The sequence below is a fragment of the Dendropsophus ebraccatus genome, chromosome 1 (assembly GCF_027789765.1).
Source record: "Dendropsophus ebraccatus isolate aDenEbr1 chromosome 1, aDenEbr1.pat, whole genome shotgun sequence".
NCBI classification, from domain to species: Eukaryota; Metazoa; Chordata; class Amphibia; order Anura; family Hylidae; genus Dendropsophus; species Dendropsophus ebraccatus.
This window is the reverse complement of record NC_091454.1, coordinates 222,846,694-222,968,589: the sequence shown is the minus strand read 5'-3', so window position 1 is coordinate 222,968,589 and position 121,896 is coordinate 222,846,694. Positions and strand designations below refer to the sequence as shown.

General features: G+C 46.2%; 7 protein-coding genes across 9 annotated transcripts; 5 read left to right on the top strand and 2 right to left on the bottom strand.

Annotated features, from left to right (window-relative positions):
- Positions 1-289: 289 nt before the first annotated feature.
- Positions 290-15,455, bottom strand: SLC25A11 (solute carrier family 25 member 11). The gene is made up of 8 exons (XM_069949071.1): positions 15,302-15,455; positions 9,763-9,915; positions 9,453-9,659; positions 8,983-9,073; positions 5,242-5,332; positions 5,053-5,152; positions 2,235-2,286; positions 290-1,800 (listed from the first exon to the last, which is right to left on the bottom strand). The coding sequence occupies exons 1-8, from the start codon at positions 15,370-15,372 to the stop codon at positions 1,645-1,647; spliced, it is 921 nt and encodes a 306-aa protein (XP_069805172.1). The 5' UTR covers positions 15,373-15,455; the 3' UTR covers positions 290-1,644.
- Positions 15,456-27,602: 12,147 nt separating this feature from the next.
- Positions 27,603-32,870, bottom strand: RANGRF (RAN guanine nucleotide release factor). The gene is made up of 5 exons (XM_069943367.1): positions 32,416-32,870; positions 30,957-31,073; positions 30,597-30,753; positions 28,849-28,943; positions 27,603-27,943 (listed from the first exon to the last, which is right to left on the bottom strand). The coding sequence occupies exons 1-5, from the start codon at positions 32,493-32,495 to the stop codon at positions 27,820-27,822; spliced, it is 573 nt and encodes a 190-aa protein (XP_069799468.1). The 5' UTR covers positions 32,496-32,870; the 3' UTR covers positions 27,603-27,819.
- Positions 32,871-34,576: 1,706 nt separating this feature from the next.
- LOC138785126 (uncharacterized) lies at positions 34,577-42,897 on the top strand. The gene is made up of 23 exons (XM_069960710.1): positions 34,577-34,820; positions 35,676-35,734; positions 36,506-36,598; positions 36,671-36,798; positions 36,878-37,018; positions 37,148-37,210; positions 37,485-37,640; positions 37,717-37,813; positions 37,899-38,116; positions 38,455-38,611; positions 38,745-38,953; positions 39,087-39,204; positions 39,281-39,486; positions 39,868-39,982; positions 40,056-40,225; positions 40,566-40,663; positions 40,740-40,843; positions 41,220-41,270; positions 41,358-41,529; positions 42,270-42,369; positions 42,441-42,531; positions 42,614-42,706; positions 42,785-42,897. Exons 1-23 carry the CDS (start codon positions 34,798-34,800, stop codon positions 42,895-42,897), a joined length of 2,775 nt encoding a protein of 924 aa, XP_069816811.1. The 5' UTR covers positions 34,577-34,797.
- A 2,683-nt stretch (positions 42,898-45,580) lies between these two features.
- LOC138765933 (uncharacterized) lies at positions 45,581-50,861 on the top strand. Of its 2 annotated transcripts, none has more exons than XM_069943153.1 (8): positions 45,581-45,942; positions 46,226-46,288; positions 46,897-46,968; positions 47,053-47,141; positions 47,418-47,472; positions 48,146-48,302; positions 49,018-49,215; positions 50,384-50,861. In XM_069943153.1, exons 1-8 carry the CDS (start codon positions 45,931-45,933, stop codon positions 50,602-50,604), a joined length of 867 nt encoding a protein of 288 aa, XP_069799254.1. In that variant the 5' UTR covers positions 45,581-45,930; the 3' UTR covers positions 50,605-50,861. The 2 variants fall into 2 exon arrangements, with proteins under 2 accessions (XP_069799254.1, XP_069799339.1); XM_069943238.1 differs by having other exon boundaries at positions 45,587-45,942; positions 50,334-50,512.
- Positions 50,862-53,770: 2,909 nt separating this feature from the next.
- On the top strand, positions 53,771-77,004 carry LOC138785119 (uncharacterized). The gene is made up of 13 exons (XM_069960698.1): positions 53,771-54,661; positions 55,980-56,015; positions 59,177-59,258; positions 59,507-59,575; positions 60,955-60,990; positions 61,064-61,188; positions 62,291-62,533; positions 67,000-67,263; positions 72,345-72,423; positions 72,744-72,791; positions 73,337-73,455; positions 75,015-75,162; positions 76,588-77,004. Exons 1-13 carry the CDS (start codon positions 54,494-54,496, stop codon positions 76,695-76,697), a joined length of 1,527 nt encoding a protein of 508 aa, XP_069816799.1. The 5' UTR covers positions 53,771-54,493; the 3' UTR covers positions 76,698-77,004.
- Positions 77,005-89,585: 12,581 nt separating this feature from the next.
- WRAP53 (WD repeat containing antisense to TP53) lies at positions 89,586-97,113 on the top strand. Of its 2 annotated transcripts, XM_069943031.1 has the most exons (12): positions 89,918-89,932; positions 90,615-90,700; positions 91,225-91,957; positions 92,221-92,319; positions 94,007-94,115; positions 94,199-94,287; positions 94,366-94,456; positions 94,661-94,793; positions 95,271-95,479; positions 96,188-96,291; positions 96,375-96,509; positions 96,711-97,113. In XM_069943031.1, the coding sequence occupies exons 3-12, from the start codon at positions 91,242-91,244 to the stop codon at positions 96,889-96,891; spliced, it is 1,866 nt and encodes a 621-aa protein (XP_069799132.1). In that variant the 5' UTR covers positions 89,918-89,932; positions 90,615-90,700; positions 91,225-91,241; the 3' UTR covers positions 96,892-97,113. The 2 variants fall into 2 exon arrangements, with proteins under 2 accessions (XP_069799054.1, XP_069799132.1); XM_069942953.1 differs by lacking the exons at positions 89,918-89,932; positions 90,615-90,700 and adding an exon at positions 89,586-89,682.
- An 11,446-nt stretch (positions 97,114-108,559) lies between these two features.
- On the top strand, positions 108,560-117,949 carry LOC138765751 (uncharacterized protein PF3D7_1120000-like). Its single transcript, XM_069942831.1, has 6 exons — positions 108,560-108,673; positions 116,431-116,537; positions 116,633-116,866; positions 117,100-117,227; positions 117,386-117,455; positions 117,763-117,949. The coding sequence occupies exons 1-6, from the start codon at positions 108,589-108,591 to the stop codon at positions 117,904-117,906; spliced, it is 768 nt and encodes a 255-aa protein (XP_069798932.1). The 5' UTR covers positions 108,560-108,588; the 3' UTR covers positions 117,907-117,949.
- Positions 117,950-121,896: the final 3,947 nt, after the last annotated feature.

Genomic DNA, 121,896 nt, shown 5'->3' with positions numbered 1-121,896 from the left:
TCTTGGCCACATGGGAGGGCAGATGCATATAGCGTCTTTGCTCTGGAAGACCCTTTAAATGCCCCCACCAACAATAAAAATAAATAAAAAAATGAAAACAGATTTCTCTCTCCTTAGCATAGGGCTGTAGTGACCAACAGTATAAGAAAAAAAAAATCTTGCGCCTGGACAATTCCTTTAAGAAGTGGGTGGGGCTTTAGCCATCTACAACAGGTGGTCACCGATACCTCAAACATTTAAAAAAAAAATAAATCATAGTTTATATGAGAAAGAAAAAGTTACGACTCGGTCTTGCACCAAAACCACATTTTATTCGGATTCTTTTGCTTCTCATCCGTAAAAGCCGTCAAGATGGTAACAGCCCGCAACTGTGGCCGTGTGGGTAACGGACCACTCACACACCCGCTTACTGACCTACACAACTACCTGTGTTCATGATACGCTATTCACGACCCTGGTACGGTCACAGTGGGATAAAGTCGATAAAAAAATACATACCGTGATGTATATACGCGCATATATATTACACGGGTGTGGGGGGAGGGTATATACTTACACCTACACATACCAATGTGATCAGTCCGGCTGGGAGTGCGAGGAGGGAAGAGAGTCTACAGCCATCCTGATCGCACTGTAACAGAGGCGGCCATTGTTTAGTGTCTACATCCTGAGGCCCCTGCTGCCTCATGCCCCGTCCACAAAATGTCAGTCAAAGCTGCACTAGCTTACTTTAGCCATAGGTGGCGCCGTTTTACCACTTGTGAACCATGGTGGTAGCGGCCGTCAACAACGTCTATAAAGAAAAAAAGGAAAAAAAAAAAAACGGGGAATCCTAAAAACTAACGGAATCTACAGAAAAATGGAGACCGATTCACCCCCGCAGCTTAAAGGGCCCCATGTCTCCACCCCTGGACCCCCAAATAAAGCGCTCCGCCCGCTCCCTGATGTGTTGATCGATTGCACTGTGTTATTATATGTCATACCCATAGTCTGTAAAACGAGCCCCGGCTGGCCAGGTCTGCTGGGAGTTGTAGTCCCCAAGCAGCCTCAGACCACCCACAAGCCTCTTAAAGCGACAGATCAAAAAGAAACAAACTTTGGGCGTGCCGGATGTTAGGGCGGCACCCCGAGTATTTCCTAATGTTACTTAAATAAGATTTCACTAAGACGCTGGGAGGGTGAGGGGTAATTAGCAGTGGAAAAAAAAAAAAATTGCAATTTAAAAAAAAAAAAAAAAAAAATCTAGAAACTAAAACCCATTTCCTACAGCAACACAAGTCAGACATTTAAAGGGCAATTCCACCCGAAACAGGATTTATATTGCACAAAGGGGAGGGGCTAACATCTGGAGAGGAAGCGCCGCCCAGCATTTGGTACTCACTGCAAAGCATTATGGTCCTAAATTTCAGGACTGTGATTGATAATTTTTTTTAACATCCATGTATCATGAGGTGGAAGTGCCCTTTAATGTGTATGCATTGGTTAGTGACCCATGACCCTTCACCTGTACCCTGTACCCGAACCAAAGAGGTGACATAATAGCTGATGGGATAGAGGGGTCTGTGGGTGGCGTCCCCTGCTGGAGAGAGGGTGGGTGACAACTTTGGCTGTAGGTGGGGTCAGACAGGTCCCGCTCCAGTCCCATCATCCGCTCAGGAAGAATTTCTTGTAGTATTTGTTCATCTGCTCCAGGAAGATAAAAGTCAAAACGGTGTGAGGTCCCAGGCGGGCGTAGTACGGGGTGAAGCCCTTCCAGAGGCTGAAGAATCCCTCGTGTCTGACCACCTTCATCAGGACGTCCTGCGGGGGGGGAGAACAGTGAGGGCGGGGTTAGTGGGCAGGAAAGGGGCGTGGCACATGAAAAGGAGGAGTCTTCTAATCAAGCTCCTCCCCTAAGTATAAGGGCCCTGTTACACTGGACGATTATCACATAAATTATTAGTATATCATCTAAATTTTTACGATAATCGCTTTGTGTAAAAGCAGGCAGCGATCAACGACTAACGAGGAGTCGATCATCATTCATCAATCCATGTTCACTAATCGATCAGTGTAATTCCCCATCGTTCCGTCACTTGCTGGGATCAGATGGAGTAAGGATCGAAATTAACGACTATTGTTCTGTGCAATACAGTAAACGATTTCAGGTTACCGATAAAACGGTCTCGTCTGCTAGGACCCTGACATCTGGATATCTCAGGGAGGGGGAAGCTTCGGCTCCTGGCCGTACTCACCAGTCCATTCTTATACTCTGGTTTCCCATCGATCATACGCATGTTCTGTATCCTGCGGGCAGAGAGGGGATGGTGGATTAACGGCAATCTTGTGGCAATCCATAGCCCCTGTCCCACTGCTTAGGAGACCCCAAAAATCCAAACCCCCTTTCACCCCTGCCTTATGTAATGGGGTCCAATGGGACAGTATAGAACATACAGAGGCTCTACCACATACCACAGAAGGGCGCTATTACAGAGCATCCCTTGCTATTACTTAAAGGGGAACTCTGGTAAAATAAAATTTTTTATATATATATATTATATATGCATACATACATATTTACACCAACTGGTGTCAGTTATATAGATTTGCAATTTACTTTTATTAAAAATCTCCAGTCTTCCACTACTTATCAGCTGCTGTATGTCGTGCAGGAAGTGGTATATTCTCTCCAGTCTGACACAGTGCTCTCTGCTGCCACCTCTGTCCATGTCAGGAACTGTCCAGAGCAGGAGAGGTTTTCCATGGGGATTTGCGGCTGCTCTGGACAGTTCCTGACATGGACAGAGGTGGCAGCAGAGAGCACTGTCAGACTGGAGAGAATACACCACTTCCTGCAGGGCATACAACAGCTGATAAGTTCTGGAAGACTGGAGATTTTTTAATAGAAGTAAATTACAAATCTATATAACTTTCTGACACCGGCTCATCTGAAAAAAAAAATCCCTTTAAAGGACAACTCCGGCGGGACCCCCCCCCCCAAAAAAAAAACACATACACACACAGACACCATACTCACCATCCCTTCGGTGACGATCGCTAACTCCATTCGTCCGCCTCACCGTCACCTGCGTCCGCTGTCCAACGATGTCTCTTGCTTCCGGGTCCATGAGAGAGAAAAGGCTGCCAGCGCGCTTGCGCACCGGCAGCCTTTTCATTGGCTGGAGCGCATCACATGGCTTCCAGCAAGCTCAGCCAATCAGGGCTGAGCAAGCTGGAAGCCATGTGATGCGCTCCAGCCAATGAAAAGGCTGCTGGTGCGCATGTGCACCAGCAGCCTTTTCTCTCCCATTCACTCTCAATGAAGACGCCGTGAATGAAGAGGACCGTGACGACCGTAATAGGTAATGTATATATTCTTTAGCTTTCGGGGTGGGAGGTCGGGGGTCGGAAAGTGGGGGAAGGGGGCCAGACCGGGTACCTGGGGCCCTGACTTCCGGCACAGGAAGCGCACGTCAGAGACGCTTCCTGTGTCAGAAGTCACAGCCCCGGCGTACAGGGAGCTCACTGAAGCGACGCGCTGCCGGGGATAGGACGGGACACCCCCGGCAGCCGCGCATCAGCCGGGGACAGCGCCTGAAGAAGAAGAGGATCGCCGGGGGAGCGGGTTGTCAGGTGAGTTTGTGTGTTTGTTTTTTTAAGTACTGCTTAGCATAGAGGAAAGGGGGGGGGCATCTATAATGGGGGGAGAAAAGGGGCCATCTTCAAGGGGGGGGAGAGGGGGCCATCTATAAGGGGAGGGGGTATCTATAAGGGGGGGAGAAGAGGGGGCATCTATAATGGGGGGGGGAGGGGGCATCTATAATGGGGGTAGAGGGGGTCATCTATAAGGGGAGGGGGTATCTATAATGGGGGGGAGAAGAGGGTGCATCTATAATGGGGGGGAGGAGGGGGCATCTATAATGGGGGGGAGGAGGGGGCATCTATAATGGGGGGGAGGAGGGGGCATCTATAAGTGTAGGGCAGACTGGCTGCAGACACTGGGAGATAGATATATGCACAATTATTATTATCAGGGCCCCTCAGGTGTCTGTATTGTAGGGGGTCACTTGCATTAGTCACTAGGTGAGAGATATATCTATTTATATACACATCTTGTGGGGGGTCACTATGGCTGCAGTCATAAGTCTAGCTCAGTATGTATAGACTGTTGCAAGCTTTTAAAGGGAACCTGTCACCCCCGGTGACGGGGTGACAGGCTCCCAACCCCCCGTTAGAACCCCCCTATACTCACCTCATCCCGCCGGGTCCCGCTTCTGAAGATGGTCGGGTCACGGAGATCTCAGCCGCTGCAGCCCGGCGCGCACACTGAGAGATGAGTCCAACGCTCATAGAGAATGACAGGAGTGCTGGACTCTCCCGTCATTCTCTATGAGCGTTGGACTCATCTCTCAGCACACGCCGGGCTGCAGCGGCTGAGATCTCCGTGACCCGACCATCTTCAGAAGCGGGACCCGGCGCGATGAGGTGAGTATAGGGGGGTTGGGAGCCTGTCACCCCGGCACGGGGGTCGACAGGTTCCCTTTAAGTTCAAGTTCAGAAGAGTAAGCCTCATTAAAAGGCTAGCCAAGTGAGGCTGAAGTACTGAGTCAGACTGGATATGGTTGTCAAGTTGCAAGTTTTCATGTTGAACGTTTTCAAACTAAGAAAAGAAAGGATCTAAAGGAGGAGGAGGAGGAGGAGGAGGCTGCCGCGGCCTCTGCACACAGTAAGTCCCATTTAACATAACATTAATTTTACATGGTTTAAAATGTTGGCGGCCAAATATTCTATTTGGCGCCTAAATTTTTCAGGTTAGGAGCCAATGGCTCCTAGGTAAATTTTTTAGTCTGGAGCCCTGCCCTTTCCCCAAATACAGGTATGTTGCTAACGGCTGCTAGGAGCCGCCACTCCCCTCTCCAGAGACCCTGCATGGTATCTGTACCATAATGAAGGTATACCCCCACACACACCTGCTGTCTCCCTCCTACCTCACCATGATATTGAGTGTAATCCAGGATTCTATTCATGAACCAGGAGGCTCAGGATGAACAGACTATAGTGCTGCAGGGTTACCTGGTCTTGGCGATGTCTACGGGCATGGAGGCGGCTGTGGTGACCAGTCCACTGATCATACTGGCACAGAAGTGGCACAGGATGTCATCCCGGAAATAGCCTAGAGGACAAGAAGAAGGTATAAGCAGCTTATACTACCCCGGCCAGGCGGACACCTTCATGCTGACAGCCTCCACATTGTCATCTCACCAGAGTCCAGAAGAAACTGCTTAGACTGGGAGTAAGAGGCCAACTGGGCGGCATTCACCACCACTGCCCGGGCCATAGTAGGTATGCAACCCTGAGAGAGAGAAGGGAGGGTTATGGTAGTGCCAGGAAGCCATGGGGAGTCACACCGTGTGTACAGAGGTATATAGATGTATACCCACCCACATACAGATCTATATAGATGTATACCCACCCACATACAGATCTATATAGATGTATACCCACCCACATACAGGCGTATATAGAAGTATACCCGCCCTATATAGATGGACACCCACCCATGTATAGACCCATATTATATTATATATATATATATATATATATATATATATATATATATATATGCATACAAATACACACACAGTGGTGCCTTGGATTACAAGCATAATACGTTCCAGGACGGCGCTTGTAATCCGAATCCACTCTTAAAACCAAAGCAAATTTTCCCATAGGAAATCATAGAAATGCAGACAATTGGTTCCACACTCCAAAAATGATTTTTTATTCTGAATAACATGGAAAACAGATAAAACAAACATTTATAAGCAGCTGGATATGTGATATATAAGTTACTGTACAGTATAGCAGCATGTGGTGTATAATGTATAGTAACTGTATAACCCTGATAACACAGCAGCAGCTGGATATGTGATATATAAGTTACTGTACAGTATAGCAGCATGTGGTGTATAATGTATAGTAACTGTATAACCCTGATAACACAGCAGCAGCTGGATATGTGATATATAAGTTACTGTACAGTATAGCAGCATGTGGTGTATAATGTATAGTAACTGTATAACCCTGATAACACAGCAGCTGGATATGTGATATATAAGTTACTGTACAGTATAGCAGCATGTGGTGTATAATGTATAGTAACTGTATAACCCTGATAACACAGCAGCAGCTGGATATGTGATATATAAGTTACTGTACAGTATAGCAGCATGTGGAGTATAATGTATAGTAACTGTATAACCCTGATAACACAGAAGCTGGATATGTGATATATAAGTTACTGTACAGTATAGCAGCATGTGGTGTATAATGTATAGTAACTGTATAACCCTCATAACACAGCAGCAGCTGGATATGTGATATATAAGTTACTGTACAGTATAGCAGCATGTGGTGTATAATGTATAGTAACTGTATAACCCTGGTAACACAGCAGCTGGATATGTGATATATAAGTTACTGTACAGTATAGCAATCAGCATGTGGTGTATAATGTATAGTAACTGTATAACCCTGATAACACAGCAGCAGTTTGTAGATACAGGGTGAAACTGCAGATCCCCAAAATACAGTAGTGTAGTACAACAGGCTAGAATAGAGAATCAGGGCTGCTGTCAGAGGTCTGTGTGGTCACATGACAGCAATGAGAAAGGGGCGTGTGTTCAGCCTGGACCAATCGGGACTGACAGAGACTGCAGGGAGTATGAAGGAATGAGCAGGGCAGATGTGGGCACATACATGCAGCACTCTCTGTCCGGGGAGAGAGGGGTTACAGCTATGGAGAGATTACCCCCACAGTCCTGTTCCCTGATGTAAGCCCCAGCCTGAAGTGGATCTGCTATGATTTGGAAGGTGAGGGAGGCTTCCTGGGTCAGAGTACAGGGCTGTACCATGCCCCTCCCCCACTCCCCCTCCCACCCAGTACAGGGAGCTCTTACACCAAAGCAATGCTCTTACACCAAGTCACAATTTTGAAAAACTGTGAGCTCTTCTTCCAAAACGCTCTTAATCCAAGTTATTCTTAAACCAAGGTACCACTGTATATATATATATATATATATATATATATATATATATATATATAGACATACAATGGTACCTTGGTTTAAGAATAACCTGGATTGAGAGCGTTTTGCAAGAAGAGCTGACACATTTTCAAAATTGTAACATGGTATAGGAGCATTGCTTTGGTGTAAGAGCTCCCTGTACTTGCATAGCGGGGTCTACAGCTCTGTACTCTGGCCCAGGAAGTCTCCCTCACCTTCCAAATCATAGCAGATCCACTTCAGGCTGGGGCTTACATCAGGGAACAGGACTGTGGAGGTAATCTCCTAATAACTGTAAGCCCTCTGCTATACTGTGCCCATATCTGCCTTGCTCATTCCTCCATGCTCCCTGCAGTCTCTGTAAGTTCTTGTGTTTCCCATCTTCTCCATTCCTGCTATAATGGGCCTGCACTTACACTCAGCCATACACACTGCTGCTATAATGAGCCTGCACTTACATTCAGCTATACACACTGCTGCTATAATGAGCCTGCACTTACACTCAGCTACACACACTGCTGTATATAAAGGTTCTGTCACTGTCCTCCTGCGCAGCTCTGTGAAGCTCACTTCCTTATTGGTCTAGGCTGACCCCCCCCCCTTCCCCATTGCTGTCATGTGACCACACAGACCTCTGACAGCAGTCCTGCTTCTTAATTCTAGCCTGTTGTACTACACTACTGCATTATAGGGATCTGCAGCTCCATTCTGTATGTTCACATTGCTGCAGTGTTATCAGGGTTACACAGTTACTATACATTACACACCACATGCTGCTATACTGTACAGTAACTTATATATCACATATCCAGCTGCTGCTGTGTTATCAGGGTTATACAGTTACTATACATTATATACCACATGCTGCTATACTGTACAGTAACTTATATATCACATATCCAGCTGCTGCTGTGTTATCAGGGTTATACAGTTACTATACATTATACACCACATGCTGCTATACTGTACAGTAACTTATATATCACATATCCAGCTTCTGTGTTATCAGGGTTATACAGTTGCTATACATTATTCACCACATGCTGCTATACTGTACAGTAACTTATATATCACATATCCAGCTGCTGTGTTATCAGGGTTATACAGTTGCTATACATTATTCACCACATGCTGCTATACTGTACAGTAACTTATATATCACATATCCAGCTGCTGTGTTATCAGGGTTATACAGTTACTATACATTATATACCACATGCTGATTGTTATACTGTACAGTAACTTATATATCACATATCCAGCTGCTGTGTTATCAGGGTTATACAGTTACTATACATTATATACCACATGCTGCTATACTGTACAGTAACTTATATATCACATATCCAGCTGCTGTGTTATCAGGGTTATACAGTTACTATACATTATATACCACATGCTGCTATACTGTACAGTAACATATATCACATATCCAGCTGTTGCTGTGTTATCAGGGTTATACAGTTACTATACATTATATACCACATGCTGCTATACTGTACAGTAACTTATATATCACATATCCAGCTGCTGTGTTATCAGGGTTATGCAGTTACTATACATTATATACCACATGCTGCTATACTGTACAGTAACTCATATATCACATATCCAGCTGCTGTGTTATCAGGGTTATACAGTTACTATACATTATACACCACATGCTGCTATACTGTACAGTAACTTATATATCACATATTCAGCTGTTTCTCATTGTTTGTTTAATTAGTTTTACATGTTATTCAGAATAAAAAATGATTTTTGGGGTGTGGAACCAATTGTCTGCATTTCAGTGATTTCTTAAGGGAAAGTGGACCACTGTATAAGTATAAAGATGTATAACCATGTATACAGATGTATACCCAAGTATATATATGTATAGCGATGTGTACCCATGTATATAGATGTATGGCCATGTATACAGATGTATACCCACCCTCCACAGCGTGGTGATGCCCTCCTCCCTGGACATCCTGACTAGAGCATTGAAGACGTTGCTGTATCCTCTCCTCTGGTCTGGCGGTAACCTGCCGGACAATAAGGAAGCCATTACTAATACCGTCCATACACAGACACCATAGCAGAGGGCCCAACATGCCTCGTATAGCAGATATGTAAAATATAGAGGGGTTATTTAGGATTAGAGAAAAGATACTTTCCTGCAAAAACAGCGCCACCCCTGCCTTCAGGCTGTGTATGGTATTACAACGCCGCTCCACTCCTTGGAACTGAGCTGCAGTACCACCTCCTAACTGAGGACAGGGGTGGCGCTGTTTTTTGAAAAATGTGCCATGTTTATTTTAAGCCTGGATAACCCCTTTAAGGAAGGTTTCCCAGACATCACATGACTATACTGAGACGTAACGTGAGAAAGCAGCCACCGGGGGCGCTGTGTGAACACCGTACCTCCCATCTGCTGTCATCCTGATGAGCGCCACCTCCGCAGGGGTCCCCACAAAGGCCCCCGTGGCCCCAGCCGTCATCCCTATAGCCGCCTTCATCAGGAAGTTGGGGGGGGTCCCGTCCGCCTTCGTCATCTTCTCGAAGAGAATGGTGTAAATGCCGAGCCGGGTGGTGGTATAGGTGGCCTGGCGCAGCAGCCCGGCGGATAACCTGAGGATCATACAGCATCAGTCACCTATATGGCTGGGGGTCCGGCCTCTGGGACCACCACCATGGGTCAGGACCCCCAACCCCAGGACATAAGGAGGCTCACCCTGTGTAGATGCCCCGCAGACCCTCGTTCCTCAGGATGCTGCCCACCGCATGGAAGCTGGTCTTGTACTCCTTGGTCTTGGCTCCCTCCCCGCTCAGCTGCATGCGATTCTTCACCAGGTCCAGCGGCTGCACAAACACGGTGGCGCCCATCCTGGGAAGGGAGACGCCAGGTCAGTCATAAAAGCGTATGTTGTTATACAATATACAGCACCCGGCCTCGTACAGCGGCCGTCATTATACAATATACAGCGCCAGGCATCATACAATATACAGCGCCGGGCATCATACAATATACAGCCCCCGGCATCATACAATATACAGCCCCCGGCATCATACATTACACAGCGGCCGTCATTATACAATATACAGCAGCCGTCATTATACAATATACAGCGCCCGGCATTATACAATATACAGAGGCCGTCATTATACAATATACAGCACCCGGCCTCGTACAGCGGCCGTCATTATACAATATACAGCGCAAGGCATTATACAATATACAGCGCCCGGCATCATACATTACACAGCGGCCGTCATTATACAATATACAGCGCCCGTCATCATACAATATACAGCGCCCGGCATCATACAATATACAGCGCCCGGCATTATACAATATACAGCGCCCGGCATTATACAATATACAGCGCCCGGCATTATACAATATACAGCGCCCGGCATTATACAATATACAGCGCCCGGCATTATACAATATACAGCGCCCGGCATTATACAATATACAGCGCCCGGCATTATACAATATACAGCGCCCGGCATTATACAATATACAGCGCCCGGCATTATACAATATACAGCGCCCGGCATTATACAATATACAGCGCCCGGCATTATACAATATACAGCGCCCGGCATTATACAATATACAGTGCCCGGCATTATACAATATACAGCGCCCGGCATCATACATTACACAGCGGCCGTCATTATACAATATACAGCGCCCGGAATTATACAATATACAGTGCCAATAAGTATAAAGTGCCGCCATCACACAGCGCCCATCATTACACAGCGCCCATCATTATACAATATACAGTGGCCGCCATCACACACGGCCCCTCATCATGCAGCATCCATCATTATACAGCACCTGTCATCATACAGTGTCGGTCATCACACGGCGCCCGTCGTCATTATATTGTTACTGTGGCTGTCAGTTTTATCAGGGGTGGTTACTGTGACTGTCAGTTGTATTGGGGGGTTGTTACTGTGACTGTCAGTTGTATTGGGGGGTTGTTACTGTGACTGTCAGTTGTATTGGGGGGTTGTTACTGTGACTGTCAGTTGTATTGGGGGGTTGTTACTGTGGCTGTCAGTTGTTTAGGTCAGTGATTTTCAACCAGTGTGCCGCGACACATGGTCAGGTGTGCCGCGGGGAAAGTTCCCCAAACTATGGTGACCCTGTGAAACAGGAGAAAACAATGGGGGAGAGAAACCTGGGGATAGGGGAGAAGCAGGGGGGAGAGAAACAGCGGAGAGAAGCAGGGGGGAGAGAAGTTTGGTGGAGAGAAGCACGGGGGAGAGAAGTATGGGGGAGAGAAGTATGGTGGAGAGAAGCACAGGAGAGAAGTATGGTGGAGAGAAGTATGGTGGAGAGAAGTATGGTGGAGAGAAGTATGGTGGAGAGAAGTATGGTGGAGAGAAGTATGGTGGAGAGAAGTATGGTGGAGAGAAGTATGGTGGAGAGAAGTATGGTGGAGAGAAGTATGGTGGAGAGAAGTATGGTGGAGAGAAGTATGGTGGAGAGAAGTATGGTGGAGAGAAGTATGGTGGAGAGAAGTATGGTGGAGAGAAGTATGGTGGAGAGAAGTATGGTGGAGAGAAGTATGGTGGAGAGAAGTATGGTGGAGAGAAGTATGGTGGAGAGAAGTATGGTGGAGAGAAGTATGGTGGAGAGAAGTATGGTGGAGAGAAGTATGGTGGAGAGAAGCACAGGAGAGAAGTAGGGGGGAGAAGTATGGGGGAGAGAAGCACAGGAAAGAAGCAGGGGGAGAAGTATGGTGGAGAGAAGCACAGGAGAGAAGTAGGGGGGAGAAGTATGGGGGAGAGAAGTATGGGGGAGAGAAGCACAGGAAAGAGGCAGGGGGAGAAGTATGGGGGAGAGAAGCACAGGAAAGAAGCAGGGGGGAGAAGTATGGGGGAGAGAAGCACAGGAAAGAAGCAGGGGGAGAAGTATGGGGGAGAGAAGCACAGGAAAGAAGCAGGGGGAGAAGTATGGTGGAGAGAAGCACAGGAGAGAAGTAGGGGGGAGAAGTACAGGAGAGAAGTAGGGGGGAGAAGTATGGGGGAGAGAAGTATGGTGGAGAGAAGCACAGGAGAGAAGTAGGGGGGAGAAGTATGGGGGAGAGAAGTATGGTGGAGAGAAGCACAGGAGAGAAGTAGGGGGGAGAAGTATGGGGGAGAGACGTATGGGGGAGAGAAGCACAGGAAAGAAGCAGGGGGGAGAAGTATGGTGGAGAGAAGCACAGGGGGGAGAAGAAAACAGGCCCAGGTTTCACACTGAGTGAGTATAAATACATTTAGAATCTATATTATTAACTATATGTATAATATGTACTGTTTTAGTGTCATTTTGTGCCATTTTGGTTGGTGGTGTGCCCCTGGGATTTTTTAAGTATAAAAAGTGTGCCACGGCTCAAAAAAGGTTGAAAATCACTGGTTTAGGGGGTGGTTACTGTGGCTGTCAGTTGTATTGGGGTGGTTACTATGGCTGTCAGTTGTTTAGGGGGTTGTTACTGTGGCTGTCAGTTGTTTAGGGGGTGGTTACTGTGGCTGTCAGTTGTATTGGGGGTTGTTACTGTGGCTGTCAGTTGTTTAGGGGGTGGTTACTGTGGCTGTCAGTTGTATTGGGGGTTGTTACTGTGACTGTCAGTTGTTTAGGGGGTGGTTACTGTGGCTGTCAGTTGTATTGGGGGTTGTTACTGTGGCTGTCAGTTGTTTAGGGGGTTGTTACTGTGGCTGTCAGTTGTTTAGGGGGTGGTTACTGTGGCTGTCAGTTGTATTGCGGGTTGTTACTGTGGCTGTCAGTTGTTTAGGGGGTGGTTACTGTGGCTGTCAGTTGTATTGGGGGTTGTTACTGTGGCTGTCAGTTGTTTAGGGGGTGGTTACTGTGGCTGTCAGTTGTATTGGGGGTTGTTACTGTGGCTGTCAGTTGTTTAGGGGGTGGTTACTGTGGCTGTCAGTTGTATTGCGGGTTGTTACTGTGGCTGTCAGTTGTTTAGGGGTGGTTACTGTGGCTGTCAGTTGTATTGGGGGTTGTTACTGTGGCTGTCAGTTGTATTGGGAGTGGTTACTGTGGCTGTCAGTTGTATTGGGGGTTGTTACTGTGGCTGTCAGTTGTTTAGGGGGTTGTTACTGTGGCTGTCAGTTGTTTAGGGGGTGGTTACTGTGGCTGTCAGTTGTATTGCGGGTTGTTACTGTGGCTGTCAGTTGTTTAGGGGGTGGTTACTGTGGCTGTCAGTTGTATTGGGGGTTGTTACTGTGGCTGTAAGTTGTTTAGGGGGTGGTTACTGTGGCTGTCAGTTGTATTGCGGGTTGTTACTGTGGCTGTCAGTTGTTTAGGGGTGGTTACTGTGGCTGTCAGTTGTATTGGGGGTTGTTACTGTGGCTGTCAGTTGTATTGGGAGTGGTTACTGTGGCTGTCAGTTGTATTGGGGTTGTTACTGTGGCTGTCAGTTGTATTGGGAGTTGTTACTGTGGCTGTCAGTTGTATTGGGAGTGGTTACTGTGGCTGTCAGTTGTATTGGGAGTGGTTACTGTGGCTGTCAGTTGTATTGGGGGTTGTTACTGTGGCTGTCCGTTGTATTGGGGGTTGTTACTGTGGCTGTCAGTTGTATCGGGGGTTGTTACTGTGGCTGTCAGTTGTATCGGGGGTGGTTACTGTGGCTGTCAGTTGTATAGGGGGTGGTTACTGTGGCTGTCAGTTGTATCGGGGGTGGTTACTGTGGCTGTCAGTTGTATTGGGGGTTGTTTCTGTGGCTTTCAGTTGTATTGGGAGGGGTTACTGTGGCTGTCAGTTGTATTGGGAGTGGTTACTGTGGCTGTCAGTTGTATTGGGAGTGGTTACTGTGGCTGTCAGTTGTATTGGGAGTGGTTACTGTGGCTGTCAGTTGTATTGGGAGTGGTTACTGTGGCTGTCAGTTGTGTTGTGGGTGGTTACTGTGGCTGTCAGTTGTATTGGGGGTTGTTACTGTGGCTGTCAGTTGTATCGGGGGTGGTTACTGTGGCTGTCAGTTGTATCAGTATGCCTACATTAGATCTGATATGGACTGACAATGCACATAAAGAGGTTCTGCAGCAGCGGAGGAGAATAGGGAATAACACACTTCCTATAGTATATATATATATATATATATATATGACGCTGCCAGCTGGGGACATTATCCTCATCTTACCCTCCTGTATCAGTGACACATCACACATCTGTACAAGCCCTGTTATGGTCAGGAAACCATCAGCAGGCAGGCAGGCCAGTGACTGCTGACAGACCTGTCCCCCATGTGACCTCCTCTCACCAGCCAGGATTACAGTGATAGGGAAACCATCAGCAGGCAGGGACTGCTGACAGACCTGTCCCCCATGTGGCCTACTCTCACCAGCCAGGCTTGCAGTGATAGGGAAAGCATCAGCAGGCAGTGACTGCTGACAGACCTGTCCCTCACGTGGCCAGCCAGGCTTAAAGTGATAGGGAAACCATCAGCAGGCAGGCAGTGACTGCTGACAGACCTGTCCCCCATGTGGCCTCCTCTCACCAGCCGGGACTACAGTGATAGGGAAACCATCAGCAGGCAGGCAGTGACTGCTGACAGACCTGTCCCTCACATGGCTTCCTCTCACCCGCCGGGACTACAGTGATAGGGAAACCATCAGCAGGCAGGCAGTGACTGCTGACAGACCTGTCCCTCACATGGCTTCCTCTCACCAGCCGGGACTACAGTGATAGGGAAACCATCAGCAGGCAGGCCGGTGACTGCTGACAGACCTGTCCCTCACGTGGCCTCCTCTCACCCGCCGGGACTACAGTGATAGGGAAACCATCAGCAGGCAGGCAGTGACTGCTGACAGACCTGTCCCTCACATGGCTTCCTCTCACCAGCCGGGACTACAGTGATAGTGAAACCATCAGCAGGCTGGTCAGCAGCCGCCTCCTTGCTGGCGGTATCCATGCAGCTGTTACCTCAGTAGTTGTGAGCAGCAAAGTCTACACTCCAAAGGTCAGACATGTGATACAGCGCCACCATGCACCCCCAGACCAAAGGTGAATGAATTAAAGGGGTACCCCCACCTCCTAAAGTGACCTAATATATAATATATAAACCAGCCCTCCTTATAGGGAACACTAAAGGGGGCTTCAATGATATTGGCTTAAAAGAGTAGCCCCCCCCCCCCTGAAAAGGTACATCAATGGGCTGCCCCAACTAGTACATACAGGTAACAGAGCCCTACCACAATGAATCGGGGGGGAACCCCATCTCTAAGAATGAATTACATGGGAGCCCTGCGGCAGACATTACCCGGCCAGCCCCCCGAAGAGGAACTTGATGGCCTTGGGGGAGGTCCTCTCCTTGCCGCTCGCCGCTGCCATCTTATCACCGACTGACCGGAGAGACCCCCAAGGTGACACGGGAGGTGTGCGAGCTCAGCGAGGGGGCGGGACCAGAGGACGTGAGCGCGGAAGGACGCGGCGGACATATTGGAAGAGGGCAGAAGCACGCCGGCGGCCATGTTTGATGTGGGAAGGGTAACACTCTGCCATAGGAAGGAGATTCTGTACACACCAGTTGATGGCTGATGGTCGCCAAATTCTCATCTGTTCATGAGGAAAATATAAATAAATATATGTATAAAAATATGTATTTTATTATTGCATCTTGGCTAATGTTTGTTTACTGTATATCAATAAAGTTTTATACTGTATTTGCAATTAAACATATTGTAGGAAATTTAAAGGAGTTATTTAGCGGTAGAAAAAGATGGCCATTTTCCTTCAGAGACAGCACCACTATTGTCTCCAGTTCCGGTGTGGTTTGCAATCAAGCGGTGCTGTCTCTGGAAGAAAGTGGCCATGTTTTTCTAATGCTGGATAACCCCTTTAAGGAGTTTGGAAATGGTGACGGGAAAGTGTAGAAATTGGCCATGAAAACATGTCAATGTGAATGGAGGTCGGAGGTGAACATGGAGGTTACCAACCACAATGTAATGTGGATGGAGGATGGAGGAGGCCACGTCCTATACAGGGTGAGGATGGAGGAGGCCGTGTCCTATACAGGGTGAGGATGGAGGAGGCCGTGTCCTCTACAGGGTGAGGATGGAGGAGGCCGTGTACTATACAGGGTGAGGATGGAGGATGGAGGAGGCCGTGTCCTATACAGGGTGAGGATGGAGGAGGCCATGTACTATACAGGGTGAGGATGGAGGAGGCCGCGTCCTCTACAGGGTGAGGATGGAGGAGGCCGTGTCCTCTACAGGGTGAGGATGGAGGAGGCCGCGTCCTATACAGGGTGAGGATGGAGGAGGCCGTGTCCTATACAGGGTGAGGATGGAGGAGGCCGCGTCCTATACAGGGTGAGGATGGAGGAGGCCGTGTCCTATACAGGGTGAGGATGGAGGATGGAGGAGGCCGTGTCCTATACAGGGTGAGGATGGAGGAGGCCGTGTCCTCTACAGGGTGAGGATGGAGGAGGCCGTGTACTATACAGGGTGAGGATGGAGGAGGCCGTGTACTATACAGGGTGAGGATGGAGGAGGCCGGGTCCTATACAGGGTGAGGATGGAGGAGGCCGCGTCCTATACAGGGTGAGGATGGAGGAGGCCGCGTCCTATACAGGGTGAGGATGGAGGAGGCCGAGTCCTATACAGGGTGAGGATGGAGGAGGCCGTGTACTATACAGGGTGAGGATGGAGGAGGCCGCATATTATACAGGGTGAGGATGGAGGAGGCCGCGTCTTATACAGGGTGAGGATGGAGGAGGCCGTGTACTATACAGGATGAGGATGGAGGAGGCCGCGTCCTATACAGGGTGAGGATGGAGGAGGCCGCGTCCTATACAGGGTGAGGATGGAGGAGGCCGTGTCCTATACAGGGTGAGGATGGAGGAGGCTGTGTTCTATACAGGGTGAGGATGGAGGAGGCCGTGTCCTATACAGGGTGAGGATGGAGGAGGCCGCGTCCTATACAGGGTGAGGATGGAGGAGGCCGCGTCCTATACAGGGTGAGGATGGAGGAGGCCGAGTCCTATACAGGGTGAGGATGGAGGAGGCCGTGTACTATACAGGGTGAGGATGGAGGAGGCCGCGTATTATACAGGGTGAGGATGGAGGAGGCAGGAGGCCGTGTCCTATACAGGGTGAGGATGGAGGAGGCCGTGTCCTATACAGGGTGAGGATAGAGGAGGCCGTGTCCTATACAGGGTGAGGATGGAGGATGGAGGAGGCCGTGTCCTCTACAGGGTGAGGAGGGAGGAGGCCGTGTCCTATACAGGGTGAGGATGGAGGAGGCCTCGTACTATACAGGGTGAGGATGGAGGAGGCCGTGTCCTATACAGGGTGAGGATAGAGGAGGCCGTGTCCTATACAGGGTGAGGATGGAGGATGGAGGAGGCCGTGTCCTATACAGGGTGAGGATAGAGGAGGCCGTGTACTATACAGGGTGAGGATGGAGGAGGCCGTGTCCTCTACAGGGTGAGGAGGGAGGAGGCCGTGTCCTTTACAGGGTGAGGATGGAGGAGGCCGTGTCCTCTACAGGGTGAGGAGGGAGGAGGCCGTGTCCTTTACAGGGTGAGGATGGAGGAGGCCGTGTACTATACATGGTGAGGATGGAGGAGGCCGCGTCCTATACAGGGTGAGGATGGAGGAGGCCGTGTCCTATACATGGTGAGGATGGAGGAGGCCGTGTACTATACAGGGTGAGGATGAAGGATGGAAGAGGCCGTGTCCTATACAGGGTGAGGATGGAGGAGGCCGTGTACTATACAGGGTGAGGATGGAGGAGGCCGTGTACTATACAGGTTGAGGATGGAGGAGGCCGTGTCCTATACAGGGTGAGGATGGAGGAGGCCGTGTCCTCTACAGGGTGAGGATGGAGGAGGCCGTGTACTATACAGGGTGAGGATGGAGGAGGCCGCGTATTATATAGGGTGAGGATGGAGGAGGCCGTGTCCTATACAGGGTGAGGATAGAGGAGGCCGTGTCCTATACAGGGTGAGGATGGAGGATGGAGGAGGCCGTGTCCTATACAGGGTGAGGATAGAGGAGGCCGTGTACTATACAGGGTGAGGATGGAGGAGGCCGTGTCCTCTACAGGGTGAGGAGGGAGGAGGCCGTGTCCTTTACAGGGTGAGGATGGAGGAGGCCGTGTACTATACATGGTGAGGATGGAGGAGGCCGCGTCCTATACAGGGTGAGGATGGAGGAGGCCGTGTACTATACAGGTTGAGGATGGAGGAGGCCGTGTCCTATACAGGGTGAGGATGGAGGAGGCCGTGTCCTCTACAGGGTGAGGATGGAGGAGGCCGTGTACTATACAGGGTGAGGATGGAGGAGGCCGCGTATTATATAGGGTGAGGATGGAGGAGGCCGTGTACTATACATGGTGAGGATGGAGGAGGCCGTGTACTATACAGGTTGAGGATGGAGGAGGCCGTGTCCTATACAGGGTGAGGATGGAGGAGGCCGTGTCCTATACAGGGTGAGGATGGAGGAGGCCGTGTCCTCTACAGGGTGAGGATGGAGGAGGCCGTGTACTATACAGGGTGAGGATGGAGGAGGCCGCGTATTATATAGGGTGAGGATGGAGGAGGCAGGAGGCCGTGTCCTATACAGGGTGAGGATGGAGGAGGCCGTGTCCTATACAGGGGGAGGATAGAGGAGGCCGTGTCCTCTACAGGGTGAGGATGGAGGAGGCCGCGTCCTATACAGGGTGAGGATGGAGGAGGCCGCGTCCTATACAGGGTGAGGATGGAGGAGGCCGTGTACTATACAGGGTGAGGATGGAGGAGGCCGCATATTATACAGGGTGAGGATGGAGGAGGCCGTGTCCTCTACAGGGTGAGGAGGGAGGAGGCCGTGTCCTATACAGGGTGAGGATGGAGGAGGCCTCGTACTATACAGGGTGAGGATGGAGGAGGCCGTGTCCTATACAGGGTGAGGATAGAGGAGGCCGTGTCCTATACAGGGTGAGGATGGAGGAGGCCGTGTCCTCTACAGGGTGAGGAGGGAGGAGGCCGTGTCCTTTACAGGGTGAGGATGGAGGATGGAGGAGGCCGTATACTATACAGGGTGAGGATGGAGGAGGCCGCGTCCTATACATGGTGAGGATAGAGGAGGCCGTGTACTATACAGGGTGAGGATGGAGGAGGCCGTGTCCTCTACAGGGTGAGGAGGGAGGAGGCCATGTACTATACAGGGTGAGGATGGAGGAGGCCGTGTCCTATACAGGGTGAGGATGGAGGATGGAGGAGGCCGTGTCCTCTACAGGGTGAGGAGGGAGGAGGCCGTGTCCTTTACAGGGTGAGGATGGAGGAGGCCGTGTACTATACATGGTGAGGATGGAGGAGGCCGCGTCCTATACAGGGTGAGGATGGAGGAGGCCGTTTCCTATACAGGGTGAGGATGGAGGATGGAGGAGGCCGTGTCCTATACAGGGTGAGGATGGAGGAGGCCGCGTCCTATACATGGTGAGGAGGGAGGAGGCCGTGTCCTATACAGGGTGAGGAGGGAGGAGGCCGTGTCCTATACATGGTGAGGATGGAGGAGGCCGCGTCCTCTACAGGGTGAGGATGGAGGAGGTCGTGTACTATACAGGGTGAGGATGGAGGATGGAAGAGGCCGCGTCCTATACAGGGTGAGGATGGAGGAGGCCGTGTACTATACAGGGTGAGGATGGAGGAGGCCGTGTCCTATACAGGGTGAGTATGGAGGAGGCCGTGTACTATACAGGGTGAGGATGGAGGAGGCCGTGTACTATACAGGGTGAGGATGGAGGAGGCCGTGTCCTATACAGGGTGAGGATGGAGGATGGAGGAGGCCGTGTCCTATACAGGGTGAGGATGGAGGAGGCCGTGTCCTATACAGGGTGAGGATGGAGGAGGCCGTGTCCTCTACAGGGTGAGGATGGAGGAGGTCGTGTCCTATACAGGGTGAGGATGGAGGATGGAGGAGGCCGTGTCCTATACAGGGTGAGGATGGAGGAGGCCGCGTCCTCTACAGGGTGAGGATGGAGGAGGCCGTGTCCTCTACAGGGTGAGGATGGAGGAGGTCGTGTCCTATACAGGGTGAGGATGGAGGAGGCCGTGTCCTATACATGGTGAGGATGGAGGAGGCCGTGTCCTATACAGGGTGAGGAGGGAGGAGGCCGTGTCCTATACAGGGTGAGGATGGAGGAGGCCGTGTCCTATACAGGGTGAGGATAGAGGAGGCCGTGTCCTATACAGGGTGAGGATGGAGGAGGCCGTGTACTATACAGGGTGAGGATGGAGGAGGCCGTGTCCTATACAGGGTGAGGATGGAGGAGGCCGCGTCCTATACAGGGTGAGGATGGAGGATGGAGGAGGCCGCGTCCTATACAGGGTGAGGATGGAGGAGGCCATGTACTATACAGGGTGAGGATGGAGGAGGCCGCGTCCTATACAGGATAATTACTTAATAGTCTTCCTCTGTCCTTACCCTGGTCTCCACCATCCTCACCCTGTATAGGACGCGGCCTCCTCCATCCTCACCCTGTATAGGACGCGGCCTCCTCCATCCTCACCCTGTATAGCACATGGTCTCCACCATCCTCACCCTGTATAGCACATGGTCTCCACCATCCTCACTATGTATAGCACATGGTCTCCTCCATCCTCACTCTGTATAGTACATGGTCTCCACCATCCTCACTCTGTATAGTACATTGTCTCCACCATCCTCACCGTGTATAGCACATGGTCTCCACCATCCTTACCCTGTATAGCACATGGTCTCCACCATCCTTACCCTGTATAGCACATGGTCTCCACCATCCCCACTATGTATAGCACATGGTCTCCACCATCCTCACTCTGTATAGCACATGGTCTCCACCATCCTCACTCTGTATAGTACATGGTCTCCACCATCCTCACTATGTATAGTACATGGTCTCCTCCATCCTCACTATGTATAGTACTTGGTCTCCTCCATCCTCACTCTGTATAGCACATGGTCTCCTCCAGCGGTCAGTAACAGTCTCTAGTTGGTCTTGTTGTTCTGGTACGGCCCTAGATCTTACATCAGTTATTCCACACCTTACACGCTCAGGAACACTCCAGTCAGCTAAGCAATTGCTTACAAGGTGTAAACTATCCCTCCCCCCCCCTGTGTCCCTATTGTTTGGAGGTGACAACGTGTTCCCCTCCAGGTCTCCTCGCTCTCCGGTTATAAGGTGACCATATATAATCCGGATACCAGATGTAGATGCCCGGTATTGTAGGAATATGAGGGACGCACTGCTGATTCTGGTGGCCCTCGTATGCCATATCGGTAAGTCCTGACAATATACAGATATAGTACTAGTAATATGTATGCACTATATGGTGGTATTATTTAGGTACCATATACTGGTACTATTATGCACTATATAGTGGTATTATGTAGGTACCATATACTGGTACTATTATGCACTATATAGTGGTATTATGTAGGTACCATATACTGGTACTATTATGCACTGTGTGGTGGTATTTTTTAGGTACCATTTACTGGTACTATTATGCACTATATGGTGGTATTATGTAGGTACCATATACTGAGACTATTATGCACTATATGGTGGTATTAATTAGGTAGCATATACTGTTACTATTATGCACTATATGGTGGTATTATTTAGGTACCATATACTGAGACTATTATGCACTATATGGTGGCATTATTTAGGTACCATATACTGAGACTATTATGCACTATATGGTGGTATTATTTAGGTACCATATACTGGTACTATTATGCACTATATGGTGGTATTATGTAGGTACCATATACTGGTACTATTATGCACTATATGGTGGTATTAATTAGGTACCATATACTGAGACTATTATGCACTATATGGTGGTATTATTTAGGTACCATATACTGGTACTATTATGCACAGTATGTAAATATGATTTATGCACTAGATGTTAGCACCATTGATGCATTATATAGAGGTATTATTTATACATCAGATGGTGGTACTAGTCATGCATTGTAGCATTATTTTGCACCATCTAAGGTTACTCTTTATGTGCTAGATGGCATTCTAATTTATACACAGTATGGGGGTATTATTTATCTACCATGTGGTCATGTTATTTATGCACTTTATGGTATTATTTTTGCACAATATGGAAGTATTACTTGGATGTACCATATGGCGGTACTATTTGTGCATTGTATGAAAATATATATATGTGCTATTTACTCACTGTATCACATGAATAACTACACCCTGTATGACAGTATTACATTTGCACCATACTGGGATATTATTTATGGGGGTATTACTGATGTACCTTATGGTGGTGCTATTTATGCACAGTATGAAGGTAGTACTTATGTACCATATGGTGGCACTATTTATGCATGGAATCATTGACACATCATATGTCAGTACCTTTGCAGGTGTTTTACGCACTGTATATAATGGAACAAAGGAAGCAGACTATCTCGTCAAGGAGGTAAAAGGTCCCACCACTAACATACAGCACACTGTGGCATGAATTGTAGGAAACCATAGGAGGAATATGTGATCATTTTCCTGCTGCCTGAACCGTCCCCTCATCATAGCGGTCCCCAGCCACTCCGGCCTTTCTCATGATTGATAGATCTTCCCCCATACTCCCCCATATGTGTATGGACAATCTGCTGAGGACCTCCCTGATGACCGGTGGTTCAGGCGGCGTGAAAGTCATGGTGGGTTCCATTTTTTACTGGTTTAATGCCAGGGTTCTGGCTGTTATGTAGGAAGCTGCTCCCTCGGTCTATCAATGCTTCTCTTCCCTTTGACCTTCCTAAAATCCCAGAATAGGATGACCTCCGACCTCCTGTCCCGCTGTGCCAGTCATCTGATCAAAGGGACAACTGGAGGAAGTTTACTGGTTCGGGTCAGGACAGGAGACGCAACGTGAGAGGCTCATAGGGACTGCACAGCCCGACCCCAGGAAGGGACATCCCAGAGATACGTGTAATATAATAATATAATATATAATCCGCCTATCCCTCCCGCTAATGGCATAGAACTAACCCCAGTCTACGGCCACAATAATCTGCCTCTTCTTATCGTCTCGTTGCACCAGTTATGGGTTTGTTTTTTCTTTGCAGAATCTTCACATTCGCTCCCTTATTACTTACATAAAGCCATACTCCATCATGTCAAGGCTATACTGGCTCCACGACCTGCAAAATCAACCCCCACACCCACCACAAGAGGCGCTGTCCTAAATGGTAACCATGTATGGAGTAGTGTACCAAATGCATGAAGGATAGGAGATCATGGTGGGGCTGGGGTCATGTATGGATGGAGATTGGATGCTCTTCTCTATACTTATAGATGGACAATAATACCAACCCTATGGTACAGTATATGTATGTGGCTGTGTATTGGAGGCCACATCTCCAGCATACAGGGGGTAGGACATGGGGCTCATGGTTGGTTGCTTACGGACTACTTCTTGACTTTTCAAATCTATGTCCAGTCCACCCATAACCAATAATTCTCATTCTCCCATCCTCGTTTCGCAGAGTCCGAGATTGAGAATGGGAACAGTACAAACTGGGGAAGAACCACTCAAAATAAATCACAGATCACAGCAGGTAGGTAGGGAGACAATATGGCGGGAACATTATTCAGAGCAAGTCTTCAGAAAGTCACTTACATCCAGTCAGACTTCTTCTATATGATATAGTCTTATGGTTCCTGGGCTAACGTGTGCCAACGACCCCATGATACCCAACCAATGATGCCTTGTCTTGTAGAGCCACTCGGTGGAGAATTTCAGAATGAAGGTGTCAACGGATCAGATCCAAGGAACACAAGCACCATCTATAATAAAACCAACACCTCTCCACCAAGCATCGAAGGTCTGTATCCAGGCTATAAGCTTCTGCCCAACATTAACTTATTAGTAACCACTATGGACATTCACTGGGGTCCCAAAAGTGACACCTATAGTGGTGGCCACACAAAGACAGTGGTCTGGCCAGGCATCCTAGATGGCCACACCCAGTCCATGGTAAGCACCAGGTGATAAGATGCCCCATTAGAGGGGAAGTCCAGTGCCAGGCCAAAAAATTATTGGAGGGTGAAAAAGTCATATTCACCTGTCCCGTTGCCTGCGCAGTGCTGTGTCCCGCTCTTGGACTCAAAACGTCTTCTTAGATCCCCTCCGGCTACATCACGACCCAGTTGAGGGATATCCACCTGGGGCAGGACACCTCTTTAGTGACTGTTTGGCTGAACGGGCTAAATCCCACCGCTTGGGATGTTCAACCCAGATTGTGATGTACCCAGAAACCGGGAGGACACATGGTGGGGGTACATGAGCCTGGCGATGTGGCGCTGCGTTGGAATGGGAACAGGTAAGCTTTTTTTTTTTTTTTTTTTCATTTCCGACACCCTCCCACCCCCTGCCGGACTTCTCCTTTAATTCTTGCGGATTGTGACCGTAAAGCATATGTATATAATAATGTATGTAACATAAGACCAATGACCCCTATATCCTCTTCTAGAAGCTTCTGTGGGAGATATTCTGCATGAAGCCATGAATGATTCCAAACCGTGGAGGACAAGCGTCACTCAGATCATGGTCCTCACCGAGCAGAAGAAACCACACGCCACCCAAGGTCAGTATGATGTCACCAGGCTCGAAAATCATTCTCCTCATGTCCCTCGAAGATACAGGGAAAGGAACATCCGACACAACTTGCAAACTGAGTCTGTGACGTGTCGGCCATTTGTAATCACTAGTTGATATAGGGTTAGACTCAAAGCAAAGAAACCTACCCAGGTCGCTTCCACCACTAGACTGATACTTCATTGTCTTCCTTCTCCCACCAATTAAACCATGATCCCCAACCAACCCTCCCTGTCTTCTTCTTGTAGATCATCTTGGTGGAGCATTTCAGGATGAAGGTGCCAATGGAACAGATACACGTTGGACCCATAATAACGTCACCACCTCTCTGAAGGAATCACAACGTACAGAAGGTATCAGGACAGGTTGGAAAGTAGAGCCGCCATATACAGTACATGTGTGTTAATGGAGATTAGTCACATAATGTCTATCAGAGCCTCCTGACTCTCCACGATATGATGTCAGAGTAAGAGAAGAATCGGCCATGTTGGACTTCACTTACTGTTCGGTCATATTTAGAAATCAGTGAGATCTGATTGGTCTGACTCTAAGTAGGGCCTAGACCAGCGGCACCGCATGGACATCACAGACAGAGAAGGCTGGTGAATGATGAAGGTTCTTCTTCTCTGATTTACTGATCACATCACATCCATCACACTGCACACTAATACATCCATCACACTGCACACTAATACATCCATCACACTGCACACTCATACATTCATCACACTGCACACTCATACATCCATCACACTGCACACTAATACATTCATCACACTGCACACTAATACATTCATCACACTGCACACTCATACATCCATCACACTGCACACTAATACATTCATCACACTGCACACTAATACATTCATCACACTGCACACTAATACATCCATCACACTGCACACTCATACATTCATCACACTGCACACTAATACATCCATCACACTGCACACTCATACATCCATCACACTGCACACTCATCCATCCATCACACTGCACACTCATACATCCATCACACTGCACACTAATACATCCATCACACTGCACACTCAAACATTCATCCTTAGGCAGCAAACATACCTAAATGAATAAGTGCCCCCCACTTTCTTCTATCCTAGGTGCTGCTCCTACTGGACAGATTGTGAATGACATCTTAACTGAGCCAGTGACCAAGAAACACACGTAATATCACGTACTGCAAGAAGCGTTTGTATGAAAGCCACAGTCCACACCCTACTGCAAATCTCTACAGTATATATAGTAGTTATATTCTTGTACATAGGGGCAGTATTATAGTAGTTATATGCACAAGCCAAAAAGACAGAAATGGCTGCACATCGCACCCATGGCTGACACGAAAGCTTATTCAGCTACATTTAAAACCAACATCAGAAGTTAGTATATAATTTGGCCAAACCATATTGCCTCATGTACCACGTGCAGGTCTTCTGATACACATGAGTCCCTAACCAAAAAACATCACTGTGCCGGTCAGTGACCACAATCCCCGCAAAACGTGCGCAAGCAGAGAAGGGGGGCCACGGAATGGCCCTGCAACCACATTGTCACAGGACCAGAACCTAAAGGGCCCCCCCAGACGGAAAAAGTAGTAGTTATATTCCTGTATATAGGAGCAGTATTATAGTAGTTATATCCCTGTATATAGGAGCAGTATTATAGTAGTTATATCCCTGTATATAGGAGCAGTATTATAGTAGTTATATCCCTGTATATAGGGGGCAGTATTATAGTAGTTATATTCCTGTATATAGGAGCAGTAGTTATATTCCTGTATATAGGAGCAGTATTATAGTAGTTATATTCCTGTATATAGGAACAGTATTATAGTAGTTATATCCCTGTATATAGGGAGCAGTATTATAGTAGTTATATTCCTGTATATAGGAGCAGTAGTTATATTCCTGTATATAGGAGCAGTATTATAGTAGTTATATTCCTGTATATAGGAGCAGTAGTTATATTCCTGTATATAGGAGCAGTATTATAGTAGTTATATCCCTGTATATAGGAGCAGTATTATAGTAGTATATCCCTGTATATAGGAGCAGTATTATAGTAGTTATATTCCTGTATATAGGAGCAGTAGTTATATTCCTGTATATAGGAGCAGTATTATAGTAGTTATATTCCTGTATATAGGAGCAGTATTATAGTAGTTATATTCTTGTATATAGGAGCAGTATTATAGTAGTTATATCCCTGTATATAGGAGCAGTATTATAGTAGTTATATTCCTGTATATAGGAGCAGTATTATAGCAGTTATATTCCTGTATATAGGGGCAGTATTATAGTAGTTATATTCTTGTATATAGGAGCAGTATTATAGTAGTTATATCCCTGTATATAGGAGCAGTATTATAGTAGTTATATTCCTGTATATAGGAGCAGTATTATAGTAGTTATATTCCTGTATATAGGAGCAGTATTATAGTAGTTATATCCCTGTATATAGGGCGCAGTATTATAGTAGTTATATTCCTGTATATAGGAGCAGTATTATAGTAGTTATATTCCTGTATATAGGGAGCAGTATTATAGTAGTTATATCCCTGTATATAGGAGAAGTATTATAGTAATTATATTCTTGTATGTAGGAGCAGTATTATAGTTGCTATATAGCCCTATAGTGATTTTCTTCTGTTCCTTGCAGGTAGCATACAGATGATGGCCCCCAGTTCTGACCTCGGCCCAGTACGTCTGGATGTGGAGAAAGTTTAAACCTTGTTCTTTTAAAAAATAAAATAGACAGATGATGTGTTTATAGATATAAGATTTCTCTTACTCCTGGTGCATGCTGGGAGGGTGACGGCTCTATCACAGCTCACACTCTCGGGGATGACTGGTTATACCATCCATTACATTAGTCAGGCACAGGAGGGGGGGGGTGTGAATACTTTTCATAAACATAATGGATTAGATTACACATTATATCCAGAAAATGGATTATTTATTACCAAAATATAGACTTCTAATTATTGTATATACATCATACATTCTGCCCTGCAGGGATCACAGTCCTCCATGATATACCCCAACCTCCAGTCCGGGACCACCCAGCCCAAACCGAGAGGTGATACGATCAAACACAGGAGGGGACGACTACAAAGCGAAGGCCACATCATCTTCCTCCTCCTCCTCATCATCATCACACAGGTCACGTCAGCCGAAGACGCCGGGATCATGGAGCTGGAGCGTGCACAGGAGACGGTGGAAATCATCGAGGGTCCAATGAGGAGAAGTGTTAGCTGAAGTCCCAGCACCGATACTACTGCTGCTGGCCGGACTGAGGAAGAGGAAGAGAGGTTATATACACACAAACACACACACACACACACTGCAGGAGGAGGAGGAGGAGGAGGAGGAAGAGAGAGGTTATACACACACACCACCCTGCAGGAGGAGGAGGAAGAGAGAGGTTATACACACACACACACACACAACACCCTGCAGGAGGAGGAGGAGGAAGAGAGAGGTTATACACACACTGCAGGAGGAGGAGGAGGAAGAGAGAGGTTATACACACACACACACCACCCTGCAGGAGGAGGAGGAGGATGAGAGAGGTTATACACACACACACAAAACCCTGCAGGAGGAGGAGGAAGAGAGAGGTTATACACACACACACACACACACACCCTGCAGAAGGAGGAGGAAGAGAGAGGTTATACACACACACACACACACACACACACACCCTGTAGGAGGAAGAGAGAGGTTATACACACACACACACACACACACACACACACACACACACAACACCCTGCAGGAGGAGGAGGAAGAGAGAGGTTATACACACACACACACACACACACACACACAACACCCTGCAGGAGGAGGAGGAAGAGAGAGGTTAAACACACACACACACACACAACACCCTGCAGGAGGAGGAAGAGAGAGGTTACACACACACACACACACAACACCCTGCAGGAGGAGGAGGAAGAGAGAGGTTACACACACACACACACACACAACACCCTGCAGGAGGAGGAAGAGAGAGGTTACACACACACACACACAACACCCTGCAGGAGGAGGAGGAAGAGAGAGGTTATACACACACACAACACCCTGCAGGAGGAGGAGGAAGAGAGAGGTTATACACACACACACACACACACACACACAACACCCTGCAGGAGGATCAAACTCGCAGCTTCTTCTATGGGCGACACTTACTCAATTGTTACAGGGTCATTGAAGGTCACCAAGAGGTCGGTGGCGTGCTGCTGCATACGGAATAGCGCCATATGTATTGTCACCGTATTCTGAGCCTAAAAAAAAATTATATTATATATATATATGTGTGTGTGTGTGTGTGTGTGTGTGTGTAGGTATAAAATACTAATCCTAACAAAATAAACTTAAAGGGGTACTCCAGTAAAATATTTTTTTTCTTTTAAATCAACTGGTTTCAGAAAGTTAAAGAGATTTGTAATTAACTTCTATAAAAAAAAAGAAAAAAAAGTCTCCAGTCTTCCAATACTTTTCAGCTGCAGTATGTCCTGCAGGAAGTCTGACACAGTGCTCTCTGCTGGCACCTCTGTCCATGTCAGGAACTGTCCAGAGCCACAGCAAATCCCCATAGAAAACCTCTACTGCTCTGGACAGTTCCTGACTGGAGAGAATACACCACTTCCTGCAGGGCATACAGTAGCTGATAAGTACTGGAAGACTGGAGATTTTTTTAAAGAAATAGATTTGTAATTTTATGTAACTTTCTGAAACCAGTTGATTTGAAATAATTTTTCTCTGCCGGAGTAAACAAGTAATGTATGAGGCTGCGGAGGACATAGTGTCATACATTAGTCCCTTTAAAGGGAATCTGTCAGCTCCCGGGCACTACCTAAGGTGCTGACAGTGTACTGTAGCTGGCAGCCCCCAGTGAGCATGGTGCCTTTTCGGTAATTTTCCGTGCAGTGGATTATGTACAATCTTATTGAACTAAAGAGTCACAGAGCAGATGTTCGTGCCACACTTGTCATGCATCCTCCTCCCTCTTCATGAATAATCAATGCTGCCCGGCCTCCTGCTCGCTCAGCTGTCAGATTGCAGATCAGTCCTCTGTAGGCAGGTTATGTCTGAAAGAATCTTTCCTCTGTAATGTGTTGGAGCTGTGGTCTAGGGGTAACTCACCTGGCTAGAGAACTGACAGCAGTTCATTCTCTGGTTAGAATCCCCTGATGGAAATTAAATAGATGTCCTTTTTCTCATTATTGTATAAATTTTAAGGCTATGTTCACACAGTATTTTTGCTTACTATTTTAGTCAGTATTTTGCAACCAAAACAAAAAAATCGGACGTTGTTTCAAATTAGTAATTATTTGCCAATAAATATCGGCCACCCAATCAATTTCAATAGTGTGAGAACATAGCCTTTCTGTGTTTTCAATCCACTTCTGGTTTTGGTTGCAAAATACTGAGCAAAAATACTGTGCGTGTGAACATAGCCTTAAAAATGATATAATAATGAGGGGAAAAAAATAAATCTATTTAATTTCCATCAGGGGATTCGAACCAGAGAATGATCTGCTGGCAAAACTCTAGACAGGTGAGTTACCCCCGAGACCACAGCTCCAACCCATTAGGGAGAAGAGATTCTTTGAGATGTAACCTGCCTACAGAGGACTGATCTGTAATCTGACAGCTGAGCGAGCAGGAGGCCGGGAAGCATTGATTATTTATGAAGAGGGAGGAGGATGCATGACAAGGGTGACACGAACAACAGCTCTGTGGCTCCTTAGTACAGTAGGACATATAAGATTGTACATAATCCGCTGCACGGAAAATTACCAAAAAGGCACCATGCTCACTGGGGGCTGCCAGCGACAGTACACTGTCAGCACCTTAGGTAGTGCCCAGGAACTGACGGATTCCCTTAAAGGTTCTAGCCTGCTGGGATTTGCAGTGCCGCCAGTAGTACTCACCTGCTCATTGAACTTGGAGACTAGCTGGTGCCCGGTAAGCGCCCAGGCACTGGAGCAGCCAGTGAGAGAGAGCTGTGCCAGGGGGAGAGGCTCCACATTCACCACCTCCGCTCTGCCCTGAGCGTCATTGCTGGCAGCTACATCCTCAAAGTGGCATCTGCGGCAGAGGACAGGTAGACATGGGTGAGAGGGAGAAGCTTACAGGTACCAGGGTCAGGTCCATTATATACAGAAATCCTGCCATGTTTTACAACAAAGCTGAAAAGCAGACTGTCTGGGAAGGTAATACCGACATCTAGTGGCCACTAAGTGAACTGCAACCAGTGGACAATGCTCCCAGACTGCTGATCTCCCCCTCACCTGGCAGCGTTGGGGTCCGACACCCCCTCCTGATACTCCAGGAGCTCCACAATGATGCTCTGGTCCGTGTTAGTGTGGACAAACACCTCCTGGTTGTCAGGGATCTCCCGGAGGTCGCTGTGCGGAGACAAGGCAAAGGGGTCAATGATGCCATGTGACTGGGAACCACAAGAGCTGACAATCTAATCCTGATACAGGGGGATAGAGGAGACATATACATCACATACAGAACCACAGGAGCTGACAATCTAATCCTGATACAGGAGGATACAGGAGACATATACATCACATACAGAACCACAGGAGCTGACAATCTAATCCTGATACAGGAGGATACAGGAGACATATACATCACATACAGAACCACAGGAGCTGACAATCTAATCCTGATACAGGGGGGGGGGGAGGAGACATATACATCACATACAGAACCACAGGAGCTGACAATCTAATCCTGATACAGAGGGAGGATAGAGGAGACATATACATCACATACAGAACCACAGGAGCTGACAATCTAATCCTGATACAGGGGGGGGGAGACATATACATCCCATACAGAACCACAGGAGCTGACAATCTAATCCTGATACAGAGGGAGGATAGAGGAGACATATACATCCCATACAGAACCACAGGAGCTGACAATCTAATCCTGATACAGGGGGGGGGGGGGGAGACATATACATCACATACAGAACCACAGGAGCTGACAGTCTAATCCTGATACAGGGGGATACAGGAGACATATACATCACATACAGAACCACAGGAGCTGACAATCTAATCCTGATACAGGGGGAGGATACAGGAGACATATACATCACATACAGAACCACAGGAGCTGACAATCTAATCCTGATACAGGGGATAGAGGAGACATATACATCACATACAGAACCACAGGAGCTGACAATCTAATCCTGATACAGGGGATAGAGGAGACATATACATCCCATACAGAACCACAGGAGCTGACAATCTAATCCTGATACAGGGGGAGTATACAGGAGACATATACATCACATACAGAACCACCGGAGCTGACAATCTAATCCTGATACAGGGGGGGGGGGGGCATATACATCACATACAGAACCACAGGAGCTGACAATCTAATCCTGATACAGGGGGAGTATACAGGAGACATATACATCACATACAGAACCACAGGAGCTGACAATCTAATCCTGATACAGGGGGGGGGGAGGAGACATATACATCACATACAGAACCACAGGAGCTGACAATCTAATCCTGATACAGGGGGGGGGGGAGGAGACATATACATCACATACAGAACCACAGGAGCTGACAATCTAATCCTGATACAGGGGGGGGGGGGGGGAGACATATACATCACATACAGAACCACAGGAGCTGACAATCTAATCCTGATACAGGGGTGGGGGGAGACATATACATCACATACAGAACCACAGGAGCTGACAATCTATACCTGACATCGTGCACACCTGGCGGCAGGACGGCAGAAAACGCTCCTCCAAACAGAGGCCGCTGGTCGGCGATTCCCTCCATGTCTCTGATGGTTAGTCACTCACAACCGTCTGTGATAGGTGACCGGTCCCGACAGGCTCTGCTTCTGGAAACTCTCATGTGTGGACTCAAACTACATTTCCCATCATGCACCGAGGATTGTGGCGGATACTTCCGGTTTGAGGACGTATTACCGTAAAATATAACTCTCAATATGATATTTGGTCCCCAATTTCGTCCGTATAATCATCCTTTTAATAATTATCTTGCCAATAATGTTTAAAATTCATTAAAGCTACAGTGGACGGGTCACGTGGGCGGAAGTACTTGTGGTAAGCGTCGAAATCTGCGCTTGTAACTTGTACGCATGCGCATTGAAACCGTGAGTCTCAAATTAGAATTGGAAAGGGCAACTCGCATGCGCAGTTGTAAGTGTATGGTTCTCCGTGGATTAACCCTGTCATCCCTGCACATGGAGCTTTTTCTATTGCATGCATCCTGGTTTCTTTTTTTTAATGCTACAGTTTTCAGAAAAACACTATAAACAACACTAAAAAAACACTACAAATACAAATAAATATTTAACCTGCAATTCTCATGGGGTAACACTGTGAACATACGAATAACGGGGCAAACGTATTCACTACGTAAAGGTGTTATCCAGGATTAGGAAATTCTTACTAAAACAGCGCCACTGCTGTCCTTTGGTTGTGTGTGGTTTTACAATTCACCTCCATTCACTTCAATGGAAGTGCAAAACCGCATCCAAACTGAGGACAGGAGTGGTGCTGTTTCTGACAGAAAGAAGTCCTCTTTTACTAAGTCTGGACAACCCCTTTAAATAAAATTAAAAATCCTGTTAAAGCTGAGATTTCCCAGTGAGGGGTGGGTTCAGACTACGGAACTCTCGCTGAAAAATTCCCCGGAATTCCGTCGCCTGTATGCGCTCACGGCAGCGTGCCTTTCCTCCGGCTCCATAGACGCCATTCTGTGGGCCAGCTGATTCCGCATTCCGTCGAAAGAATTGACGTGACAATTCTTTCGGCGGAATGCGGAATCAGACGGCCCATAGAATGGCGTCTATGGAGCCGGAGGAAAGGCACACTGCCGTGAGCGCATGGAGGCGACAGAATTCCGCTGAATTTTTTCGCAACCATTTCATAGTCTGAACCCACCCTAAGGATGCGTGCACACTACGGAATTGCCGCGTATAACCCACGGCGTATTCCGTCGCACGTCCCCACACGCATTTCCGCCCGTGCCATAGACACTATTCTATGCACTGGTGGAATCTGCCCGTGCACAAAACAGTGTCTATGGCACGGATGGAAATGCGCGCCGCGACGGAATACGCCGCGGGTTATACGCGGCAATTCCGTAGTGTGCACGCACCCTTAGGGTGGAAGCACACTATGGAACTGTGACGGAAAACCCGGAGAACATGTTCATTCTTTGGACGGACGACGGAATCTGCCCGTGCATAGAATGGAGTATATGGCACGGGCGGAGACGCGCTCGCCCACATCAGTCCGCCACCGGGTGCAAGCTGCGGAATGCGCAAGGGGTTTACCGTCGCCATTCCGTAGTGTGCACGCACCCTTACTAACTAGTACCAGGACATGGCTGCCTGCCATGATTCATTGTCAGCTGCCGCCATATGATCAGGCTTAGCAACAGGCACCATCATGATCAGGTGACACAGTCTCATCGGAGACGTTCATCTTCCTGTTGTCACCCGCATTACTAGTGTAGGGTCTGGTGGGTGTATTGTTACCATGGCCATAAGTATAATGCCTGCCATGATTTATTGTCAGCAGCCGCCATAGGATCAGGCGGTTGCTTAGCAACAGACAACATGGTGGTCAGATGAACTTGTTTGGTTCAGTCGGTGATGTGGGATCTGCTTGTTGTCACCCACCTTTAGGGCTGTTACTATGGTGTAATTTATATGAGGCGATTTTCTGCTATTTAGAGGGGTGCGCGGTGTTAAAATCATATGAGATTTCAATAGGGTTCTATGTGGAAAAATGACACGTGACTCACTGATTCTCATATATATATATATATATATATATATATATATATATATATATATATATAGATACAGCATTCTATATCATTAGGCCACAGCGCCATAGTACTGTATATACCATCCATGACTGTGACTAGTGCTCCATAGCTGCCATTGCAGGTGTCGCCTCACTCCATGGATAGTCAATGATCAGTGATTATAATCACCGGCACCTGCCCATCCTGATATAAGAGGGCTGCCGGCAGACCCTGATCCATTCATCCTGCCTTTCATGACTGGTTGGCTGCTTTTGCCTCTCTGGGCACTGCAGTCATGTATATTCCGCTCCTTATAGGGTAGGTTGTATGTAGTGATTGGTTTTGTACTTTTTTTTTTTCTTTATGGTGTACTACTTGTGTTTATATAGATCATGCCCAATATGACTTCCATTTCTTTTTAGATTCTTAGTGTGCAGTGTGTAGGTTCAGGTCTCTCTAATAGACTGCACAGTACTACTTTTTTCTGAGCTTCTATAGCCTGTGCACAGTACCACTTCTCCTGGCTTATATGTTGCTTTGGTATCTTTATTAAAGGGGCTATCCAGTGCTACAAAAACATGGACACTATATTGTTTTTCTGAGACAACACAACTCTTGTCTCCATTTTTCAGGTGTAGTTTTCAATTAAGCTCCATTCACTTCAATGGAAGTGAGTGGCCAAACCCTGCCTAAGTTGGAGACAAGAGTGGGGCTGTCTCTGGAAGAAAGTTCCCCCATGTTTTTGTAGTGCTAGATAACCCTTAAGTTCTTAGGTTTTACTCAGTACACCTTTCAGTTCTGCACAGTATTACTCTGCTGACTGCTCAGTACAACTCCTGTGGCTTCTTATGGACCCTGCACAGTAGCACTTCCTTTCTATATACCCTTAATACCTGGTCTTATGTGCATCTAGATCCTAGTGCATATCTTCTCTGTATAGGCACAGTTTTACTCCCATTCTGCTGCATTACCTATAGTGATGCTATAGGCTGCATAGTATTCCTCCATCTTGTGCGGACTCTTTGGTATAAAGATGGCAGTTTGAGCGTACATTATATCTAGTCTGTTTTGGCACATGGTATTACCAATAATATGCACCCGCATTGTGTAAACTAGTCTTGTGTTTTGTTAACTTGTCTTCCTGTTTACTAAGGTGGCCATCTTGTTTTTTAGAGTGATCCTGCTCAGTCTGAGTGCTCCCTGCTTAGCACAAGTCCAGAGTTTCCCTGAGGGTAAGTTCCTATATCTTAACCTGTGAACTCTTACTGAGGTTACTAAGCAGGCCGTTCCTCTAGCGTTATCTGTCTCGTCTGGATGATGGGTAAAATTTTATGATGGTAATTCCTGTGTGCTAGGTGTAGTAACCTAAACCACCCTCGAAACATGCTGCTCCAACACATCACATGGCTGTCAATTCTCCTTTGGGGCCACACTATAAGTTGTAGCAAAAATGGTGGTTTATCATTGGATAAGCTTAAAGTGACTGTACCACCAGGCCCAGGCTGAAGCACTGGAGGTGGGCCCACCCACTCTTAGTGGGAGGAAACCCTAGCCCCTCTATGATTGGGTTTTATTGATTCTAATGGATTCACTTCATGGAGGGGCTGGGGTTTCTTCCCACTAAGGCCCTGTTCCCACTGAGCAAAACTAGTGGAATTCCTGCTCTCCCCGTGCTGAAGGATGAACATGTTCATTCTTCAGCGCGGATAGAGTATGAGCGCGTGCCTCCCATAGACTCCCATTATGAGCGGGAGGCTAACGGCATTCCGTGGCAGACAATTCCGCTAGTTTTGCTCAGTGGGAACCGGGCTTAAGGGTGGATCGGCCCACCTCCAGTGCTTCAGCCTGGGCCTGGTGGTAGTCACTTTTAAGGTTTTGGTAATGTCTAGTCAGGGGGGATGAACCTGGAGGTCAAGAAGATTTGAAGTCTCCACTGCATGAGGCCTCCTGTAAGCATCTCTGATCCAGAGTTGATGAGGATCTTGTCTCCTTGTCTTGGGCAGGTGTCTCCAAGACAGCATGTCGGCCGCGGTTGTTCTGGATCTGGGTGAACCAAACCTTTCTTGGGTCTGATCCATGGCAGCTGGTGGCATTGAGTAAGTGAACCAATCACATGCTTGCAGTGGTAAATTGTCTCCTCCATCTGTGTCTCACAAGCTTTGTTGCAGATGACTCTGGCTTTGCGGATGTCATGGTGGCAAACCGGGCGGCCCAGTGTGGTTACACAGTCACGAAAGACGTGTATGGCCATGTGCAAGTCAGGATATCGTTTCTGGGTTGCTGGGTGAAGAATAAAGTAGGTGTTCTGAGTTGTGGTTTACATGTAAGCTTGGATGGAATGTCTTCTCACCACTATTCTTCTGGATTCTTCTTAGAATGACAAACGGTTTGATATCGAGGTGCAGTTTAGGGTAAACCGAGGTGGCCAAACCAGCATCTATTCTGTATCAAAGTCCTGCAACTCTTTGGATGACTGGGATGTGAGGGAGATCGTCTGTGAGGAGAACTACATGGAGGTGATGCCTAGACTTGGTTAAAGCAAGAAATTTGGGTTTATGCTCATTTCCATTTATGATCACTGACGGCTTATGGCTTGATGGCATAAAATTGCAAATGAGTGGTTATGTATTTCCTTTAATCTCTAGGTTTCAGTTACCAGGATTATACCTACTCTGATGTTCAAGCTTCTCTCTCTAACTGGACCTGTGGTGAGTTTCGAGTTCTGGGTTCTGGTTGGACACACCTGGCCACTCTGCCCATGGTTTTCCTTGAGAACCATCTAATGGTTGGCATCTATAGGGGAAGACCGAAGTACTTATTAGTCTTCCTAGATGAGTGTTGGTATGAATTTCATGTGCCCTCCTGGGTTTCCTTGGCATGGTGATCACCGGAGGAGAATGTACTGTAAGCTTAGACTTGGTTCTCATTGTGATACTCAAGCCTCTTGGCACCTGATTCTCGATGTCTTGGTTCTTTTTACAGGGGGGCATTCCTCAGAAGTGGCAAGTCTGGTTCAACAACTCCAATGTGCCTGTATCTGCTGAAGCTGCCATGAGAAGAGGCTATGGGGTCAATTCAACTGTGACTAGAGTGGTCTTCAGGACCCCATACAACACCCCAGAATCCCAAGTTGTGCAGGTGAGGGTCGTCTAGACATGTTATAACCTTGGTATGAAGTCTCTGTTGGGATTGTTTATCTAGGACTTCATTCTAGGTTGGGAAATTCAGTCTTGATGTCGTTCCAAGCAATATGATGTATACGCAAACACTTCTCAGGATCATCGTGGACACCACAGTTGCCTGTCCTAAAGGTAAGGGGGTCTAACTGAAGGAATTACCCAGAGTTGGGGTGTAAACCTTCCGCATCTAAACTCCTTACTGTTCTGTCTTGGACAGATCTTCCAGTGTTTACAGCCACCACACTCTCCTGGTTGTCTCCAGCTGTGCTCAGCCCTCTGATCAGTGGTAACATCAGAAATAGCTCATTTGCTATGGGGATCGATGGAATACTTCTAAACTCGACAATGAATGATCAGTACAAGTACATACTACGTATTGACATGACGCAGGTGGATGTCACAATACCATTCGGTGCCCCTGGTGGCTATGTACAGGTTGGTGATCATGTAATCCCATGTGTGTAGCAAACATTTATTTTTTTTTTAGGTGTTTGGCAGTAAAACACCCCTTGACACATGATGGTAGGCTTATTGTATAACTCACTAGTGACCAACCATCAAGTCCTTAAGCAATACTAGAGACTTTAATAGCAAAGCCAGGATGTCTGCTAAAAGGGGCTGACTGTACTGTGCAGTTTTGGGGTTGTCACCAAGAAGCCATGCGCCTAAGGTCTGACCTGTTACTGGGTCTAGAAAATTCCATCTTCTGTATCGGCTCCAACCATATGTTGAACACAACTGCTTGTCCCTAAGCTGGAAGTTTATGTTTGCAGAGTGACATTGTGAATAACACCTACGTGACCACATACAGTATTCACCTCATACTTCAGCGCCAGTGGTTGGGTATCAATGAGGATGACTTCACCACCCATACATCTTACAAGCCAATTGTTGCCCCAATGATTGTACAGATTCCCATCTTTCTGGACCGTAAGTATGAACTGTGTATGTAGTACACTAAACTCAAATGCTGTTAGACCTGGCATGTCTTTCCAGAACTGGTGCATGAGGTCAACACACATGTCATAACGCTAGATTCACTTATTCTTGTTTGACTCTCTAGACACCATAAAAGAAAACCGCTACTTCAACGTGTCTCTAGGAAACTTCTACTCTGATGTGATGCTTAAGTCCTTTATCATCCACAAAGTGCCACTTGAGCTTGATGCATTAAGGCCAAGACAGATGACTGTGGTGGAAACTATAAATCCCAACAATACTCGTGCCTTCTTCCTTACAGTGCCCTTCAGTGACCCCCTTGTGGAACAAACGGTAGGAGTAGTTATGGACTATTTGACATGTAGTTAGGTGGGACTAAACTGGGGAAGCATCCTTCAAATTTGAATGGGAAGACCTAATGTAGCTTAAGTCTGAGTCTACCATAGTTTGTTCTTTGTTTCCTCAGTATCTTGGTGGCATTAAAAGAAGGTATAAACTCTACGTAACGTACATCCTAACTCTTGTAGACAAAAATAAGGACTTTAGTTATACGGGAGTGGTGGATTGTGTGGTAAAGAATGCAGGTGAGTAGTATTCTATATGTAGAACTCTCCACTGTACTTGTGGACCATCTAAAGACTTGATGCTTCCCCCAACTAGTGCCACCAAATATTACCAGTTCCTGTGCAAATGACCGTCTGATCATCAATGTGGAAAGGGGCAATATGGACTACTACTGGCTTCCATACATCCGGGACCTTCCTCTGAACAACGCCCTTATCGCCTCTCAGAACATAAAATTTCAGAGTTCAATCAATGCCATGCGCGTTGAGGTGCCCTACACATCTATTGGCTTGTCCTATGAGGTAATATAGGAAACCTAAGACTGAGTTGTAGATGTCGACTATATAACAAATATGGATCCTAGTGTCCATGATTCTGTAAAGGTTGTGGGTTTTCCTTAGCCAGAAGCATGTCTCAAGATCTCATAGCGTTGATGTATATTGCAATGGCCTCTGGTGCCATAATGGTGTCTAACTGTAGAGATGGCAAATTCTATGTGAAAGTAGTCTTAAAAATGACCAGATGCATGCATAACATGGTGGTTATTGTGGCTCTGATGCACAATGGAATGTGAGTCAACTACTCTAAAATGCATAGACAATTCCTCTAGACGTAGGGCATGTCAATGGATGTAGGCCCTAATTAACATCCAGTATTGATGGTCCCTCTGTATCACTTCACAGGTGGTCAACCTGAATGGCTCTCGTGCTAATCTAAGCTTTTCATTCAGAAACAACAAAACTGGAGAAATAAAGATCACGCATACGTTAACCTGCCCCATCCCTCCAAGGCCTCTACGTGAGTGGTCTTCTCTTACCTCTATTACTGTCCCAAAGCCCATATAGTTAATTGAACTCTCTTCATCCCACAGTCTGCCTGTCCAATGGCACTATGATTGCGATTATTAACAGCACACTCGCCAAACCTACTTTCGATGCCCAGAAAGCCCATCTAAGGGATCCTGCTTGCACCCCTCAGCAGGCTACTGCGGAGGAGGCCATCTTTAACTTTGCAGCCTACTCATGTGGGACCACACGCCGGGTAAGAAACTTGGATGTTGCTTCCAAATTTAATAGACAATTGTTCGTCACAAAGGGTCGTCTAAAATGGGGAAATGTTAAATATGGGTGGGCAGTCCTAATGTGGACCAGTACTGCTGGTTGGCTAAAGACCATGTTTGACAAACTTTTTAGCTAACATATATTATAGGCATGGGGCACAACCAGTTTGAAGAGTTGAACCTTGTTGGTGGTAGGTACAATCGTTCTGAAGTCTGTACCTTTTTTATATTGCTGGTTCTGAAGACCCTGACATCAATGGGTAGTAAAGAACCATGAAGGAAAACTGAACTACAAGCTGTCTAACCCAATGTCCGTTTTAGTTTGACAGTGACTACATAGTGTATGAGAATGAAGTGACTTTTGACCGCCAGGTGCTCTTGCCAGACCAACCCATAATTTCCAGGGATTCTTACTATAGGTGATTGGACTTCCATTCATACTTGAGCCTCTTTATACTTGTAGAACCAGCATTAAACATTGTCCTCGTGTTCTAGGTTGACTCTGCGCTGTAGATATCCAATCAGAGGCTCCTTGTGGCTGGGTGCCCGAGCCAATATCAGTGTTATCCAGGCAAGGCAAGCAGTTACACCAGCAAAAGGTGACCCTAATGTGTCTAAGCTGCTATGTCTTGGTTTTTATGTTTAAGGATATGGATTTTTTTTTTTTTTTTTTTTTTTTTTTTTTTTTTTTTCTGACCTGTGAATCAAGCATTTTATATGTCCAGACAGTCTGCAAACTGCAGGGCTGGTTCTCTCCTGCTCACTAATCCCCCCCCCCCCCCCCCCCCATAGGTTATAATGGACTTGCCAACCTGTCATTACTTTACTCCTCTGTAGACAAATTTGCCTGATAAATAAGGTGTGTGTGGGGTGGCGGGTTGGGGGTCTGTAAAGCAGCTTAGTCTTGGCCAAAACTATGTATTGTATAATTGTAATAAAGCTACATAAGGCTGGACTAGTATCTTTGTCTTTCAGTATTGAGGAAAAGAGCCAGGACTCATGTAGCAGAGTTGACACTTGCTAAAGGTAAGAGGTGTTGACTCTTGGGTAGATCAATAGTAAAGACTCCTCCTCCTGAGTCAGATCTCACATTATGATCCATTTCTCCCACAGATGAGAACTTCACAGCGTTTTACCAACATGGAGACCCCCAGGTCTGGGTGCAGCCTGCTGATCCCTTATACTTCCAGGTGGATGTGCATGGTCCCGAACCTGCTGCTGCTGTTAAAGACTGTTGGGCTACAACAGGCGATGGGGTCCAACGGTGGGATCTGATTGTGGATGGGTGAGTAGACCTAGTGCTCGATGGATCTTCAGACAGTACTAGACACTCTTGGGGAGCAGCATAGGTCTTCACCCCAAAATTCTTTAAATCAACTGGTGCCAGAGATTTGTAGTTTCAAGTCTTCCAGTACTCATCAGCTGCAGTAGATCTTGCAGGAGGTGGAGTTGGCAGCAGAGAGCACTGTCAACTGGAAACAATACACCACTTCCTGCAGGACATCCAGTACTTATCAGCTGCTGTAAGACTGGAGACCGCCATTAAGTGTCCCCTTCAGTCAATACCCAACTTGTTTACAAGTGATAAGACCAGAGACATACCAAATATGCAAAAGAACACTGCAGAGACACAATCACTTGACTCGACGTCGGTGAACTAGCCGGACCTTCCCTCTGGGAAGGAACAACCAAGCCAAAGGCGTTCTCCAGTCAAGGAAACCACCTCAGCAAGGTATCCAGACAGCTGTTTTGGGGTTTTTGCCCCTCATCAGTGTGGAGCAGGTTTCTGGCTAGTGGGAGCAATGACTAGTAAGTGCATGCAAAAGGATGCTGGTTGACCTCAGGGATATCAACCAAAACACCGCAGAGACACCATCAGACATACCAAAGCCAGGTATCCATCAGCAGATGTGTTGGGGTATTACCTTGTCATCAATGTGGAGCTGGATCCTGGCTAGTAGACCATGTTTTAGTCCCACTGGGAACTGCTAACCCAACATTGTCTCGTATAATTTTCCTCATTAGATGTGCTGTAGTAGCAGAAACCTCTTCCACTGAAGTCCAGACCTCTCCAGACTGGCTACCCCGATTCAAGATGACTCTCCATGAAGCCCCGACTAGTCAGGTAAGAAAAGCAAACTGGGGGGGGGGGCACAATGCTGAACTCCAGGCCATGACTCCTGTGTCTCCCTCCAGCTCTTCATACACTGTAAAGTACTAATCTGTGATGAAAGCATACAGCCCGAGAGCTGCCCCCGAGCCTGCAAGCAGACACAGCACCTCACAGGTAAGCATGGTGCCTATGTACAGACTAGGGTAACAGCTAGAATCCACACTTATGTGATGTGTGTTTTTTTTTTTTTTTAAAGATAAAAGATTTGCCCTCCTACCCACTGAGATGGTATCTGCTGGTCCTGTCCATATCAAGGCTGATAACGGCAGTGTGATCTTCAAGCATGTTGGTGAGTCATACCACCCCTGACCATCGGAGGCAGCAGAGTTTTGTCACCCGGATAACACTTGGTTTCTTACCTCTGCAGCTGGAGAGGCTGACTGGTCTACGTGGAGCTGGATGCTGTCCATTGGTCTTGCCGTCATCTGTGCTTTTACTGTTGGAGCCATCTTCCTCACAGTTCGCTTGTTTAGACAGTGAATAAAAAATTCTGTTTTCTAAATTGCTTTGGCTTGTTGCTTTCATGAGCAAAGGTTAGACGAACGATGGAACGGCCTGCATTCTGTTACAACCACTTATTGGCATGTTGACACTTCAGGAATAGGTAGATGTGACCATCTCAAAGGGCTACTCCACTTGAGAAAATGGAACCATGTTAAATTGTTAATAGATCTCGATTACATGAATTGGTCTGTCTGTTGTACACTCTAAAGCGGACAAAAATCCTTCTTTCCTGGTCTCCATGTCTGCCTGCTCCCTCCCTTCTCCCTTCTGAGACCAAAGTCACATGATCTGTCTCCTGTTGCCAGGCAATCTGTAACACCTAATCTGTAACCCCACCCACCACTGACCTCAAACCAATCGATGAGCACCTGCCCAAGGAGAGGGGAAACTGGTGAAGCCTCCAGAGCAGTATAGGGAAAAGGAAACACAATAGACAGATTCTAAAGATAATTATGTAGATATTTTGTTTAGTGTGAAGCAGATTAAGCCAGTGATGGGTGCAGTGCATGCTGGGAGATGTAGTTTTCTGGCTGGCACAATCTTGGCTATAGACTGGCTTTTTCAGAAACAGCAGCAACTAGAAAAATAGAATGCTCAAGATACTCAGTGGGTACTTGTTGAGTAAGAACAGGAAGGTTTAGGAGTGTCATCTTTAGCTCTGGGGTGGAATATCCTTTTGAATAGACCGTATCAGCGGTAGTCTGTTTTGAGACTGTCTTCCCCAATATGTTCCAGAAGTGAGAATATAGCCATGAAATCATACTAGTGGGATAATTATGGAAACTAACAGCTCTCCTAGTGCTGCCTAGTACATCAAGCTTCTATGGTTGGCTGGTTCAGCTAAATGCCAAATCTCTCCTGCCTTGTTAGGCCTGAGACTAGTGCTGCAAGTTTGTGACCCATCAGTGCTCAGCATCAGATCAGTCTCCTGGTTTAAAAAGGGTTGTTTGCAATTCCCCCTGGTGTCAGAAATTTGTAATTTACTTCTATAAAAAAAACCTCTTGCCTGGCTCCTGGTGTGGCCAGTCAGGTTCAGGACTTTGTGTGGTGAGACACATGTCTTGAATCTGATGGAACAGTACAGCAGGTGGCAGGGACTGGTTACAGAGAGAGAAGAGTATAGATGTAAGAAGGCATCCACTCCGCTGCAGCACTTAGTCAGCCGGGCTCTGGAGGGCATGTAAGGAGGTGTCCTCTGTGTATAGTTTTTTTTATTTTTTTTTAAGGGACAGCTCTTTATTTATTGTTTAATGGGGACAATCTCCTGGGGGGGGGGGGGGGGCAGCCTTGGCTACAGGAGGGAAACTGGGGGGGGAAGAGACTACCTACTGGGGGAAGCTGCAGCTATATTTGAGGCAACTATACTTACGGGGGACAGCTCTAGCTACAAAGGGCAACTGTACCTACTGAGGGACAACTCTGGAGAGTATATCTACTGAGGGCTGCCCAAACTACTAGGCAGCAACCATACCTACTGGTCAACAGCTCTACCTACTGGGGTCAGTGCTACTTACTGGGATATAACCCTTCACTCACTAAGGGGCACTTATCTACTCACTGGGGACACCTACCTACTTAATTGATATTTGAATACTTAGGATACTTTAAAGGGGTTATCAAGCACTACAAAAACATGGCCACTTAATCCCCCTCATCTCCAGATTGTGTGGGGTTTGAAACTGTTCCATTGAAGTAAATGGAGCTTAATTGCAAACACCTGAACTGGAGAGTGGGAAAAGTTACCTTTAAGTGGGGGGGGGGGGGGGGGGGGGGGAGGGGGAAGGAGAGGATGGGGTTAAAAAAAAGTACAGAAGCTAAAATGTTTGACCAACAAATCCTGTGGAGAGAAGTCGTGGTTGGAAGAAATAGTCATGACGGTCTGGGACAAATGGAGAAGTAAAGGAAAGAGGAAGACTCTGACCAGATGAGATGTAACTGCACTGTATTTACCTTCTTCCTGTTGTAACTGTATGGGGTAACATTGGTCTGTATATTTAATAACCGTACGGTTGTAATATTCAGTCATTAGGCAGAGGAAATATGTGGTGGCTGTATTTTTCCCTTCTATAGTGTTAGTATTGGTCTTGGTATACTGGGTTTTATGTAAAAATATTTAGTCCCTGTGTTGGTAATATGTGGTGGTATATTGGTTTCTGCACAGCAGGTTTTGCTGGTGATATTTCTTGTATGGCGGCACTATTTATTACGTGTGATTTTTAAATAGTCTGGTGTTCCTTTACACTGCAGATTTTCTGCACACATACGTTCACTCATGATTTCCAAATTTGGGGGGATTTCAGTTTTTGGGCCGTATTCCACAGGACTATTATCGTCTGAAAAATTAGTTAAGCTAGATTGTTCAGATTTAAACGATAATCGTTTTGTGTAATAGCAGGCAATGATTAAACGATCAATGAAATCGTTAGATAGAAACCAGACCTATTTTCATTGTTGATCGTACATATAGGGGGAAATTTATCCAACATGGTGTAAAGTGAAACTTGCCCAGTCGCCCCTAGCAACCAATCAGATTCCACCTTTCATTCCTCACAGACTCTTTGGAAAATGAAAAGTGGAATCTGGTTGCTAGGGGCAACTGGGCCAGTTTCACTTTACACCATGTTTGATAAATCCCCCCCCATATCGTTCAGACATCTTTCAGTGTAATCTGCTGTTCGGTTGTTCCCTGGTCTATCAGCCAGTAAGGACGAGCGCAAGAACGACTGTGTAATGATCACCGTCCTGTGTAATAGGATGAACGATTTAAGATCGTTTGTCATATCGGTCGGGTAAGGTGTGATGGATATGCAACGGCCGACTGCCAGACACTGCAGGCAGCTCCAGCATTGTGTGTGTACCCGGCCTCCTGTGCTGGGTGTGATGAGGATGATGATGCTGCAGAAGGCGGAGGATGCTGCACACAGGACGGCAATGGCTTCCAGTCAGAGGACGGTATGAGCACAGACCACAGGGGGTTAATCCCAGGCTGATGCATCCAGAGACGACAACATGAACCTCAGGGTAAGTGCTGCGTATATCGGGGGTGATAATCTGCAGGGGGGGTGGGGGGTGGTATATACCGTATACAAAGCTATAGCGGAATCTATAACAGAGCAGTCACTATGGAGGAAACCTTCCTGCTCTCTGGAAGAGAATGATGTCACCACTGTATAAGTATATAATGAATGTTATATCTCCACATGACAATAACATATTTATATATATATATATATATATATATATATATATATATATATGTGTGTGTATATATATATATATATATATGTATATGTGTTATATACAGGACGAAGAGAAGCAGAAACTGGATCAATTCCTCACTGACCTGTCTCTACTCGGATCACTACAAGTAATGTACATGCGTGATACCCATTACTGCTGTATACTGGTCTGTGGAGGGGGTGGTATTATAGTAGTTATATTCCTGTATATAGGAGCAGCATTATAGTAGTTATATTCTTGTTTATAGGGGGCAGTATTATAGTAGTTATATTCCTGTATATAGGAGCAGTATTCTAGTAGTTATATTCCTGTATATAGGTGCAGTATTATAGTAGTTATATTACTGTATATAGGGGCAGTATTATAGTAGTTATATTCCTGTATATAGGAGCAGTATTATAGTAGTTATATTCTTGTATATAGGAGCAGTATTATAGTAGTTATATTCCTGTATATAGGAGCAGTATTATAGTAGTTATATTCCTGTATATAGGAGCAGTATTATAGTAGTTATATTCTTGTATATTAGAGCAGTATTATAGTAGTTATATTTTTGTATATAGGAGCAGTATTATAGTAGTTATATTCCTGTATATAGGAGCAGTATTATAGTAGTTATATTCCTGTATATAGGAGCAGTATTATAGTAGTTATATTCCTGTATATAGGAGCAGTATTATAGTAGTTATATTCTTGTATATTAGAGCAATATTATAGTAGTTCTTATCGTTTTAGGGTTTCCGATACTTCCAGCCATGGCTGAGGGGGAGAGAAGAGATCTTACTGACGGTGGTAAATGATGATCTGGTTAGTTCACACTTCTCTATCGTTGAGCAGTCTGGTGTTCTCCTTTGTCTGTCTCCTTATTTCCTCTTGCTTGGTGTCTTGTAGAGCTGTCCTCCTCCTCGCTCCCCGGGGTCGCTCAGCAGTGAGATCAGTTATCACCTTCCTACGTGCAGCAGCGACCAGTCGACTCCACGGTATATATCTCCCTCCTTCTGTTACTTATGGGCGCCATCTTCTTCTTGTAATGATACACTGGATCATCCTCAGAAGTCATTTGGGGACTAGAAATGTATTAAATGGGCAAGCATTCATGTATTTGGGAGTGAGCTGTATTACCAGGCACAGCCTGAACCATATACGTGGTGCTGTGCTTGTGTAAAAGGAACATGTTTTTACTGGACCTGTGGTCACCCCTTCATTTCTGTTCAAAATGTCTCTTGAACCTTCATCTTTCTTGTTTGCCCCCACAGAGGTTCTGCCCCGCTGCCTCCCGCTTCTCCGTGTGATAGAGAAATTGCCATTCCGGTAAGATTTTCTGTAGTTTTTAACTGAGGTTTTCAAGCTGGTACTCACATGGCAACATTGTATGACCACTGGTTACTGCACAGGGCAAGGTTCCTCTCCCTGGATAATCCCTTTAAAACTTAGACCAGAAATGGGGAACCTTTTGGCCCTCCAGCCGTTGCAAAACCACAATTCCCATCATGCCTGGACAGCTAAAGCAAAGCTTTGGCTGTTCAGACATGATGGGAATTGTGGTTTTGCAACAGCTGGAGGGCCAAAGGTTCCCCATCCCGGTCTTAGACCATCGGATATACTGGCATTATCCCTTGACTACATGCCCAGACCACCAGGGATCTGGACCCTTAACAAATTCAGTGTCTTAGGGATCTACATTAACCACTACTGAAGCTTGCCCTCAAACGAGTCATCCCGCGAACCAATGGCCTAGTTATAGAGAAACCCACTACCCCCACCAGTCAGATGTTTGAAGGGGCCACAGTCGTGACGGCCTCTTCAATACATTGGTGTCGGTGCGGTTCATACTGGTGATGCAGAGCATCGCAGTCTTGTCTTGTTCACTTCGATACGTTGAAATCCTTGGCTCTTCTAAGTGGTGGTAGGTGGGTGGTAGTGGTGGGTAATGTCATGGTCCATTTCAAAATATCAGTCACTAAAGTTGTGCTAACATTTTCAGGAAACGCACTGCACTCTCTTCCTGCTGGCCGCGTATGCCAAGTATGGGCGCCCGTATGTGTGGGTGAGGTCCAATCACCAGAGGTTCACTGGCACCGAACTCTGCGACAGAGACTCGCCCTTGATGCTGCCATCTTACTGCGACTGGGACACTAGAGGTGAGCTTAACATACATCCTTGTACTTATCCCTTAAAGGGGTATTCTACTCAAACATAACTTTTGATATGCTGCTGCCCATGGTGAGACAAACAATTTATTCCATACTTGTTATCTTTTCAGTCTCCTTTTCCCAGTTCTGAGCTGCTGCTTTCTGCTGAAGACACAAAAATCTGTGTTTGAGCTTTTCTATCTGTCTCCCCCTCATCACCCCTCCCTTCTGAGACAGATTATGTAAACAAGTCCCTGACTGGCTTTACATAATCTATCTCAGAAGGGAGGAGGGCGAGACAGAGGGAAAAGCTCACACACAGAATTTTGTGTGTTCAGCAGAAAGCAGCAGCTCAGAACTGGGGGAAGGAGACTGAATAGATAATACCAGGTATGAAGGGAATTGTTAGTTTCACCATGGGCAGCAACATATCAAAAAGTATGTTTGAGTGCAATACCCTTTAAAGGAGCCACTGCTGCTTGGGTAGATGACTTAGCTGCTGACTGACAATTAGGATCTCCTTGTTCTAAAGGATATCTATGTTGTTTTTTTGGAAAGGCGAGGTAGATTTATTGCATTGTCTTTGTTTTACAATGAAAAGTCATCTTGCTGCCTGTAGCAGCCAATCACGTTCCAAGTACATGTACTGTATATCATGATACTTATGTCTCTAATGCTGTAATGGTCACTGCTCTGTAAGTCTTCTCATGTCTCTGTCTGCTAGATGTGGGTGTGTGGCACATTGTATGGGATGTAGTCAGCACCTGTGTGTCTCCGCCCCCGAGGAACCCCCTGGCTGTGGACTTCGCCTACCTGAAGACTCTCCCTCTTCCAGAGAGGTCGCTCTCGTCCGGGGCTCTGGTCAGTTTTTTCCATAGTTTGTTGCTGCGAGAACCTCGGGGAACGCTGCTGTTTTCTTATGGTAAGTTCTTAGGGGTACGGCAATGTGATAGAATCCAAATGGTCACTGACCAACGCCAACATTTGTGAGCTTGAAGCTGTAGACTCTAGCTGTACAAAGAACCAGAACGACTATATTTCAAATTGTTACCAGGTGTAAAAAGGTGGAGCAATTAATTGTCAAAAGTTGGGAGGAACAATTAACGGGCCAGAACACTGGTCAACGCACTTCCCTGTTAAACACTATAAGGCTATTTAAAATGATGACATCATAATGATGTTACTTCCCATTACATAATGGTTAGAATGGTGATTAAGCCTTAAAGGGAACCTGTCACACTTGGACGGCCCCCCAAACCCAACCTACCCCTGGATATGTCCCCCCATCATGCCGGTCCCTCTGCCCAGATATGTCTGGCCGCTTATCAGCATGCTCAATATGTAAATGAGCGGAGTCTGACGTCTATAGGAAATCACTGGAGCTGAGAAGACCTATGTATAGATTTTTGGAAAGTTCAAGGATAACGAGTGGGTGGTCTGTCTGTGATTGACAGCTCTCTCTATAAGAACTTATACACGTATCATTGTCAATCACTCAGACTACACTGTATCCCACCTAGTACACAAGTGCCCTCTGGAGTCTTTCTTTAGGCTATGTTCACACTACGTAAGAGACCGGCCGGTTCACAGAATGGCCGGTCTCTGCAAAGATCATCCCGGGTGATACTGCAGTGTTCTGATGCGGGCGCATAAGCCAGCGCCCGCATCAGAACTCTCATAGCACACAAAGAAGCAAGCGGCCAGAGCCGCTCGCTTCATTGTGTGAACTGACATGTTAGTTCTTTGCGGTGCAACACTTAGTATACGCTTCTGCCGGGATCCCTTAGAAGAATAGGCAGCGTTACACAGCGTACAAAGTATGGCCGTTGTTGCCGATGGCAACATCGGCTGTACGTTTACGTAGTGTGAACATAGCCCTAAGCTGGACATCCTAATAGTAATGACTTCTTACACTCTCTAATGTCTATGAACTCTGGTTGACCAAATTATCTATCCTGACTCTTGGAAATCTGTTCCCTGATCCAGAAAGTTCTCTGCCTGCCATATTCTTATGTCATACCGTGTCTGTTCCCATTCTAGTTTGGGAGGAGTTGTCGGACCTCACACGTCTTCACGCTCAAACCCTGCAGGACTTAAAGGAGCAGAACCTCATCAAGAACCTGATCTGAAGACGTACAGCCCAAGCCGGAGGACGTATCCGGAGTATCGTGATATCACCCAACCGCCCAAACGGAGGATGTATCCGGAGTATCGTGATGTCACCCAACCGCCCAAACCGGAGGACGTATCCGGAGTATCGGTGATGTTACCCAACCGCCCAAACCGGAGGACGTATCCGGAGTATCGGTGATGTTACCCAACCGCCCAAACCGGAGGATGTATCCGGAGTATCGTGATATCACCCAACCGCCCAAACGGAGGATGTATCCGGAGTATCGTGATGTCACCCAACCGCCCAAACCGGAGGACGTATCCGGAGTATCGTGATGTTACCCAACCGCCCAAACCGGAGGACGTATCCGGAGTATCGGTGATGTCACCCAACCCCAGAACAAACACATGTTTCCTCGTCAACCAAAATATTCTGCAAATTTAATAAAAAAAGACTGGACTTTCTGGTTTTGGACATTTTTGTGTTTTAGCAATACGGGGTAGTGGTAGATGTTCCAGAACAACCACTGATCACTAGGGCAACACAACGCTGATCTTTATGAGAGACCACCTGCTCATGAATGAGTCCCAGTGACGACATCATATGAGCCCACGCCTAGTGACATCATTATATAGGCCTAGTGACATCATTACACCTGCTATAATACTGAATGTGACAGCCAGGTGTCAGACGACCAATATGAGGATATATAGTCAGCCATAGCTCTTTTGTTCTGCTCTTCCCTTCTACTTCCAGTAACAGGGCGCTCGGCCAGTACCACACCCACCATGTGCAGAGGGCTGGGATATTTGGCAGGCCGAGCATCATTCATAACTGCTCCCTTTAAGGCCCACTGAGGATCGCTGACCAGGTGTGGGGTGGATCTAGTCACAGACGGCAGGAAAAACGAAACGTAGCTCCGCATGTTCTCTATTAGCCGTGTGCTACCAGTTCTGCTCCTCAGCTTCAGTACTCTGTCCATGTTTGGCAGCTAGGGTCACCATGGTCTCTGCTCACCCTAGATAGGAATGGTGCCCCCCTTTAAGCAGTAGATTTTCCCCATCTATGAACAGTAGAAGCAGTCATAAATAGACTAAAAGAGTAGATAATCCTTATTACATAAGACATCTAGTATAAGCTGTCAGGTTACGGTGTGAGGTTGCACTGAGCCTCCTTGGCTCCCGCAGGAGGATGGAGTTGGTGCCAACAGCCTGGGGCCCGGGTACAGATAGAGACAAGGACGCACTGCAGCTCGCTGTTCTCACTTCGAGGTGTCAAATAATAAAGGCCAGATTAAATATGTAAAAGTGATCAAATAAGACGGGGCCACAGATGGAATACGGCCAGTCCTGTATACTGGGTGTAATCCTCAGTGTGTATGTATATATATATATATATATATATATATATATATATATATATATATATATATATATAGTATAATATAATATACTGTCTATATATATATATATATATATATATATATACACACACATATACAGTGCACAGTACCACTTCTCCTGTCCTGTATACTGGGTGTAATCCTCAGTGTGTGTATGTGTGTATATATATATATATATATATATATATATATATATATACACATACAGTGCACAGTACCACTTCTCCTGTCCTGTATACTGGGTGTAATCCTCAGTGTATATACATAAATACAGTGCACAGTACCACTTCTCCTGTCCTGTATACTGGGTGTAATCCTCAGTATATATGGACAGTGCACAGTACCACTTCTCCTGTCCTGTATGCTGGGTGTAATCCTCAGTATATATATATACAGTGCACAGTACCACTTCTCCTGTCCTGTATACTGGGTGTAATCCTCAGTGTATATGGACAGTGCACAGTACCACTTCTCCTGTCCTGTATGCTGGGTGTAATCCTCAGTATATATATATATATATATATATATATACAGTGCACAGTACCACTTCTCCTGTCCTGTATACTGGGTGTAATCCTCAGTATATATGGACAGTGCACAGTACCACTTCTCCTGTCCTGTATGCTGGGTGTAATCCTCAGTGTGTGTATATATATATATATATATATATATATATATATATATATATATATATATATATATATATATACAGTGCACAGTACCACTTCTCCTGTCCTGTATACTGGGTGTAATCCTCAGTGTATATGGACAGTGCACAGTACCACTTCTCCTGTCCTGTATGCTGGGTGTAATCCTCATTATATATATATATATATATATATATATATATATATATATATATATATATACACATTGCACAGTACCACTTCTCCTGTCCTGTATACTGGGTGTAATCCTCAGTATATATGGACAGTGCACAGTACCACTTCTCCTGTCCTGTATGCTGGGTGTAATCCTCAGTATATATATATATATATATATATATATATATATATATATATATATATATACAGTGCACAGTACCACTTCTCCTGTCCTGTATACTGGGTGTAATCCTCAGTATATATAAATACAGTGCACAGTACCACTTCTCTTGTCCTGTATACTGGGTGTAATCCTCAGTATATATGGACAGTGCACAGTACCACTTCTCCTGTCCTGTATACTGGGTGTAATCCTCAGTATATATAAATACAGTGCACAGTACCACTTCTCCTGTCCTGTATACTGGGTGTAATCCTCAGTATATATGGACAGTGCACAGTACCACTTCTCCTGTCCTGTATACTGGGTGTAATCCTCAGTATATATATATACAGTGCACAGTACCACTTCTCCTGTCCTGTATGCTGGGTGTAATCCTCAGTATATATAAATACAGTGCACAGTACCACTTCTCCTGTCCTGTATACTGGGTGTAATCCTCAGTATATATGGACAGTGCACAGTACCACTTCTCCTGTCCTGTATGCTGGGTGTAATCCTCAGTGTATATACGCATACATACACACTGCAACATTTCCCCCAGTAACCCCCACAGACCTCTTAGAACTGGAGCTGCCCCAGTCCTCCTGTGGGTCCTCCACCTTCTCAGTTGACCATCGCTGGCCCCGACGTGGGAAACTGACCCTGCCAAGCGTGATGAGACCACACAGATGCATGATTCCACTATCTGGAAACCTGACACATACTACTACTACCACTACTCTGTGTGTGACTCCTGAAGACTCTGTGAGTAGCGGTTCTCCTAAAGGTCCTGTCTCGAGCAGTCATAGTCTTATTCCATCTTATTGGTGGTCGTCCTCTTCTTTCCATTGCAGTTAGTTCTGTCGTTTCTCCCCCCTTCCTCCTGTCAGTGCTTTGTGCAATCCCTCTCAGTGTCTCACAGTCAGCCCCCTCTCGCTCCTCCTTCCCTCCTCTCCTTCTATTTCCTGTCATTCTTTATTTTTTTTCTTCTTTTCTGGAGCTCATCCAGAGACCAGAAAAACACGAGAGCTCAGTACAACCAGCTGAGTACAACTCCTCCGAGTGTCCGCTAACTCTTCCTTCTTCAGAACTCAAGCCTTGTCCTCCACAACTTGTCTGTCACTTCCTCGAGAAGCCACCCTTCAGACTCAGCAGGATCTTCACCATCATCACATCAGTCTTCTAGTGGACTCAGTGGCCTCAGGAGGGGGGGGGGGTCCGAACATCCCCGTAACCATTCCCTGTCCATGGCCTTGGAAGTACAAACTGGGCAATACAATATGGCTGCTCTACGGTCAACGTCAACTCGACGTCATCTTGTCCTACAACCATTGGGAAAGTTTTGAAAGAGTTTCCAATTTCTGAAAATTTCTTCTGCTGAATTTCTTTTTTTTTCTAGGCAAATTTTTTTTTTTTTTTTTTTCTTTTATTATTTCTAAACATGCCCCCTAAATTTCCATTTCATGGGAGCTGGAAGTCCTGTCTTCAGTAGGTTTTATTCATTCTCTCGAAACGCCGGAAAAGTCGAATTTTACGGATATTTTTGAGAATGTTCTGAAATTGCTGTTAACTTTTGTTCTGGAATTTAGAGATGTAGAGTAAGGTGCGCGTCGCAGTCATCCTATATATTGGCGTACTTGTAGAGAGGAGGGTGTGGGAGCGTAGAATGAGTTGGAAATAAGGAACGGAGCAATATCAATGTCTCACTGGAGTAAGAAAGGAACGGGCAGAGGTTCTCTGCTCCCGCTGCTACTCCTGGCGCTGGCACTAGGGGGCACCTCTCTTCTCCTGGCATCTCTGAATCTCCTGCTGACCACCACCTCCTGGGGGCAGAACCTGTGCCAAGGACGGGCACAGCAACAGAAGGTACGGCAAATGGTATACGTGATTTATCACAGGTTTAGCAAACAGTATCACACAGGACAGGATTAGATACAGCAGCTAAGCTGACAGTATCACACAGTGTATGGTTAGATACTGCACTGTATCCTGTATCTCTGGCTTAAATATAAATCTTCAGTACACAGTTGCACAGGATAGGATTGGACACAGTGTCACATCAGACAGTATCACACAATATAAGCTTAGATACCGTGCCCATCAGACTGTACCACACAGTGTATGTTTAGTTAGTATCACACAATGTATGCTTAGATACAGCACACAGTAGGCATTGGGTCACTATGACATATGATAGTTATAGATACATTAACTCAGCAAATAGTATCTCAGATGATAGGCTTAGATACATTATCTCAGAGGATTAGATACAGCAGACCAGTATTATGCACAACAGACTTTAGATAGAGCAGACAATATTTTAGTGGATTAACTTAGATACAGCAGACTATCGCAGTATCGCACATGATAGATTCGGATACCTTAGATTAGCAGATAGTAATTTAGATGATAGGCTGAGATACAGTAGATCATCAGACAGTATCACACATGATGAGATTATTTCGGGTAAATTAGCATACTGAATCCAAGATTATACAGATAGGTAGCTTAGATACAGCAAGTCAGCAGAGTATCCCACATGGCAGGTATAGCTACGGCAATGGGATTAGATGACAGCAGACATGATGGGATTAGATACAGCCTCTCAGGAGCAGAAGTATCACACAAGATAGGCTTAGATACAAGATGCAGCCATGATCATGGATGATAGCAGCAGGCAGTATCTAAGCCCTTGGTTGCCATGGTGCTCCTGTCATGCTGTCAGCCTGCTGTCAGCTGCCTATGGGGCCGGCTGGCTCTGGTCTGTAGTGAATTCCTCAGCTTATGGCCATTACATAACAATTTATGGTGGAGCCGTAATACTACTAACAGGCCGCGGCACGCTCCTGTCACCACACGGCTGAGATTATACATCAGACTACCATATCGGCTGGAGTGTCCCTTTAAGAGGACGAGTATTGGGCTCGGGGGAGCTGTATACATCTTTATGCAGTAATAGATACAGGTAGTTCAGTGTCAGGCTGCGCCTACCCACAGCCTTATAGTAGTCACATGCTAGGCCTCTAACCTCCCATCTCTCCGCAGCCCCTGCTGGTTCAGGGTCAATACACATACACAGATATAATGATGTATTCCATTAGAGAAGTGTCAGCAGAATTCTAAATGCACTCCGGAGTGTATAATGTGATGTAAATCTAACACTTATATGTAATTTATACTTCAGGTGCATCCACTGCAAGAGCCCAGCGCTGACACCCAGGTAAGAGGATGACCCCCTGCATGATCCCGGACTGTTTCCCTGCCCCCCATTGCTGCTGTTACACATACATGACTGGCGCCTTTCATTGGCCCAGCTCAGGGACAATGGGCTTCTATTTGCTATTGGACTGCTTATTGACCTTCAAGATAACTTAATTCATAGTCGAATTTTCCATCGAACAACGAATGATCTAAGAGGATGAAAATACAGCCTTGTCTGAATATGCCTTTGTATAGAGGGGCCCGGGGATTCAGAGAGCTCTGGGTCTCACATAATGTGCTAAAAGGCCTGAGAAAATTCCATACTTTATAAAGAATCAAAAATATTCTCCTTCTCCAGGACGCTCCTCCTCCTCCTCCCCTCTCGCAGCACAGAGTCTTAGGGTACTATTACACTATCCGGACGATTATCGTTACGTGTAATAAACACAACATCGTTGATATAGGTTTGGACCTATATATGTCGGGCACTGACCGCACATCGCTATCTGCAATAGCGGTGCGCGGCTGACGAGTTGCAAAGTGCATACATTACCTATCCATGGTCCAGGGCTCCTCCTGCGCTCTGCTTCTCCCCTTCTTCCCGGGTCCTGCGTGCTGCAGCTTCAGAGCGGCCTGTCTTAGCTAACAGGCCGCTCAGCCAAAGACAGGCCGCTCTGAAGCTGCAGTGCGCGGGACCCGGGGAGAAGCAGAGCGCAGGAGGAGCCCTGGACCATGGATAGGTAATGTATGCTGTATAAAGCAAGGGCTGCAAGGACATCGGTAACGATGTCCATGCAGCCCTTGTTAAACAATTATTGGGCCGTGTAATAGGCCCAGCAAACGAGTGTCGATCTAGCAGATTCACAGTTATTATCGGGCCCCCATCGTGCCATGTTATGGTACCCTTACAAAGAGATGAGCTGCAGCTGATTCTTCTTTTTTTTTCATTAACGATAAACGATTGCAAACCAGGACTTTTGGGAATTACCTCAAATCATTCAAGATAATACACGGAACGATAGTCGTCAACGATAGTTTGTCAACATTTGGCTGTATTCACACATTCCGTGTTCTGCACGGAACACGGACGTGGAATGCCTGTAACGGACTCTCCCCCGGCCCGGGCAGCATCTGTGATAAGATGCTGGGAGCGGGGGAACTGTACTGATATGCGCCGCACTGTAATGAAAGCTGATTCATTACATTGCGATGCATATCTGTAGAGTTCCCCCGCTCCCAGCATCTTATCACAGATGCTGCCCGGGCCGGGGGAGAGTCCATTACAGGCATTTCACGTCTGTGTTTCGTGCAGAACACGGAACGTGTGAATGCAGCCTTATAAAGAGTCTACAGCCAGGAAAAGAGGGATGAAGGCTGCAGGATGGCGCTAATGCTCTGGTAGCATCTATTCATAGGTGCCACCAGAAAAATTACGCTAGGGTAGGAGTGGAGTGCTGCTGTGCAATGTTTTGTGCAAAAACAGAAAAAAAAATCTCACATGATAAATCAGGCTAATAAAGTAGCTACATGAAACCATGCCCTCACCACAGCCCCTGGGAGTGAAAGAAATGAAAAATGGCGCAGCCAGCATAAACTGCTCAAAAATATGCTCAAAATATAAAGCCTTGATAAATGTTGCTTAAAATTTTATGCCGTGTACAAAAACACCAAATAAGCCAAAATAATGGCGCATAGAGAACGATAATGATAAGAGGATGTAGTATGATTTATGAATGCTTGTCAGAGTAACCTCTTCCAAATGGCTGCCCCAGGAGAGATTAGGAACCCCTATGTACTCAAGTCAATGCTGAAGTGTACAGGCCTATTACACTAGACAATTATCGGCCATACTTGGCAGATTTAACGCCTGGAGTCGTGGATCCACTGAACCGTCACTAGCGATGACACTACCTCACCAGGGAGCGGAGTCTAAGGGGCCGCTGGTTTTCACCAGAGCCCGCCGCAAGGCGGGATGGACTTGCTGCGGCAGGCGACCCCCAGGTCGCTACCCCTGGCTTGGTTGCTAGTGACGGCAGGCGAGGCGTGGCAGGAGCAGTAGGCAGGAGATTTTATAGGAGAGTGTGTGGGCAGCAACCAATTAGGGGCGGACTGCCCCTTTAACTCTGAGGCAGCCGGCGCGCACTCGCCCGAGGCGGGGGCGCGCGCGCCAGCACAGCGACGGACAGGAGCGGGGCGAGGTGAGGCGCCCCCAGGGGCCGAAGTGGCAGCAGCACCGGGTCCCTGCATGTGGACACCGGCGGCTGCAGGACAGGGTGAGGGGTTGCGGCGGTCCGGAGCGCGGGACGCCGACGCAGCCCTGACAGCAGATTACCGTCCGCTCGGGCTGATAATCATTTAGTGTGATAGTCTATGCTGAAAGGCAACAATAAGCAGTCATGCATGATGTTGGCTGATCGAGGTCCTTAAGCCTGCTGAAAGAGCACAATCTGTGCAGCCACGGTCCGCGATGTGTCGCTCTGTGTAATACAGTAGGAGTGGTGGCAGCAGACCAGCACTGACATCAACTGGCCGCCCTAACAATCTAAGGATCGTTCCAGCTCCCCCACCACTGTTTGTGTGTGTAATAGCACAAGCAGCAAGCGGAGACCAAGAGGCAAGCGAGCACAGAACCGACAGGTTGGCGCTCACTTTCCCTAGAACATTGTGCCGTATAATACGGCCTTAACAAAAGAATTATGCATAAGCGCTGGATGTACAGCCCAACAGTTACAGTTGTGTTTGTTCTACCAGTGGTCATTGCCTCAATCTAGTCCGCCTCTCGCAAAATGATCCATGACTAAAACAGAAAAATGCATCCACGAGTCCTCAGACATTTCTTGAGATCCCCAAAGATCTCTCTACTAGATCTCTTTCCTCAATTGTTGTACCGTTTTTCCAATTCCAATCAAACTTTAGTCCTCATTTCCATTATGACCAGTTTAAAGGAAAACCTTTTCATATTCTCCCAATTTTCACCTTCACTTAGGAGACTAATCTTGCATACTCTATAGTCATGTATCATCCTACTGGGTTCCAGGTCCACCTGCTGGTGCTGATCTCTCAACAAGACTGATGGTGGAAGCCTTGACCTTCTCAATGTATAATGATCTAAGATAGTCTTCATGGTCATGAGACTTGGTGTCCAATCAAATTAACAAAATATCTTTGGTTTCTTTTTAGATCTATTATCAGAATATATGGGAGAAACATCAACTTCTGTATCAGAAGCTGACAGAGGATAGGAGGCGTCACAGACGTTCAGGTAATGCCGTAGAATGGTGGAACCAAAATCCATTACTAGATATTTCAAAAGACCTTTGGTGTTTATACTGAACAGTTTGACCAATAAATTGAGCGTCACTCTAAATTGTCCAAAACGTGGAACATTATTGTAAGTTACCCAAACAGCTCAGATGAAATGTATCATTTTTATTTCCCTGGATTGAACTAAAAACTTTTTGTCTATTATAACGTGAGATTATGCACTAACTCTTCATATTCCTTTTCCAGCCAATGGAAACAGAAAAAATAAAAACAATAATCGGAAATCTTCTGCAATCACCGCAGCCCATTATGAAGGTAATACTTCAGAAATCTCATCCCATATGATTTAGTTTCCTATTTCTAGCTCAATGCCAATCTAGCATTGATCTTACCGCAAAGAAGGCGCAAGGAGGCTTGTCTAATCTAAATCCTTAACTGAAGGGGCGAAGAGAGAAAAAGTCCGGAGAAGTCCGGCTGGGGGGGCAAAAAAATCATTATTGGCAGGGGATGCATGGAAATTAAAAAAGACAATATGCTCACCTGTCCCTGTGCCCACATTGATACGCATCACTGGGCTCCCGTATCCCGCTGGGTGTCCTTTTCTCCCATTTTCTGGGTACGTCAAGACCCGGATTGAATGGCATCCGTTAACCAGGTTGTGACAAAGCCAGAGGGGAGCTAAGATGACAGCCAGCTGGGGTCCAGGAGTGGGACGAGGCACTGTGCTGGCTGGCACTGGGAGAGGTGAATACAACTTCTTTTTTATGTTTTCCCATCCCCAGCTCGGAATAATTTTTTTTTGCCCCACAACGTCTCAGGTCCGCTCAGCCACTCAGTGAAGGAGGCGGGATCCCGCCTCCTTCACTGAGTGGCTGAGCGGACCTGAGACGTCACGTCTCGGACCCGCGTCAGACACACGGAAGCTGCCGGGAGCCGGGCACCGGAGCTCCGCGATGCGGGAGCTGCTGCTGGTACCGGGGAGGTGAGTGGACGTCTTTTCTTTCAGCCACCTCCTCCCCGGCCAGAGCTAAAAATAGCCCCCACGCTGGAGTACCCCTTTAAAAGGTTACCTACTACTTATAAAGTTGGCCAAACTTGTGTCAGCAGTGTAAGTTGTATGGGGGCCTCCCAACTCTCCACTGACAGATAATGTTGACGTAGAGAGAACTCGGGCGTAATGTTCTTACAAGTTTTTATAACTGTATGGACAACTTGACATGAGTCAACTATGATTTAGCTTGTTTGCCAAAGCAAGTCTTGTGGAAAACAACTTATGCCCATGGTAGTCTCTGCTATCATGAGAAAAACAAGAGGATCCAAACTAGCCTTGCCACTACCTGACAGTTGCTGCTAACCTTGGACAACCATCCATGGCTACTGTCCAGTAATCAATACTGGAAGCACATGTGATCATAACATAAGAAGAAGCTCAGTGTACTCCATCTTCTTCCCACTGACCGGATCTCAATCCAGTAGAAGACCTTCCGCTGTTAAGTAATGAATGATTTGCCACATGGGATGGAAACCAACAAAGCTATCATGTTATTATGGGACACAATTTCTGTTATTGGCAAATCCAAGCTCAAAAAATGACAAAATAAAGTGGCTAGATTGACATAGTAAGGGTTAGGTGTAAGTGGCATTGATAGTCATTGCGCTCGTGAAACATCAATTGTCTCTTTTGTGTTTTTTAGTTAAAACAGCAAAAGGAGGAAATCAGATGAATGCAGGTAAGCCGATGATTGACGTCTGTCCCTCTTGTACCTTTGTATCGTATAAGGCTATAATCTTCTACTTTTGCAGATGACAATGGTACAATCCTCCACTGGACTGAAGTTCAACGAAATTCCACTAGTCCGGTCAGATATGATGATGGAAGGGGGGAGTTTATAGTCAACACCAAGGGACTGTTCTATTTGTATTGCCAGGTGAGAAGGATCTGTAACTCCTGGGCTCTGCTTCCTCTTTAAGTTTCCCCATTAATTAAATACATTTTCTTCACTTTATCCTCATTCACCTTCACTTCACGTCTACAACATCTTTAGTCATAATCCATTGGCATAAACCATCTTCATCCTTGTATGTAAGATCATTCATCATCTATGACTCACATCAGAATGATTCACATCAACTGTTCATATTCTAATATGTATAGCTATTAATTCTGTTAATGTCTAACCGTTTTTAAAGCTCTGAAACCTAACTTAGGGCCCTATTACACAGAGGATAATCGAGATAATCAGCTGATGACAACGATCATCAGCTTATCATAAGAGATTGAGACTTCGCTCAATTACAATGCCTGGGATGCCTGCGAGCTCTGCGGGCAGGATCTTCCAGGGAATTCAAGATACATTCCCTGGATTTACGCAGATTCCCGGGAGCGCAACTACGCTTCCGGGATCGTAGGCATCGCACTGGAGTGAGCGGCTTTTGGACTGAAAGTCCGAAAGTTCCGCTCATCTCTACTTATCATGTCATTAGGTCCGAAACCAAAATCCTCGGCCACCGACCATGCATCATTAGTGATGTGCGGCCGATGGCTAACAGTTGAATACATTACCTCCCCGAGCTCCCGATCTTCTCCTGCCCTCTGCTTTCTCCCTGGCTCTGATGAGAATAATCTAATATCCGCCAAATGTTGATTTCAGTGGAATAGGCAGACCTCATGAGTATGGGGCCTCCCAACTTCCCAGAGTAGGGATTGTCACCACACTGCAGTTGGGAAGCACGGTCTACGCAGGGAATATGGAAGCAGGGCTCCTAGAATAGAAAGGCATACAGCATACAGCAGCCCTTGGGAGTGATAGACACTTCTGACCACAAAAAGTTTGCTTTGGCATTATCCTATCTTTATATGATAACCTTTACAAGTCACGTTATTGGACTGCTCCTATTCCTCAATGTACCGCCATATTGAAGAATGCATTGACTTTCTCTTCACTGTCTTCTTTGTTCATGTATGGTCACTGCTGTCCATTCACTGGTCCTAGTCATGTTTTCCTATAACCCTTCTATCTCCTATCTAAGGTGCACTTTAATGAGGACAGAAGTAGCTACATCAAGTTAGATCTCCTTCTAGATGGCAACCTGATATTTCGTTGCTTGCAAGAATTTTCTGCCACTGCTGCAAGCGTCCATGACCCACAACTGAAGACCTGCAGTGTTTCGGGGCTTGTGGTCCTTCGTCCTGGGAATTCTCTCCGTATCAACACACTGCCCAAAGTCAGCTTGAGGGTAGAACGTTACCTCACTTACTTTGGCCTTTTCCAAGTTCATTGAGGTTTTAATCGGCAGTGGGTTAGGAAAACCAAGAGGACTTTCCATATTTTTGCCCATTATCACACCGTATATCTGGTTCCTGAGGTTGTTTACTTTGGAATGGACACCCGTCGTAACCTATCCTGTCTCTGCAGTGGGTACATAGACAATTCCACTCGTTGTATTCATAAAAAAATCATAACAAAAGATCCTTTTCAAGTTGAGAACAAAGATTACATTAGCAGCCACTGAAAATCCTGAGTCAACAAAAAGCAGAACTTTTAACAATGACTCCTTACGTGAAGAGAAGTAAAAATTCACAGGAAATATTACGTGTTTGCCGGAAACAGAGACCGTTGCAATGAAGCCAAACCAGAAAGCAGAACTTACATAACCACCCAGACTGGGAGCAGTTCAACCACACCACCAGACTAGATAGGAGATTTGTACTGTAAAGGATACACTCCATCCATGGCATTGTTACTACCAGAAACACGTTGTAGAACAGCTCTATGTCTTGCGTTAGATTATTGACTAGATTCCACGTGACCCATTGTGACTATATTGACCAGTTTTCCTCTCCTGGTCCAAGGCTGGATCAAGCTTCTCAATGACTGCAATGTCCATGACTTGTGTGTCTTGATAAACTCTTCTAAACCATAAAAATGTTTACCTATGCGTTAGATCTTCTTAGATGTCCTTAATATGATAAAGCTTCAAACTTGTCCTTCAAGTGAAAGGTTCTTCTCAGTTGGGTCACTGTCATAACTTTTAGATCTCTTGCCATTTTGTTTTTCAAAAAATTCCATAGACTACATTGAGGTCTACAAAGAGAACAAGCACCTTACTTATACAAATATATAACAGGATAACAGGGTTCAGTATATGTGCTTAACATTAGGGAGGTCAGGAAGTGGCCACAGGTCCAATGCTTGCAGCAAGTAGTCGACTGTTTGTATAATCCTTGGATTTCTATGTATTTCACTCCAACCCACTAACCTTATGGACTGTGTGAACTGTTCCTGAGCACTGACGATCTGTACAGGTCATAGACTTTATATATCACTGACCACTTTCCAATAAAAATATATTTTATACATGGGTCACTGTGCTGTTTAGCTATTGTACTATAATAGAATAAACAGTGTGTGTGTGTGTATGTATATATATATATATATATATATATATATATATATACATAGTACAGACCAAAAGTTTGGACACACCTTCACATTCAAAGAGTTTTCTGTATTTTACAGAAAACTCTTTGAATGAGAAGGTGTGTCTGTACTGTATATAAGGTTTGGTCTGTACTGTATATAAAAGCAGCTATTGTACTGAGGTACTATAATAAACAGTGTATATATAGTACCTATAAATAAATTTGTATTCGCCCAACTTCCTTAAAGAGGACCTGTCACCCCCCGTGCCGGGTTGACAGGCTCCCGATCCCCCGTTACAGCCCCCTATACTCACCTGATCCCGCGGGGTCCCGCTTTTGGATCCGGTCGGGTCACGGAGATATGAGCGCCCAAAGCCCGTGCGCGCGTGCTGACAGGAGAGTCCGACGCACAAAGAGAATGAATGGGGAGTCCGATGCTCCGTCATTCTCTATGGGCATCGGACTCTCCTGTCAGCGCGCGTCGGGCTTCGGGAGCTGATATCTCCGTGACCCGACCGGCTCAGGAAGCGGGACCCAGCGGGATCACGTGAGTATAGGGGGCTCTAACGGGGGGCCGGGAGCCTGTCACCCCGGCACGGGGGGTGACAGGTCTCCTTTAAAGGGGAACTAAAGCTTTAGCAGGGTCACAGTAACATGTCAAAAGTTCCGATCGGTGGGGGTGTGGGTGCTTAGAGCTGACTGCGAACTGATGGTTAGAACAAAAGGCGACAAAGACCGGCGTGAGCAATGTACGGTTTCAAAGAAAGTTCATGGGCTTTCGATTAATTTGAACACCACCTATACATGATATTACAAATGTCCTCTTAGAGGGATTTGGCCCCAAAAGCCATTCATCTCTATTTGCAGAATAGTGATTGCCTAATCAATGGATTGACATACAACGGGAACCCTGCCCCCCCCCCCCCCCCCCACACACACACACACTCATCCCTGTACCCTCCCAGTTGAAAGGAATAATGGCTGGATGAAGATAGCGGAGTACAGTGACTTTCATGGGAAACCTTTAAGGCTGGAATTTCCCTGTTTTCCGAACACTTTGTACCAGTTGACAGTAAATGCTTCCGGCAGCATAAGGTTGGCAATATTGGCACACCGCTATCATTAAAAGAGATGGCAGAATGGTTCTGAAGGTAAGTAGTTTGGTAAAATATAACTTTTATTGGTGCAATTAGAAGTCTATTACAACAGACAAACAGTAAGCTAGAACTGTGTCCCACATATTACCGCCATATCTGGTATGAAATATGCTGCCACTCACTGACCAAATACTGCAATACAATAAAAAAAATGAGATGTGAAGGCCATATAAGTCACCATGTAAAGTCCACATAATACTGCCAAATAATAGCTCACAAACTACTGTTATATCTAGTTGCCAAAATACACTAATATATAACAAATAATACATATACATTTCCACATAATCACTGTAAACAAGCCTTACTTCCGGTACACAAAAGTGAGTACAGCTCTGGAGTATAATACAGGATGTAACTCAGGATCAGTACAGGATCAGTAATGTAATGTATGTACACAGTGACCCCACCAGCAGAATAGTGAGTGCAGCTCTGGAGTATAATACAGGATGTAACTCAGGATCAGTAATGTAATGTATGTACACAGTGACCCCACAAGCAGAATAGTGAGTGCAGCTCTGGAGTATAATACAGGATGTAACTCAGGATCAGTAATGTAATGTATGTACACAGTGACCCCACCAGTGTTGCTTTTTCAATTACACCACTCAATAATCAATCAATTATTTCTCTTCAAGGGTCGCCTCTACAGGTCTGGTGCTTAGCTCAAAAAGTAGTATTAGGTGGCTGCTATTCAGATGTATGGAGCAGCTCTCCAGCCTGGTTCATCAAAGGGCATCCCAAGTTGTAGATCTTTTTCTGTATGAAGTCCATCCAAATACGGAGAAGGATTGTCTCCCCGAGGCAACCCTTGTTACATAGTTGACCTAGTTTACCATAACCGCTTAAATAACAGCGATGATTAGAGGTGTCGCACCCACATTGATCAGCTGATCACTGGGATGGCTTCAATCTAATAAGGATTTGTCCAAAGAATCCATCCCTTTCACCCAAAATTTTATCTAAAATCTGGTAAAACTATTGCCCCTATGGCACAGATCCGGACCAATTCTCCAAATGACTGTCATGAAATGTACTTATTCATGATTGTAACCGTAATACTAGTGGCCAAGAATTTTGTAGCAGTTTCTTAGAACTTCCAGCTGTCACATTAAGTTGGCATCAGTCCAGCTCCGCTTTCACCCACTCCATTGTCCCTACCAACTTGAACAATGGACCCTACTGAGCAATGGTCCGTACGGTGAACCTCCTTGTTCGCTCTGCACAGTGTACAGGCGTACAGCCTAAAGTTTACGCATGCTCGTTCCCCACAACCTTGGGGAGAGTCTTCAGACTGGGAGGAATGGCCAGGTGTGACTCGGAGACAGGGTGAGCGGCAAAGGAACAGGTGAGTTTCTGGCACCAGCAAATTTAGCAGAATTCCGTCAATGATTTTAGGCTGGGCCGGGATAGACACCAATCCATTCCGATACAAAAGTTATTTAACATATCTACAATTCCATTTTTCTCTCAAAAGAAAAAATAATACTTACCGACACTGTTGCCTCCTTCATGTTTCCATATGGCGTACGGTGCTGCCACTCCATTGAAAGGACGTCTACACTTGTTCTTCTGAGCTTATCCGAAGCTTACCGAAGTTATGTCACCGGCTTTTTGCCAGGAACAAATGTCTTGGACGTAACTTTTCCTTTCTCGGGGGAAAAAAAAAATTACCTGCTTTGCATGTTAGGGTTTTCCTGGTGAGTCACTTAACTCATCGCTCTCCATGGCTTTCATGGATTCATTCACAAGTAACGATGATTAACTCGACCTTATCACTTTAATGAGAGATAACCGGGAGGGGGAGGAGGTGGAAGCTTACGAAACGTCTTCTCTTATCCATAGTTACTACTGTTTGGCCAGTCAGCTCTCCTCAGCATCTCTGGTTTATAGCTGTATACGACTCTCTTCCTCATTCTCGGGCTGTCACTTTCTAGGACATCTCTCTGCACTCTATAATTTCGGGTAATCTCTTTTTTTTGTCAGTCACTTTCAGTTTCATTGCTCGATTTCTGACTTTCCCTCTTTTAGCTCGGTTTCTTTTTCTTTCATCATCTCTGGCACAATCCTTCGGTTCCACATCCTACCTCCTCTGCCGTACTGGCTTGTCCGGGAAAAATTACCAGAATTTTCACCAGATTATGATGCAATAATCCCATAATCTCCGGATCACTGTGCCCGCCCTGCTAAATAACCCTGTGCCTTTTGCCCAATTCGTCCAGTTGGTTGCAAGGAACGTCATGTCTCGTGCAGTGACAGTCAACGTGGTTCCAGGCCTGGCAAGGAGCATGTGGGGTGGCACAGGGTCTTGGTTAGGGATCCTTCTCTGCCTAATTGCATTGGTTTACCAGTCCTTACATCTCAGCAACCTGCAAAGAGAACTTTCTATACTTCAGAAGAGCAAGGAGCAATCCAGAGTGGAGGTAAGTGCCTTCTTGCAGGATCTTCTGATGTCTTCCTTAGAGGGTTAATCCTTGTTTTCTATTGTTCTTGCTAAGGCCTGTATACTGCAGATCCAAGTAAATAACAATGTATTTCTGGTCCACAGTACTGTGTAATTGCTATACTTATACAAACCACCCCGAATGTGTTGCCTTATCTAGGAATACCATAAAACTTCCCTGTAATGTAATCTATTTGTGTTAATAGGTCATCTTGAGCAAATATTAACTTATATTCACTTAATGGGAATGGACTTCAAATATTAAAGTACGAGGAGATTGTCTTAACCTTTAATAAACCTTTAAGGAAATATAATGGCAGAAGTGGGGAGCAGCCGGCAATTATAACTGTGCTAAACAGATTACAGTCTGCAGAGATATATAATAAAAAAAGAAAGAAAAAAAAAATTAGAATGTTAAAAATAACAATACATTATCATATAATGTAATGACTGGATTTATTATAATGTGCTTACTATATAATAGAACGAAAGGGATAGCTAGAAAAACAAGAATAACCTTAAAAACGAGAAAAATAACAACTACAAAAACAATAATAATAATGCCTTAAAATATGAAATTATTACTGGATGTAATATAATATTAATGCGATAAACTAAAAAAAAAAAACAGCAGCAAAAGCTATAAAAAAAAAAAATGAGAATACAAAAAGAAAATTGCTAGAAATGTAATAAAAACAGCAACAGCCACAAAGATTATTTTTAATGATAAATATCCAAATTATAATAAATTTAAATAATAAAGAATAAAAAAACATTTATTAAATAACCTAAAATAAAATTGATATATAGGGATATGTCAAAGATTTTGATCAGGTGGGTCTGAGTGCTCAAACCCCAACCAATCATTAGAAAAAGACCACAGGGCCCTATTCCACCGGACGTCACTTAGCATAATCGTTAACAATTAACGATCTCAAACGACCACTATTGTGAAATACCTGAAAACGTTCACTCATTTCCACGGAACAATAATCGTTACTTATGATCGTATTTGCGATTGTTTTTTCCTCGCTATTGCGTTCGTATCTACTGTGAACGACCGAACGATGCAAATGATCTGCGAACGTTTTGCGAACGAGCAACGATAAAAATAGGTCCAGGTCTTATAAAGCGATCAACGATTTCTCGTTCGGTCGTTAATCGTTAACTGCTATTCAAAGGAACGATTGTCGTTGAGATTCGAACGATTTAACGATATTCTGAACGATAATCGTCCGGTGGAATAGGGCCCTAAGGCTATTTTCACACAACGTCAAAACGGCCATTTTTGTTGGACAAGTGCCACTTTCTTATTACAGTTGTTATTATACAAACAACATTTGTTATAGAATAACGTCCGTCGTTAAATGGACATTCAATAAAAACGCCCATCCCTTTGACAGTGTGTGAACATAGCCTTAAAGTGTTCTTCCCCCGGCTCTGTGCCACAAAACCATGATGGTCTCATAAAACATACCTATGGGACTGTCAGAAAGAGCGGGAAAAAGCAGTCACATGCTTCAACGCGTTAGTTCTAGAAGTCTGATGCAAACCCGAACTGATAAAAACTTTTGACTTGTTCCTGAGAAAGTTTTTTTTTTAAAACTCCAGGTATAACTAGTAAAATATAAAATTATTAATATATTTTTCCATATTAGAAAGAAACAAGATGTGGAGGAGGCCTTAAAGGGAAACTGTCAGCAGAATTTTGGACATCAAACCAGCTACATGCTACTATACTATTATATTATACTATACTGTTATAATTGCTCATTTTACTAGAGGCACAAGCGTATAAAACTACAGCACGATACATACCAGTAGACATCTGGGCGGTGCTATAGTGGTGACTAGTTCTGGCAGGTACGATGCTTCAGACATTAAGTCAGCACTAGTTTGCTGAGCGAGACCTCAATCCCAGGGCACCGATGGGGTCACAAAGGAGGCCCCATCGCTCAATCCTCTGTGCTATTAATTGTGCCATTTTGGAGGCTAAGCTTCAGATGTTCCTCATAAGGCGGTCGTGCACTGGACCATGTCCCATTGAGAGAGTCGATAAGCTTTCTGCTAATGCTTTTATGAACCACAGGTTTAGAGCAGGTTTAATGCGTTAAAAGAAAAACTGGCAATATTAATATTTTTTCAAATTCTATCCAAACATACACTGATGTAAATGTCAAGGAAATACTAAAGCAATACTGGGGTCAGAAGAGGAGGGTAGAGGGGTAGAGTCATCAAAACGCAGTAGAGGGGGCACAAATTATTAGCAGTGTGTGGTTAGGAGGTAATACAGGACAGCACTTGAGGGTTCCTCCGTTCCAATGGTGAACATGCAATGCAAGTGTCACAGCCCAACGCTGCTTCCCGTTCAGCTGCCCAGACGCCAGCGGCCCCTTAGACTCCACTCTCTGGTGCGACTTACACCATCACTAGTGGCAGTCCAGTGGACTTCGGTTCTTACGGTAATAAATACAGAAAACAATGAGTTAACAAATAAGAAGTATGTCTGGGTATACACGTTAGATATTTGCCGAAATCAGAAACACTGGGAATTGGGTGAGAGCCGAGGGGGAGAGAGGGATGGGGGAGAGAAAATAACAAACAAGTGAACTCACCGGTCCCCGTGCGCTGCTATGAGGTCCTGTTCTCCACTGCCAGCTGTCATCTTCAGCTGGAAACTGGACACGTCACGTACCCGACTCTTCCAGCTGAAATGTCACAGCCCGTCTGAGCAATTGCCCGGTCAGCCAGTCAGTGTCTGGAGCCATGTCCCGCCCAAGTCACTGATCGGCTGAGCGGATAAGCACTCTACAGGGCAGGAGGATAGATGAGTTAACATTGTTTATTATTCCCCCCCCCCCTGTATTTTTACACTTTTGTGGAACTTCCCCTTTAATTTTATTAGAAGGGAGAAAAGAAACATTAATATATATAATATAATTGTGCATTGCCCACACCAGTAGTCGTCTTGGTGCTGCTGCAGTGGTGACTAGTCCTGGTGTCCTTGCAGATAGTACACCTACTCAGCTCTGATTGAGCTCCCGCTTGGCACTTGTTGCCTCTGCTAGCTTGGCCAAGGGTGACCTCGATGGCCGGGCACTGGTGGGCTGATAGAGGATGCCCCCTCCCTCTGTCAAACCACTTAGGTGCTGTGATTATTGACTCTGCCATTTTGGAGGCTAAGCTGCAGATGGGTGGTCATACACAGGAGTCGATAAGCTTTCTGCTAATGCTTTATGAGTCACTGGTTTACAGCAGGTTTAATGCATTAAATGAGAACTGGCAAGACTGCTATTTTCTTTCCATTCTTATTTAAACAAACATTAATGTCAATTTCAGGTAAAGAGGCCGCGTGCTTTATAAGAGCGCCATTTCATTTCATTTCTGGTGCTTGTCTAGGTGTATCTGGTACGACGCTAAAACATACAACAAAGCTGGGCGATAGCGAGCTGGGGTCAGTACGATGCAGTACAGGGGCAAAAACTACTGGTTAGGCTGGGTTCACACTACGTTTTTTTCATTCATTTTTTTAAAAAAAACGGATGCATGTGTGTGCATTTGTTTTGATCCGTTTTTCCATTGAACTCCATTATAAAAAAAAAACAGATCAAAACTGAGGTTGACTACGTTTTTGTGTACGTTAAAAAAAAAAAAAATTTTATAATGGAATCCAATGGAAAACCAGATAAAAATGGATGCACAAACATGTATCCGTTTTTTTTTTAAATGGAATCCAATGGAAAAACTGATCAAAATGGAAAACAAACATATTGCAAAAATGTAGTGTGAACCCAGTCTTAGAGGAAGCTCGAGGTTGGCATATGTGGGTCCCTCTATTCTACGAGCATGAAGTGTTATAAATACGGAGAACAATGGGTCAAAGATGAGATTATAAGCTTTTACCCCAGGGATGGGGAACCTTTGGCCCTCCAGCTGTTGCAAAACTACAACTCCCATCATGTCTGGACAGCTGAAGCTAAAGCTGTCCAGACATGATAGGAGCAAGCAGCAGTAAGAAAATTAATGAACTGATTTTTTTATTACCAATTTTGGAAGTCAGAAAATTCCACAGATTAGTAAATTACTTTTACTAAAAAATCTCCAGTGTTCCAGAACTTATCAGCTGCTATATGTCCTGCAGGAACTGGTGTATTCTCTCCACTGTAGGAATGTCCATCCGAGCAATGGTGGTTCCAGTATTCTGAGATGGTGGTGGCTGTACTATCTCCCTACTAGGTCTACCAGAAGGATTCTCTGTGCAATGATTCTCCAAGCAATGATGCTTCCAATGTCATGGGAACCATGACGCTGCCCACGGTATCATCTCCTCACTTGATCTACCTGAAGGACTTTCTGATCAATAATGTTTCCAATATCCTAAAAAGGTGGTGGCCGCATTAGATTCTTACTCCAATGGGGTCCACATGTAAAGGTCCCATTACATGAACCGATTATCGGCCACATTTGGCCGATTATTGGCCATTATAGCCGATAATCGCTTTGTGTAATAAAAAGCAACGATCAGCTGACATGCACGATGTTGGCTGATCGTTGTTTCTCAACGTCTTTCGACATGTTGAAAGCATAACAACGTTCTGCTGCTGTCGCTCCGTGTAATAGGAGCGACCCCGTGGTCACCATCCTCCCCACTTACCCACACGCTGTCGGCGCGTGTAACAGCATTGGCAGCGAGCGGGAAACAAGGAGCAAGAGAGCGCTAACCTGACAGGCCTCAGCTGCTTAGTTAGTTACTCTCACTTTATACAACTCGGAATGATCGCTAGATTGTTTGTGAAGCCCCTCGCTTTAGTCAGCTGTCGGCCGCACCTCCTCTATGATATGGTGAGATGTGCAGCCTACAGCTGTTGACAGAACGGCCCAATCACCTGACAACCCAGCATTGACTCATTTTCCGGCTAATCGCTGGCCCTATTCAATAGGGTGACATCGGTAATTATTTGTTTGGTAGATTACTGGGCCACGTAATAAGGCCCCTACTGGCTGACAAGTTGGCCAGGACAGCAATGTCGAGGATGACTTACTGTTGCCTTTACCTTACAGGTGAGAAAGTTCTGGGAAAATCAGCTTTGCTCTCGTCAGAAGAGAGACGTCCCGGGGATGAAAAAACGAAGACACATCGGTGAGATGACATGGTAGATGTTTTTGCCTCGTGCCCATGCTCTTCCTCGTGATCCCATTGTTCACGGTTGAATATTTTTTTCCTCGTTTCATTCTTCCCCTTGGCACACAGAGGACATTGTGCAGCCATCAAATATAATGAATTTCTCAGCAAGTAATATGTATTGTTATAGGGACACTGAAATAGCTGGTCCTGCCATCAATTCATCACATAAGATGTTTCCGTGTCCTGGTGCCAAATATTAAAAAGATTGCACGGGTTACGTGAAACAGTATAGTAAGCGTCCGCATTCTCACGTTATATCGTTCCGTTTCTTGCAGGAAATCGTTCTGTGCTTCACCTGGTGCCACAGTCCATATTTTCCAATGGTGAGAACTCCCCGCGTAACTCAAAGTGTCTGCCCCAATCTGTTGCCTTTTCATTTTTTACTCTCACACGGCTTGGTTTTACGTAAAAGCTTTGAACGCATATGGACATCATAGAGGGAAGTCTCTCTATTAGCCAGAACGAAGATCAACCTAGATATTAGTCTGCAGGCTGGTCCGATGGGAAAGTCTCTCCTCCAGAATGGTCTGTCGGATTTGGTTGTGGTTTGGTATGGATCTACCACTGTCTCCATCTGTCTTGTAGCTGTTTGTTTTTCTGCTTCACCTCTTCGATAGAGAAGACCTTCTCATAATACGTCTAAAATAAGATATGCTTTCATTTAGTATCCAAAGTAGATGATGTTGTCTTTACAAAGAGAACACCAGCTGGTAACTACCTAGCTACAACCTCACACCACCGGACCACCCCTGCCAGAGATCTGTAGTTTCGCAACAATTTGGGGGCCATTGGTTGAGGACCAATATCTTAAAATATTAAATGCTCAATAATGAATCCTCAATTTTTTTTTATTTCTTTGTTGTCTTAGTCTCCCAGGACCAAACAGAAATCACATGGAACGTGTCCCTACAGGAAGGTAAATCTCTGAAAGCTGAAGGTAAAAGTGTACAAGTCAAGCACTCTGGGATATACTCAATTTACAGCCAGGTGTGTGGTACAAATAGCCAGAATCTTCCTACTATTCTCCCTTAGTATTCTGTTTCTTAGTCTGTTTGAGTCTCGTAGCCTGTTCCAGATCAGGGGATCAGGCAAATCTTGATGCTCAGGCCTGGATAGTTAATTGGTTAGGCCTCATTCACACGTTCAGTAATTTTATAGGTCTGTTAATTGTACTCCATGATTCGTGAAAAATCCGTAATTGCATCCCTATCTGCAAAAATGTTGAACTGGTAAAAAGAAAAACGTAACTAGTTTGCTTAGATTTGATCCGCATTTTTCACAGACGTCATGGACGCGACATCTGTGATGTCCGCAAAAAACACAGATCCCATAGGCTTCTATTGGTAATCCGTACCGCAATCAGAATCCACACTAGGACATGTCCTACTTTTTTGCGGTACGGATTGCGGATCTGCAATGGAATGGACTGTGTGAATAGCCCCAAAGGAATCAATGGGCAATAACTTTGTGAATAAGGCCTAAGCCTTTCAAAGATCCAGGGGCTACGCACTTTGGAAAGACTTTGCTATGTTTAGCTACATCTGTCCAAGTGTCTCTGGTGACTTTCTGCTTCCATGTTCTTGACCTAATTTACTTTTTCTTTCTCGATTGCTGTTTGTATTATCCATATTTTTGTATGTGGAATTGGCTGAATTGTGCGTCAGTTTTTCCCCTTGCAATTTTCAGTTTTTTTGCCCCAGTTTGTGTACCTTTTTCGGACAGTTTAGCTTAAGGCCGTCATACACCTTAGCGGCAGGTTCAGCTGCCATTCTATGGTGTATACAGTTATGATAACTATGGAGCCCACAATGATAACACCTTAGCGGCAGGTTCAGCTGCCATTCTATGGTGTATACAGTTCTCTCGAACAACCACCGAGAGATGACAGGGGTTGGGCGTGACAGTAAATCACTGCCTGACCCTTTTGTTTAGGGAGAGAGAACCCATAGCAAAAGCTCTCTCGCTGCTGCTTACCCCTCCCCAGAGAGAACACATGAGCGCTCAGCCATGGCAAACGTTCCTGTATGAAGGCAGGACGGGAGGTAGAGATAACCAATGGCTTCGCGATCATTTGCCTTGTTTTAGTTTAAAGTTTAGGGAAGGCTATAGGGAAAGATTAGGGATAGTTAACTTTGACCTAGTCCTGTGTTTGTCATTGTTTTGTCATCTTCTGTTTCATTCCTGGCTGCTATCATTACTATTTCAATGTATCACGATTTGATCCACCATCTCCATCTCCAGTCACGAAGAGGTGAGTTGCCATCTCGTTCTTGTTACATTCCGACATTGCACTTATATGTTTTTTTTCTTGCGACTGCCTGCTGGTCATTCTACTCTGCTCTTCTGTAACTTTTTGTGGTATCAGAGTACCAGGAGCCACAGTTAGGACCCAGGAAAAGGGGCAGCTAAGGATGAAGGCCGTTTCTGCAATCTAGGGACCATCCAGAGTGATTACAGAAGGATACCACCCACTTCACGTCTTGATATGATCCATTCTTCTCTGTCTCTCTCCAAATCAAAGTTCTGTGTCCTTTATTCAAAACTAGGTGTTTTACAAAGATACAACGTATACCATGGGTCATATAATATTACGAAAGAAAGATGGAGACTCGGAAGACAGCGAAATCCTTCTCAGTTGCATTCAAAGCATGCCGGGGGAAAAAATCCTGGCCTTTAACACTTGCTACACGTCAGGTAAGACTCTCGTCTTCTTAAAGTGATTCAGTAAGACTTGGATATGTTCATCACCCTTGGAAACATTCTTCTCCTGAGTGCTATATCGTCAGACCCTTACCTGGCCATGCTTAGACTTAAGATTTGAGGCGCGCTTAGTAAGTATGTCTTGTTCAGTGTTATCATCATATCCCCAAGTACGGACTGCAGTCCCTAGGACTGCTGAGGCAAGTAGACAGGGTCAGCCGGTGGGATTAGGTTAGGGCTCACTGTCTGTGTCCTTCCCCACCCTTTTCAGGCTTCCCTACCTATGGTCGTGTCACTTATCTTGTTGTATTGGTCTCCAGGTTTCTCCACCTCACTTGATCATTAAAGAGGTTATCCAGACTTATTTCTTTCAAATTATTTCTTGTAATTTACTTCTATTTAAAAATCTCCAGTCTTCCAGTACTTATTAGCTGCTGCATGTCCTGCAGGAAGTGGTGTATTCTTTTTTTTTTTTTTTTTCCGATTCAGAAATTTTTTATTAAGAATTTTTTAAAGGGGATACAGAAACAAGGAGAAAGGGCACAGACCATAATCAATGTTGAAAACAATAAAAAAAAAAAAAAAGACAAAAAAGAAGGAGGGGGGGGGGGGGGGGTTAGGGGAAAGAAGAAAAAAAAAAGGGGGGGGGAAAGAAAAGGGAGGGGGGAGCAAAAAACTACACATACTACAAGGAGGAGAAGAGTAAGGAGGGGAGGGAGAGGGAAGAAGAAGGGGGGGAGGGGGGATAGGTATACACCTACCTCAAATAGGGTCAGTAGCAGGGATCCGAGCGGGAAGTGGTGTATTCTTTCCAGTCTGACACAGTGCTCTCTGCTGCCACCTCTGTCAGGTCAGGAACTGTCCAGAGCAGTAGTAAATTTCCATAGAAAACCTCTCCTGCTCTTGGACAGTTCCTGCCTTGGAATGGGTCAGGAACGCAGAATTTTTGCTACCTGACCCTTTTGTTCTTGGAGGGATAAACCAGCGTCATAGGTGCGGACAGTTGTTTGAAGGTATATGTCCACCTTTACCTGCAAAAAAAAAATCAAAAAAAAAATCAAAGAAACTCTTTTACCCCTGATCTTGGTGTATAAGTACCATACATGTTGATCACTCCACTTTAAGATGTTCCATAATTATGGTTCGTGCACGGATGATGTGCTATGGTTTGGAGTTTGGAATAATGAATGATGAAGCCGGGAGCTCTGAAACTGTTTAAATCTTTGCGCTACTGTACTGAAATTCTGTGCCAGTGCAGTAGCGCGAAGATCCTGTCCCTTATTATGATTGATGATGCCGGGAGGTCCAAACTCCTTTCCATAGCACATCGTCCCTATTTACAGACGTGTGAATGCCGCTGAAGACGCACTACAGCGCGAGTGTATATATATCTGAGATGTGTATTCTGCTTTCTCTCAGGAGTTTTCCGGCTGCACAAGGGACAAACTATCACCCTGGTAATACCGCGGAGGAATGCTAGTCTGGAGATCAGCAGCCAAGCCACATTTCTTGGGATCGTCAGATTGTAGTCGTCCCTGCCAGATGCCGCAGGACTGTAAACCTTCTGCCAAAACCGAAATATTTATAACGCCGAAAAGACACCGGATCCTTAACTCCAGGGTCACAAAAATACATATAATATATTCCTCCCCTCGAAGGGTGACAAAACGAGCATCTACTGATAGCGGCAGAAGGGAGCTTGGGGTCCGCTACTATCCCTGCGGGGGTCCTATAAAGCCTTAGTATGCTCACATTACCCTGTTATTTATAGCACTACAAATAATATTCTATTGTATATTGTCTTTTACTCTATGTTTTTCTTTTATTATAATAAAATACAGAACAGAAAGCTTGCTCCTTGCTCATTGTTTAGGTATTGATGTATATCTTGAGGCCAAGATGGAAGTTAAGAGTTTTACGATATCATGTAGACCGGGGGTGTCCAACTCAAATACACAGTGGGCCAAAATGTAAAAATTGGACAAAGTCGCGGACCAACCATGATAATTATTGAAGCGCGAATGCCGTGGTGCTGGCACTGTCAGAGTAGTGTGCGTTGTTCCTGGCACTGTCAGTGGTGTGCGTCTCCCAGCCCCGGGCACTATGATAAATGACATTATAAATTCCTATGACATGATTAAACCCCAACCCATATAATAGCCAGTCCCCCAAAAATTGCCCCACATATTAGCCAGCCCTCCAATAGTGCCCAAATAGTAGCCAACCCTCCCCAATAGTCTCATATATAGTAGCCAGTCCTCCCCCATAGTCTCTTACATAGTAGCCAGTCCTCCCCCATAGTCTCTTATATAGTAGCCAGCCCTCCACCATAGTCTCTTATATAGTAGCCAGCCCTCCCCCATAGTCTCTTATAGTAGCCAGCCCTCCACAATAGTCTCTTATATAGTAGCCAGCCCTCCACAATAGTCTCTTATATAGTAGCCAGCCCTCCCCTATAGTCTCTTATATAGTAGCCAGCCCTCCCCCATAGTCTCTTATAGTAGCCAGCCCTCCCCCATAGTCTCTTATATAGTAGCCAGCCCTCCCCCATAGTCTCTTATATAGTAGCCAGCCCTCCCCCATAGTCTCTTATATAGTAGCCAGCCCTCCCCTATAGTCTCTTATAGTAGCCAGCCCTCCACATAGTCTCTTATATAGTAGCCAGCCCTCCACAATAGTCTCTTATATAGTAGCCAGCCCTCCCCTATAGTCTCTTATATAGTAGCCAGCCCTCCCTATAGTCTCTTATATAGTAGCCAGCCCTCCCCTATAGTCTCTTATATAGTAGCCAGCCCTCCCTATAGTCTCTTATATAGTAGCCAGCCCAGGGGTGATTCTAGCCTCTCTGCTGCCCGAGGCGAACTATAGGATGACGCCCCCCCCCCCATCAATCCGCCCACATTATAATCCAATACTGCCCCCCCCCCCCCCCAAAATGCTGTCCCCAGTAAACATAACGTTTGGTCCCTTGCTGCACAGAGGATGTCAGGAGAGAAGGGGGCTAATCTTATAGGGGAGGTCACAGCAGCACAGAGGAGGTCAGGAGAGGAGGGTGCTAATCCTATAGGAGAGGTCCCAGCAGCACAGAGGATGTCAGGAGAGATGGGTGCTAATCCTATAGAAGAAGTCCCAGCAGCACAGAGGATGTCAGGAGAGGAGGGTGCTGATCTTTTAGGAGATGGTCCCCCTCTTCCCCCCCTTATAGATGGTCCCCTCTCCCTTATAGATGGTCCCCTTCTCCCCCCTCCCTTATAGATGGTCCCCCTCTCCCCCCTTCCTTATAGATGGTCCCCCTCTCCCCCCTCCCTTATAGATGGTCCCCTTCTCCCCCTCCCTTATAGATGGTCCCCCTCTTCCCCCCCCCTTATAGATGGTACCCCTCTCCCCCCTCCCTTATAGATGGTCCCCCTCTTCCCCCTCCCTTATAGATGGTCCCCCTCTCCCCCCTTCCTTATAGATGGTCCCCCTCTCCCCCCTCCCTTATAGATGGTCCCCTTCTCCCCCTCCCTTATAGATGGTCCCCCTCTTCCCCCCCCCTTATAGATGGTACCCCTCTCCCTTATAGATGGTCCCTCTCTTCCCCCCCCCCTTATAGATGGTCCCCCTCTCCCCCTCCCTTATAGATGGTCCCCCTCTCCCCCCTCCCTTATAGATGGTCCCCCTCTCCCCCCTCCCTTATAGATGGTCCCCCTCTTCCCCTCCCTTATATATGGTCCCCCTCTCCCCCCTCCCTTATAGATGGTCCCCCTCTCCCCCTCCCTTATAGATGGTGCCCCTCACCCCCTCCCTTATAGATGGTCCCCCTCTCCCCCCCCCCTCTTCTCCCCCCTCTTATAGACGGTCCCCCTCTTCCCTCTCCCCCCTTATAGATAGTCCCCCTCTTTCCCCCCCTTATAGATGGTCCCCCTCTGCCTCCCTCCCTTATAGATGGTCCCCCTCTGCCCCCCTCCCTTATAGATGGTCCCCCTCTTTCCCCCCCTTATAGATGGTCCCCCTCTGCCCCCCTCCCTTATAGATGGTCCCCCTCTGCCCCCCTCCCTTATAGATGGTCCCCCTCTTCCCTCCCTTATAGATGGTCCCCTCCTTATAGATGGTCCCCCTCTTCCCCCCTTATAGATGGTCCCCCTCTTCTCCCCCCCCCCTATAGACGGTCCCCCTCTTCTCCCCCCCCTTATAGACGGTCCCCCTCTTCTCCCCCCCCCCCTTATAGACGGTCCCCCTCTTCTCCCCCCCCCTTATAGATGGTCCCCCTCTTCCCTCTCCCCCCTTATAGATGGTCCCCCTCTTCCCCCCCCTTATAGATGGTCCCCCTCTTCCCCCCCCTTATAGATGGTCCCCCTCTTCTCCCCCCCCTTATAGATGGTCCCCCTCTTCTCCCCCCCCCCTTATAGACGGTCTCCCTCTTCTCCCCCCCCTTATAGAGGGTCCCCCTCTTCCCTCTCCCCCTTTATAGACGGTCCCCCTCTTCCCTCTCCCCCCTTATAGATGGTCCCCCTCTTTCCCCCCCCCCTTATAGATGGTCCCCCTCTTCCCTTCCTTATAGATGGTCCCCCTCTTCCCCCCCTTATAGATGGTCCCCCTCTGCCCCCCTCCCTTATAGATGGTCCCCCCCTCTCCCCCCCCCCCCTTATAGATGGTCCCCCCTCTCCCCCCCCCCTTATAGATGGTCCCCCCTCTCCCCCCCCCCCTTATAGATGGTCCCCCCTCTCCCCCCCCCCCTTATAGATGGTCCCCCTCTGCTACCCTCCCTTATAGATGGTCCCCCTCTGCCACCCTCCCTTATGGATAGTCCCCCTCTCCCCCCCCCCTTATAGATGGTCCCCCTCTTCCCCCCCTTATAGATGGTCCCCCTCTGCTACCCTCCCTTATAGATGGTCCCCCTCTTCCCCCCCCCTTATAGATGGTCCCCCTCTGCTACCCTCCCTTATAGATGGTCCCCCTCTTCCCCCCCCTTATAGATGGTCCCCCTCTTCCCCCCCTTATAGATGGTCCCCCTCTGCTACCCTCCCTTATAGATGGTCCCCCTCTTCCCTCTCCCCTCCCCCTCTGCACAGCAGATAAAACAAAAACAAAAAACAGCACACAACTCACCTGCCCTCTGTTCCCCCGTCGAGCCTCTCTGGTCTGGTCCCCGGCTGATGTGCGGCTGCCCGGGGTGTCCCGTCCTGTCCCCGGCAGCGCGCGCATCAGAGATCTCTCCGTGCGCCTGTGGCTGTGACTTCCGGCGCACGGGGAGCTCTCTAATGCGCGCGCTGCCGGGGACAGGACGGGACACCTCCGGCAGCCACGCATCACCCGGGGGGCTGCATTCCCACGTTCCGTGATCCTGACGGATCACAGACGTGGAATGCATGTACCGGAGTCCCCCCGCGCCCGGACAGCATCTGTAATTAGATGCTGGGAGCGGGGGAGACTGTATTCATAAGCGCCGCGCTGTAGTAACAGCACCGCGCGGCTGATTCATTACAGAGCGGCGCTTATGAATACAGTCTCCCCCGCTCCCAGCATCTAATTACAGATGCTGTCCGGGCGCGGAGGGACTCCGGTACATGCATTCCGGGAATCAGTGGCAGATTATAATGTGGGCGGCCGGGCATGGGCCCCCCGGAGCCTCGAGCGGCCGCCCAAACCGCCCATATTATAATCCGCCATATGCCGCCCCCATGATGACAGCTGGTGGCGCCGCCTGAGGCAGACGACTCAGGTCGCCTCATCATTGCGGCGCCACTGAGCCAGCCCTCCCCAATAGTCTCTTATATAGTAGCCAGCCCTCCCCCATAGTCTCTTATATAGTAGCCAGCCCTCCCCATAGTCTCATATATAGTAGCCAGCCCTCCCCCATAGTCTCTTATATAGTAGCCAGCCCTCCTCCATAGTCTCTTATATAGTAGCCAGCCCTCCCCCATAGTCTCTTATATAGTAGCCAGCCCTCCCCATAGTCTCATATATAGTAGCCAGCCCTCCCAATAGTCTCTTACATAGTAGCCAGCCCTCCCCATAGTCTCTTATATAGTAGCCAGCCCTCCCTATAGTCTCTTATATAGTAGCCAGCCCTCCCCATAGTCTCCTATATAGTAGCCAGCCCTCCTCCATAGTCTCTTATATAGTAGCCAGCCCTCCCCATAGTCTCATATATAGTACCCAGCCCTCCTCCATAGTCTCTTATATAGTAGCCAGCCCTCCCCATAGTCTCTTATATAGTAGCCAGCCCTCCCCATAGTCTCTTATATAGTAGCCAGCCCTCCCCATAGTCTCTTATATAGTAGCCAGCCCTCCCCATAGTCTCTTATATAGTAGCCAGTCCTCCCCCATAGTCTCTTATATAGTAGCCAGCCCTCCCCCATAGTCTCTCATATAGTATCCAGCCCTCCCCAATAGTCTTATATAGTAGCCAGCCCTCCACCATAGTCTCTTATATAGTAGCCAGCCCTCCCCCATAGTCTCTCATATAGTAGCCAGTCCTCCCCCATAGTCTCCTATATAGTAGCCAGCCCTCCCCCATAGTCCCTTATATAGTAGCCAGCCCTCCCCCATAGTCCCTTATATAGTAGCCAGCCCTCCTCCATAGTCTCTTATATAGTAACCAGCCCTCCCAATAGTGTCTTATATAGTAGCCAGCCCTCCCCATAGTCTCTTATATAGTAGCCAGACCTCCCCATAGTCTCTTATATAGTAGCCAGACCTCCCAATAGTGTCTTATATAGTAGCCAGCCCCCCATAGTCTCTCATATAGTAGCCAGACCTCCCAATAGTGTCTTATATAGTAGCCAGCCCTCCTAATAGTGTCTTATATAGTAGCCAGCCCTCCCAATAGTGTGTAATATAGTAGCCAGCCCTCCCGCATAGTGTTTTATATAGTAGCCAGCCCCCCATAGTCTCTCATATAGTAGCCAGCCCTCCCAATAGTCTCTTATATAGTAGCCAGCCCTCCCCATAGTCTCTTATATAGTAGCCAGCCCTCCCCCATAGTCTCTTATAGTAGCCAGCCCTCCCCCATAGTCTCTTATATAGTAGCCAGCCCTCCCCCATAATCTCTTATAGTAACCAGCCCTCCCCCATAGTGTCTTATATAGTAGCCAGCCCTCCCCCATAGTCTCTTATATAGTAGCCAGCCCTCCCCCATAGTCTCTTATATAGTAGCCAGCCCTCCCCCATAGTCTCTTATATAGTAGCCAGCCCTCCCCCATAGTCTCTTATATAGTAGCCAGCCCTCCCCCATAGTCTCTTATATAGTAGCCAGCCCTCCCCATAGTCTCTTATATAGTAGCCAGCCCTCCCCCATAGTGTCTTATATAGTAGCCAGCCCTCCCCCATAATCTCTTATAGTAACCAGCCCTCCCCCATAGTGTCTTATATAGTAGCCAGCCCTCCCCCATAGTCTCTTATATAGTAGCCAGCCCTCCCCAATAGTCTCTTATATAGTAGCCAGCCCTCCCCCATAGTGTCTTATATAGTAGCCAGCCCTCCCCCATAGTCTCTTATATAGTAGCCAGCCCTCCCCCATAGTCTCTTATATAGTAGCCAGCCCTCCCCCATAGTCTCTTATATAGTAGCCAGCCCTCCCCATAGTCTCTTATAGTAGGCAGCCCCCCCATAGTGTCTTATATAGTAGCCAGCCCTCCCCATAGTCTCTTATAGTAGCGAACCCTCCCCAATAGTCTCTTATATAGTAGCCAGCCCTCCCCCATAGTCTCTTATATAGTAGCCAGCCCTCCCCAGCCAGATGTAATTAAAACTCTGAATTGCCTGGCGGGCCAGAGTTTGACATGACTGATGTGACCCTTTAAGAGCAAAACGTGAGGGGCCATGCATCATATTGCTGAGAACTCTGCCGTCAGTATCAGGTCACACTGCCTGGCTAGCTCTTAATATTAAAGAACTGATACGGACTCCTGCGCAAGAGACTTTAGCTCCTTCAAACTTCTTAACCGTTCTGGATCCAGTGGGACGGTCCTGGATTTCAGGCGCTGTCCCTGAAGATCTGCCACATTGCCTGTTATCTTTGCCAACCCTCCTAAAATATCAGGGGCTGCCATTAATGGGTGCCCGCTGCTGTGACCATCTCATACACAGCCACACATTGGCATAACTGATGGACTGAAGGATATGGTCACTGATGCTCATTCTTTATCTTGATAGTGCCCACATATTTTCCACAGCACTGTACTGTACAGATCGGTCCCTACTACAACTGTTGCTACAGCTAGTCAATCTACTATACCCCTCATTAGCGGAAAAAATCTAGAATTAAACCAAGAATTGTCTATAATTTAAAAAAATAAAAATAAAAAATAACCAGGATTAAATTTTTTGGCCATATCACCCAGCCCTACAGCCTCTTTAAAGGCTAGTTTGGTGTCTTTACCCCTTTAAGGACCCGTGATGTACCAGTACGCCAGCAGGTTTGGTGGCTCTATGAAGTGAGCTCAGGAGGGTGAGGAGCAGCTGCGGTCAGTGGCCAGGTCCTCACTGTTCATGATGGGCCACCCGCCATTAAAGTGGATGTACCACCAGGTACATCCTCTTTAATCTGAACCCACGGATCGAACGGCGCCATCACGGGAAAGCCGGTGCAGCGTTCCATTTTCTGGACCGCGGCCCGGTTCCCGCGCATGGCGCCGTTCTATGCACCGGAACTGGATGGTGCTCAAGCACTGGAGGTAGGCCGGCCCGCCCCCAGTGGGAGGGAATTCCATCCCCTGTATGAAGCGGCTCCATTAGAATGAATGGTCTGATGACTGTATGTGTTATGGGGTCCGGTCTGATGACTGTATGTGTTATGGGGTCCGGTCTGAGGGCTGTATGTGTTATGGGGTCCGGTCTGAGGGCTGTACGTGTTATGGGGTCCGGTCTGAGGGCTGTACGTGTTTAGGGGTCTGGTCTGAGGGCTGTACGTGTTATGGGGTCTGGTCTGAGGGCTGTACGTGTTATGGGGTCCGGTCTGAGGGCTGTATGTGTTATGGGGTCTGGTCTGAGGGATGTACGTGTTATGGGGTCCGGTCTGAGGGCTGTATGTGTTTAGGGGTCTGGTCTGAGGGATGTACGTGTTATGGGGTCCGGTCTGAGGGCTGTATGTGTTATGGGGTCTGGTCTGAGGGCTGTATGTGTTATGGGGTCTGGTCTGAGGGCTGTATGTGTTATGGGGTCCGGTCTGAGGGCTGTATGTGTTATGGGGTCCGGTCTGAGGGCTGTATGTGTTTAGGGGTCTGGTCTGAGGGATGTACGTGCTTAGGGGTTTTAAGAGAGAATAAAAACTATTCTTAAAATCAATTTGAGTAGTATTGTTAGCCAAGAAAGAGAATGAAATTTGCAGTAATAAACAACACATAGGTTGTATGCATGTGCTCCATATCCATACAGTCTTCAGGCTGTATGCAGGCAGTCCTCGGGGTTTATCCAGGCAGTCCTCGGGCTGTATCCAGGCAGTCCTCGGGGTTTATCCACCTTCTGTATGGAGCGGGCAGACAGTGTAATTCAAAAGTTGATTGTTCTGCTTCGTACAAAGTAAAATGAAGCCCGCTTCACTCATCTCTAATAGCAAATATAAGCAATTCTGCAATGAACTGCTACAAAAGTAAAACCACCCTGTTCACACAAAGATATTACTAATACACGCACTCCATAATGCCTACATTATACTGCCACACCATGACCGCTATCACTACAGACCATACGGACTTAATAAGAGATTACAGTGCAGTTACATCCAGTGTCCCCCAGGTGACGTCTTCTCACTTTTCTCTTTTCTTTTCCATCAGGGCTGACAATTTCTTCCAGCCATGACTTCTCTCTCCAGAACCTGACAGCCAGACATCTTACCCTTCACACTCTTACAGCTTTCTTTTTCCTAATTAAAGTGCCCCAAATTGTAATAATGCCCCCTTTGGTGTCTCACAAAGTCAATTTGCACGGAAAGGCAGATACCCCCATTAGGTAGGTAGAAGGGAAAATGCCCCAAACAGGTAACTTGCTGCATTAAGTAGCGCCCCCCCCCCCCTCAAATGGCTAGTCTTCTCCATCAGGTATGTGCACCATATGTAGGTAGTTGCCGCCAATATTTAATTACTCCCATTAGCCCCCTGTATATACCTATAGACCGTATAGTGTCCCCATTAGCCAGATTCCCTCCACCCCTCCCTGCAGGTAGTATCCCAGTGGCCAGGCACTCATAAATGCCAGATCCCCCTGTAGGTAGCATCCTCTGTTGCCGGATCCCCCCGTAGGTAGCATCCCCTGTTGCCGGATCCCCCCGTAGGTAGCATCCTCTGTTGCCGGATCCCCCCGTAGGCAGTATCCCCTGTTGCCAGATCCCCCCGTAGGTAGTATATCCTGTTGCCAGATCCCCCCGTAGGTAGCATCCCCTGTTGCCAGATCCCCCCGTAGGCAGTATCCCCTGTTGCCAGATCCCCCCGTAGGTAGTATCCCCTGTTGCCAGATCCCCCTGTAGGTAGTATCCTCTGTAGGTAGTATCCTCTGTTGCCAGATCCCCCCGTAGGTAGTATCTCCTGTAGGTAGTATCCCCAGTTGCCAGATCCCCCCGTAGGTAGTATCCCCTGTTGCCAGATCCCCCCGTAGGTAGTATCCCCTGTTGCCAGATCCCCCCGTAGGTAGTATCCTCTGTAGGTAGTATCCCCTGATGCCAGATCCCCCTGTAGGTAGTATCCCCTGTAGGTAGTATCCCCTGTTGCCAGATCCCCCTGTAGGTAGTATCCCCTGTTGCCAGATCCCCCTGTAGGTAGTATCCCCTGTTGCCAGATCCCCCTGTAGGTAGTATCCCCTGTTGCCAGATCCCCCTGTAGGTAGTATCCCCCTGTAGGTAGAATTCCCAGTACCCATTGACCACCTTCACATTGTGGATACTAATATCCTCTGTTGCCAGATCCCCCTGTAGGTAGTATCCCCTGTAGGTAGTATCGCCTGTTGCCAGATCCCCCCGTAGGTAGTATCGCCTGTTGCCAGATCCCCCCGTAGGTAGTATCCCCTGTTGCCAGATCCCCCTGTAGGTAGTATCCCCCTGTAGGTAGAATTCCCAGTACCCATTGACCACCTTCACATTGTGGATACTAATATCCTCTGTTGCCAGATCCCCCTGTAGGTAGTATCCCCTGTAGGTAGTATCGCCTGTTGCCAGATCCCCCCGTAGGTAGTATCCCCTGTTGCCAGATCCCCCTGTAGGTAGTATCCCCTGTAGGTAGTATCGCCTGTTGCCAGATTCCCCTGTAGGTAGCATCCGCTGTTGCCAGATCCCCCTGTAGGTAGCATTCCCAGTACCCATTGACCACCTTCACATTGTAGATACTAGTACCCTCTGTAGCCTCACCGTACTTACCTAACCTCCTGGCTCTGTGGTCTTCTCTTGCTTTCCTCGCTGTAGTAGAGGACACAAGTGACATCACCAGTGCACTTCTACTGGACAGTGGAAGGAGAAGACAATCATAGTGACCTTAGTGGCAGCTGCCTCCATTGCCTGTGGTTTTTTTTTCAAAGAATATTCCATAAAGAAACCCAGGAAATTCCAAGGGGTTCACTTACATTCCCCCCTACACTGTGGATGTTAACCCAATTAAAGACCCGATCAGTACAACGATTGTGTGTTACCAGATTAGTCACATGGGGGGAGATTTATCAGACATGGTGTAAAGTGAGACTGGCGCAGTTGCCCCTAGCAACCAATCAGATTCCACCTTTCATTCCTCACAGATTCTTTGGAAAATGAAAGGTGGAATCTGATTGGTTGCTAGGGGCAACTGAGCCAGTCTCACTTTACACCATGTTTGATAAATCTCCCTCATGGTGTCTGTCTATAATCCAATCACATCCTACTAATAATCAATACACAAATACAGAGAATTCCAAAAGGGGTCACTTACTTTATCTTGCAGCTGTACATTCAGGTAGCCGCCAAGTTGTATCACACATGGTAGGCTTAGATACACTAGACAGTATCACACATAAATCTTGGACCCTCACATGACTGACATATATCAGGCTTAGAGATGAACAGTATCACACATGCCTGTCTTAGATATGTTAGACAGTATCACATCAAAGGTTTAGATACACGAGATAGTGTAACACTGGATGGGCAGTATCACACAATAGTCCCAGATAAACGGACAGTATCACACATTCATTTTAGATACGCTGTATGGTTAAGCTTGGATACACTGGGCAGTATAACAGGATAAGCTTAGATACACTGGGTAGTATAACAGGATAAGCTTAGATACACTAAACAGAATAACAACATAGGCTTAGATACACTGGACATAAGTGTACATAATAGACCTAGATACACTGGACTGTATAACAGGATAGGCTTAGATACACTGGACAGTACATCGGGATGAGCCTATATGGACACTGGACATTAGTTCACATAATAAACCAAGATACACTAGACAGTATCACACATTACAGAATTAGGTACACTGGGAGTATCACACATTACAGGATTAGGTACACTGGGAGTATCACACATTACAGGATTAGGTACACTGGGAGTATCACACATTACAGGATTAGGTACACTGGGAGTATCACACATTACAGGATTAGATACACTGGGAGTATCACACATTACAGGATTAGGTACACTGGGAGTATTACAGGATTAGGTACACTGGGAGTATCACACATTACAGGATTAGGTACACTGGGAGTATCACACATTACAGGATTAGGTACACTGGACAGTATCACACATTACAGGATTAGGTACACTGGGAGTATTACAGGATTAGGTACACTGGGAGTATCACACATTACAGGATTGGGTACACTGCATAGTATCACACATTACAGGATTAGGTACACTGGGAGTATCACACATTACAGGATTAGGTACACTGGACAGTATCACACATTACAGGATTGGGTACACTGCATAGTATCACACATTACAGGATTAGGTACACTGGGAGTATCACACATTACAGGATTAGGTACACTGGACAGTATCACACATTACAGGATTAGGTACACTGGGAGTATTACAGGATTAGGTACACTGGGAGTATCACACATTACAGGATTGGGTACACTGCATAGTATCACACATTACAGGATTAGGTACACTGGGAGTATCACACATTACAGTATTAGATACACTGGGAGTATCACACATTACAGGATTAGGTACACTGGGAGTATTACAGGATTAGGTACACTGGGAGTATCACACATTACAGGATTAGGGACACTGGGAGTATCACACATTACAGGATTAGGTACACTGGACAGTATCACACATTACAGGATTGGGTACACTGCATAGTATCACACATTACAGGATTAGGTACACTGGGAGTATCACACATTACAGGATTAGGTACACTGGACAGTATCACACATTACAGGATTAGGTACACTGGGAGTATTACAGGATTAGGTACACTGGGAGTATCACACATTACAGGATTGGGTACACTGCATAGTATCACACATTACAGGATTAGGTACACTGGGAGTATCACACATTACAGGATTAGATACACTGGGAGTATCACACATTACAGGATTAGGTACACTGGGAGTATTACAGGATTAGGTACACTGGGAGTATCACACATTACAGGATTAGGTACACTGGGAGTATCACACATTACAGTATTAGATACACTGGGAGTATCACACATTACAGGATTAGGTACACTGGGAGTATTACAGGATTAGGTACACTGGGAGTATCACACATTACAGGATTAGGGACACTGGGAGTATCACACACTACAGGATTAGATACACTGGACAGTATCACACATTACAGGATTAGGTACACTGGGAGTATCACACATTACAGGATAAGGTACACTGAGAGTATCACACATTACAGGATTAGGTACACTGGGAGTATCACACATGACAGGAATAGGTACACTGGGAGTATCACACATTACAGGATTAGGTACACTGGGAGTATCACACATTACAGGATTAGGTACACTGCATAGTATTACACAGTACAGGATTAGGTACACTGGGAGTATCACACATTACAGGATAAAGTACACTGGGAGTATCACACATTACAGGATTAGGTACACTGGGAGTATCACACATTACAGGATTGGGTACACTGGGAGTATTACACATGATACACTTAGATACACCGAACATCATACACGATAGGCTTAGATACACTGCTTTTCTTGTAGTCAAAGCCCATCTCCTCCCCTAAGTGACGTCACCAACACAACTGGCTCATGTACGTATTTCCCAAATCAAACATGGCCGCGGGACGGTTTCCGGTGGGTAGCACAACATCCGGTATTAATAATACAAACACATGATAGGTAGAAGCCTTTTCACTTCGCTTTTCTATTGGCTACTTCTTTGCGCGCTTATAGCTCGCGCAGGTTCCGCCCCTCCGACCGTATTCGCTGTTTTAGGAACATCGCTCCTTTCTATTGGACGCTTTTCTGTGTCCCGAACGCTGATTGGTCCGCGGCTGTGGTGGGCGGAAGTGTCGCCGGTGTGTTGTCCAGGCTGGCGTCGCACATGGAGGGTGAGAAGGTAACTAACCTCTAGTATGGCGGATGACTGCACGAGTCTAACGCATTGTGTGTGTGTTGGTCTGACTGTGACTGTGATCATTATATGGGACTTCCCCGTAAGCCCCTCCCCTGTGGCATCTGCTTGCTTTCAGTGAATGGAAAACTACAACTCCCATCACGTGAAGGCTGTCTGGGCATGATGGGAATTGTAGTTTTGCAACAGCTGCAGGGGGAAAAGCCTATCAGAAAGTTTAAAATTACTGAAAGAGGTAAGTCTGGCACAGCTGAAGGTTTGTTACAGTGTACCAGTGCAATGACATGGGCCATCACTTTAACCCCTTAAAGGGATACTCTGGAGACACTTTGTTTTCCTGAATCTACTGGTGTCAGAAAGTTACATAGGTTCATAAATTACTTATATTCAAAAAATCTCCAGTCTTCCAGTACTTATCAGCTGCTGTATGTCCTGCAGGAAGTGGTGTATTCTCTCCAGTCTGACACAGTGCTCTCTGCTGCCACCTCTGTCCATGTCAGGAACTGTCCAGAGCAGCAGCAAATCCCCATAGAAAACCTCTCCTGCTCTGGACACTTCCTGACATGGACAGAGGTGGCGGCAGAGAGCGCTGTGTCAGACTGGAGAGTATACACCACTTCCTGCAGGACATACAGCAGCTGATAAGTACTGGAAGACTGGAGATTTACAAATAGAAGTCAATTAGAAATCAGTATAACTTTCTGACACCTGTTGATTTAATAACAGTGGTTTCTCTGGAGTTCCCCTTTAAATAGATGGTGCAGAGTAAGCAGCTGGGTATGATGCCCGTGCAGTACACTCTTCATGGTAAGATCATGTACCAGATTTTGCGATAAGGGATGAAAAAGCATCATGGCAAATGTATAAAGTGATGGCTGCACCGATACATTGTAACGAAGCTCCTGCTGTGTGAACAGGGCTGGATGCCTTCATTCAGGTGTGTAAGCCAGTGACATTCGAAGGCTGACGGCCCGCGCTGACCGCACCGCTGCTGGATGTGACGGTAAGAGCCTGACCACAACTGGAGACCATTGTAACAAACCCTCAGCTGTGATAAATATCAGGGCACATAGTAACAGTGTATACTGGGCCTCGCCTATAGCAACCAATCACAGGGCGGCTTTCACTTTCCAAGAGCAGAATATGAGGTGAGAGCTGCGCTGTGATTGGTTGCTATGGGCAACACAGTACTCTATACAGCAAGGATGGGCAACCTGCCGCCCTCCAGCTGTTACTAAACTACATTTCCCATCATGCCCAGGCAGTCACAGCCATAGCTATAGGTGTCCAGGCATGATGGGAATTGTAGTTCTGTAGCAGATGGAGGGAAGCAGGTCCCCCATCCCTGATATAGAGTGTCAGGGCCTTAAGAGAACCTGTATAGGAGTGAGATTCGCAGATGAGCCCTTTGTTGTGGTTTTTCTGGGATTTTTTTTTTTTTTTGTCACATAACTGCATAGTGTGAACAGAGCTTTACTCCGTCTGATGTAATGAGTCTTATTAACCCTATGTGTACTGTGGCCTCAGGTGATGTGACCGTCAGCATGGAGGGACACGCGGGGACCGACGCGGTCAATGTCACAGGGAACAACAGTACGGAGGAGACACGAGGGGAGGAGGAGTGTCTGGAGGGAGAAGACACGGTCGTGGAAGGAAGCCATGTTTACACGGAGGAGCACATGACAATGGGGGCCACATATGAGGAGCAGGAGCTAGTGGGGGCCCCATATGAGGAGCAGGAGCTGGTGGGGGCTCTATCTGTAATGACTGAGGAGCTGGTGGGGGCTCCATCTGTAATAACTGTGGAGCTGTTAGGGGCCCCATATGAGCTGGCGGGGGCCACATATGAGGAACAGGAGCTGGTGGGGGCCCCATCTATGTTGTCCAAGGAGTCAGTAGGGGCCCCATCTGTAATGACTGAGGAGCTGGTGGGGGCCCCATCTATAATGATTGAGAAGGAGGAACTGTTAGGGGCCCCATCTGTAATGGCTGAGGAGTCGGTGGGGGCCCCATCTATGTTGGCCCAATGCCCAGCTGGAACCTTGGATGAAGATGGAGGCGACAATGTGGAGGTTGAGGAAGCGGGCGGTGTTGCGGCCGATGGTGATGATCCAGCCATCATGGAGGATGAGGGTCTCGGACCACCAGCCAAGAAGCCCTGCCCCGTCCAGCCTGAGCCAGTGTGTGATGAGTGCCAGGAAGATGTGCAGGGGGCCACACACGAGAAGTCGGGAGAGGAGACCCCAGAGGAGGCCTACAGGTATGACGTGTCCTGCCCGGTGTCTGCACCCAGCTTTTCCAGGAGCAGATATAACAACCAGCATGGTGACAGTTCCTGCTGTGGTCACCCAGTATTCCTGCCCTCCTGAGGGGCAATTCTCCCCAGTCATGTAGTCTCTTTATATGTCCACCATTACCCCCACCTCCCTGTATGTATATATGTGTCAGGCCACGCCCTCTATGTTTATGCTCCTCCCCCACATACATTGTATAACATAGTGACCGCTGTGTCTTCTCTTACAGCCCAGCACAGTACGACTTCTCCCAGCAGCCATGGCCGCTGACTGGTGCGTGGGCGGAGTACACCAGCGTCCCGGAGAACTTCCTGAAAGGGTGTAAGTGGTGAGTCCATAGCTTAGAGGGATCTGTATGTCCGTGTAAGTGGTGAGTCCATAGCTTAGAGGGATCTGTATGTCCGTGTAAGTGGTGAGTTCATCGCTTAGAGGGATCCATCTCTCCGTGTAAGTGGTGAGTCCATAGCTTAGAGGGATCCATCTCTATATGTAAGTGGTGAGTCCATAGCTTAGAGGAATCCTTCTCTGTTTAGGTGGTGAGTCCATAGTTTACAGGGATCCTTCTCTCTGCGTAAGTGGTGAGTCCATAGTTCAGAGGGATCCTTCTCTCTGTGTAGGTGGTGAGTTCATAGCTAAGAGGGATCCATCTCAGTGTAGGTGGTGAGTCCATAGCTTAGAGGGATCCTTCTCTTCGTGTAGGTGATGAGTCCATAGCTTAGAGGGATCTGTATGTCCGTGTAAGTGGTGAGTCCATAGCTTAGAGGGATCCATCTCTCCGTGTAAGTGGTGAGTCCATAGCTTAGAGAGATCCATCTCTCTGTGTAGGTGGTGAGTCCATAGCTTAGAGGGATCCATCTTTCCCTGTAGGTGGTGAGTCCATAGCTTAGAGGGATCCATCTCTCCCTGTAAGTGGTGAGTCCATAGCTTAGAGGGATCCATCTCAGTGTAGGTGGTGAGTCCATAGCTTAGAGGGATCCATCTCAGTGTAGGTGGTGAGCCCATAGCTTAGAGGGATCCATCTCTCTGTGTAAGTGGTCAGTCCATAGCTTAGAGGGATCCTTCTCTCTGTGTAAGTGGTGAGTCCATAGTTCAGAGGGATCCATCTCAGTGTAGGTGGTGAGTCCATAGCTTAGAGGGATCCATCTCTCTGTGTAAGTGGTCAGTCCATAGCTTAGAGGGATCCTTCTCTCTGTGTAAGTGGTGAGTCCATAGCTTAGAGGGATCCTTCTCTCTGTGTAAGTGGTGAGTCCATAGCTTAGAGGGATCCTTCTCTCTGTGTAAGTGGTGAGTCCATAGCTTAGAGGGATCCTTCTCTCTGTGTAAGTGGTGAGTCTATACCTTAGAGGGATCCTTCTCTCTGTGTAAGTGGTGAGTCCATAGCTTAGAGGGATCCTTCTCTCCGTGTAAGTGGTGAGTCCATAGCTTAGAGGGATCCATCTCTGTTTAGGTGGTGAGTCCATAGCTTAGAGGGATCCTTCTCTCTGTGTAGGTGGTGAGTCCATAGCTTAGAGGGATCTGTATGTCCGTGTAAGTGGTGAGTCCATAGCTTAGAGGGATCCATCTCAGTGTAGGTGGTGAGTCCATAGCTCAGAGGGATCCATCTCTCTGTGTAGGTGGTGAGCCCATAGCTTAGAGGGATCCTTCTCTCTGTGTAAGTGGTGAGTCCATAGCTTAGAGGGATCCTTCTCTCTGTGTAAGTGGTGAGTCTATAGCTTAGAGGGATCCTTCTCTCTGTGTAAGTGGTGAGTCCATAGCTTAGAGGGATCCTTCTCTCTGTTTAAGTGGTGAGTTCATAGCTTAGAGGGATCCTTCTCTCTGTAGGTGGTGAGTTCATAGTTTAGAGGGATCCATCTCTCCATGTAGGCAGTGGGCATTATGGCTGTGTTGTGTCAGGGTCACCTGTAGAATGCATGCCGGAGGTACCCCTCTTTTCTCCGCCCACTGGACTTGATGAGATTGGGTTGGAAGTCCAGTGGGTGGAGCTTTGTGGCCATTACCTTACTTTCCCCCCCTAGGGCTCCTGACGGATCCTGTATATTGACCAACAGTGATGACAACATCCTGAGGATTTATAACCTTCCCCCGGAGCTGTACTCTACTGAATGGGACCTCCTGCAGGAGATGGTGAGGAGCCTATCGCCCTGCAGGGGGCGGGGCTTATTTTGTGTGTTTTTGGTCCATAGATTTCTTACTGTGTTTTCTTCCAGGCTCCAGTCCTGCGGATGTCGGAGGGAGACACCATCTACGATTATTGCTGGTTTCCCCTGATGAATTCCTGTGAGCCGGACTCCTGCTTGTAAGTGTCTGCAGATGGGTCTTTTTCCTTACACAGCTGGGGGTTTGTCACAATGTGACGTTATCCTGTCTCCCGCAGTGTCGCCAGCAGCAGCCGGGACAACCCCATTCATGTCTGGGACGCCTTCACCGGAAACCTCAAGGCGTCTTACCGAGCCTATAACCATCTGGTAAGTGCCAGTCACCCTGCAGGGGGAGGAGCATACTATCCAGGGGAGGGGCTTAGCCACCAGGGGGAGGGACACACCCTCCAGGGGAGGAGCTTATCCACTGGGGGAGTGGCTTAGTCACTATTGGGAGGGGCACACTTTTCAAGGGGAGGAGCACACCCACCAGGGGGTGGAGCTTACATCTCTCACTCCTCTCTTCCTCAGGATGAGTTGACCGCCGCTCACTCGCTGTGTTTCTCACCCGACGGATCTCGCCTCTTTTGCGGCTTTGATAAGATGGTTCGAGTCTTTGACACTTCTCGGCCCGGAAGAGACTGCGAGTCTCGCCCCACTTTCCGTAAGTGTCGTGACAACCGTATTAGTTGTCGCCCAACTTTGTCAGGAACAGGTGCAAATTAAAGGGGTTATCCAGGATTAGAAGAACATGGCCACCTTCTTTCAGAAACAGATCCACCACTGTCCTCAGGTTGGGTGCGGTATTACAGCTCCGTTCCATTGAAGTGAATAGAGCTGAGTTGTAATACAGCACACAGCCTGAGGACGCTGTTTTTGGTATAAAGCAGCTATGTTTTGCTAATCCTGGATAATCCCTTTAATTGCAGCCATTTCTAATTTTATCAGCATCTTGGAAAGCTGGGTGATCATAATAGTTTGGATCCCACACAGTTTTACACTCCAGAAAGGCGGACACAAGACCCTAGTGACCTCAGTATAGTAGCAGTAATGGCCGCTATGTCACCCAGCTTTCCCAGAGGCGGATATCACTGAGCACCATCCTACAGCCGTGTATAGTGACTCTCCTGTCCTCATACAGAGAAGAAGCAGGGCCAGCCAGGGATCATCTCCTGCATGGCCTTCAGCCCGGACCAGGACATCTACGCCTGCGGCTCCTACTCCAGGAGTCTGGGCCTCTACTCCTATGAGGAAGGGGTGACGCTGGCCATCCTGCACGGCTCCATAGGGGGGGTCACCCACCTGCTCTTCTCTGCCGACGGCCACTGCATCTTTTCTGGGGGTAGAAAGGTAAGTTCTAGATAAACATGAGTGTATATAGATATATCATTCACCTGTCCTATAGTCATCTTCTACCCAGCCTGTGATGGCTGATAACAGAGAGTAATATACTGTACTCACCTGTCCTATAGTCATCCGCTACCCAGGCTGACATGGCTGATAACAGAGAGTAATATATTGTACTCACCTGTCCTATAGTCATCCGCTACCCAGGCTGACATGGCTGATAACAGAGAGTAATAGATGTATTCACCTTTCCTGACTCTATTGCTCCCTGTTATCGTCTGTCTCGTACATGCATTGGGATCACGGACGACATGTGCTGAAACCTTCCTGATCTCTCTGAAGGGGTGTACTCTCTCCAGTCTTCCATTACTTATCAGCTGCTGTATGTCCTGCAGGAATGGGGTGTATTCTTTCCAGTCTGACACAGTGCTCTCTGCTGCCTCCTCTTTCCAGAGCAGGAGAGGTTTTCTATGGGGATTTGCTGCTACTCTGGGCAGTTCCTGACATGGACAGAGGTGGCAGCAGAGAGCACTGTGTAAGACTGGAGAGAATACACCACTTCCTGCAGGACATACAGCAGCTGATATATACTGGAAGATTGGAGATTTTTATACATAAGTAATTCACTAATCTGTCTAAATTTCTGCTCATTAAAAAACAAAACCCATTTTGAGTGTCTTTTACGTGATGCCTGTGGTACCCCTCTTGCAGGACCCTGAGATCTTGTGCTGGGACGTTCGTCACCCTGGGCAGGTTCTGACCTCTCTGAGACGTAATGTCACCACCAACCAGAGGATGTACTTTGATATGGAAAGGTAAGTGCCGGCTCCGCCCCTTTGGCATTTTTTCCCTCGCGGTAACTATCTGACACATTAAATATCTCCCGATCTCCTCACAGCTCAGGCCGCTACCTGCTCAGTGGGGACACGCAGGGGACGGTGTCTGTGTGGGACATGTTATCCCCACCAGAGGACGGGGTGTCACTACCAGCACTTCAGTTCCAGGCACAGAAAGACTGCGTGAACGGCATAAGGTGAGAGGTCAAACACAGACTTAGAGGCAGTATCTGCGACAGAAAGAACATTGCTACTTTATTGCAAAAACAGCGCCACCCCTGTCCTCAGGTTGTGTGCGGTATTACAATTCAGCTCCATTCCCATCAATAGAAAGACCCAAACTGTGATGAGAGTGGCGCTGTCAGTCATGGTATTGGTTTTTACATTCTCGCCCACAGCCTTCACCCTTCTCTACCCATCCTGGCCACGGCCTCAGGACAGCGGAGGTTCCCAGAGTCAGAAGACAGCGGAGATGAGTCCCAAAAGAAGGTGGAGAGGGCGAAACGGGTCAGAGCTGGAGAGAACGGGCTGCAGCTGTGGTGGTGTGGAGGCAGCGCGAACAACAGTGATGCCAAGTAGAGGGGACAGTGGCTGATGTGCCAGGCCGGACTATCAGAGACACGTCCCATAGACACGGTGCTGCCACACAGACGGGCAGTACAGCAGGTTACCCTGTAGACTGGTTTATAAATCTGGATAGTTCTTATATTTTGTATATATGTATTTCTGGAAGTATCTGTATATATTTTATATCTTCTGTACAGTCAGAATGCAATAAAGAGTCTCGTAAGTTGTATCCAACCCATATCAAATGAATTAGGGGGGGTACTGGGTAAGATGGAGATGGACAAGAATATAACTACTATAATACTGCTCCTATATACAGGGATATAACTACTATAATACTGCTCCTATATACAGGAATATAACTACTATAATACTGCTCCTATATACAGGAATATAACTACTATAATACTGCTCCTATATACAAGAATATAACTACTATAATACTGCTCCTATATACAGGAATATAACTACTATAATACTGCTCCTATATACAGGAATATACTACTATAATACTGCCCCTATATACAGGAATATAACTACTATAATACTGCTCCTATATACAGGAATATAACTACTATAATACTGCCCCTATATACAGGAATATAACTACTATAATACTGCTCCTATATACAAGAATATAACTACTATAATACTGCCCCCTATATACAGGAATATAACTAATACAATACTGCTCCCCTATATACAGGAATATAACTACTATAATACTGCTCCTATATACAGGAATATAACTACTATAATACTGCTCCCTATATACAAGAATATAACTACTATAATACTGCTCCTATATACAGGAATATAACTACTATAATACTGCTCCTATATACAGGGATATAACTACTATAATACTGCTCCCTATATACAAGAATATAACTACTATATTCCTCCTGGTGAGACCCACATGACCGCAATTAGCAGGAGACACCTGAGTGCACATGGTTTTAATCCCTCCTGTTTTTTCCCATTCTGTTTGCTGCAGCTATGGTGAGCGCAATACCTTATCCAGACTTGTGCTGCTTGGGGGCGACCTTCTCCGCCGGCGGTGCTGGCCGGGTTCTGGTGTGGTGTTTTTGGGTCTGGTCCTGTGGCATGGGGGTCGCAGGGCCGTCCCATGGCCCCCGTTCCCTGGCTGTGCACGCCTGCGGGGTTGGTGGCCACTGACTGGCACGGTGTGGACTTAGTGTAGGGACCCATGTGTATCAGATACCGGCACGAGGTACATGGGGCAGTATGGCTTGATCAATTCATACACAAAATTCTGATGTGTTTTTTATTTAGCCAAGCGGCACTAGTATCAGCCATAGGTGTGATGTGCAGCACTCTGTTTCTTCCCTGAGCCATAACTACTATAATACTGCTCCTATATACAAGAATATAACTACTATAATACTGCCCCCTATATACAGGAATATAACTACTATAATACTGCTCCTATATACAGGGATATAGCTACTATAATACTGCTCCTATATACAGGAATATAACTACTATAATACTGCTCCTATATACAGGAATATAACTACTATAATACTGCCCCCTATATACAGGAATATAACTGCAGTGGTGCCTTGGATTACGAGCATAATTCGTTCCGGGGCTGTGCTTGTAATCCAAATCCACTCTTAAACCAAAGCAAATTTTCCCATAAGAAATCATTGATATGCAGACAATTGGTTCCACACCCCAAATATAATGATTTATTATTCTGAATAACATGTGAAACAGATTAAACAAACCTTTAGAAACAGCAGAATCTGTGATATTATAAGTTACTGTACAGTAATGGAGAGGATGGGAAACACAAGGTCTGACAGAGACTGCAGGGAGCAGGAAGGAATGAGCAGGGCAGATGTGGGCACATGCAGCGCTCTCTGTCCGGGGAGAGAGGGGTTACAGCTATGGAGAGATTACCTCCACAGTCCTGTCCCCTGATGTAAGCCCCAGCCTGAAGTGGATCTGCTATGATTTGGAAGGTAAGGGAGACTTCCTGGGTCAGAGTACAGGGCTGTACCATGCCCCTCCCCCACTCCCCCTCCCACCCAGTACACGGAGCTCTTACACCAAAGCAATGCTCTTAAACCAAGTCACAATTTTGAAAAACTGTGAGCTCTTAAACCAAAACGCTCCTAAACCAAGTTACTCTTAAACCAAGGTACCACTGTACTATAATACTGCTTCTATATACAGGAATAGAACTACTATAATACTGCTCCTTTATACAGGAATATAACTACTATAATACTGCTCCTATATACAAGGATATAACTACTATAATACTGCTCCTATATACAAGAATATAACTACTATAATACTGCTCCTATATACAGGAATATAACTACTATAATACTGCTCCTATATACAGGAATAGAACTACTATAATACTGCTCCTATATACAGGAATATAACTACTATAATGCGGTTCAGGGAAGAAACAGAGTGCTGCACCTCACACCTATGGCTGATACTAGTGCCCCTAGGCTGGGGGCAGCCTTCCCCGCCGGTGGTGCTGGCTGGGTTTTGGAGGGGCTTTTTGGGTCTGGTCCTGTGACATTGGGGTTGCAGGGCCGTTCCATGGCCTCCCTTCCCTGCATGTGCACGCTTTGCGGGGTTGGCGGTCGCTGACCGACACGGTGTGGAGTTAGCGTAGGGACCCGTGTGGACCAGAGGACCTGCGCGGTGGTACACGGGGCAATATGGCTTGATCAATTCATATACAGACACTCTGGTGTTGATTTTTAATATAGGCCTAGCGGCATTAGTATCAGCCATAGATAGGATGTGCAGCGGTTCCATTCTCTCCAGTTCATAACTACTATAATACTGCTCCTATATACAGGAATATAACTACTATAATACTGCTCCTATATACAAGAATATAACTACTATAATACTGCTCCTATATACAGGAATATAACTACTATAATACTGCTCCTATATACAGGAATATAACTACTATAATACTGCTCCTATATACAGGAATATAACTACTATAATACAGCTCCTATATACAGGAATATAACTACTATAATACTGCTCCTATATACAGGAATATAACTACTATAATACTGTAGTTATATAACTACTATAATACTGCTCCTATATACAAGTATATAACTACTATAATACTGCCCCTATATACAGGAATATAACTACTATAATACTGCTCCTATATACAAGGATATAACTACTATAATACTGCTATATACAGGAATATATCTACTATAATACTGCTCCTATATACAGAAATATAAGTACTATAATACTGCTCCTATATACAGGGATATAACTACTATAATACTGCCCCCTATATACAGGAATATAACTACTATAATACTGCTCCTATATACAGAAATATAACTACTATAATACTGCTGCTATATACAGGGATATAACTACTATAATACTGCCCCCTATATACAGGAATATAACTACTATAATACTGCTCCTATATACAGGAATAGAACTACTATAATACTGCTCCTATATACAAGGATATAACTACTATAATACTGCTATATACAGGAATATATCTACTATAATACTGCTCCTATATACAGAAATATAACTACTATAATACTGCTCCTATATACAGGGATATAACTACTATAATACTGCCCCCTATATACAGGAATATAACTACTATAATACTGCTCCCTATATACAAGAATATAACTACTCTAATACTGCTCCTATAAACAAGAATATAACTACTATAATACTGCCTCCTATATACAAGAATATATCTACTATAATACTGCTCCTATATATAACTACTATAATACTACTCCTATATACAGGAATATAACTACTATAATACTGCCCCCTATATACAAGAATATAACTACTATAATACTGCTCCTATATACAGGAATATAACTACTATAATACTGCCCCCTATATACAAGAATATAACTACTATAATACTGCCCCCTATATACAGGAATATAACTACTATAATACTGCCCCCTATATACAGGAATATAACTACTATAATACTGCCCCTATATACAAGAATATAACTACTATAATACTGCCCCCTATATACAGGGATATAACTACTATAATACTGCTCCCTATATACAGGAATATAACTACTATAATACTGCTCCTATATACAGAAATATAACTACTATAATACTGCTCCTATATACAGGGATATAACTACTATAATACTGCCCCCTATATACAGGAATATAACTACTATAATACTGATCCTATATACAAGAATATAACTACTATAATACTGCTCCTATATACAGAAATATAACTACTATAATACTGCTCCTATATACAGGGATATAACTACTATAATACTGCTCCTATATACAGGGATATAACTACTATAATACTGCCCCCTATATACAGGAATATAACTACTATAATACTGCTCCTATATACAGGGATATAACTACTATAATACTGCTATATACAGGAATATATCTACTATAATACTGCTCCTTTGAACCCATTCTTTCTACTTTCTAGTTCTGTGGGCTTCTTTTTCACCCTGAGGCTATGATCACTCAACATATTTCTATGAAAAGAACGGCTGTTTTTTTTCTATAATGCAATAATTTCCATCAAAATATAACTACTATAATACTGCTCCTATATACAAGTATATAACTACTATAATACTGCCCCTATATACAGGAATATAACTACTATAATACTGCTCCTATATACAAGGATATAACTACTATAATACTGCTATATACAGGAATATATCTACTATAATACTGCTCCTATATACAGAAATATAACTACTATAATACTGCTCCTATATACAGGGATATAACTACTATAATACTGCCCCCTATATACAGGAATATAACTACTATAATACTGCTCCTATATACAGAAATATAACTACTATAATACTGCTCCTATATACAGGGATATAACTACTATAATACTGCCCCCTATATACAGGAATATAACTACTATAATACTGCTCCTATATACAGGAATAGAACTACTATAATACTGCTCCTATATACAAGGATATAACTACTATAATACTGCTATATACAGGAATATATCTACTATAATACTGCTCCTATATACAGAAATATAACTACTATAATACTGCTCCTATATACAGGGATATAACTACTTTCTTCTTCGTCTCAAGGCAGCACAACTGGGTTATTCAGCTCCTCCTACCATCCTCCTAGGAACGCCCACCTAAAAATATTCTCATTAAGCAGCACCAATACCACAGTATGCTCTCCTTTAAATCACTCCCACACACACACTGACACGTGTTTTTTCATATCCTCCTAGCCTGGGAGGAAGGCAAGTATATGCCTTAGTAGCCCACCATATTTTAACACTGTTTTGTGTTTGTTTTTATTTCAGATTGGCCATTGGTGCCAACAGCACGGCAGTTTTATGCTGCCGCGGGTACTCTGCCTTAGTGCTGGGGCGATGTAGGGTACCCGCAGGCATCGGTCAGTAGTTCCTGACCATGGTGCTGGGAGAGAAGTACCTGTATCCCAGAACTGGCTGCGGGATTAGGTGTCTGTGGTGCATTCCAGTCCCATCTCTCCTGTCCGGCCTATGCAGCGTGGGTGCGCGTGCGTTCCAAGGACCGGATCTGCGTTCCACCGCGAGCCGCCCCTCTTAGCGTCACTTCCGGTTCGGAGCTCGGCGCGGTCATGTGATCGCTCAGCCGGTGACGCACGGCTTCCTCATTGGTCGACTAGAGTCAGGTGAGAGTAACGTCACTGGGTGAGTTGCGTCACGACGGGGAGGCGGCTACGGCGCAGATGCAGGCTCCGGCCAGGTTATTTAAGCGGGGAGAGAGTCCGGAGCGGCACCCTTTGTACGGGGCAGCCGGATTCTCTCCTTGCTAAGGTTGGTGGTAAGCCTGGTACACCCAGGATAGGGGTATGCCTGCCTATTAATGGGGTGTTTGTTCTCTTCCCTGCAGATGTCTAGTCGCTCACCTTCACGTAAGAGGACAAGTAAATCCAAGCACAGAATGTGCCGAGTCTGCGAGCAGCCACTGCCGGATGATTATGGGCATTCAATTTGCTGTGTGTGTTCACAGAAAACACACTCATCTAAACGCAAAAGAAGTAGCGTTTGTTCTACTTGTCAGAAGCATATGCCATTAAATTCATCTGGGCTCTGTTCTCCATGCTCCTCACAGAGTGAAACAGCTGTGTTCCTAAAGGAAGCTAGATCTTTCTTCTCCTGGTTTAAAGAGAACATGCCTAATAAATCAGAAAAAAAGAGAAAGACATCTAGCAAAAGAAAGGCAACTTCCTCATCTCAGGCTTCTTCCTCTTCTTTTTCCGCTTCCACATCATCCGAGTCCTCTGAGTCTGATGAGCCGCCTTCTGAGGACTATTATCTCTTCAAGAAAGAGCACGCGGACAAGTTAATCAATGCTGTAAAAGAGATTATAGAGGTCAAGAAGGATAGGAAATCATCGCAGGACAAAGATAATCTCTATTATTTTCCGCGTAAAAAATCCTGTATGCTGTCAGGACATCAAGTCCTCAAAACAATCATGGATAAAGAATGGAAGAAGCCGGATAAGCGAGTGGTTTTAGGATCTCGTTTCAAATCAGTTTATCGTTTAGATCCTGCTGAATCAGAGAAATGGGAAGCTCCAGGAATGGTGGACACGGCAGTCGCTAAGCTGTCTAAGGATACGCTATTTCCAGCAGAAGATTCATCAATCCTAAAAGACGCCATGGATAGGAAATCTGACGTACTCTTGAAGAAGGCTCATTATAATGCTGCGGATCTCAGTAAGGCTGCTTTGTCCACGGTTCCGGTATCCAGAGCTCTGCGAGTATGGCTCAGTCAGCTGAGCAGACAAATTGAAGATAAAGTTCCCAGAGAAGAACTTCTAGAACAAGTCTCCAGCCTTAAGACCTGTGCTGATTTTCTATGTGACTTTCCTATCGACGTCTTAAAGATTTCGGCAAAAACAATCGCTCTAGTAAACTCAGTGCGAAGAGCTATCTGGCTTAAGCCTTGGCCAGGTGATGTAGCTTCGAAGAACAAGTTTTGCAGCCTACCGTTTGAGCCAGGTCAACTTATTGGCGAACAGCTGGAGAAGATATTAGAGCCAGTAAAAGAAGGAAAAGGAGTGGCTTTTCCTATGTCAGGGAAGAAAAAACCCTTCAAATATTTTCGTGGAAAGAACAGAAACACGTTCAGACGGAGAAACTATCAAAGCAGACCTGATAAAAGAAGAACCTATAGCAAGACCAAGGGCAAGACAGATGGGCCCTCTAAGACTGAATTCTGACGCCAGGTGCTCCCCTCAGCCCCCTCCGGTAGGCGCAAGGCTTTTAAAATACTGGCAAGCTTGGGAAGATGTCACAACAGACGAATGGGTCTTAAACATAGTAAAGACAGGTTACAACATAAAGTTTGCCCACAAACCAAGACCTCGTTATATAGTAAACAGTCCAAGCGACGGCCTTGTTCCAGCTCTACTGAAGGAATTTCTACTGAAACATGCGCTGGAAGAAGTTCCGGAGGAGGAGAGAGGCAGGGGAGTATACTCTCGGGTATTTCCAGTACCCAAACCAGAGGGGAAATCCCGATTAATAATAGATTTGCGGTATGTAAACCAATTCGTCCAGAAGGAAAAATTCAAGATGGACTCGATTCGGTCAGCAATTACATTAATCCAGAAATCAGATATGATGGTGTCTATCGACCTGATGGATGCGTATCTCCACATCCCTATCCATCCGATGTCCAGGAGATACCTCAGAGTGGCGGTTCAGGTAGGGGACGAAGTGATGCACTACCAGTTCAGGGCGCTCCCCTTCGGCTTAACATCTTCACCAAGAGTGTTTACCAAGGTAGTCGTAGTGTTGGTAGCGCACCTGAGGCTGCAGGGTGTCCAAATAGTCCCCTATTTGGACGACTGGCTCTTGATTGCTCCATCGGCTCAACTTCTCCTTCATCATCTCTGTCTGACACGCAGGTTGCTGGAATCAGTAGGTTTCCTCATCAATGTCAAGAAATCGGACCTGTCACCAGCAACATCAAAGAGATTCTTAGGCTTCTTTATAGAGACGACCCAGATGAAGATCTTTCTCCCGACCGACAAAGTTGTAGCTCTTCAGTCACAAGTTCGTCTTCTGATCAAGACTCCCAGAGTGACGATCCGCCAGGCCATGAGTATTTTGGGCTTATTAACCTCAGTAATAGAAGCAGTCCCATGGGCCAGAGCAAGGATGAGGTCCCTGCAGAAAGAAATTCTGACCTCCTGGGACAAGAAGACGACATCTTTGTCAGCAACAGTGACATTGTCATCTCAGACTCGGAAGGAGCTACGTTGGTGGTTGGTCACAAAGAACCTAACCAAAGGCAACAGTTTCCATCCCACCGATCCAGTAGTGCTGACCACGGATGCCTCAGCAGTGGGTTGGGGAGCCCATCTGGAGGATCGCTGGATTCAGAAAACATGGTCAGCTCGGGACAAGAGTCTGTCGTCCAATGCGAGAGAACTCAAGGCAGTAAGATTAGCCCTGCATCATTTTACTCCGCAATTGAAGAACAAGACAGTGCTGGTGAAATCCGACAATGCAGCAACAGTTTTCTACATAAACAAGCAGGGTGGAACCAGAAGTCCCCTGTTGGAAAAAGAGTGCAGAAGACTGATGTGTTGGGCAGAAGACACAGTGACAGCTATCTCAGCGCTGCATATAAGAGGATCCAGCAATACTCTAGCGGATCTTCTCAGTCGCAGGACTCTGAGCCCGAACGAATGGCAACTCAACCCGGTTTACTTCAGGGAAATAGTACAAAGATGGGGCAAACCTCATTGGGATATGATGGCCTCGAGACAAAATCGCCAAGTTCAAAAGTTTGCATCACTGAACCCCAGGGATCAGCCGGATATTCTGGATGCATTTTCAGTTTCATGGAAAGGCAAGTTCGTCTACATTTTCCCTCCCCCAGTACTCATTCCCAAAGTCCTGAGGAAGATATTGATGGACAAACCACAAGCGTTGGTCATAGCACCGTTTTGGCCACGCAGAGTCTGGTTCCCGCTATTACTCCGAATGTCCAGGGGAATCTTCTGGAAGCTCCCGCAGACACCGGATCTGTTACTACAGGAGGGCCTGCATCATCCACACCTGGGCCATCTCCACTTAGCTGCCTGGAATATGAGAGGTCTAAGTTTAGAAGATCGGGACTCTCAGAACAGGTGATAGACACCCTTCTGTCGGCTAGAAAGCGGTCAACCAATACAGTTTACGCAAAATTATGGAAGAAATTTACACTCTGGAGAGAAGAAAAGAATTTCTCTAGCATTGATTTGCCAATAATTTTGCAATTTTTACAGGAAGGATTTTTGAAAGGGTTAAAATCTAACACGCTTCGAGTCCACATGACGGCGATCAATTCATTCACAGACGGGCAGTTCGCGGGTCATCCGCTAATTATTCGCTTCTTTAAGGCACTAAGAAATCTGAGACCGGTCATCAAGCCACCTATCTCTTCGTGGGATTTGACTGCGGTATTAAATGCACTAACAGGTCCACCCTTTGAACCCTTACATTCAGCAGAGATGAAGTGGTTAACATGCAAGACGGTGTTCCTGATGGCAGTCACGTCGGCAAAAAGACTCGGAGAGTTGCAGGCATTGTCCTCCAGTGAACCGTTTCTAAAATTTGTGCCGGATGGAGTATTAGTAAGGACTGTACCATCTTTTCTACCTAAAGTCTCATCTACAGAGAACATAAATAGAGAGATCTTCCTGAAAAAATTCATACCTCTGCCTAAGTCTGAAGAAGAATGCCGGTTACATACACTGGATGTGGAGAGGGCCCTAAAGATTTATTTGGAGAGAGTTGCTCAAATCCGAGCGGATGAGAACTTATTTCTTCAATTCTCTGGAGGAAACAAAGGGAAAAAAGCCTCCAAGGATACATTGGCCAGGTGGATTAAGGCAACTATTGCAGAAGCATATAGAATCCAAGGGAAGCCTCCGCCTGAAGTACTCCGGGCTCATTCCACAAGATCAATATCTACATCCTGGGCCGAAAGGGCACAAGTCCCTATAACTGACATCTGTAACGCGGCATCCTGGACGTCTCCATCGACCTTCATCAGTCATTATCGACTAGACATGCAAGGTGGAGGTCCAGCCTTCAGTACAGCGGTTCTCAGTGCAGCAGTGATACCCACCCTTTAGTAGCTAATTAGCTCCCAGTTGTGCTGCCTTGAGACGAAGAAGAAAGTGAAAATTTTTACAACTTACGTAATTTTGCTTTCTTCGAGTCTAAAGGCAGCACAAACGAACCCACCCTATTAAAAGATAAAGCATCTAGAAGGCTATGTTATTACACGTGTCAGTGTGTGTGTGGGAGTGATTTAAAGGAGAGCATACTGTGGTATTGGTGCTGCTTAATGAGAATATTTTTAGGTGGGCGTTCCTAGGAGGATGGTAGGAGGAGCTGAATAACCCAGTTGTGCTGCCTTTAGACTCGAAGAAAGCAAAATTACGTAAGTTGTAAAAATTTTCACTATAATACTGCCCCCTATATACAGGAATATAACTACTATAATACTGCTCCCTATATACAAGAATATAACTACTCTAATACTGCTCCTATAAACAAGAATATAACTACTATAATACTGCCTCCTATATACAAGAATATATCTACTATAATACTGCTCCTATATATAACTACTATAATACTACTCCTATATACAGGAATATAACTACTATAATACTGCCCCCTATATACAAGAATATAACTACTATAATACTGCTCCTATATACAGGAATATAACTACTATAATACTGCCCCCTATATACAAGAATATAACTACTATAATACTGCCCCCTATATACAGGAATATAACTACTATAATACTGCCCCCTATATACAGGAATATAACTACTATAATACTGCCCCTATATACAAGAATATAACTACTATAATACTGCCCCCTATATACAGGGATATAACTACTATAATACTGCTCCCTATATACAGGAATATAACTACTATAATACTGCTCCTATATACAGAAATATAACTACTATAATACTGCTCCTATATACAGGGATATAACTACTATAATACTGCCCCCTATATACAGGAATATAACTACTATAATACTGATCCTATATACAAGAATATAACTACTATAATACTGCTCCTATATACAGGGATATAACTACTATAATACTGCTCCTATATACAGGGATATAACTACTATAATACTGCTCCTATATACAGGGTTATAACTACTATAATACTGCCCCCTATATACAGGAATATAACTACTATAATACTGCCCCCTATATACAGGAATATAACTACTATAATACTGCTCCTATATACAGGAATATAACTACTATAATACTGCTCCTATATACAGGGATATAACTACTATAATACTGCCCCCTATATACAGGAATATAACTACTATAATACTGCTCCTGTATACATGACTATGTGTTATTAGACCGGTATCTTGTAGTAGATAAGTAAGTGCCCCCTTACATTAGGTATCAGTGAGGTACAGGTGGATCCTGTATTGCAGCGTCGTCTCCCCCCTCCCCCTCCCTCTTTTCTCCTCAGCCGCCGCCTCCTTTGTCTTTCTCTATAGAGTCCTCTTGTTTCTAGGAAACTCATAGTAAACAGTTCCTGTACATGGGGCGTCTCTGACTCTGCTGCCTTCCCAGATGCCATGTCTGATGTGGTTGCCTTACGCTCTCCGTCTGCCCCCTCAGTCAGCGCAGCATGCCCGCCACCACCGCAGCGCCGGGCCCGGGGTAATCCGCTCTCATTTACGCTTCCTTTTACCCGTAATTGTGATGACAGATTCCACGTATATGATCACAGCTTTCTGTAAATGTGTCACCTGATGCCGAATTCAGGGAAATCGAAACTGGAATTTTGGGGGTCAGATTTGACTCCCAGCTATTTGGGTGCGGGGGTGGCTTAGTGTGTTACAGTATTTAGTGTGTGTTCAAACGCCATCTTTTTTATGTGTTTGTGCCATTTTTTAGTCTCAGGATAAGTTATGAAAATAGTTGTACGTATATATATATAATTTTATTTTATATATATCTATGTATATCATTTTTTTTTTTTATTATTATTATTAAACTGCAATACTGAAAGTGAACACCAGATGGCGCAATTTGCCTTTGAACCCATTCTTTCTACTTTCTAGTTCTGTGGGCTTCTTTTTCACCCTGAGGCTATGATCACACAACATATTTCTATGAAAAGAACGGCTGTTTTTTTTCTATAATGCAATAATTTCCATCAAAAGCAATGTCCTTTGTTTCACACAATGTATTGAACAACGCCCATAATGGCCACGTCCATAAACTTCAATGCATTTTTCCTTTAAAACAACGGCCGTTGTTTATACGTTGTGTGAACATAGCCAAAGGGTGCGTTTACACAGACAGATTTATCTGACAGATCATTGAAGCCAAAGCCAGGAACAGACTATAAACAGAGATCAGGTCATAAAGGAAAGACTGAGATTTCTCCTCTTTTCAAATTCATTCCTGGCTTTGGCTTCAATAATCGTGAAGACTATGAGGGAGATTTATCAAATATGGTGTAAAGTGAGACTTGCCCAGTCGCCCCTAGCAACCAATCAGATTCCACCTTTCATTCCTCACAGACTCTTTGGAAAATGAAAGGTGGAATCTGATTGGTTGTTAGGGGCAACTGAGCCAGTGTCACTTTACACCATGTTTGATAAATCTCCCCCTACGTCCGTCTTTTCATGAAGACGGACATTTTTCATGTAAAGAAGACGTTGTGGGAACATAGTGGACATCAGTAACATGACCTGCACTGTTATCTAGTTGGTCTCTTTCAGCCAGAGCCTCCTGTTTCATCAATACAATGCAGGAATTGCAGTGAGGACTGACATTTAAGGCCCTATAACACGTCGCCCCGTGTGATAACGGCCGTTACACAAGAAGTCTTGAGGATGTAACGTCTTCACGTCCTTGCGGTTATTAACCCCTCCATGGCTGAGTATAACCTAAAATGAGGGTTGATATAGGGACTGGTTATGTCCGGGGTGCCTCGGTCTTGTTCAGGCAGATGACCCCCCTTCTGGGGATATTATGCGGATGTTATTTTCTCCCCTTCGTCGCGCGGCGTTGTGGCGTCTATAACAAGTTGCGGTGTTGTCTTTCTCATCATCACATCGGCAGCTGGGGAGACATCTTAATATATTCTCCAGGTTTCACCGGAGCCGACGCGGCGCTGACACGAGAATTACGCAGCTAAAAATAATGAGTCCCGCTGATTAGTCCCATTTACAGGCGCGGGATCACATCCTCCCGTGACTGGGGAGACGCCGCCACCACCGCCACATCTGTCCTGTTCACATGGAAATCAGTCTATATCAGAGACCGGTTTCTTCTAAGTGGTATCGTGCTTAAAGGGAGACTCCAACCAGAAGGTCACTGAGAGGGTAGGATGGGACCCCTCTGGCATTGAAGGGTATTCCGCTCAAACATAACCTCTGATTTGTTGCTGCCCATGGTGAGACTAACAATTCCTTCCATACTTGTTATTATCTATTCAGTCTCCTTCCTCTAGTTCTCAGCTTCTGCTTTCTGCTGAAAACACAAAAATCTGTGTGTGAGCTTTTCTCTCTGTTTTCCCCCCTCCCTTCTGAGACTGCTGAGGTAAACAAGTCTCTGGCAGGCTTTATCTGCAACATTGTAGCTTTTTTGTAATGCTGGGAGGGTTATTCTGAGGTGAAGTTGCTGATGAACTCACTGTGATTATTCCTCCCGGCATTACGAAGAAACTACAGTGTTGCAGATACAGCCTGCCAGGGACTTGTTTACATCACCTGTCTCAAAAGGGAGGGGGAGGAGGTGGAGACAGGAACAAAGGCTAACACACAGATTTTTGTGTCTTCAGCAGAAAGCAGCAGCTGAGAACTGGGGAAGGAGACTGAATAGATAATAACAAGTATGGAAGGAATTGTTAGTCTCACCATGGGCAGCAACATATCAAAGGTACTACCGAAAGATAGAGATGATATCATTCGAGTGGTACATATCCAGGTATGATGGCAGCCAATAATATGGAAATGTCAGCTCCAGATTGGAAACTAAAGATCTGATGACATCACTAGACCAGTAGCTAACATTCCAGGGATGACATCACTAGACTGCTGCCAGAATATCCATGTATGATGATATCAAAGACGACAGGCAACAAACCATCCACAGAAAATAACTCCAGACGTCCAAAAATGACTTCTCCAGGCTGGTGATGAGATCACAACCTAGGCGCCAAAATATCCATGCATGACATCATCTCCAGACGGACCATCTCCAGAGATGACATCACAAAACTGGCAACAAGTGATCCAATGTGAACCTCCAGACGTAGAGAGAGAGAGAGCAGAGAGACTGGTACCAAGACATATAAGGATGACCTCACAAGGCTGGCACCGAAGGATCCGGAGAAGACTTCACTGGGACTGACACCAAAACATCCATGTATGATGTCACCAGCCTGGTATCTAAAGACCAAGGTATGACATCACTAGGGCTGGAACCAAACATTCATATATGATGTCACCAGACTGGTATCTAAAGACCAAGGTACGACATCACTAGACTGACACCAAAATATCCATATATGATGTCACCAGACTGGTATCAGAAGACCAAGGTATGACATCACTAGGACTGACATCAAAATATCCATATATGATGTCACCGGACTGATATCTAAAGACCAAGGTATGACATCACTAGGACTGACAGCAAAACATCCATGTATGATGTCACCAGACTGGTATGTAATGACCAAGGTATGACATCACTAAGGCTGACACCAAAATATCCATATATGATGTCACCAGACTGATATCTAATGACCAAGGTATGACATCACTAGGAATGACACCAAAACATCCATATATGATGTCACCAGCCTGGTATCTAAAGGCCAGGATATGACATCACTAAGGCTGACACCAAAATATCCATATATGATGTCACCAGCCTGGTATCTAAAGGCCAGGATATGACATCACTAAGGCTGACACCAAAATATCCATATATGATGTCACCAGCCTGGTATCTAAAGACCAAGGTATGACATCACTAAGGCGGACACCAAAATATCCATATATGAGGTCACCAGACTGGTATCAGAAGACCAAGGTATGACATCACTAAGGCTGACACCAAAATATCCATATATGATGTCACCAGCCTGGTATCTGAAGACCAAGGTATGACATCACTAGGAATGACACCAAAACATCCATATATGATGTCACCGAACTGATATCTAATGAAGGTATGACATCACTAGGAATGACACCAAAAAATCCATATATGATGTCACCGAACTGATATCTAATGGCCAAGGTATGACATCACTAAGGCTGACACCAAAATATCCATATATGATGTCACCAGACTGGTATCTAAAGACCAAGGTATGACATCACTAGGACTGACACCAAAACATCCATATATGATGTCACCAGACTGGTATCAGAAGACCAAGGTATGACATCACTAAGGCTGACACCAAAACATCCATATATGATGTCACCAGACTGGTATCAGAAGACCAAGGTATGACATCACTAGGACTGACACCAAAACATCCATATATGATGTCACCGAACTGATATCTAATGACCAAGGTATGACATCACTAGGAATGACACCAAAACATCCATATATGATGTCACCAGCCTGGTATCTAAAGCCCCCAAGGTATGACATCACTAGACTGACATCAGTATATGACATCAGATTAGTTGGTAAGTAATGCTGAGTGCATTTGACGAACTGTCGGGGTTTGGCAACGTCCGAACGCAATTGTTCGGCATTTGACTTCCGTGGCTGGAGAAGTTGGATGCCGCCCTAGGGCTTCCAGGAAAACACGGATACAGACTATGGCTGGGTTTACACTACATAAAAGCACAGCCGTATTTCATAACAATGGCCGTATTTGCGCCAACAACAGCCGTTATTTTGCAAATAACGGCCATTGTTTGCGCAAATGCGGCCATTGTTATGAAATACGGCCGTGTTTTTTTTCCGTAGTGTGAACATAGACTATGGCAGTATACATGACTTCCAGGGCTCCTTAGGGCGGCATCCAACTTCTCCAGCCACGGGGACTCAAATGCTCAAATATTGCATTCGGTTAACGTTGCCGAACCCGGACAGTTTGGCAAATCTGCTGAACCTTATTGGTAAGTAAAGATGAAGAGATCTATCCTGAGATGTCTCCTACAGACCAGTAATGACCCAGAGGTGACCGTAACAACACTTAGGGGGAGATTTATCAAACATGGTGTGAAGTAGAATTGTCTCAGTCGCCCCTAGCAACCAATCAGATTCCACCTTTCATTTTCCAAAGAGTCTGTGAGGAATGAGTTGGAATCTGATTGGTTGCTAGGGGCAACGGAGCCAGTTTCACTTTACACCATTTTGATAAATCTCCCTCTTAATGCCCCCTGCTAGTAGCAGTCACCTATAGATGGCGCTGTGGCCATAGGCTTTGGGCCTTAGGAGCAGGCCGATTTGCATATTTTTCCCATAGTGCATTGCCTGGCCTCTCTGTTCTCTATAAGTAGTGTCACTACTGATATATATGCTGCCAAATTGTCCTGCCCAACCTAAAGTGTGCGCTATATATATAAAGCTTGTGAATAAGAGCGCTATATGAAATGCCGAGCTCCGCCCCTTTACACAGGACTGAGGGGCGGAGCTTGGTCTCTTATTGACCCCATTGATTTGTTAATGATTGCCGATCACAATCACGCCCCCTAGTGTAAGGAAGTCCTAATTTAAAGGGGCCTCTCCTAGGTCACAGCACAGTCTCCTATCCTGAGTCCACGTCTCACGTACCACGACTGGGATATAAAATCGTGTTCGCCGTACGCCAGAGACTGATTATTCGACCATCTCACATGTTTGTGGTAAACTGATCCATGCCACTCATCTGTGGAATTTATTTGCGCTTGACCCCCCCCCCCAGACATGAGGCGGCCTTGTTATGGCGGGGACCCAGGGTGGAGAACGTCCCTGATATCTGACAGCGCCCCCCCCATGACTGGAGACAGGTGACCCTGCAATAAGACTGCGCCGGGAAAAGGGAAGGAAAATAAAATATTTTCATCTTATTCAGAAATCCCGGAGATACGCGGGAGATGATTGCCGAGGGGCTGGTTGCCATGGCGACGGCTGCCCTCGTTAGGCCATCACGCTGGGTTTTATGGCTACTTGCAAAAAAAAAAGAAAAAACATACGAAAAAAATAAATCTGAGAAACCGAAATATTAGGAAATTGTAAATTAAAGAAGAGAGACGAACAAAGAATCAGGGGACGGCAGATACAGCGAAATCTACCCTCCTGAAATACTCTGCGCTGCTGAGCACTCTGATCCACCAGCAACATAGCAGCCAGTGTATGACCTTCCACAGGATTTGTATGCTGCTCTCCTGAAATACTCTGTGCTGCTGAGAACGCCGTCCACCATATATGTGACCACCTGTAAGATTTGTACACCACAGCTCTCCTGAAATACTCTGTGCTGCTTAGAACACTGTCCACCATATATGTGACAGTCTGTAAGATTTGTACACCACAGCTCTCCTGAAATACTCTGTGCTGCTGAGAACACCATCCATCATACATGTGCCCACCTGTAAGATCTGTGCTCTGCTCTCCTGAAACACTCTGTGCTGCTGAGAACGCCGTCCATCATACACGTGCCCACCTGTAAGATCTGTATGTTGCTCTCCTGAAATACTCTGTGCTGCTGAGAACGCCGTCCATCATACATGTGACCACCTGTAAGATCTGTACACCACAGCTCTCCTGAAATACTCTGTGCTGCTTAGAACACTGTCCACCATATATGTGACAGCCTGTAAGATCTGTACACCACAGCTCTCCTGAAATACTCTGTGCTGCTGAGAACGCCGTCCATCATACATGTGCCCACCTGTAAGATCTGTATGTTGCTCTCCTGAAATACTCTGTGCTGCTGAGAACGCCGTCCACCATATATGTGACAGCCTGTAAGATCTGTACACCACAGCTCTCCTGAAACACTCTGTGCTGCTGAGAACGCCGTCCATCATACATGTGACCACCTGTAAGATCTGTATGTTGCTTTCCTGAAACACTCTTTCCTCTCAGGGGTTCCCTGTGTTGATTCAGGTAGTCTTGGGGGGGGGGGGGGGGGGGGGGATTCTTGACATTTCTGACCCGGTTGCTGGTGACAGGTCAGAGGTCAAGAACGAGGATTTTATGGGACACAAGGAATCCTGACTGCACAAATAAAGAGGTAAAACATCTAGCGACGCGTTTTATGGAGGCGCCTGTTCACACTTGTAAATAAGGAGCCCCTGAGAGTGTCTGACATATAACATGTCGCCGTGGTAACAGATCCACTTCATCACAGCGCTCATCCAGCTTTCCCACAATGGGTGACAACCCCTTTAAATTTAAGGGGGAACTAGTGTGACACCTGCAGGCAGGCTGAGGGTGGGATTGTAGCTCATTCCCATTCACTTTATTGAGGATGAGCTGCAGCCATGTTTGCCCCTTAAAGGGGTTGTCCAGTTCCGTACAAAATATTAGGTCAGTTAAAATTTAAGAAAATTTGCCAGGAACAGCGCCACCCCTGCCCTCAGGTTGTGTGCAGTATTACAACTTGACTCCATTCACTTTAATGGAACTGAGCTGCAATATCAGACACAAATTAAGGACAGGGGTGGCGCTGTCTCATGTTTTTCTAATCTTTGATAACCCCTTTAATAGAGGGTCCTGATCCTAATCAGAGAATGGTAATAAAGAGCGTCTCTTTCTCTCTGGAGGACCCAATCTGTCCTGCCAACTCATTCATGTGAGAGGACAATGCGTAATACCTCATTTGCCCTTTGGTGGCGCTGCAGGAGATTCCCCACAGATTGCAGCTGATCACTCAGCTGATCATTAAGGAATCCTTCTCTTATCAGCTGCTGTATGTCCTGCAGGAAGTGGTGTATTCTCTCCAGTCTGACACAGCGCTCTCTGCTGCCACCTCTGTCCATGTCAGGAACTGTCCAGAGCAGGAGAGGTTTTCTAGGGGGATTTACTGCTGCTCTGGACAGTTCCTGACATGGACAGAGGTGGCAGCAGAGAGCACTGTGTCAGACTGGAGAGAATACACCACTTCCTGCAAGACATACAGCAGCTAATAAGTACTGGAAGACTGGAGATTTTTAAATAGAAGTAAATCACAAATCTATATAACTTTCTAAAACCAGAAAAAGGTTTTTGCTGGTGTACCCCTTTAAGTGGACAACAGGACTACTACTATTGGTCATGCCCACCATGCGGCTGGACAGCAGCTTGTGTGTAAGCCCCTCCCCTCTATGACGAGAAGAGTCATGTGACTCCTTAGGGGAGGTCAGAGGGGCGGAACTCTTATTCCAAGTATCAGATCGGCGCCATTTTCCCCTTTATATAAAAAACATTCTAGATTCAAAAATGTATTTATTTTTTTGTAACAGAAGTTTCCTGCGGGCAGCAGGTGCCATGTGAGAGCTGTGCCAGCCTGCGGGCCACCATTGCCAAAGTAGAGAAGGAGAAGGAAGATGCCATCAGAGATCAGAACGAGGTAAGAACCACCAAGAGACATCCGGACACCATGACCATTTACCACATGGGTAAGAAAGAAAAAATATATATATTTATGCCGTCTCTGTCCCCCAGTCTTTCCAGAGACAGCTGGCCGAGATCTCCAGGAACCGCAAACGCCTCGATGAGGAAAGAGTGAAGACGTTGCGTCAAAGGATACGGAAAGAGCTGGAGGAGGAAATGGAGGAAGTGCGGAGGAGCTGGGAGGCGGAGTCTACGGCGGCTGTGGAGGAAGCGTGTCAGGAGACGCAGAGACAGGCAGAGCGGGAGCGACAGAGACAGATACAGGCGGTGAAGGAGGCCGCAGAGGTGAGAGGTCGGGGAAGGAAAAGTGCTGTGCCATCAAAAAACAGTCATGCTTTAACTTGAATTGGCAGCTGCAGAGAGTTTAATGGAACTGGAAGCTCGGGGGTGTGACCAGGAGCAAGGACACGCCCCTGCTCATCATATCAACCACCCCTGCAGGACCGATAAGCATAACACAATGCTATATAAGGAGACTATAGCCCATTATACCATCCTCCTGTTGTTATAATCCTCAGTTGTATTACAAGCAGCGTATGAAGGAGGCGGTGGCAGAGGCGGTGGGGGAGGAGCAGAGACAGTCCCAAATACAGAAGGACTCGCTGAAGAGACAACATGAGGAGGAGCTGAAATCTTTCCAGGAAAGGTAAGATGGTCTCCTGTCCAGCAACCCCCCCAGGCCTCTCCATGCTTCTTACAACCACTCCCTGCCCTTCATCCTTATTGGGGTTACATTACATGTTTCAGGTCATAGGGGCGGAGCTTATTCTGATGTTATTCTGAAACTGTTTTTTATCCTACCAGGATCTGTACAGTACACGAGCAGCTGAAACACGTCATCCGGGAGAAGAGCGACTTTGAGAGTCAGTTTAAGGTATTTTATTATTTATATCTGTATATATAATGTACACAGTGACCCCACCAGCAGAATAGTGAGTGCAGCTCTGGAGTATAATACAGGATGTAACTCAGGATCAGTACAGGATCAGTAATGTAATGTATGTACACAGTGACCCCACCAGCAGAACAGTGAGTGCAGCTCTGGAGTATCATACAGGATGTAACTCAGGATCAGTACGGGATTAGCCATGTATGTACATAATGATTCCAGCAGCAGAATAGTGAGTGCAGCTCTGGAGTATAATACGCAACATGTTGGCTTCTCATCACTTATTTTGCAGGAGTTGCAGCTGAATTACAAGCGGTTTATAGACCTGACAGACTCCGCTCTTCACTCCGATTACCTCCTGCGTTTGATCCGCTTGGGGAAACCCCCGGGATACGCCCACTGCGCCGTCCAGACCGACACGGATATCACTTCATAATAATATTATAGAAGCATACTGCAGTAGATTGTAAGCTCTTCTGGCCACATTTAAATAATTAAATTATTTTCTTAGTGTTTCTAATTTCCCTTTGAATATTTTTTCCCTCATTTACAGGATTTTGGGTACAAGGAGTCCCCACCCTGCAGTTCTCTGTGTCACCACTAGAGGCCCTCAGCGCTCCACCACCTCTTTAGCCAGATCCCTGGTATCCTGCCCCTCCTATACATTCACTATATGTTTTCATTCTCCCTCTATCCTCTCTCTAAAGCTGGACCCCCCCCCCCCCCTACGCTGCCTTGCATTCTGAGAGATGTAGTGACTCTCTGTCCCAGATGGCAGGTGTACACACTACATGTCCCACAATGCACCACAGCACAGAGGTATCAGAGGGCAGCAGACAGATGTGAGTCCCTGCATCCAGAGAGCTAGCAGCATTGTGATTGCAGCTCTGGATGTGACTGTAGAAAATACCATAAGGTTCTATGTAGATTTAACCTGTTCCATGCTGTAGAGCTGTGACTAATGTAATCAGGTCCCCCTATAATTAGCGCAGAGACAAGTGTAAGCACGTGATTAGCTCATCATCTTATTAGCGGGTGTCAGACGCCTTCTCGTCTGTTATGTCCATGGCGAGCGAGGCTCTGCGCACTGCTAGGTGTGATGCCGCGGCGTCTGCCATTTCCATGTACAAGAATAGCAAAACATGGCAGGCTTCTTCCGGAAACAGCGCCACTCCGGTCCATGGTTGTGTCTGGTACTGCAGCCTAATCACATTCATTTGAGTGGAGTTGAGCTGCAATACCAGACACAACCATGGACAGGAGTGGCGCTGTTTCTGCACGGCGATAACCATGGTTCTTTATTACTTAGTCAACAAATATGACTATACATAACTAGGAGGCGGCGGGCGGGCAGGACGGGGCAGTGGCGGGCGATTGGGCAGGATGGGGCAGCGGCAGGCGGGAATAACTAGGAGGGGCAGCGCTGGACATGTCCAGACAAGGCCCGGGGGAGGTGATGCGCTCACCGCTGTGCACACAGGATCTAGGCTGCCTGAACACCGGAGTAGGAGGGCGCCGCAGCTTCACTCACACTCAGTCCTCCGGCAGCAGGGAGAGGAGATAAGGCCGAGCCGCTCGCTTCCACAGGAGGATCTCCACAGTTCTACAGGGTCCGTGATGTGGAGGAGAGCAGGAAGGTATACCATCAAAATGAGAGTGCTGTCCCCCCATACACATACACAGCTTGGCTGAGTATATACATTAGACGGTCAGGAGGCCTCCATATACATTAGACAGTCAGGAGGCCACCGTTACATTAGACAGTTGGGAGGCCTCCATACACATTAGACAGTCGGGAGGCCTCCATTACATTAGACAGTCAGGAGGCCACCGTTACATTAGACAGTTGGGAGGCCTCCATACACATTAGACAGTTGTGAGGCCTCCATACACATTAGACAGTCGGGAGGTCTCCTTACACGTTAAACAGTCAGGAGGCCTCCATACACAGACAGTCGAGAGGCCTCCATACACATTAGACAGTCGGGAGGCCTCCATTACATTAGACAGGAATCCTCCATACACATTAGACAGTCGGGAGGCCTCCATTACATTAGACAGGAAGCCTCCATACACATTAGACAGTCGGGATGCCTCCATTACATTAGACAGGAGATCTCCATACACCTTAAACAGTCGGGAGGCCTCCATACACATTAGACAGTCGGGAGGCCTCCATACACATTAGACAGTCGGGAGACCTCCATACACATTAGACGGTTGGGAGGCCTCCATACACATTAGACAGTCGGGAGGCCTCCATTACATTAGACAGGAGGTATCCATACACATTAGACGGTTGGCCAGTCCTGCCAACAACAGGAGGTTGTCACTACTGTTTACAGGAATGAGGACACCTCCAATTCCCTTAAGGGTTGTCACTCGACTTTCTACAGACCCTGAAAGGCATGGGTAGCTAACAGATCATTGAGCAGATTCCTTCCACCTCTCATCTCTCTCTGCACAGTGTGGGTCGGTGTCAGTGATCACTGCGGATCTGTCCTTGTATTCCTGCACAGGTCACCTGAGGTCACCGGATCCATAGGTCGCTCCTGATCAGCTGGGTGTCACGGCACAGGGGGCTGATCCATCTTCTCTTTTCTCCCCGGTCAGGTGTTGAGCCCTCGGTGTAGCAGCAGGGTTGCTATTAATGCGCATTTCACTGGGTCACCATATGGTGGAGCCTCACAGCAGGCAGATGAGGAGACAGACAGTGTGAACACAACCATAATTGGCTTCCTGCTTACTTGGAAACCTGCGAAACCAAGGACTGAATCACTGAGAGGGTGGAGGAGAATAAAGAGCTTGTCCTGTCCGCATATCTATCGTATTATATATAGGTCCTCTAAGTGGTGGGAGCCCACTAGGTAATCAAAGGGGGTGGAGGCCCACTAGGTGTTCAATGTGCACTAGGTTCTTAGGTTCTGAAGGTGCTGGAGGCCCTTTAGGTTGGTTCTCAAGGTGGTGGAAACCAATTAGGTTCTCAAGGTGGTCGAGGCCCACTAAGTCTTCAAGGTGGTGGGAGCCTGCTAGGTCCTTATAAGGGTGGAGGCCTTCTATGTCTTCAATGTGTGAAAAACCCATTAGGTTCTGAAGGTGCTGGAGGCCCTCTAGGTGGTGGAAACCTAAAGGTTCTTAAGGTGGTGAAGTACCTATAGGTTCTCAAGGTGGTGGAGGCCCCCTAGGTTCTCAAAGTGGTGGAGATCCTGTAGGTTCTCAAGTTGGTGGAGGCCCCCTAGGTTCTCAAAGTGGTGGAGATCCTGTAGGTTCTCAAGTTGGTAGAGTACCTATAGGTTCTTAAGGTGGTGGAGGCCCCCTCGGTTCTCAAGTTGGTGGAGTACCTTGTAGATTATTAAGGTGGTGGAAGCCCTCTAGGTTCTCAGGGTGGTGGAGACCCTCTACATTCTCAAGGTGATGGGAGCTCTTCAGCACTTTCTTATCACGTATAAGTACAATCAAGAGTGTCCATATTCACATGCATTATTCATTCTACTCATCATGAATGCAGCTTTGGTAGTGACTGGAGTATTTTAGTCTGTACAGCACTGGGTGTGAACATATCAACTCCAAAAATGCAACACGGTCAACTAACAGACCCCGACGGAAGTCACATTACTGCTCTCTGGTAACAGGACCCTAGATGCAGCTCTGGATGTGACAAGAAGACTAGAGTGATGTGAGTAGAAGAATACAATTTGGGTGGGTGTAAAAACTACAACTTCCACAATGCATTGCAGCAGAGTATGCTCTTTACAAGCCTTTACTCAGCAGAGTGTGACATTGCACTGGAGTGTACTATCGGTGTAACACAGCAGGACTGGCAATGTCTTCTCTCCATGGGGACCCAGAACTAACAAGGAACATGGAGGAGAAATCTCGATAATCCTGAAGGTGCCACCTCCTCCAGATACGTGTAATAGCCCTGAGCTGACCACTTTTATTCCTTGATAATTCACATGAGGGCAAGTTACACGGGAGATCCTCCGTCCAACGACACTTTCGCGTGGTCGGAGGGATGTTCTCCCGTGTAACTTGCCTTCAGCCCAACCTCATGTGGATTATCAAGGAATAAAAGTCTACTGCGCTGACTACTAATCGTGACTCCATCTTTGAAAAAGAACACTTGTGTGTGTGCTCGGAAACTCCATCAGATTAAATCATGTCTCCACCGACATCTGATGCCAGGTCTCTTCTACACGTCCCCAATGTTGGTGCCTGCTGGTCGACTCACTTGGGTATGAATGCGGCTTCTACCCACAAGTGTTGGATTGATTGCGGTTTGGAGACTGTGGTGGTCGACACAACATCTCTACTTCATTGTCATTGAACCATGTCTTCACCAATCTCAGGTATTCTTTGGGTCGTTCTCCTGCTGGAACGCTAAGTTGTCCTTATACTCACAGTATTTGAAGGTAGGAAGTAACGC

Coding starts and splice junctions, on each gene's coding strand:
- SLC25A11 (XM_069949071.1), bottom strand. CDS start 15,372: ATGGCAGCGGCGAGCGGCAAGGAGAGGACCTCCCCCAAGGCCATCAAG. Junction 9,916..15,301: donor CTCTTCGGGGGGCTGGCCGG/GTAATGTCTGCC, acceptor CTCCCTTCCCAG/GATGGGCGCCACCGTGTTTG. Junction 5,333..8,982: donor GCATCACCACGCTGTGGAGG/GTGGGTATACAT, acceptor TCTCTCTCTCAG/GGTTGCATACCTACTATGGC.
- RANGRF (XM_069943367.1), bottom strand. CDS start 32,495: ATGGAGGGAATCGCCGACCAGCGGCCTCTGTTTGGAGGAGCGTTTTCT. Junction 31,074..32,415: donor CCAGGTGTGCACGATGTCAG/GTATAGATTGTC, acceptor GTCTCCGCACAG/CGACCTCCGGGAGATCCCTG. Junction 30,754..30,956: donor TCGGACCCCAACGCTGCCAG/GTGAGGGGGAGA, acceptor CCTCTGCCGCAG/ATGCCACTTTGAGGATGTAG.
- LOC138785126 (XM_069960710.1), top strand. CDS start 34,798: ATGTATATTCCGCTCCTTATAGG. Junction 35,735..36,505: donor AGTCCAGAGTTTCCCTGAGG/GTAAGTTCCTAT, acceptor TGTCTTGGGCAG/GTGTCTCCAAGACAGCATGT. Junction 38,954..39,086: donor ACCCCCTTGTGGAACAAACG/GTAGGAGTAGTT, acceptor TTGTTTCCTCAG/TATCTTGGTGGCATTAAAAG.
- LOC138765933 (XM_069943153.1), top strand. Junction 46,289..46,896: donor CTCTACTCGGATCACTACAA/GTAATGTACATG, acceptor TTATCGTTTTAG/GGTTTCCGATACTTCCAGCC. Junction 47,473..48,145: donor ATAGAGAAATTGCCATTCCG/GTAAGATTTTCT, acceptor TAACATTTTCAG/GAAACGCACTGCACTCTCTT.
- LOC138785119 (XM_069960698.1), top strand. CDS start 54,494: ATGTCTCACTGGAGTAAGAAAGGAACGGGCAGAGGTTCTCTGCTCCCG. Junction 54,662..55,979: donor GACGGGCACAGCAACAGAAG/GTACGGCAAATG, acceptor TTTATACTTCAG/GTGCATCCACTGCAAGAGCC. Junction 56,016..59,176: donor AGCCCAGCGCTGACACCCAG/GTAAGAGGATGA, acceptor GTTTCTTTTTAG/ATCTATTATCAGAATATATG.
- WRAP53 (XM_069942953.1), top strand. CDS start 91,242: ATGGAGGGACACGCGGGGACCGACGCGGTCAATGTCACAGGGAACAAC. Junction 92,320..94,006: donor TTCCTGAAAGGGTGTAAGTG/GTGAGTCCATAG, acceptor TTCCCCCCCTAG/GGCTCCTGACGGATCCTGTA. Junction 94,116..94,198: donor GGGACCTCCTGCAGGAGATG/GTGAGGAGCCTA, acceptor GTTTTCTTCCAG/GCTCCAGTCCTGCGGATGTC.
- LOC138765751 (XM_069942831.1), top strand. CDS start 108,589: ATGTCTGATGTGGTTGCCTTACGCTCTCCGTCTGCCCCCTCAGTCAGC. Junction 116,867..117,099: donor CGGTGAAGGAGGCCGCAGAG/GTGAGAGGTCGG, acceptor TATAATCCTCAG/TTGTATTACAAGCAGCGTAT. Junction 117,228..117,385: donor CTGAAATCTTTCCAGGAAAG/GTAAGATGGTCT, acceptor TTATCCTACCAG/GATCTGTACAGTACACGAGC.